Source organism: Panicum virgatum, chromosome 7K (assembly GCF_016808335.1).
Source record: "Panicum virgatum strain AP13 chromosome 7K, P.virgatum_v5, whole genome shotgun sequence".
Classification (NCBI taxonomy): domain Eukaryota; kingdom Viridiplantae; phylum Streptophyta; class Magnoliopsida; order Poales; family Poaceae; genus Panicum; species Panicum virgatum.
The window spans coordinates 6,621,096-6,763,870 of record NC_053142.1 but is presented as its reverse complement, the minus strand read 5'-3'; the positions used below and the strand labels follow the sequence as shown (position 1 = coordinate 6,763,870).

Genomic DNA, 142,775 nt, shown 5'->3' with positions numbered 1-142,775 from the left:
CAAAAAAATCGGCAAAAATTATGATAAAAAACTAGGGATTTTTATTAGCTTATAGCACTTGAAATCATTCAAATCTAAGTTGATTTGGTAGGTCAAAATGATGAATTTTCTATGAGGAGTGAAAATTTGGTAGGTCAAAATGATGAATTTGCTATGAGGAGTCAAAATCTAAGTTGATTTGGTAGGTCAAAATTTGCTTAAGTCTCACCATCTATGAGGAGTGAAGAACGCAGGTACTTAAGCAACCGAAAAGTTTTTATATCTATATTTCGTTTTTTCTAGTTATTCCATTCATTTCATACAAAATCTTCGTATGCAGAGACTATGCATTTGCTACATGGATTATGGATGGACAATACTTTCGATTACTGTGGAAGCAATGTGTTGTATTAATTGGACTACGGACTTAATTATAATAATTTTAATAGACTTTGTACTTTGGACTAAGTACGTGTGCACTTTAGACATGAATTATGTGGTTCGTTTTCGTATTTCTCATTGTGTGCTGGAGTTTCTTATATGTTGTGTATTATAATCTATAAATATAGATATAATTAGGGCAAACTCCCCAAAATTTTCAATTTCTTTTCACAAATACATAATTCCCCCATCATTTTCCAACTGTTTCCATCATTTTTCGGTGAAAAGCACCGAAAAAACCGGCGAGATGCACCGAAAAAACCGGCCGGTATACCGAAATTTCGGAATTTTGAATTTGAAAACTCTTTCCGATCGAAATTACCGGAAAACCACGAAATTTCGGCCGGTATACCGTTTCCGGTGGTCACCGAAATTTTTTTCAAAAACGAAAACGTAAACCCTGCCCCCAGACACAACGTAGCTCCGCCCAGCTTGGCCCAGCTTCGTCTCTGGCACTAGTGCCCTATAGCGCGGAGCCAGAGGAGTTAGGCAAGCACAGCTCTAGCTGCTCCTTTTGGTTCCCAGGCAAATGTAGCAAGAAGCCGGAGCCATTTTTTATAGTAGGGCACACTGGCGGTTATGGGGATCTGTCTAATAGGAGAAGGGATGTAGATGGAACAAACGTGGTAGCTACACAGGTTAATATGCTGGAACACTCATCCCAGACTGCTTGAGCTATAAGTCCAGTAAAGCAGTAGGATTAGAAGAGGTTAAAGAGGAACGGAGGAGATGAGGAAGAGATCTTACCAAAACAACAATGCAAAATTGGCACTCTCCTTCGAGAAGAGTGGTCAAGCAGTAGGATTAGAAGAGGTTAAAGAGGAACGGAGGAGATGAGGAAGAGATCTTACCAAAACAACAATGCAAAATTGGCACTCTCCTTCGAGAAGAGTGGTCGGGCATATCGAAAATTCTAGCTTGGAACTGCTAGGGCCTTGCTAGTGCCCGGGCAGTTCATGCGCTTCTGGATATCCAGAAGCGAGAGAATCCATACGTGTTTTTTTTCTGAAACACATATGGGAACAGCAAAGGCAGAAATTATGAAAAGAAGGTTGGTTTGTGATCATTTTATTATTAATGAGAGCGATGGCCGGAGTGGAGGTTTACTCATGCTGTGGAGGAAGGACATTGTCATTCAATGCCAAAGTGTGTCACAATACTATACAGATGTGGTGGTTAGGGGTACGGAGGAGTGGAGGTTAACTGGGATCTATGGTGAACCGAGGTGGGAAAATAAGCACTTGATGTGGGAGGCACTACGGTCTTTACATGGCGACTTGTCACTCCCATGGTTGGTGATTGGGGATTCCAATGAGATTTTATATCATTATGAGAAGGAAGGGGGGCGAGCAAGATCTCAATCATAGTTACAAGCATTCCAGGACTCTCTGCGGAGTGCGAGCTAGCGGATATCGGGTTTTCTAGTGATGCTTTTACATGGAATGGAGGAAGAATTAGAGAACGGCTAGACCGGGTGTTGGATGCCAAAATTGGCAATAACCGAGGCCGACAGGTCCGACCGGTTGGGCCAACTAGTCAGACCGGTCTGGGCCTGTAATCCGAGTAGGGTTAGAGTTTTGTGTTTAGAGTCCAATTGTAATCCAAATTGGAAGGGGTATGTCCTCCCGGCCTATAAATATAAAGGTTGCGGCCAATTGAGGGTTTCTAACCACAATCGAACCAAAAATTATTCTCTTTACTCAATCTCTCAAACCTTAGTTTTTCCAACCTCTTTGCTGTTCTTTGCTCGTCTCTACGGCGTTCAAGGGCGTCTTGAGTGGCCTGCCGATCTCAAGGCAACCCTAGTTCTTCAAGCTCCGACGGAATCCCTCCCGAGCTCGAGGTTCTAGGTTTCGCGGACTTAAGGGCGCCTTGAGTGGCCTGCCGATCTCAAGGCAACCCTAGATATTCAAGTTCCGACGGGGTCCCTCCCGAGCTCGAGGTTCTAGGTTTCACGGACTTTCTGCGTCCAACCGGTCTGACCGGCTGGCACGACCGGTCTGACCGGTCGCCGTCTGAAGTTCGCTGGTGACTGATCGTTGCGATCCACGCGTTCTAGTGCACTAGTGTGTTGACTAGATTAGCGTCAACATAATTTTTGGCGACTCCGCTGGGGAAAGAAGCAATCTACATCAGTTACAATGACTGGTGAAAAAGGAGATGCTTCCAAGGTACCAGAGAAAGATTTTTATCTTGAGAGGGATTTCATTTTTCACAAAATCTTATTTAAGCTAGGAGTATTCTGGTTAATTAGACCTAAGTAATGTGATTTTACAGAAAAAATACCTGACCGGTCTAACTTCCATCGGAACTCATCCTCCTCCTCTTGACTTAGTTCTACAGTTGCAAAATGTGAAATAAAGTTATTCCACATCATAAGTTTGTTGCCAATTAAGTCTCTATGCCAGGATATATTGGGTAAAGGTGTGTTGAGCACATCAGCAACCGTGTCTTGCTTTTTCCGAGCGATATTATAAAGCTGAGGATATTATTCACATAGAGATCTGTTTCCTAGCCATACATTTTCCTAGAATCTTGTTTGAGACTCATCTTTGATAATGAAAGATCCGAACTTTAGGAAGTCGTTTTTAAATTTCATCACGCTAGCCCAGAAATGAGAATCACCACTCTTTCATTGGGCTTGGACAATAGGTTTACTTTCTAGACATTTATTTTTAATGATCTGTTGTCAAGTACCTTCCATTGTCAACAGTCAATACAGCCATTTGCTTAGCAGCACTATATTCTTTAATTCAAGATTATGTATCCCTTGTCCTCCTTGTTCTTTCGGTTGACACAAGATATCCCACTTTGCTAAGCGATATTTTTTCTTGTGCTCATCGCTTTGCCAAAAGAATCTGGAACGGAAATAGTCCAACTTTTTACGAACACCCTTTGGTATCTCAAAGAAGGACATCGGGTTCATGGGTGGCTGCTAAGGACCGAATTGATTAATGATAAATGGCCTCCAGTTGAAAGATTTTTCCCTTTCCAACTACTAAGACATTTTTCAAATCTCTCTTGTACCCTCAGCCAATCGTTATTTGATAACTTTCGATAATGAACCGGGATTCCTAAATACCATATTGCATCCAAACAGCTCCATGTACTCATTTTCCATATTCTTAGCTTCCCCAAAGCAGTAAATTTCGCTCTTATGGAAGTTTATTTTCAACCCCGACAGCTGTTCAAAGGTACAAATAATTGTCCTCAGATTCTGAGCATACTCCAGGTTGTGTTCCAAAAAGAGGATTGTATCGTCAGTATGTAAGATAGAGAGACCCCCTCAATTAGATATGGTATAACTTCTCCCAGTTGATTGTCTGCTTTGGCCCTGTTGATAAAAATTGTGAGCATGTCGGCTACTATATTAAACAAAATAGGTGATAGTGGGTCGCCTTGACGAAGTCCTTTTCTTGTTTGGAAGAAAGGACCCACCTTATCGTTTACATTTACCGCTACGCTGCCTCTCGATACGAAGGACTTTGTCCACCCAATCCATTTAGGTGAAAATTATTTCATCCGGAGCGTTTGCAATAGAAAATCCCACCTCACCTTGTCATAAGCCTTTTCGAAATCTATCTTAAAGATAACTCCATTCTAGTTTTTGCGAATAACTTCGTTCTGGTTTTTGCGATGGAGTTCGTGTATGGTTTCATGGGTCGTTTTCTTCTTTAGGTTACCAGGAGGAGCTGTTTTGCCAAACATTTTAGAAAACGGCTTCAGCTCCACTACAGAAGTCGCTCCACCAAAAGAGTTGGAGCCGGAGCTATTTTAGAAGAAGCCGGAGTCCTGCCAAACAGGCCCGTAGTATCGCTGTGTTGCAATAAAGAGTTGTTTCTTGAAAGTGTTGGTCTCCCAGTTAATCAATATAGTTACTTAGTGTATAAGTTGTGATCCATGGAAGGTTGGCTCTTTCATCCGGGATCACAAAAGGTCTGGGCTTTATCATAGGTTGGCTCTGCCACCCGGAAGTCAGCTTCATCTATTGATAGGCTCTGCTACCCGGAAGTGAAAAAACGGCTCTAACGTCAAAAGGACCCAATACACTAAGTAACTAGAAATTGAAGAGGTTGACCGACTCTAGAGTGAGTTTGTGTGTCATAGGCGTAGGTCCTCATCAAAGTGGGTATTATGGCCACCTCGATTTTCCAACGTGAAATAAATGCATGAAAAACACATACAGTACAAGCTTATGTCTAATAGCCAAAATAATTTTACAAACATCATAGTACTGACACAATTATATAATTTCAAAGAAACCACTCTTGCACTTTCCAAAATTCTGCACTAATTAGAAAATAAATTTAAAGAAACATAGCATATTTGTCTCATATATGCGACAACAAACAACTAGGACCTTGCAATAATATTAGAGTATATATAAAAGTTTGTCCAAAAATATAGGAAATAATTTATAATAATAGATCCTCCAATATTTGTTTGTGATGTGCTTTATTTATTAAACCTTTGCCAAGTGATGCAAGTGCCATACACTTATAATTTGAAGCCGGCCTTTATCCTATAGGCTATGAGCACAATGGAAACATGGAACAAATAAACTATATTTCATTAAAAAAAAGGAATGATAAGTGAGTAAGGCAGAAATCTGAAGCCTCCAAAATAAGTGAGTAAGGCAGAAATCTGAAGCCTCCAAATCGTCACACAGATCAGTGGGCTGCTACTTTCTGATATGTAGACTGAAACCTGACAAATAGATTAGGAATTTGCCATTGAGCCAAAAAACTGATAATAAATTGGAAAATGGAAACTAACAAACGTACCTGAGGGGGATGGACCCGGTCTGATTGGAGCCGGTGCAGGTGCAATATTATGGAGCCGATCTGATTGGAGATAGTGCAGGTTTTGGTGATGCTGCGGACGAGCTCGGGCAGGGAGTTGGCGAATCCCGTGTCACCGTGGCGTGCTTCTCCTTGAGGACACGCGCGACGGCGTCCTGAGGAAGCGCGCGACGGCGGCCGGAGGAGGAGGAAGCGCGCGACGACGGTCGGAGGAGAACGTACAACGTGTGGTGACCGGCACGGTGGGCGAAGAAGCCAGCAGCGGCGGCATCCAGAGCAGAACGCACGCGACGGCGGCCGGAGAAGGAGGATGCGCGCGACGGCTGCCGGAGCACGACCTCGACGGCCACTGGAGGATGACGCACGACGTGCGGCGACCAGCACGGTGAGCGAAAGAAGCCAGTGGTGGCGACGGGGTGCTAAATGAAGAAAAGATGCCGGGTATGGGTTTTAGGATTTACTTCACTGCGTGCACGACGTGATTATAGCGTTTTTTGAAAACCAGTTGGCAGCATCAGGGGGACAAAACACGGTCGGCCGTAGATGGGGCGCTAATTCAAACTGGCTCATCACAGTCGTCCGACGACGGACGATATGAAGAGGGCGACGACGGGTCGCACCAGGGATCGACTGCAAATTTTGTCATCCTTAGTCTCTTTTTAGTAGAGATTTTGCTGGAAACACCACAGGTCAGAAATCATAACATTCCATCTTTTAAGATGGCAAAGACGACGACACCATTTTAATTCGTTTACCTCAGCATTCTTATTGCTCCACTATTTCCTTTGTTCTTCCTAATTTATGAGTGTATGAGTATATCACACAATTCAATGGCAATACCTTCTTAATTCATACATTGCAAGTGGAACTGTTTTCTGAATTCAGAGCCGGAAATCGTAAATAGCTGCTTTGCGACCCAAGCCAACCGCGTAGTAATGAGTAATGTAGTCTTTGGCGAGTGTTTCCCTGTACAACGGGGGGTTTCCATCGGACAGCAGCTCCTTGATGGGGCCATACATTCTTGTCGAATCTGAATGGCTGGTGAAGCACGCGATGGAGACCCTTGGTCCAGCCTTCTTGGCCACCACCCTGTGCTCGGCGCTTATGAACTTGTCGTTCGACATCATCTGCGCATACACACAACAAAATCTCAGTTCTGAGAATACGATGATTAAGATATGATGAAGAAATCGACTATGATGATCAAGGCTCCCTGATTTGTTAATTTACAGTCAGGACTCAGGAGCTCAATAATATACCTGCATGAGATCGCCGATGTTCACTATGAACGCTCCTGGCGTCGGCGGGACGTCGATCCACTGGTCGTCGTGGAGGACCTGCAGGCCGCCGGTGTCGTCCTGAAGGAGGACGGTGAGGAAACCGGAGTCTGAATGCCGGGTCGTTCCGATGGCGAGCTCTGGCTCGGGGCATGGAGGGTAGTAGTGGAACAGTATCATCTGCCCTTTGTTGCACTCCATGTCAGCTAGGTAGGTCGGGACAAGCCCGAGAGCCTCCGACAGCAACCCGTACAACGTGTCCAGCAAGCGCTTAGTGTGCCTGGCATAGTCAAAGAACGCATCCCTGAAAAATCAACACAAATTAACAGCAGATAGCGTTTACTGTCTGCCACTATCTTCTGTGCTTACCAATCATAGCTGTCGAGTATTTGAGTCCATGTTTAGTCAGGAGTAGCAAAGGAAATAGATATGCCTATCTGAATATTCTGCCGTCCACGATGTAGACAGATAAACAGTGTCCTCACAAAGTCTAAAGCAGACGTGTGATGTATTATTGATACTCAGTGCTTCTACAGAAGAAGGTCGAGCTACATACAGTGTAATTGTCCTTAGACACCTTATCTGTTGCCAATTAGTATCCACAGAAATTAACTGATAATTTGTTAGTTCGTACTTAAGTTGATACCAGTCAGAACTACACTCAGAAAACAGTTACTTCGATTGTGGTCTGAGATTTTTCTTTTCTTTTCTTTTCTTTTTTGTTGTGTGATAGAGATAGGAAGAAATAGAGAAATTAAGAAATGGAGGCAACTGTTCTCTGCCAACGATAGAGTGGCGGCATGTGGCCAGTCAAGTTTGGCACAGTATCGGCATGCACTTTAGTCAGAATTTGGACAAAAGTGAGTGAGGATAGGCATGTTATGACTTTGCTCTGCCATAAATTCAGAAGTCTGCATTATTTTTTCAGAGGGTGCGGTTGGGGGGGGGGGGGGGGGGGGGGGGCACGCAAGTCATCATGTATATACAAAGTAGAGTTCCTCAGGGCCAAAGTAGTGTTCATCAGGCAACTTATCACTTGCCAATACAGGTTGTATATTACTATGCTAGTGATGCACTCGGTGTTGTCTAGCCGTGAACGATAGAACAGATCTATCAGATCTTTCCGTGAAAATTCAAAAAAGAACTTTAAATTATTTATTTACGGCAAAAATGATACCACATGCTGCAATTATCCAACAAGATAGTGAGCGGACAAAGAGCGCTCACCGGCAGTTCTCCGGCATCTCGCCGTCGGCTGGCGGGTTGGGCGCGATGCGGAGGTATAGCGTGTCGCGCCAGTTGGCCACCGACGACTCGTACAGGTCGAAGTTGCAGTTGTACTTGACCGCCTTGGCCAGGTCCCGCGTGTAGAGCCGCGCCTTCTCGCTGCCCTCCCCGCCGTCGGCGTCGTGGAACGCACGCGCGGCGCCCAGGGCCGCCGCGGCCACCTCCCCCGGCACGCCGTGGCCCGTTACCAGGAAGAGCCCCCACTCCGCCGCGGCGCGGCGCACGGCCGCCACCACCGCCTCGTGGTCCGCCGCGGCGAGGTCGACCGTCGGGATGCAAGGCGGCCGCTGGCCGGGAGCGCTGGGCCGCCGTGTCGGCTGTTCGGGGTCCGCGACGCGGCGGAAGATGCGCGGGACGCGCGTGGCGCCGGACGCGACGAGGCCGCGCACGCCCGCGAAGGTCGCGTCCAGCGCGCGGAGCTCGGCAACGTGGTCGTATGCGGCGGCGCCGGCGGCGGGAGATGGGGCCGAGGTGGACGACATGGCGACAGCCGACGCGCGTCGCGGCGGCGTTGGTTGTGACTGGCGGCCGCGTGCGGGACAACGAGTGCGTTCTGCTCCCGTGCTTGTTTGATCGATGTGGCCCGGCTCTTCTTATCTGCTCGGGTGCCACAGGTGATGTGTGCGAGGATCTCACAAACCTGATTGATCCTTTCAACATGTGTGTTAACTACATCTATGATCTATCCAGTCCAGATACTCTCGAATCTTTGGGAAGAAAATTTGAAGATACCAGCTATTAAGGGCATTCTGACGAACCTTGCGTGCAGGCCAAATATTATTGTTCTGCATCGGACCAATTGAGCGGTCAAGTTTGGTGACTTCGTGTGAGGCAGTCTACTCTGCATCTTGTCCCACAAGAGCCACGCTCACTTTCCATTTAGCTACTACGCCAGCTCATGCATCCATGTAAAAGGATGCGACTGTACAGAACATGCAAATTCAAGATCAAACTTGACTTCATAAAGGACATAACTTCAGTGTCAGTCAATTGACTCTGTTTGGTTGCAACGAGTCAACGGTGTTTTTCTCTCACACCAAACCAGCACCAGCTACCAGCCACAGCCAGCCAGCAGTACTTTTTTTTTCACAATAAATCAGCAACAGCCACCAGCTACAACTAGCCGAATAGAGTGATATAAAGTTTCTTTTGAAAAAAAATTCCACGTAGTTGCATAGTATCACTTCCTTCGCAAATGGTATGACTTGGAGAAGTTCTCGTAAACTTTACGCATATTATTCTGAAGTGGCTTCCATATTTGGGCCGTATCATTTACCTCTCGCTAACTTCTCTCTTGTTTGAAAGAAAAATATTTTACCATCGTCTAACATTTGGATGTCACTATCCTACTGGACCCAAAAGTTGAATGTTCCAAATATCTTCTTAAATCAGCAATTCAACTTTCTGGATCTTGAGTTGTAAGAGAATAGTTGGATGTACAACACATCAAAAAATTTAATAAATCATAGAAAATGTCTCATAGACAATTTTGTCATAAATCATGGCATAAAAATTAATCATAAAAGTAAATGTGTTTGGACAAGCATAGGATTTTCAATAGCCAATCTTTCCCAAAATAAGTGCTATCAATCGTATTGTTTTTTCCATCCATGTAAGGGGTTGTTTGGTTTCCAGCAGGGCTAAACTTTAACCCTGTCACATTAGATCTTTGATACTAATTAGGAGTACTAAATCTACACTAATGACAAAATCAAATGTATAACCTCTCGGCTAATTGACGAGATGAATCTATTGAGTCTAATTAGTCCATATTTTGAAAGTGTGGTGCTACCATAAATATGTGCTAATGATGAATTAATTAGCGTTAATAGATTCATCTCACGAAGCATTATTGTCAGTGCCACGGAACGGGTCTCCCTAGCCCTGGACAATTTAAGGCCCAGAGGGCCAAAAGATTCTTTCAGACCATCATCGTCAATAGGTTGGGCTAAGACATCTTCTAGAGGGCCCAAGGCCAAGAGAGGCCATGCAGCACCCAGCGCTGGGGCGATCCCTTTGTGGAGAAGGATTCACTGGGGCACATTTAATGCTCCTACTTTGCCACTGCTGGGCAGGACCCAAGGGTGGCGTGCCTTCCCGGTAAAATAACATGATTACAGGGAAGGCGTGCTGCCGTGCTGATAGACGACGCCATGGCTGGGGCAGGGAGAGCCCCCTCCCGAGCTATGTCGCGTCATGATCTGGCCAAGGACGGTGGAGTGGTCCCCACCACTGCCATCTCTCGTCGCATGGAGCAAACATGGAGAAGCGCCCTTGCCACCCTTGGCGGGTCACTGGAGCAACCACGGGTAATCGAGAGATCCCAGAGCACCCCAGGGTTCCTTGAGGGGTGACCTCGGGCGACGACGGTCTTGACCCTCGACAACCTTGTCTAACGGGCAGGCACCACATTCACATCAAAGGCGGTAAGCGTCTCCGTGGGGAAAGGCTATAAATTGAATAGATGAGCAATAAGAATATATTCAACTAATGTAAGAACCAGCATCCCACAGGATGTAAGGTGTTACACTCACAGCGGGCCGAACCTGTCTAAACCACCTTGTCTCCTAACCGTCACATGGTTGGAATCCTACTACGTGTTAGGTGTTACACCTTTGGCCGAATCTCTAAACGAGAGTTTCATAAATCTCTGCTTGCGGTACTCACCCACCGTCAACTATGCTTATGCAATTAGTTTTATCTTTAATTTATATTTAGTCTTCCTAATTAATCTCTGAACATCTGATGTGATAGGACTAAACTTTAGCGCTTACGATCCAAACACCCTTAAAGTTGATGAAGCATGTATATTTGTTCTAGATTGACGATGGTTGGATATTCTTTTTCCTCCCGTCAACTTTGTTTCTGCTAACCAATTTATTTGCACGTTCCTTCTCCTAGCCTTAGGATCAAGTCAGATGATAGATGAAACCCCTAGAACCCAAGTGTTTAGATTGTTGATTTTAGTCGGCTGATGAGGAAAAGAGTCGTACCAAATTTGATTTCAACGCAACGCAAGTGTTCATTTTCTGGACCATACTTTGCCTTGTCCATGGTGAGGATGCCGCTCAACACGCGTTGGAATTCCCCGCCACGGCCCACGGGCGCCCACCAGGCCACCACCCACCGAGCCACCGAGGCGTCTTGCGCGTGGCACGCCGCTGCTGGTCGCTCCCCGACCCGAACGCTTCGGGTCTGACTGAGCACATGGAAGACTGACTCGACCATCCGGACAAAATACCAGCCCATCCTCCCCGGCCTGCGGTCTCCCGTCTCCCCACCTCCTCCTCCTCGCCTTCCCCGCTCGGCCCTCCCCTCCTCGGGTGCCTCCACCGTCGAGAGGGCGAGCGAGGTGGGCGGAGAAGAAGGCGAAGCGCGACCATGGGCTTCATCTCGTTCGTCGGCCGGGTGCTCTTCGCCTCCCTCTTCCTCCTCTCCGCCTACCAAGAGTACGTCCGTCCGTCCCCCTTCCTCACTCGCCCCTCAGATCCCGCCTCCTCCTCTTTCAATACCGCCGCTTCTTTGCAAATCGACCCCGCCCGTTGCGCCGCCGGCTTCTCCGTTGGTTGCCGTCTTACCGATCCCGTCCTGCGGACTCGGCTTCCGTGCGGGGAGGTGACAGGTGAGATCCGGTTGGTACGGCGCATTTCTGGATCCTGCCGCCTTAGATCCGAGGCCAGGGTGCTGGGACTTGGACCCGGCGGTGAGTTGTGTGTGCAGAGGAAGAGAGAGAAGATTGGAGATGGATTGAATTGGATCAAACTAGATGAGTCGTCCATTTGAAGTGCGCAGCGCGACTCGCAGATGATGCAGACTTCGCCGGCGTATCCGCAGTTTTCGCTGCATCCGCATGCCGTAGACCGCCCTGATCCGGAGTACAGTTTAGTGTGGCTTATGTTTTAACCATACCCTGTTTGTACTTGTGACATATCAACATTGAGAGCTGAATCATTTGGCAATTGGCTAGGATCTGCGCAGCGCTACGTGCGAGCAGTGTTCAATTGGCTAACCGAGCCTGAGCCATCATCCCATTATCGCTGCATTCTACTAGTATTGTGAGTTTGCACTACTATCAGTGCTTGCGCCCTGAACCAATTTCCATTTCCTATATCTCGTATAGTGTGGGGCTGTGGGCCACCCATGCACCTTATGAAGGTCTAGAGAGCTATAGGAGTTATCGTCAGTTGTAGAGGTTGGCTATGTCTGTGCAAGTGAAAATTGGTTCAGTTGGAGATGATTCTAGGGCTCAAAATATAATAACGTTTTAGGTAAGTTGGTTGTGGCCATATCCTTACAGCTTGAGATGTCCATGACCAATAAAAAAAATCCCATCATTTCATAGTTACATGGTTCTGGCCTTCTAGTTAAGGCATTATGCACGCAAAAGGCTGATTTAATCAAGTGATGTTTCCCAATCGGATATTTGTGTTACTGAAGTTATAAGCTTACCAACTACAAACTAGTATATTGCTCATTTTTACATATGTTTGCCTAACAAAACATTATCATCAATGATAGTACGATGGCACTAAGATCTTTATCCAGCTTCCCCTCAGCTAGTAGCCTCAAAATATTTTGGTTGGTGAGGAGTGTTAGAGTATATTAGGCAACTCCAGATATGGTTAGTTTAGGATTGATTGTAATCCCGGGATAACCTTCCTTATCTCTAGGAGAGGCTACTTGCCCTCCAAACCATGTACTCCTATATATACCGCCCAAGGGTCTCAATGCAATACATCGACCACATTATACGCATCCTACTTTCCTACAAGGAGGGTGTTCAATTTTTATTTACTTATCACAACCCTGTGTGCAGCTTATATTCGCTAGTCGCTAAGATACTTTCGAAAATTCTCGTTTGTTTGTTAGTTGTTACACAATTTTTTTCTTTCTCTTGATGCATAATTTGTTCTTTTCTGTTGTAAACTGTAAATCAATCTTTCATTCTTTTGCCATCATACATGCAGGTTTATAGAATTTGGAAATGATGGTGGACCAGCGGCAAAGGTCTTGAAGCCAAAATTCAATCTCTTTATCAAGCAAGTGTCCAAGAACACTGGATTGGGGGTGCCGCATATTGATGTAGGGATCCTGTTCTGATTTAATTCCATTCTATCTATTTTCAGAACCCGTTCAACCTAGTTTGGCATTTACTTTGTTTATTTGCAGGTAAAAACTGTCATTGCTGCTACCATGTTTCTTAAAGGCTTTGGTGGGCTTTTGTTCATCTTTAGCAGCTCATTTGGAGCTTTCCTACTGGTGAGTAATTAAGTATTGTTCTTCTGCTGGCAGCATGCCTATTGTATTATGATAAAATGCTAACGATAGTAACATGAATAGTTCAGTACCATGTACATGTTATAGAGGTCATCATTATCATGTAGCTTACTAGCTTGTGCAATTTATCAGCACTAGTATAATGCCTTTGCTAACGCTATGGTAATATGTTAGTGTGAGTAATGTATAACTTTCTAGGTATTGGGCTCTTTCATCATATTTGGATAATAGATTCATGAAAAATATGGAATCGCACACATGAGAAACTTAATGAACCATTCTCAAGTAAAACGACAAAGTGACCTACACTTGGCTATTTGCCTATTTCCCATGATTAGGTAACATTTATTTGGTTTATAAGTTAGAAGACTGAACAGCAGTTGGCCACTTGGCCTTGGTGCATCAGTGATCAATCTTCTCTGCACCACCTTTTCCATTTATTCATGGCCTTGATCGACTTTTCAGCTTAAAGATTATATCTCCTGTTCCTTGAACAAAAGGAGCAGTGCAGCTCTTGAACGCGGCACACAGTTCCTTAGACAAATGACTCAAATAATTTCTGCACTGACACAATGAATGTTTTATATGTGAACAAAAGAAACTTGCACTCAAATAAAGAATCTTTGTTAATGAATATCAAATTTATTTAACTTCAAAAGTTCAGAAATGAAACCAAAAGGTGCAGCTCGGTAGTGTTTAACTGCAAGATACTTGAATCATATCTGCTTATTCCTACAATTAGAGATGAATTCAAGATTACAAAACTTAAGATACATTTGTAATTGGAGATCCATCTTCTATTGACAAATGTGCTTTCATTCTTCATAAAGTACAAATGTGCTATTCCATTTGGCCCGGTGATCAATTGGGCATTCACTAATCTGTCTTCTTGTGATGGTCTTCTCTACCACCTGCATTCATACCATTATTTCGATAATCGCAGAAGAAACAATAATACATATTCCATAGGCATCGATTTCAAAATAGATTGACATAGGCAACAAAAAAAGTCCAAAAGCGTAAGAATTCCTATAGCTTGTATATTTATATGTTTTGCTAGCTAGTGACATTGTTTAATTGGGCATTACCTGTCTGCTACTGGTTGAGACCTTCACTCAAATCATCATATGTGTGACTTTTGCAATTTGTCCCCCTCAGTAGCAATCAATGTTCAAAAAGGCGTTTCTAGGCACCCGCCTAAGCGCGACTAAGCGCTAGCGAGGGGGTTCCGCCTGGCCTAGAGGGGTAGGCGGTCCCCTAGGCGGCCTGTGGTGGAGGAGGCAGGGGACGGCCGTGGCGGCGGCGGAGGAGGCAGTGGACGGGCGCCGACGAAGGAGGCAGGGGACGGGCGCCGACGGAGAAGGAAGCAGGGGCGACGGGCGTCGAGGAAGTAGGGGTGGCGGCAACAGATGAGGAGGCAGGGGTGGGGGAGGAGGAGGAGCAAGCAGGGGCAGCGGCGGAGGAGGAGGTAGGGGCGGGTGCGGCGCGGAGGAGGAACGGCGGCGGCCTGGGAGCAGAGGAGGGAGACGGATTGAGGCGGCAGGGTGGGGGAGGATAAGGTTGAGGCTAGGGCATAAGTTGGGGTTGATACTTGAGTTGGGCTGCTTGATGGGCTTTTAATCTAACTTTAGGCCCACTATTCTCTGGTTCCTTTTCTTTTAGAGATAGTTGATGTGTATGGCAAGAAATATCTACATATATAGCACCGCCTAGCAAATCGCCTTGAAACGCCTAGGCTCGTCTAAGCTCGCCTAGGCTCTAGGCGGAAGGGTCACCGCATAGCGAACATTGGTAGCAATCATGATGAAAACTTTTCCTCTTGGCTTTGTTATGAAAAAAAAGGATAATGAGATTCAGTACAAGGGAGTGCTGGATATCAGTGGCGGAGCTACACTTTGCCACCGGGGTCTGCCGACCCCGATGATTTTTGAAAAAATCAATGGAAAGTTACTGTATCTATCATTATGACCCCAATCCTCTTATGCACAAGACCCCGGTGATCCTGTGGTCTGGCTTCGCCCCTGCTGGATATCAATGTACCAATAGGAGATCTTACAGTTACAGAAACAGATACAGGAAGCCATGAAGCTGAAAGGACCCTAATTAAAATATGATGGCATTATTGACACAACGTAAGGTCCAATCATAATTATATACCTAATACTCACAAGAAAATCCTAATAATTTCAGTTATACACACAAGGAACCATGTTATGAACTTTAGAAGATATATGAAGGAATTTAGTTTCAGACATCAGGTCCATGCTGCACATATTATTTTATTCTAAAAAATACATTTCTTAAATGCATCTTATCTAGTCAATATCAGGTTGGTCTTTTAACCTGCTAATTACCAGTGTCATAACAAACCTTGGCCAATCAAATGGGATCAGAATACATGCAAGTTCTTTATTTATTTATTTTTTGGTGCAGAATTTTAAGTGTCACAATAGTCATGCCCATATATTTATGTATGCCAACTGAAATTCAGAAATTGCATCGCCTTCCATACTTCTGCGTGGCTGCTTCTGCTGCTGCTTTTGCTGCTTGGGCCGCTGCTTTTTGAGCAGCCATGATATCATTACTTCGATTTGTTCCTGGGGTAACTGGGATGTTCCAGGTCACAACTGTTTCTCCGGCAGCTATTGCTGCTTCCATAGCAACCTCTAGGCGCCTCTTTTTGTAACCCTCAAGGGCCTGGTGTATTGCATCGGCTGTTTCATCTGCTACAAGTGGTGGAGGGCATCGCTGATCAAGAGAAAGGAGTGGCTGTATCTTGTTTAGTGCTACAACAGCTACAGTAAGGGATGCTTCTTTGCGGAAGCTGTCCATGGAATAATCCTTTTCTAAATGGGCTTCCCCATTTCGCCGGAAATCAAGGAGTCCTTCAATGGTTTGCTTGTAACGCTAATGTTGATTGAGAAATGCTTTAGTTTCATGAATATGAGGGTTCAATTGGCCTGGCTGCAGTCGTCTGAAACGCAGAAGTGAAAGCAAATGAATCCTACCCAGCCGGAAATGTCGTCTGCGTTTTAGACGACTGCAGCCAGGCCAATTGAACCCTCATATTCATGAAACTAAAGCGTTTCTCAATCAACATTAGCGTTACAAGCAAACCATTGAATGACTCCTTGATTTCCGGCGAAATGGGGAAGCCCATTTAGAAAAGGATTATTCCATGGACAGCTTCCGCAAAGAAGCATCCCTTACTGCAGCTGTTGCAGCACTAAACAAGATACAACCACTCCTTTCTCTTGATCAGTGATGCCCTCCACCACTTGTAGCAGATGAAACAGCCGATGCAATACACCAGGCCCTTGAGGGTTACAAAAAGAGGCGCCTAGAGGTTGCTATGGAAGCAGCAATAGCTTCCGGAGAAACAGTTGTGACCTGGAACATCCCAGTTACCCCAGGAACAAATCAAAGTAATGTTATCATGGCTGCTCAAAAAGCGGCGGCCCAAGCAGCAAAAGCAGCCACGCAGAAGTATGGTGCGGGTGTCGGAATCCGACTCGGGTGCGGGTGTCCGATTCGGCAAATCCTAAAAAACAGGATTCGTCTAGTATCTTTTTTATTTTTAAATTTTACAAATAAATATGCAGGGGACTGGACTGAAAGTTAGACAAAAGGCGCATCCCACCTTTATCTACACCGTCCGTCCGTCCCTCACCTTATCCACTGCTTCATCGCTTCCATCGCCACCGCCCGCCTCCTCCCTCTGTCTCCGCCGCCCGCCTCCTCCCTTCCATCTCTGCAGCTGCTAGCTTCCTCTTGGCTGCCGTCTCCGCCGCCGCGGACGGCCGGCGAGGCGGCGACGGCAGCTCGGTTCGGGGGGCGGCCCGGCGGCAAGCGGGCGTACGGCGGGCGGCCGTATTGGCCTGCGCGGGCGCAGCCACGGGCAGGGGCCGGGCAGGCGGCTGCGGCTCGGTGGGCACCGGGCGAACGGCAAGCGCAGCTGCAGAGCGCCCGGCGGGCGACGTGTGGACGGCAGACGGGCGGACGACGAGCGCAGCTGCCCAGACACGGCTGCGGCGTGTCTGATACGAATCGCATCGTATCCGACGCGAATCGACACGCCGATACGCGTCGACGCGGCAAAAAAATTTCGGACACGCGTGTCCCGGTAACACAGGCCTTACTATTTAGTAAGAGGGCCTCTTTTGAAATGTTTTTCCAGCTGCCACATTAACTAGTAACCAAATCAGCAGAATGTGAGTACCAGGTATGGCCTGACAAAGATTCAAATAAGTACCAGGTAGATGTTAAGAAGAGAGTACAGTGTTGGATTGGGCTGGCCTTAGATGCAACACTTTCTAGCGTTGTGCTTGAGCAAGCATGTCCCAGGCTCCCAGCCCATCAGTTAACAGCTTGTCATCTTGTATGGTAACCATAAAGAATCACAATGCCCATCAAGAGATGTTTCAGTAAATCAAGCTAGAACTTAAAATAATCAACTACACAATGACTAACCATGTTGGCCTGTTGTGACATAAGTATGCAAAAGACCTGTTGTAAAATGAAGGCAAATAGTTCATTTGTCAATCCAGTAATCATCACTCAAGGAGCATGAAGGGGAAAACGAAAATGCCACCAACATGAAAGGCAGAAGGCCAATGACAGGTCGGACCTGACTCCTGAGATGAAAAATGTACCTAGGAATAAGCAAGCTGGATGTTGATCCACCATGAAGGAGCCAATACAGACCATTGTGCAGTAGATTGAGGCACCCGGCGATGCGGACGAAGAACCATACAGCCACCCGGTGGACTGTCGCCATGGCCAAGCCCGGTGGACCTGGCGACGCTGGATGTTGGGAAGGAGAAGGCCATTCCGATTTGGGAGATGTGTAGCTGCGGCGTCGCTTCGTCTGAGGAGTCTAGGCGGGATGGCCGAGCATGCATGCGGGGATCCACCGGGGGTCTGTGTGGATGGGCGGGTCAAGGGATGATCCAAATAATATAATGAGATGAGTGGGAAGACGGGTCTATTTTAATGGAGTTGGATTTTTAGGTGTATAGATCTGGGTGCATTGAGGAATGGACATGCCAGTGGGGTACATAGATAGGTGTGGATTTATAGTAACGAAAACAACTGGTGGATTTTAAAGGGGTATAGATGTTTGACATTCGGTAATTTAAAATCGTTTATGTTTAGCATTTACCGTTTAGGTTTGTAGCATCATACATCAGCTTTTTCAAGATCCTTCAAGATCCTGGTCTATAGCATCCGGAAATGGAAGAGTCCACAGAATGTTTGTGATATACTTCATAGATTTGTCACATTCTCACTATAACCAATCCACTCGACAGATCCATTTATGATGCATTTTTGGAGGGATGTGACAAGTGATCCACTCTAAGTGCAATCTGTATTGTAGAGTTCTTAAGTCAACTAGAAACCTTTGGATATATTTCAATATCAGATTTATGTGTAGCATAATAACATGTGTTTTATTCTGATGCTAAGGTGATTATGTATATGTATCCTTTGACACGTATACTTCTTGTTTTGAAATTCATCACTCATTTGTTGTGATGCAAATTTTCTATGTTGCTTATCTGTGCAGCTTATTTACTTGGCATTTATAACCCCTGTTGTGTACGACTTCTACAACTATGAAATGGAGTCAGCACAATTTGTCCAGCTGTTTTTCAAGTTCTCACAGGTTTGTTAGCCTGCTACTGTGCTTCCTTACAAAATAATTAATTTCAAGCTATTCCTGCAGTTGTTTTTAACTGTAACAAGTTATGTGCTTCATCTGCTCTCAGAACTTGGCGTTTATCGGTGCCCTGCTTTTCTTCCTGGGAATGAAGAACTCTATTCCAAGAAGGCGCTCCAAAGGAAGGACAACAAAGACCAAGACAAATTGAAGTCAGCAGTTGTAGGATGGGAGGCTATTAAGCTCCTTATGTTTGCATACTATACAGCGGTAGATGTCCCACTTTTGTTCTTGGCACGCCAATTGAATTGTGAATTGGGGGGACTTACAGAACTTAGCATGTAGGGTATTTAAGTTGTCTTGGACGATTCTATTTTGTATGTCTCATTTGTGTTTATGTAATGATACATTTTGCTACAAGAACTGCTTTGTCAGTTTAAAATCGAAAGTTGCAGTCTCTGTGGGCCAATGTGCGGTTTTGAAACTTAAGAATTTGTTTGGACGACCCTTTTATATCCGTGAATCAAATATGACCCCGCACACATTCAAACAGCCAAATTGAAGGAATGGATGTGGTAGAGAACCACTTCAAGGAGTCCCACTACAAAGGTTAAAATCTATTTTTGTTTGTCCAACTATCACTGGAGTTTGATTTTGGTTATCCAATTTTAAATCCGGGTATTCTTGATCATTGGACTAGCAAAACCGTTTATATTTGGTCATCGGACGATTTTGCAAAGTGGTTTGGGTGGCATGGATGTCATGTGATGATGGCCCACCTCTCTCGTTCCTCTCTCGCACTCCCGCTGCACTGTCGGCGGGTGAGCTCAAGCTCTGTCGCGGGCGCTCTTCTCATGTGGGATCTTCATCACTAGCGGGAGTAGATAAACGTCGAGCCGTTGTCCTCCTACTCGTCCTCATTGTCGGTGTTGCAAAGCTTCATGCAGGCGTCATCGTCTGCCTCGCTGTCGGTGAGTGGAGCGGGCGGCGGGGACGTGCTGCTGAGCGGGGGAGGTCATGGTGGTCCCGCGGTCGGTTGAGAGGGAGATGGAGGCGGCAGCGAGGCTGACTCCGATGGGGTTTGTGGCTGGGGTGGTAGCCGTAGTGTGGGAGCTAACGAGCTCGAGCTCCGCCGCTGGGCCAGCGCGCCCGGGGGGGGGGGGGGAGAGAGGAGGGCTGAAAGGTGAGATCCACCGCCATGCGATGTGTCAAACCTGGGGGCAGCAGGACTGCTCATCAGGACGGAATATTCTAGAATAGGGTATAGCACATGGATACGCCAACCTCTTTCGTATCTACCCGAATAGGAGTAGAACTAGTCGATACACTCGGGAACCAGCCGAACTCCTCGGACTGGGATCCTAATAGGACTCAACTAGGACTTCCATGTAACCCGGCTCCCCCAGATCATATAAGGGCGAGCAGGGACCCCTCCAAAAACATCAAACAATACCTGAGGGAATACAAACCACCACACAGGACGTAGGGTATTACGCTCCGGCGGCCCGAACCTGTCTAAATTCTTGTGTTCCTTGGACCATCGCGTTCTGATCACGGCGAGTCCCTACTCATAACCACTCTCCTCGGGATACCCCTCGGAGAACCCGACGGTAAAACACCGACAGCTGGTGCCCACCGTGGGGCCTCTCGCCAACAATCGTCAGAAGAATTCGATGGCTCCTCTCGACGATAATCTGGTGCTAGAAAATGACACCTCCTTCCGCATCGGTCCCTGGATCTTCATCGCCGACGGATCAGGCAGTTTCGAAAGCCACTCAATCGACCAAGATCTTCCAGAAGTTTCTGAAGTCGCAAAACGCCGTGAACTCGCGACTTCGTCGACCAACCGGAAGAAATCGGATTCTCGGATGAAACCCGAATTCAATCCGAATTCGACATAATCAAGACCAAAACACTCTCTGAATTAGAAGAGGATTTGGAAAGACTACTAGAAGACACAAAGCAAGAAACTTTCATGAGTGGAAAGATTCTACTTTCCAATTGCACCGCTTCACAGAACCAAGCCTTTAGAAGGGAAAATCAAAGACCAGCTTCAAAAAAACTACTCGCAAAAAGAAGCCGTCAAAGGACACTTTTTCAAACATCGATAATATCGATGAGAAGGTCAAGCACTGCCTTCAGTTAGCTGAAGGCACGTTCAACATCAACACTTCTCGCGAAGAATTCTCTAACCAGTGGGCCCTCAACTCTGCAAAGCTGGAACAAGATCAAACTTTCATCAAATATCTCGAAGAATTGGATCATCCAATATCTGAAGATGAACTAGCCGAGTGGTCACACGACATTGACTTATTCATGGAAGGATTAAACAATCCCCACAAGCTCGAAGCCCTCTGGGAGCAATTCAAAGCGAAGAAGCTGTGGGACAATTCACAAAACGAGTCAGCAACTCAAGTGGATCAATATCTATCAAAATCCCACTCTGCAGACGATTCTGTTTCAATAAAAGACTACATGAGTCGCTGGTGCAAGACCATCCAAACTCCAAATTCCCCTACTCCGCAAGAAGATCTCCGCATGTCGCGGCTATTTTCACCGAAGGAACGTGACAATTTGGAAAAATACGATAAATTCATAAATAAACTTTCAGTCCGAATCGAAGGCGGATTGTTCCCAGCAGGCACCCTCCCTTACGATGAAGAGCTTCTTCGATATACTCTCGGACTCTCTCCAGATTCGGACCAAGTCCTCAAAAGAAACCGGCTCGCGCTACAACTCGATTCGGACGAGAAGACTGAATTTGACAAGGAGTCGACTTCTACAGCCACTATAAAAATGGAACTGCACTCCTCAGAGGAGTAGCAATTCTCATAAGACAAAGAACTACCGTTCCAGCAGGGCTTTCCGCTCAAAGAAGACATTGTCAATTCAAAAATTCGCAGCCACAATCGCGAAATTTTCATGGCCTTTCTTTCGGATGCTACAAACCGAAAAGCTAATTCTACAACGCTGGAAGACCTGGACTATGATGAATTCCTTTCTGAACCGGAGATGAGTGAAGCAGCAGCATCTAGCTACGAAATTCCTCCTCATCAACCAAGAATCACAGTCACTGTCCATCTGGAGAACAACCCGAAGATGATTCTCAAGACAGAGCACCATCAACAACTTGGCGACTCCTTTGACTACTCCAACAGCGACTTACACAATGTTATCAACATTGGTCGCAACGCGAAAACAGTCATCATCAACAAAGGGGAAGATCACGAAGAAGTCGAAGCTTACAGCCCGACATCTAATTATCGGATACCCGATATCTACGGGTACAACCCCCGAAAGCGGTGCCGCGACAAAGCAGCACCTCCTTCGCAACCAAAACAGTCGACGATTGACACTACTCACCAGAAAGTTCATTCAAAATGCTTCCTACACCCCAAAGGAAAGCACTCGAATTTCCAATGCATCATCCTTCGCAAAGCACTCGGAGCACCCCCACTTTCTGCCAACAAAGACAACAAAAAAGAGAGCCAACACGAGCAAAATCCTTCCTGACAATCAATGGAGAAGGAGTCAAGTATGCCAGCTATTTAATAAAGTCATCTATTGGGCTTACCCCCGGTCTTAAACCCAATAAAGGCTAGGATGGGTTCGCCCGAGCTCTGACTCAGCTTCAAAACTATCTGTACTGGCAATCGAGTCATCTATAGGGCTTACCCCCGGTCTTATACCCAATAAAGGCTAGGATAGGTTCGCCCGAGCTCTGACTCAAGTTACTACTTGTGTTGGCAGAAGGCAAATACTCAAACAAGTCATCTATAGGGCTTACCCCCGGTCTTATACCCAATAAAGGCTAGGATGGTGTCGGTGTTTTACCGTCGGGTTCTCCGAGGGGTATCCCGAGGAGAGTGGTTATGAGTAGGGACTCGCCGAGATCAGAATGTGATGGTGCAAGGAACACAAGGATTTAGACAGCTTTAGGACACTGGAGCGTAATACCCTACGTCCTGTGTGGTTGTTTGTATTCTCTCAGATATTGTTCGATGTTTTGGAGGGGTCCCTGCTCGCCCTTTTATGATCTGGGGGAGCAGGGTTACATGGAAAGTTCTAGCCGAGTACGTTCAGAGTCCTACTCCGAGTGGGTCGGGTAGTTTCCTTGTACTCCGACTAGTCCTACTGCTATACGAGTAGTCACAATAGAGGTAGGGCGTACCCATGAAGTACTCCCTACTCTAGAATATTCCACACCCGTGAGCAGTCCTGCTGCCCTGGGTCTGACAAGCCCCCGAGCTCTTCGTAGTCGAGTCCTGCAGGCGTCGAGTGCTTTCTGAAGACGGTCATCAAGTGCTTTTGGATGCTTTTGGATTCCGTTGCTCAGGCTTGGAGTTTTTTGAGGGCTTCGAGTAGTCTTCCGAGTACTTTCCTGGCTGCATCGAGGCTATAAGGTGATTTTGGCCCCGAATCTCTTCTTCCTATATGGTGCGCGATGTACTCGCGCTCTATATAGAGTAGCCCCCGAGCCTTAGGTTGAACTGAAGGATCAGGCTGAGGGTCATTTTTGTCTTCGGGTTTGTTTTTGAAAAAAATTCACTATTTATGATGCTTATCTTGCAGTCCCCGAGCCTTGACTTGAAATCCCTCGATTTAGGGTTAAGGTTCCCAAACCGAGGCATTCTTTGTGACCTTTGGTTTTCCTGGTATTCCCGGAAATGCCATTGTCCTGTTTATTTAACAGCGGAGATCCGATCTGTATTTTCATCTTCTCTTGCCTCCAGACATTTCTTTAGCCTTCTGTGTTAGGTTTCGTCTTCTATCTTCCTTTGATTTCTCAGCCCCCGAGCATATGCGTGTGAAGAGGCTCGTGACCTTCCGGATGGCGCCGAAGAAATCCAAGCGCCAAATGTTTGAGAAGGAGGCAACGATGGCTGATAGGTGGAAGAAAAGTAAGTTGTCGGAAGCTGCGATCTCCTCTCTTGTTAGCCGCCATCTCTTGCAATCCAGAACTTTGATTCAGTGGCAGTCGGCCGAGGGTCATGGGAGGCCATTTGAAAAAACTTCTGAAATTGTTCTTTTCAAAGCCTTTGTTGAGCGTGGCCTTGCCATTTCCTCTTGTGACTTTTTGCGAGGTCTTCTTTTCTTCTGGGGTGTTCAGCTTCATCACTTAACCCCTAACTCAATCCTGCATATAGCTATTTTTGTCCAGCTATGTGAGGCATTTCTTGGGATTCATCCCCATTTTGATCTTTTCAAAAGTCTCTTTTCCTTGAATCCGTATCCCAATCTTAGGAATATTGCGAGGGTGGGGATGCTGATCTTCAGTTTCGCCCTGGCATGGTGGAGAAGTATATCCCGTATTCTCTGCGCCGTCAGATTGGGGATTGGAAAGCGGAGTGGTTTTATATCGATAACCATGCTCCTGCCCTTCCGGAGAGGACTCCTGGACCTCCGAAACAGCGTCACGAGTGGTGTGTGCCTGCTGGTAATGCTGATCAGGTGAGAGAGCTTCTCAAGCGGATCGCTAAGCGGCGAAGGGAAGGGGTGACTGGGGCTACAGTTCTCTCGTCCTGGCTTAGGAAGAAGGTTCAGCCCTTGTAGTGCCGCAGTCATCTTGGATTCGAGTATACAAGACTGTATGATCCCTCTCGATTTTCGTCGGAGAAGACCAGTCGAGATGAAGCTATGGTGCTTCTTTATAACCTTTTTGAAGGTGTTAGCTCCATTTCTGTGCTTCCAGATATGTTCCATGTGAATAATCCGCCAAAACAGGTAAAGTTCTGTAACATCGGGTTCTTTTGAACTGTCCTTTTGCGTTTTGGCTGACTCTGGGTCTTTTTGTAGGATGATTTGTTGGTCTATTGGAGTGATCCTCCGTTGCCAGAGGTTCATCGGCCGAGCCATATGACGCCTAGTGCTCATTTGCAGCCTCATGATTATCGGCCAGATTTGGATCCAACTGTTTCGGAGACTCTGTCGAGTTCTGACTCCGATGATCGTGCTACCCTTGCAGACCTGATGAAGGGTAAGACGGGAGGAGTTGAACCTTTGGCTCGTGAGGGGAGTCCGGAACCCGAAGCCGGCACTAGTTGTCCCAAGAAGCTGAGGACAACTGTGCGGAAGAGAAGGGCTAGCGACGATGTCAGGTAACCAGTCGGGTGGTTTTTGTTCCACTCTGAGTTTTTGCTGTCTGACATCTTTGCCTTTGATTTGTAGCCCTGGTGTTGCGCCTACGCAGAGGCGAGTGGTTGAGGATGGGGTTCCTGCAGCCGCTGCTCCTTCTGATATGGCGGAATCGTCGAGGAGGGTTGGTGGGACGAGGGTGCAATCTCCGGAGGAGATTCCAGTTGGTGAGCCCTTTGTTCCTCCTTACAATGGTTCGAAGGTTCTTCCACTTGCTCGACTGCTTCACGCAGATAAGACAACAGGTGTCTCACCAGATGCTGAGGAGGTGGTGGAATCAAGTGATAGCCTGCTGGAGGAGATTAGGGCGTCGCCTCCTCCCTTTGAATGCTATTATGGTGAGCAGCTTGAGGATGATCCGCAGTTGACGGCTGAGAACATGAAGAAGTTCCAGGCCGTTGTGCGGGAATTCACCAAGTTCTCTATGGTAAGTACTATTGTCGAGTACTTTCTCCTTTTGTGGGATTTATCTATAGACTGACTGTGTTGTTGCAGCAAATGGCCAATCAGTCATATTTGAAGTCACAAAAGTTGAAGGCGACTGAAGCAGATCACCAGAAGATCATTCTGCTAGAGGCGGAAAATGCTGCCTTGAAGAAAGATAACGCCGCCCTAGAGCAGAAGATCAAAGTGTTGAAGGAAGTGATTCAGAAGAATCGAGGTAGCTTCTTGTGTTTCCTTTGTTGAGGAGTTCTCTTTTTGGTTGCATAAGTGCTGATGCTCCTCTTGTTGTATTGACAGATGGTACTGAGAACTATCAGAAGGAGCTGCAGGAACTTCGGGTGGCGGCTCAGACTGTGGTCGAGTCCGTAGGTTCCGCCAAGGAGTCTGATGGCAGTTTGGCTGATCGGCTGCAGAAGGTTCCTCAGAAGTTTGCCGAGTACTTGCTGATGCTTCTAGGAATTGTGTAGCGCAGGCTCTTGGTCTTGTCAAATCATACTAGCCTTGGGATAAGATAGGTGTCCTTGGCGATGGCATGTGTTCGACTTGTGACCATGGTCAATTTGTCATGTTTGTAGAGGAGGCGGAACCTGTGGCCGACCAAATTGTAAAGTTGATAGATCAGTAGGATGTACTGTATCTTCTCTTTGCCATGTAAATATGACTTTTTGGTCAGTGGATTGGTAAGTTCTTTTTGTAAGGACTTTTCTTGGTTGACCATCTTGTGTGGATGTAGAGATCGTGTCTCTTCCTTAACTTCCATCTTGTCGATGAGTAGCTCTTCTTGAGATGTTGTCTCTTTTCAGGTCGAGTACCGTAGTAGTCGATTAATTTACGTCTCATGGATGTGTAGATCTTGTAGAGGGGGGGGGGGGGGTTATCCTCCAGAGGTCGAGTGCCATAGTAGTCGACGAGATGTATCATGAGCGAAAATTTCATTTTGAGATATAGGGAGCTTGTCCCATCCGAGGATCGAGTACTGGCGTAGTCGATTGTCATCTCATGGATGGTGGAATCCTCTTGGGAGATAAGGGATTTGTCCCTTCTTAAAGTCGAGTACCGGAGTAGTCGACAAGTTGGTGGAGATGCGATTTCTTGAAGAAGGTAGAGATCTTGTCCCTAGGGCTGCAAGGCACATGTCCCTTAGCCCCGGCTACTCGATTCGCCATGCCTTTGACTTTGAGTGAACAAAGAAAGGTTGGTATTCGAGGTAGCCGATGGAGTTACGACTCCTGAAGAGGGTAGAGAACTTGTCTCTAGGGCTCCAAGGCTCATGGCCCTTAGCCCCGACTACTCGATTCGCCGTGCCTTTGACTTTGAGTGAACAAAGAAAGGTTAGTATTCGAGGTAGCCGATGGAGTTACGACTCCTGAAGAGGGTAGAGAACTTGTCTCTAGGGCGGCAAGGCTCATGGCCCTTAGCCCCGACTACTCAATTCGCCGTGCCTTTGACTTTGAGTGAACAAAGAAAGGTTGGTATTCGAGGTAGCCGATGGAGTTACGACTCCTGAAGAGGGTAGAGAAGTTGTCTCTAGGGCCGCAAGGCTCATGGCCCTTAGCCCCGACTACTCGATTCGCCGTGCCTTTGACTTTGAGTGAACAAAGAAAGGTTGATATTCGAGGTAGTCGATGGAGTGACGACTCCTGAAGAGGGTAGAGAACTTGTCTCTAGGGCCGCAAGGCTCATGGCCCTTAGACCCGACTACACGATTCGCCGTGCCTTTGACTTTGAGTGAACAAAGAAAGGTTGGTATTCGAGGTAGCCGATGGAGTGACGACTCCTGAAGAGGGTAGAGAACTTGTCTCTGGGGCCGTAAGGCTCATGGCCCTTAGCCCCGACTATTCGATTCACCGTGGCTTTGACTTTGAGTGAACAAAGAATGGTATTTGAGGTAGCCGATGGAGTTACGACTCCTGAAGCTGTCTTGGTTGCTTGAATTGAACTCCGAAGGACCATGTTTCTTTATTGAAATTTGAAATTTGGGGGGTGTCGTCTGACAGCTTATGGGTAGAACTTCCGAAGATGCTCGATGTTCCAGGAATTTGGGACTTCCAGTCCGTCCACGTAGATCAGTCGATAGGATCCCGGCCCTGTGACTTTGGTGACGATGAAAGGTCCTTCCCATCTTGAGTTGAGTTTGTGGAGACCTATTTCATCTTGGATTCTGCAGAGGGCCATGTCTCCGACATTGAAAGATCTTGTCTGGATATTGCGATCGTGATATCTTCGCATGTTTTGGAGATATCGGGTTGATTGTAGCAGTGCATTGCATCTCATCTCATCGAGTGAGTCCAGTTCTAGTTGTCGGTTTTCGTCGGCTTCTGCTGAGTCGTACATCTCTAATCGAGGTGACTTCCACATGATGTCTGCCGACAGTATTGCTTCGGAACCGTATACCAGGAAGAAAGGTGTTTGACCTGTGGCTTTGCTAGGTTGGGTGCGTAGCCCCCAAATTACCATTGCAGTTCTGCTAGCCATTTACCTCCCCTTTTGCTTGTAGAATTGAAGATTCTTTTCTTTAAGCCATCAATTATCAGACCGTTGATGTGTTCCACCTGACCGTTGGCTCTTGGATGCGCAACTGATACGTACTTGATGTCAATGTTTGAGTTCTCGCAATAATCCCAGAATTCTTGCGAAGTGAAGTTTGATCCAAGGTCGGTTATGATCGTGTTGGGGAAACCGAATATGTGGAGTATTTCACTGATGAACTCGACTGCATGATCTGATGAGATTTTTGTGATTGGTTTGACTTTGATCCATTTAGTAAACTTGTCGACTGCCACCAATATGTGTGTGAAACCTCCGGGTGCTGTTGGGAGTGGTCCTATCATGTCAAGGCTCCAGCAGGCGAACGGCCAGGACGGAGGTATTGTGATTAAGTTGTGAGCAGGTAAGTGACTTTGTTTGGCAAAGTACTGGCATCCAGGCATCATTTGACGAGTAGTTCTGCGTCTGATAGTGCTGTTGGCCAATAGAATCCTGATCTGGAGACTTTGCCAACTAGGGTGCGTGAAGCTGCATGGTTTCCGCATGTGCCCTCATGAGCTTCTTGTACGATATCTTTTCCTTCTTCTGCTGTGACGCATTTCGTGAGGATTCTGGATCCTGCGCCTCGTTTGTAAATTTTGTTGTCGACGAGGACATAATTCTTGCTGCGGCGCATGATGCATACGGCTTCTGCGTCATCTTTTTTAATTCCCGGTGGGAGTAGTTTATCCTTGATGTAGTCGATAAATGTAGAGCGCCAGTCGGCTTCAATCATCATCACCTCGCGACTGGTTTCTTGAGGGACTGAGTCAACTTCCATTGGAGTGGAAGTATTGATTGAGGGATGATGAAGCTCATGGATGAAGATTCCTAGAGGGACTTCCGCTCGGTCGGAGACGAGTTTTGAGAGGACGTCTGCTGCCACATTGTTGTCGTGGACGACGTGGTGGATTTCCAATCCTGAAAACTTGTTTTTAAGTTTCCTTATTTCTGCAACGTAGGCGTCCATGGTTTCTTTGTTGATGTCCCACTCCTTGTTTACTTGTTGGACCACAAAGAGGGAGTCTCCGTAGACGAGTAGCCGCTTGATGCCGAGTGAGATGGCCAGTCGGAGGTCGTGTAGGAGGGCTTCATATTCTGCTTCGTTGTTGGATACTTCGAAGAGAATTTGGAAAAAATATTTGAGTTGCTCGCCTTTTGGCGAGATGAAAAGTACGCCTGCTCCTCCTCCACCCAATTTCAGTGAGCCGTCGAAGTGCATGGTCTAGTGATCTGATATGGATGGTGGGGTAGGTACTTGGTTTTCTCTCCATTCAGCCAGGAAGTCGACTAGAGCCTGGGACTTGATTGCTGTTCTTGGTGTGAATTTCAACTCGAGTGCCCCTAGTTCAACTGCCCACTTTGAGATTCGACCAGTTGCGTCTCGGTTGTGTAAGATATCTCCCAGTGGGAAGTCTGTGACGACTGATATCTTGTACTCATCGAAGTAATGTCGTAGCTTCCTTGATGTGATCAGTATTGCGTAGAGTAGTTTCTGAATTGGTGGGTATCTCACTTTAGATTCAGAAAATACTTCACTTATGAAGTAAACTGGTCTTTAGACGCTGTAGGCATGGCCTTCTTCTTTTCGTTCTACCACAATTGTTGTACTGACAATGTGTGTGGTAGCTGCGATGTAAAGGAGCATCTCTTCTCCCGGCATTGGAGCCGTTAGGATAGGAGGTGACTAGAGGTGCTCTTTTAGGTCTTCGAGTGCATCGGCTGCTTCTTGGGACTATTTGAATTTGTCTTGTTTCTTCAGCAGTTTGAAGATAGGGAGTCCTCTTTCGCCGAGTCTCGATAGAAATCTATTCAAGGCAGCCATGCATCCAGTGAGTTTCTGGACGTCTTTGATGGAGGCCGGAGCTTCCATGTTTAAGATTGCGTTAATCTTTACTGGATTTGCTTCAATTCCTCTGTGGCTGACGATGAAGCCGAGTAGTTTTCCGGATGGTACACCGAAGACGCACTTAGTCGGGTTCAATTTCCACATGAAACTTCGCAAACTGTTGAAGGTTTCTTCTAGGTCAGGGATAAAGGAATCGGATACCTTTGTTTTCACGACCACGTCGTCGACATAAGCTTCGATGTTGCGATGGAGCTGGTTGGTGAAGCATAATTGTATGGCGCGCTGATAAGTTGCTCCAGCATTCTTCAGTCCGAAGGACATGGTTTTGTAGGCGTATGCACCAAACGGAGTGATGAATGTTGACACCTACCAACGTCGCCCCTGGGAATCAGCGATGGCGTCCGCAGACGTCAATGGGGTGGCAGGTAATTCATGGGCCACGAATAAGTCCGCAAGCGCACGAAGTACCGCCGTAGCATTTTACCCGAGTGTAACCCGGGGTGTCATTTATATTTCTGCAGGGAAGGCGGCGGTGTATAGAATTTAGTTATGTTAGGAGGAACCACTATGAGTTAATATCAATGATCTGAACAGGGGAATAATATTCATGGAAAAAGGGGGTAGTGAACACACAAGCACAACTAGATAATATGCCTAGGACATCGGAGAGGAAAGAGCAAGATCAAGGGTAACTAGAGCCATACTCTATTGTGCTCTCATGAGCAAACCGAACTGAGTCGTTCATAAGCAAAGGAAAAGACTGATCAATGGGCTAGGGAGACCGCATCCAGATGAACAGGAGGAGCCTGAACATCTGACGGCTTTGTGAACCTCCTACCCCTCTACCCGAACGTGGAGGATTACTAGGGCTCGAACAGGGCTGTCACCACGTACCGGCTACCTCTACAAACTGTGGGATATAGTTGCATTCAAACGTGGTCATCAACCTAGGCACCACGCCTACACTAACGAGCACCACTCTGGCCTTGCGCAAGGACACCCTTGTCTATCCGGGGCCTTAGTTCTAGAGCACCCAATTAAGGAAGATGAAACAAAGCCATGATACACGAACTAGTCTATGCATATGAATCACTCAAGACAATTATAACTCACAAGAAGGATCACATACACAACAAGAGCATATGAACCAAAGTACTGAATAGAATAAATAAGCATCTAGTACAAACTCAGAGAATTACATAAAGAGGTGGTAAAAGACATACCGGACTCTCCATGAAGACTCTAAGACCTCGAACTATGACTCAAACCCGAACTCCTCTAGTCCTAAGACCTCTACAAGAGAAGATGAACTACATCTTGAGAGAGTAACTTGATTGCTTGGATGCTTGGTGATGATTGAAATGGAGCCCCTCCCCTCATATATATATATAGAGGGGAGCCACCCTCTCCTCGGCCGTGAATTCAGCATGGAGCCTCTAGAACCGACGTTGTAAGCCAATCAGGGAGTGCCACATCGAAGCCTGAAGGCGGTGGGGCCCATGGGCAGGTCGGCCGACCTGTAGGTCGGCCGGCCTCCCAGTGGGCCCACCGACCTTCTCCTTTTTCCTGTGGGCTGTTCTCAGGGCCCACTTGTCAATGGTGTATGGCTGGGCTTCGTTCCTGCTGGATTTCTTCTCTGGTGGCCTTTTGATCCATGTGTGGTGACGTCTGATTGATCAGTGTTTGCTCCTCGGTACAAAGGGTGTGATTGCCCTCCATTTTCTGCTAAATCCTGCACTCATAGAAATCTAGAGGGACATGTGGAATTCGGTGATTTATTAGTGGCATGAGTGTTAGAAATGCAAGTCCATCCATTTATTATGGCAATATTGATGCTCAAAAATAGTCGTTAGTGAGCGTCATCAATGAACGTAGTCTTTATCTGATCTTCTTCCTTGAGAGCAATTTGATGGTGGCCCGAATAGCAGTCCAGGAAGGATAATAGAATGCAGCCTGCCATCGAGTCAATGACTTGATCGATTCGAGGGAGTCCGAAGGGATCTTTTGGACAGTGCTTGTTGAGGTCAGTGTAGTCGACGCACATCCTCTACTCGTTGCTGTTCTTTTTAAGAATGAGGACAGGATTCGCCAGCCACTCGGGATGGTAAACTTCCTTTATAAACCCGGCCGCGAGTAGTTTGGCGATTTCTTTCTTGATGGCTTCTCTCTTCTCTGCTGAGAATCTTCATAGCCGCTGTTTCTTTGGAGTGGCAGTGGGGTTGACATTTAGGGAGTGCTCGATCAACTCCTTTGGGACACCGGGCATATCGGCTGGGTTCCATGCAAATACGTCGCGGTTGGCCCTAAGGAAGTTGGCGAGCGCGCTTTCCTATTTGTCAGTAAGTCCTGTTCCAATCAAGGCTGTCTTTGACGGGTCGTCTTCTTGTAGCTGAATTGCCTTGACTCCGATATTGTCGGGTGGCTTTGGAGCAGAGCGATTTATCTTCTTTGTAGGGATCTCTAATCCCAATGCTAAGTGATGTTGAGCTGTTGCTATTACTTCTCCTGCGGTATTCGGGAGTCGATTGGTGGAAGCATAGGTTATTGCTTCCTTTTCGCATTCAAAGGACTTTTGAAGTTCTCCGCGGAAGGTGAGGACTCCTATTTTTCCTGGCATCTTCAGCAGGAGGGAGACATAATGGGGGACTGCCATGAATTTGGCCAAGGCCAGCCGTCCAAGTATGGCATGATATGAGGACTCGACGTGTGCTACTTCGAACTTGATGATTTCCGTTCGGTAGTTATCTGGTGTACCAAAGGTAACTGGGAGCACCACGGTTCCGACTGGGAAAGAAGCGTTCCCCGGAACTATGCCGTAGAAGGGTGCTTTGCTTGGTTTCCATTTGTCGGATATATCGAGTCCCATCTTGGTGATTTGTCCTCATGAAGATGAGATTTAGGCCACTGCCTCTGTCGATTAGTACCCGAGTGAGAATGGAGCCAGCTACCATTGGGTCCAAGACGAGTGGAAATTTTCTAGGTTCTGAAAAGCTGGTCCATTGATCTTCCCTTGAGAAGGTTATGGGTGTTTCACTGTGCCTTAGTGGTTTTTGGACGGCTGGTTCCATCTTCAATATTTCATGCCAGACTAGTTTCTGGGTTCTCTTATTGAAAGAAGAATCTCCCCCGTATATCATGTTGACCCTGTTGGCGGGTTGCAGGAATCCCATGGTTCCGTCTTTGTCGCCATCTTCGTCGTCTTGTTTATCTTTCTTCTTTTTGTCTTCTTCCAATTTACGTTGTTGGAGAGACTTGCGAAGGTTAATGCACTCGAGGATCGTGTGCTTTCGTTTAGGATGCAGGGGACAAGGTCTTTCGAGTAGCTTTTGGAAGTTGTCTTGCTGGTTTCCCTTCTTGCCTTTTTGTCCCTGTTCCATTGTAGCCACTGTATCCTCAGGCTTTCGCTTCTTGTCGAAGTTGCATTGGCCTTTATCTTATCGCGAGTCCCCGTTGCGTTTCTGGTTGTTATCCTCGCGGCGGGGGAAGCGATCGCGTTCTTGTTCTTCTTGGTCGGCCCATGCGAGCATCATGTCTCGCAGTGCTACGACCGAGCGGGGTCTGTTTCTCCCAAAGTCTTGGTATAGTTGTTGCACAGCGAGGCGATTGTGGAAGCAGTCGATCACATCATCGTCTGCTATGTTGGCGATGGTGGCTCGGGTATCAAAAAATCTCTTTATGTATGATCTCAGGGCTTCACCTCGCTCCTGTTTGCATAGTCGTAGGTCATGGCGAGTGGCTAGGCGATGAATTGAGCCTTGAAAGTTGTCGATAAAGATCTTTTTCAAATCCTCCCACGAGTGGATCGAGTCATGTCTTAAGCTCTCAAGCCATGTCAGGGGGCGGATTCCAGAGCCATAGGGAAATATATGACTTTACTAGAGTTTGTGCCTCCTGCTACTTCGATAGCGGTCGAGTAGATCCGTAGCCATTGTCTGGAATCCTGCTTGCTGTCGTATTTCTTCAGATTCTGCATGTTTACTAGGTTGAAACCAGTAGGGTACTCGTCATAATTTATGTTCTGGCTGAAGGCTGGGAATCGATCAGTTTCACCCGCAGGTCGTCCATGACGTTTGGCGTTGATGATGTCCCGTGCGTCTTTAGGATATCGGTCGTGGCTTCTCGAAGGACCAGCACGACAGCTCCCATCGTGGTACCTAGGCCGGGGCTGGTCACGCGGGTGGTTGCCTTGATTTGCTTCCTGATGGCCCTTCTGTTTAGCAGGGGTCCGGCTGTTGTGGGAAACAGATGGAGCCGGGTTTTGTCTCCCAATCTGACGCAAGGCATCTCTGGTCAAGCGCTGAATTTCACGAATTTGAGGAGTGTCTAGCAAGGCTTGCCTCAATATAGCTGCTTCAGCCAGGTTGATCAGAGGGCTGTCGAAAGCATTGTCAGCTGCTTCATCTAGGTCCTGTTGTAGGTTTCGCGGTCCTTGTGGAGCTTGAGCGCGCTGAGCTCGAGCAGTCACATTTTTTCTGCGAGTAGCGCGGCGGCGGTTGCGTTGTCGCCAGCTTTCTCTATCTTGCTGGGATTCATCTTGCGGCGCGTTGACTAATAGCTCATCGTCTGATATTTGGTCTAGGTTTTCGTTGGCATACTAGTTAGCCCGAGAACCAAGTGCACTCCCTTCTCCGTGAAGCGAAACGTACACCTGTCTGTCTGGGTCGAATGAGTCGTGCTGTAATCGACCAAAGCAGTATCGTCAATTTCTTCTCCTCTGACCGGAGAAAGAGGTCTACCGGACTGGAAGGGTAAATCCTGTAGGCAGGCTACAATCCGTGTGTTATTAGGCGTGCTGGTAAGTTCTGAATCCTTCCAGAAGACAACCCGGCTTTGCGGTGTGGCCAGGATGGTCAAGTTCCGGCAGTCGAGTAAATCCGAGTCGAAGCCGAAGTCGTCGTCTGAGTCCGGGTAGGAGTCGAACAGGGGAGAAGTCCGAGTCCTAGTCTGGTCCCTTTGGTGAAGGAGTATGGAGTACGACGTGGCCGAATTCTTCAGTTCGAAAGGAAAGCGAGTTGGTGTCGGGTCCGATAAGGACAAGTTTTCGATTTCCTTGGCGATTTCAGGGAGAAGGATTTCGGCGGAAGTGATTTCGCCGAGTTGTTCTCGCCGGGGTGTCTCCGTGCTCGCGGGGTTGATCAGATGGCTCGAGAAACCTCCTGATTCGTTGTCGATGCAGACCCACGAGCCGAACACGAAGGTGGTTCTGGCGTCGATCGCCGGGAAGCTGAATTCAAAGGATGCCATCGAATTCTTCTGTTGATCTTTGGCGAGAGGCCCTATGGTGGGCGCCAGCTATCGGTGTTTTACCGTCGGGTTCTCCGAGGGGTATCCCGAGGAGAGTGGTTATGAGTAGGGACTCGGCGAGATCAGAACGCGATGGTGCAAGGAACACAAGGATTTAGACAGGTTTAGGCCGCCGGAGCGTAATACCCTACATCCTGTGTGGTGGTTTGTATTCCCTCAGGTATTGTTCGATGTTCTAGAGGGGTCCCTGCTCGCCCTTTTATGATCTGGGGAGCAAGGTTACATGGAAAGTTCTAGCCGAGTACGTTTAGAGTCCTACTCCGAGTGGGTCAGGTAGTTTCCTTGTACTCCGACTAGTCCTACTGCTATACGAGTAGTCACAATAGAGGCAGGGCGTACCCATGCAGTACTCCATACTCTAGAATATTCCATGCCCGTGAGCAGTCCTGCTGCCCCGGGTCTGACAGATGGGTTCGTCCGAGCTCTGACTCAATTCCCAAACTACTCGCGTTGGTAGAAGACAGTTAACAAAGCCGAATCCCTCAGGGTCAACCCCCGGTCTTACACCCAATAAAGGTTATGATGGGTCTGCCCGAGCAAGATTCCAATAAAAGAAGAACTCGAGTGCTTCAGAATCGGATGAAAGAGAAATATTCGTCGACAAAGACCACAGAGACAAGTTCTCTACTTTCTTCAGGAGTCGCAACTCCATCGGCTACCTCGAATACCAACCTTTCATTGTTTACTCAAAGTTAAAGGCATGGCGAATCGAGTAGTCGGGGCTAAGGGACATGAGCCTTGCGGCCCTAGAGACAAGTTCTCTAACATTTTCAAGAGTAAAACACAGAGATATGAGCTCCCCCTTCTTTAGGGGTCGTTACTCCATCAGCTATGTAACACTCTGGGTGTCTGCACAGTAGTTGTGTATATTTTATATGCATCATGTGCTTGAATTGCTTGAAAAAGGACCTTTTTGTAATTATAAAAGGTTATATGTGTAATTATGATTTTATGCAAGGTCCTTTCTGCAGTTATGTTTGATTTGGGTGTGCAATTTTAGCTTTTGTGGAGGGTGTTTTTGCAAAATTCAGTGCATTTATTGCATGGCAGCAAATTTTGCTTGTAAGTCTATATTTGAAGTGAAATTGCTTTGAAAAAGACAAAATTCCTAGAATTCAAATTTCCCTTCTATGTTTTCAAAATTATCTCTCTATCCTTTGGTAAAATAAATTTTTGCACAACATCAAAGTTGTAGATCTTGAAAAGTTGAACAACTTTCATGTTGGGCACTTTTTCATTTGAGCCCTATTTTAAAAGTTATCGCTGGATTACAGACTAGTCCCTGGAATTTTCAGAAATTGCAAAATGATCCTTTCTTCCACCTCCAGTCTGCTTCTCTGTTTCACCCCCCCCCCGCCGGCAGTCAGCGCCGCCCGCCGCCGCTCTGGGCCGGCCGCAGGCCAACTCTAGTTTTGCTGCCGCCGCACGCGTCACCCCTCTGGACCCCTGGACCCACTGCCCCCGCGCGCTGGAGCTCCCTTCCCTCGCCACGCCGCCCAGAACCCCCCAGCGGTCGCCACCTCGCCGCCGCCGTGGCTGGCCCTCTGTAGAACCCCGGAGCTCTATCTCGCGCGCGCTCCAGAACCAGTGGCACCCCTGCACTCTATTACGCGCGCTCTCTCTCCGTTTTCTCGACCCCAAACCCCAAAACACCACCGCCTCCGCCATGGCCGCCGTCTTCCTCTGAGCACCGTTGAACTCACTCCTCCGCCCTTCCCTGCCCCAAATTAACCCCGCCAGTAGCTTCGACTTGGTCCCGCGCAGCTCACCCACCCTTTCTCCCCGCCAATCCTTCACCGGAGCGCCGCCTCCGCCATCTCCGACCACCACCATCCGCCGGAGCACGCAGACCCACCGCCATAGGCCACCCCGAGCCATCCCGAAGCCACCTAGAGGTGCGCCATGGTCCCCTCTAGCTCCCTGACCTCTCCCTTCTCGCCGCCGACGCCTCCCTTCGCCGGTAAAGGCCGGTCAAACCGTCGCCCCCTCTCTCTGACCCGGCCAAGGACTTCGGTGTTTGAATTTGAAAAACCCCAGGGGGCTATCTGCGTTGTCAGTGACTCAATGGAATAGTGCTATAGGGACTTTTTTGCTATGTTTTTCTGTGAACTTTGAAATTCAATATCAATTCGTAGAAAATTCGTAAAATACAAAATCTTGATGTTTTGGAATCCTCTTGAAAAGATCTATGCAGTAGAATCATAATATGTTAGGCTTTAGTTGCAAGTTTTTGCTGTAGAATTTGATTTGTGTTACTAGTGCATAAATATTAGTTGATTTTATCTTTTTCTTAACTACTGTTTGAAGCCATGTATTGCAATGAAACTTTTATGGTAATTTGTTCTTATAACACTAGTATTGCGATAAAAATTTCGTTGTCAGTTCTCGTGTGTAGCTATTTATTTGATTTAATCTTTGTTTAGTAGACTTTATTTATGATAAATAGTTTGTGCTGATGATAAATCATGAAAATATTTCTGAGTGATCTTTTTGGATAGTATAGCTTGTACATGAAGTTTGAGCATCAGTTCATGAATAGAACAGGATCTAAAAATGAATCTTGCTAATCTGTTGTTCTGTTTTGTTTATTTTCTCATAATTATTTCTTTGTAGATAAAATCATGAACAATTCACAGTAGCTAAATCATCCCTGTATAGACCTCCTGTTAAATTTTGAGCTTCTGCTTTGCTCTAGTTTGACCTGTATAATTCAAACTTGTTCTAGGTGTTGTCTGAATGAATGATTTGTTGTGAATAAATGGCTACATGTTTTGGCATGATTTTTTCAGGGTAGCTTAATCTGTTCATTTTCTGTTTAGGCTAATTTTTTCTAAATTTATTACTATTTGTGCTCTGAGTAGTTAATTTATTAGCAAACCTTGGTTTGATTGCTATAGGAATCAACCACCACTTACTTTTTGAAGTTAGTATAGATTTTTTTTTGCTGTTGATTATGATGCCTTGTGTAGTTAGATTTGTTGAGTTACTACTCTATAAACGATTGCTCATGTGTGTTTATAATGTTGTTCTTGCATTATATATAGATACGACTGCCTTATCGGACGGGACGTACGAGCTGATCCCGGAGTCCGAAGAAGGTGATTTCGAAGCTCAAGTGAACACTGCTGAACTAACTGAAGCCCCGGACCAAAGTTCGGAAGAGCCTAGGGCTGAAATAGTTAGCGACTACCGAGAAGGCAAGCCCCGGACATAACCTATATTTCAAATTATTATCATTTACTGTTATTACTTACTTGTGCATTTACAGTTCTTAGGATTTGAATTCAAACCCTAGATGCATGATCCTAGGAACCCATGTACTGAACACTAGACCTGAGTTCGACTACTTGCTAAGCTTATAGGACCGGTAAAAGTCGAGTGATTGCCTGTCACTCACGAGCTTTATAGGAATTGCTTGTTTACTTCCTGTTATCAATATAAGGACAACGGACGGGGTCGTGTTCGATTTCATGACCTTTGGTGAGACCCCGTCTGTGTTGATGAACTTGCTAAGGTCGCGGTGTGTGGTAGTGCTGGTTAGGTTTTTGAAAGTACTAGCCACATGCCGTAAATATGGTACGCGGCAAGCCTAGTAACTTCTCGGCCCGGCAAGTGGACATACCTCCCACTCTCTTTTAGGGATAAGATGAATAACATGATAAAGGATATGGAAACTCATAGTGTTACTTTACGACTATGAGGGACGAGGTATAGAGTGCCCTATGGGACGAGAGAAAGTGCCATGTGGGACGAGGGGGAGCCCTATAGTCGGGGAGAGTGGCACTGATCCATGAATCGGAAAGAAAAGCCAAAGGTTGCTTTGAAGTGACTCGACGGTGCTTCAAGCGTGTGTGCTAGGTTTATCCTTGCAAGGTTGAATTTCGATTCAGAATCGTCCGCCTCTCACGATGAAATGAGACTGCTTGATCTCTTTGCCACACAGAGTAATAAGAGCAACATTATGATATTCAATTTTGATGTTTGCTTAAAGATCTACCATGGTTGGATAGTAGTTGCTCACCTAGAATGGTTAATCAACTAGAATCTGGAAAGCTAAAATTTGAAAGTAAGGACCTACTCTTTATTGCTTTTCAGCAAAAGAAAACCAGAGCCTCACAAACCCTGCATAGTCTAGCTAAAGTGGGTTAAGTATACCCGTTGACGGTTAAGTCTTGCTGAGTATTAGAATACTCAGCCTTGCTGTTGAAACTTTTTCAGGTTTGAGTTTTGAGGATCAGATCGCTAGCTTGACCTATCCTTGCTCGTTGCCTCCTGGCTGGTCCGTAGAGTGGGATACGTCTTCGACCGGCAATGACTTTGACGAGCGATACCATGCTTGGGCAAGCCTGGTATCCTTTGGCGACATGTTATAGCCGTTGTGTTTTATCTTCCTCTGTCTAAACTCTGAACTTATAGTTATGGCTTGTATAACTGTTTTCTAAGTTTGGTTTTTTTTGTAATAATGATTTGAACTGGTTTGTAATCTTTACTATGCCTGTGTTGTAAAATTGTGGTTGTAATATCTCTGGACTCGCCTTCGTGCGAGGTATGCTTGTTCGATCCGAGAACCGGTGGTTGTATCGGGATGTTACCCGACAGACCAAGAATTGTTCTGTTTGAAGTGCGTTTGAGCTGGTGTTGCCTTTATGGTGATGGCCTGCGCACTTGAGCTGGGATAATTCAGGTGGTTCTGCCACAAGCTACATTGAATACCAACCTTTCCTTGTCAAGTTAAGGTAAAAGGCACGGCGAATCGAGTAGCTAGGGCTAGGGGACATGAGCTTCATGGCCCGAGAGACAAGTTCTCTACCTTCTTCAAGAGTTGGTACTCCATCCGTTACTCCGAATACCAACCTTTCCTTGTTAAGTTAAGGTCAAATGCACGGCGAATCGATCAACTGGGGCTATGGGACATGAGCCTTGCGGCCTAGAGGGACAAGTTCCCTATTTCCCAAGAGGAACTCTTCGTCCACGAGGCGACAAATTATCGACTACTACGGTACTCGATGGGGCAAGCTCCCTATTTCCCAAGAGGAACTCTTCGTCCACGAGGCGACAAATTATCAACTACTACGGTACTCGATCTTCAGATGGGACAAGTTCTCTATTTCCAAAGAGGAATTTCTTCATCCATGAGGCGACAAATTATCGACTACTACGGTACTCGATGGGGCAAGCTCCCTATTTCCCAAGAGGAACTCTTCGTCCATGAGGCGACAAATTATCGACAACTCTGGTACTCGATCTTTGGACGGGACAAGGTCCCCACCTCCCAAGAGGAATTTCTCCGTCCATGAGATGACTAATTTTCGACTACCTCAGTATTCAATCTTCGGATGGGACAAGTCCCCTATTTCCCAAGAGGAATTCTTTGTCCATGAGACTACAACTATTGACTACTCCGGTATTCAATCTTTGGATGGGACAAGCTCCCTATCTCCCAAGAGGACTCTCTCATATAAAAGACAACAACCATTCGACTACTACAGTACTCGACCCAAAAAGACCCCCAATCAAGGGAGTCATCACACAAGAAGATGAAGACCTATCGACTACTATAGTACTCGACAAAGAGGGCTCATCCGTCCACGAGACGATCAAAAACCTCAGCTACCACGGTACTCGAACAACCATGACACATGAAAATCGACTACCACAGTACTCAAAAAAACAAATCAAGATAGCCAATGACAAAGGCAACCAGCCGATCGGCTGTCAACTCAAAAGAAACTACTATACATCAGAATATCGAAAGTACTGCAGCGGACATCCGTCCACACAAAAGCCAAAGGAATTTCACAACAATTGTTCAAGCCTCTGGTGCCGGCTCCAAGCCACTAATAACCCTATCAGCGATGGGTTTCATCTCTGCAACGTACTTAGAGAATTGCTCCTCTGAACAGCCAACGGCAACCCCATCACCAATAGGGGACAAGTTCGCGGAAGGGAGAAAGGACTTGACTAATCCTAAGGCATGAGCTAAGTACTCCCTAGAGGTGTCGGAGAAGAAGCTACTGAGCCGCTGAGGAGCTTCACGAAGACACTCCAGCATGCTCTTCTCGCCAGCTCCCTCATCCTCCACCATGTCAATGACTACTTTAGCCGCCACTTCAAGATCAGCCAACTGCTGGGATAGCTCCCTGATCTGCTTCATATCACTGACCGTCTACTTGTCAGCATCAGCTTTGATCTTGGTCAGCTTCTCCACAGCATCTGCGTGACGATACATAATATTGGTCAGATCAGTCACCTCGTTATCCTTTCGCGACAACAAGCTTTTAAGCTCTGTCAAAGCAAGAAAAACATGAGAAGAGAAGAAAACTACTCGAAGGACACAAAAGAAGGAAAAGAATACCTTTCTTCTCCTTGGCAGCAGCCTTGGCCTTCTCTTGCAGCTTGGAGGCCTTATCCTTCAGAGCAGAATTGTCCTGCTCCAAAGTTTCAACCCGGGCCTCCAGAAGCTTGACTTTCTCAGACTGCTCCCGAGAAAACTTCTCAAGAGCAGCCATCTTCTCAAGCTGCAATGCCTGGTCAATTGTCAACTGGAGATCCTCCCCAGTCCGCCGAAGGAACTCGGCCTGATCAGCAACTTGCTTAGCCAGATTCTGCCAACAAAACAAAGTCAAGAAAGAGTACTCGACAAACTCAACTACTCGAGTACAAAAAGATACTTACAACAAGAGAAGAATGACAGTCCAAAATCCCATGGGTGACAGCAGTCGATCCCTCGACCGACTTCTCCACCTCTTGCCGTGGCACTTCCTGCAAGGATGGATCAACATTGGCGACAACCAAAGAACTCTTCGGTTGATCCTCGGCCTACTTATCTGAAAAATTCAAAGACATTAGCAAAAAGCTCGACGAAAAAACCAGTCGATCACATCAAGCCACTCACCAGTGCCAACAATAGAAGACTCCTTGCCCACCTCCCCGGCTGCAGGACTCTCCGCAGTACCAGCAGCGGAATCTGCCAACCGATCACCCTCCTTCGGTGAACTAGGAGGCAACTAGGCAATATTCCTAAGGGAATCAAAAATCCCCTTCTCCGACTCATCAATCCCCAAAGCATCTGGATTGCTACAAAAAAAGAAGTACTCGACACTTCAACACAAGAACAAACAAAGCAGAAACAAGCAGTCGATCAACATTTGCACTTACTGAGAAGAATGTTTGAGCATGAACTTCTTCAGCTTAGTAAACTTCGGGACCACGCTCAATCCCGAAGCGCTCTGCCCCTTAGCAGAGCCACTCCCGCTAGATTCAGTCGGCGTAGCGGGAGTCGTGATGGCAGGGCTCTCAACAGAGCCCACCGCCTGCCTCTTCGAAGGGGAAAGAGGCCTAAGAAGAAGAAAAGCCATCAAAATCAAACACAACACTCCAAAAAAGTAACAACCCATACTCACCTGTCACTACTCCCAGCAGAAGCGACGCTACGCTTCCGAGTCCTTGTAGACACGACTGCCGGCTCATCCGCTGTCCGGTCCTAGATATCCGACGCCGTCTGACTAGCCGAAGGACCTGCAAACAAAATACAACTGCGATCAATCAAGGATCCAATGGTCAACTTGAACCAAAATACAAGACAAAAGAAATCAGATGCACACTTGAGTCAGTATGTGCCAAAGGCATATCTTCAGGCAGCGGAGGCCTACTCTGATAGTTTTCGGGATTAATCTGCATGAAAGATACCGGATCAACTCGACTACTCGACTTAAAACTACAATCCACTACTCGAAGCAGTACCTCCCGAGGACATCTGCCAGCACTGAAAGTCCCAGCAATATTGGCCTTCCCAGCCACGTTATTCAACAATCGCATCACCCGATCCTTCATATCATCTTCAGTAATCTTGGATTGGCTATAACGGGAAGGATCCGTCTCTCCCGTATACTGAAAACCCAAATGGACCCGCCACTGCAGTGGCTGGATCCTCCATATTTACCAATGCGCAATCATAGAAGCACCGCAAATATGGTGATCCGCCTTCAGCTTCTTGATTTCTCCAAGGAGAAAGTTGACTTGATCTACACTGCCTCCCTTGGAATTCCAACTAGGTCTCTTCACAAGGGGACCAGGAGTACGAACAAGAAGGGAAGAAGAAAGATTCCTAACGTAAAATCACATCCCCTTCCAGTCGATGATCTTGTCACTCAAGTCATAAGAGACATACTCGGGTTTCTTCCCCTGACGGAACTGTAACCCGACACCCCAACTACATCTATCTTCAATTCGTTAGGGTGGGGTTTCAGATGAAAGAAATACTGGAAAAGATCAAAGTGGGGCTCAATCCCCAGGAAAGCTTCACACAGATGAACAAAGATCGAGATGTGAAGAATTGAGTTAGGGGTCAAGTGATGCACCTGACCCCCCCCCAATGGTGAAGAAGGTCTCGAAAGAAATCAGAAACGGGAAAACTGAGGCCCCAAAGAACATGAGGAAGAAAAATGACAGATTCGTTTCCCCCCTCATGAGGAAAACACTTCCCGCCCGAACGCCTCCAATGGATCATGTTCTAGGGCTGAAGAAGATGACTCTCTACTAGATTCAATAGATGGGAGTCGGTACACTTACTCGACTTCCACCCATGGACCTCCACCTCGGCACCGGCAGCACTGCCCGCCTTCCCCTTCGCAGCGAATTTCTTCAGTGCCATGATAACAGAGAAAAACATATTCTCTCCTGCTTCACGCTTGGGGGCTAGCAGTGGCTAGTTTCTTGTAGCACTTGGAGGCGAGAGCAGATGAGTTTTTTTGGCGGCGGCGGAGAAGGTTAAGGAAATGTGCTAAACCTAGATCTACTCAAACAGTTAAATAAGCACACCCCGTGGCAGTACGGTAAATAACAAGAAGCTCAAAGGTCACGCGCCAGTTCCAGAGTTATTTCAGCAAGCAAATTCTGGACCTCCCCACAGAAGAAGCGGAATCAGCGTAAAACGGAAATTTCCTTTCAAGGATTACATTCTAATACAAGAAAATACACAAGTCTCAATGGTTTCACCACTCGAAATCACTCGGTCTCAACTACAAAGGGGACAGCCCAAGAGCTGATACAAAGATACAAAGCTTCACTACTACAGAATTCCTTTTCCAAGGTGGTCAAAATGGCTTTTCCGAGGTGGGCAGCCCAACCGCCTCGGACACTCCGTCACGGTTAATGGAGGCATTTACCGAGGTGGTTTCCCAACCGCCTTGGTAAAGCATTAACCGAGGCAGTCATGTTACATCAACCGCCTCGGTTAATGTATCTTAACTGAGGCGGTCAGTTTTAACTTGACCGCCTCCGTTATTGTATCTTAACGGAGGCGGTCAGTTTTAATTTGACCGCCTCCGTTAAGATTTTCTAGATTAAAAAAGAATATTTGATTTTGAATTTAAAATCAAATTTGAAAACCAATTCGAATTTGAAAACCCAATCAGAAAACACATATTACATCCATTTAGGTGCCAATCCGATTTTGCATAGTACATGTTCAACAAGTATATTACATCCATTCACAAATATATATTACATCAATTCGACATTAGCGTTAAAATGATTACAAAAGCTAAAGGCATCTAATCGAGTTCCGGCAACTTGTAGTCCTTCATGTTAAGTTGGGTTCTCCAGTTGCGTAGCCTCACGAACTTGTCGTCCGTTGCTAGATCGCTCTCGTCATAGAAGGCGAGACCCCCAACATGACAACATTCATCAGTGACAAACTTACAAATGACAAATATTATTTGGTTGATGACATACTTGTCCACCCTTGACCTGCGCCACCATGCTACAGATTTCTTGAGCTGTCGCCAGCTTCTGTTGTAACATCCGGCAGTCATGAGGTATGCACAAGCATAGTATCCACACAATACTGAGTTTGCAGGTTGCTTCGCACACTGCATTAATGTAAGACATAGTCGTTAGGACACATAGATTGCATGCAAATGTAGTAGAACATAATCTTCTTCATACATACCGGAAAATCTCGCCTGAGGCGCAATTTTGTGCCATTCTTGTGCTTCTTTTTCTCGGACCTCCGATCATAGCAATCGGGGTCTTCCGCGTATTTCCTGTAAGCACTGTATACGAAACACTAGTGTCAACAACAAATTCAATAAATACTTTGAGTGCATAAGGAATTGTGTCGTCACTTACTATCGCAGACAGTATTCGAAATCCTTATACGCATCCTGAGGATAGATGACAAATACAACCCAGTGGCCCATGATTCCCCCGCTGCACAATTGAAACAATATTGGTACACAAACGGCGAAAACATGAAAAATCACAATTGAAACATAGCAAGTATCGTTTTAACTTACCCGAATTGGTACGCGGCAAGGATACACCCATTGCCCCGAACCTTCTTCATGGCTTCTAAGATGTATTGTCCTTTTCTATACAACATCTCGCCTGGCATTTTAACTCGGACCTCCACTCGCTGCAGACCGGTCAAATTCACTAACTTTGGGTGTGTGTCCGGTATATCGTACCCACTAATGGCCCTTTGGGTAATATGCATAGGAGATAGGTAGATAATATCTTCCCCTAGTTGCTGGGTAGCATATGCTTGCATCCTGTAAGCACAATGCAAATCGTTGTCATGGCATTGTTTGTTTGATCATAATGAGCATACCTTTATCGATGGGCAGGTATAATCACTTACATGGCATAAAGGGTGACTTGCGCGATGTCAAGGTCCTTGCAGCGCAACAGCCTATGCATGTCATGGAAGTCAATGGTGAAATAACAATCGTCCTCCAAGTGGAAGTACACCTTCGAGGCCCTGACAATGAATTCCCTCATGCCTAACTTCGCAGCATGCATGTACCATAGATGGAACCTACGAACCTCCCATGACTCCTCCTGGACAAGCTAGCCCAAGGGCAACATAAACTTGCCATGCTCGTAGTTATCAGGGCAATCAGGAGAAAGGGGCCAAACTTCCGGCGGTGTTGGTTCCCTGTAATTTTAACAACGATTATAAGAAGATATTTTTGAATAAATTCAAAGACAACGATTATAAACAACCATATATAGTCAAATTTATCGTTGTGTACCTATCAAACACTGTTGTGTAGGTGAAGTCTTCTGCTATTTGGTACGCGGCCCATTGCTCTGTAGTGAGGTGGGGCGGTTTGTCCTCATCTTCTACTGTATGCTTCTTCAGCGCAGCAGGACATTGCTTGGTGCCCTTTGGACCACTTGGAGGCGGTGTATCATTGCCCGGTGCACCCCCTATATCTCCTTGTGGGTCGCTCTTGTCGGGGGGCGGGCTACGTCGAGGACTGCTACCTGTCCCACCAGCATTGTCGTCGTGACTTGGGCTGCCCGGGGGAGATGGTGACGGTTGCGTTGGTTTCGACGTCGTCTTCTCCATTAAGACAATATCTGCCTTGTTCCATAGCACGACAAGGCCTAAAGCATGGCCAATGATTGTGTTTCCGCTTTCAAGAGGATAGTCAAGTTCAACCTTTTCGTGTTCTTCGGCCACCCATGCAATGTGCACCACGGCGTATTCGGGTGGGATAGGCTGCCCGTTGTACCTGGCTTCAGAGTCAGGTGGCTGTACTAATCCCTGCGCCACATCATTCTTCCTTCCCGCCCTACCAAAGGGCATTTGGAGGACGGCCAATGTTTGCTCTGTGATCTCATCGGCTAGGTACCTTTGGGGTTGTGAGGTACCGGCCGGCTGTTGTGGCAACACGCCAGCCTGGAGGAACATCTTCTTCCTCAACTCCACCATCTTGGGGTCATTGCTCGTGAACGCCTCTTGTATCTTCCCCATGGCAATGTCTTTCATTGCCTCATCTCTGCCTTTCTGGATGAGCCCTTCCTTGTATCTCTGCCTCGTGTGGTGCGAGGCAGCGTCGGATTGCCATGAGTCCACATTCTTCCAGCTATGCCTCGAGGATATGCCTCGCACGCGGCCATGGTGCTCGGGGTTTCCTAGCGCCTCGGTCAGCAAGTCTTCCTGACCGATTGGTTTGAACTTCCCCTGTTGCTTGGCAGCACTGATCGCAATCAATGCCTTCTCCGCTTCCTCGGCCTTTGCCTCATTATACTTGGCCATGCCCTTCTTGAGTTTCTTAGGCCGACAGGCATAGAAGTAGTCACGTCCCCTCTCGTCGACCTCTTTGAATGGATTCTCCAGCCCAGCCGCATCTGCCTCCATTTCCTCCTGTCGCCACTTCTTCCTCTTTGCGGCGTACCCTGTCATGCCCAGGTGGTGGGGTAGCACGTCCTTCTTTGCGAGCTCAGAGTACTCCTGGCCGTTGGCCTTTCCTTCATCGGTACTCATCTTTTCAACAAACTCTTCCCAGACCTCACGAGTGATGAAGTTGTAGTCTTTGTAGGGTGTCTTCCCTTCCTGCACGTACTGCCTATTGAGGTGTGACCTCAAGTTGCGAAGCGCTTTGCCGGCAATAAACAAATATAGCGCTTGCACAGATCTTCATCAAATTGGTCCTCTAGGTATATAAACCGCCTCTTCATTTCTCCCCAGACGGCACCCTTCAAGTCTGCTGGGACTTTCCTCCAATCCGAATATGTGATCGGCACGTGCTGCCTAACTATACAGGAGCACTGGTTGCTGAAGACGCCGACGACTTCTTCTGGCTCCAAGGGCTCTCCATGTGGCCCAATCTTGCGTATGACATGCACCTTGCTGTGAATCTTGTGCCTCCCATGTTGGCCCCTCTTCTTCTCACTACTCTTGGCACTAGCAGCAGTTTTGGCTGATGTGCTCGGGGTGGGACCGGATCCACACTCCTCCGGGTGTTCTTCACTCTCTTCAGGGTACTCCAAACGCATAGGTACCACCGGCACCTGTTGAGGACAAGAATTCGCATTAGTTTCATACATAATCGAGAAGGCCTCCATCTTATGCTACTATTGTATATATTCATTATTTACTCACGCGATCCTCATGATCTGCTTCATCCCGTGCCGGGGTCCGAGATTTTCGTGTGGAAGGACGACGATCCGGCGTAGGACTATAGGTGGGATCTTCGTCTTCCTCCGTACGACGTTTCTTCTCGATAGGGGGTGTTAGCTCCTCTTCCTCGTACAAGGTGCTCTCGTCTGACGATGAGCTTCCATGATCACTTGGAGCTGGGCTCGGCTCGCGCCATTCTCCAATAGGCAAGTCCGCCATTGCTTTGTTCTAACATCAATGACAAGTATTAGCTGATCCTGTTCTAACACCCTTGCATGGCAACAATAAAAAAAAGGATAGATGCAGCAAGCATCAAACTGTGCTACTAATTTAAAAAAAGGCCACTACATGTTTCGAACCCATCCTAGAAATTTGAGAGCTTTGTCATTGACCTAGCAGCAAGCATCAAAAACCTAACATGAAGGCCACTACATGTTCCTGATTCAGGAAATAAACAACATCAAAACCGAGATGAGATTGCACATGCGGCCACTTAAAACTGTGCTACTAATCTAAAAAAACTGTGCTACTAGTAGTAGACAGGAGTAAGGCATTGATCCTAGAAGCAAAGTAAAATTTCTCATATGGATTTTTCCCAAGTGCAGTGCACATGATCCTACAACAAAGCCAGCCATTTTTGTTCAAATAACATATGAGAGATTGAATGTGTACATATAGTGAAATAACATATGAGAGATTGAATAATAATGTTGATAGATGCAGCAACAGAATGGATTTCACAATATAAATGGGTTAGGACTGCAGTCACCAAGTCATTCAAAATTTTATAATTTCAGAAAGGGCATAAGAGAAATGACCTAAAACTGAATTTATAGAACTGAATTAATGAGAAATGAATTTATAAAACTGAATATGTCAATTGACCTAAAACTGAATTAATGAGAACTGAATTAATGAGAAATGAATATGTCAATTGACCTAAAACTGATCCTGTTCTAACACCCTTGCATGGCAACAATAAAAAAAAAAGGATAGATGCAGCAAGCATCAAACTGTGCTACTAATCTAAAAACCAATAGGGAGGGGAAAACATTTGTCCAAAGCATAGTATTTTAATCTGACAATTTTTTAGTTTATAATGGCAACATTAGAAAGGCAAGTACTATAAAATGCTTTATAAGCTGAATCTAGTCAAACTAGAGACCAAAAACCAGAATGTTACACAGATGGCTTTAATTAGTCTAAGAAAATCAACAAGCAAATTATAAAACAAATATATGATTAGCCAAATGGGCATATCCAATTAAAAGATGCAGTCCTGCACCATGCACCACTATTAGTTCAAGTTCCCCCTTTTTCAGTGAAACACTGAAACCTGCCTGACTATCACAGCGGCCAAAGTGAGACATAAATGTCAAGTTATCAACTTATTGATTGATGAGAGGTGATAGATTTGTCACATAGTAAATAGAGTCCAGTACAAGCAAGCAATCTAATCATTTTAGGAAATCTAATCCATGCTACTATACTGGATCACATTTGAGGAAATCTAATCCATGCTACTATACTGGAGCTGCAATTTTGGGTACCAAGTGATATACTCATTTTGGTTCAAATAAAAAAACAAGGGCTCATAGCTGGGCCCCACCAGTCAGTGGGAGGCCCCGCCAGCCCCTCGGCTTGACATGGCCATTGGGTGGCCCGGCCAGCCCCATGGTCAGCATGGCCATGGCCGTTGCCGGCATGGCGGCACTGGGTCCGCATGCGTGCGGCCGGCCGGCGGCGTGGCGTGGCAAGCCCGCAGGCAGGGCCGGCGCGCACGGCCGCCCGCTCCAATCGAGTGGCGCTGCTAGAGGAGGAGGCGGCAGAGGAGGAGGAGGCGGAGGGAGGCGTACCGGGGCGGAGGGGCGGCGCAGGGGTTGCGGCGGGCTCCGAGCAATGGCGGCGGTTGTTGAGCGCGAGGACGGCGGCGGGCGTCGAGCGCGACGGCGGCGGCACAAGGGTTCGCGGCGGCAGCTCTTCGGGATCCGAGCGCAACGGCGTCGGGATCCGAGCGCGACGGCGGCAGCGCTAGGGTTCGCGGCGGCAGCCCTTCGGGGTGAGAGGAGGCGGCCGGCGAGATTTGAAACGGGCCGGCGCGGAGGCTGGACTTATATAGAAGTCGATTAACAGAGGCGGGCGTAGTACAGTAACCGCTTCGGTTATAGTATGTTGCCCGCCTCGGTTAAATTTCCCTGAAATTGATCCAAGGCTTTGTTGCCATGCATTTTTCTCTAAATTGTTGCACTGCACTTCAAAATCCCCAAAAATTAATGCTGTAGGTTTCAAAATTCTTGACAACTTTTGTTTCTGTAACTTTTGCTGATTTGTCCTCTAACATTTTTAAAACCTTATTTTGAAAAAATAATGTTCAGGATGTTTTGACGATTATGGCATCGCCTGTTTCAATAACCTCTAATATTCAACGTTTAAACGAATAAACATGTCATTCTTGAGTTCAATTATCTCCGGAATTGATTACTTAACTGTGAATTCATCCATTACAATAATAAGTTACAAAAATTGACGGCTGGGAACCTCTAGTTCAATAACTCAGTACATTTATTACATTAATTATTAAATCTAACTCATTTTGGCTTAGACGCTAGCACTGTCCTCTTCTCACCATCCGGGCGGCACCATGGCTTCATCTTGGTCTTGTTGACGCGGGACTCGACTTGCTTGATCTTGTGTGGATGATCGGTAAAGAGCGAGAACTCTGCGTAGTTGTTGTATTCCTCAGGGCTCTGCACTCCATCAGCTCCCACGATCCTCTGCTTTCCTGATACAACCACATGTTTCTTTGAATCTCTATGCTTCGGGTAGTAGGCTACCTGAGCGACGCGATTTGCTAGTACCCACTGATCATCTTTGTACCCGACACTTCCAAGCTCCATGGTGGTTAGCCCATACTCGTCCACGACAACTGCCTTTGGCTTGACCCACTGGCACTAGAAGATGGGTATCTGTAGTTCACCGCCGTAATCAAGTTCCCATATCTGCTCAATCTGCCCAAAGTATGCCTTGGTGTCTCCAGTGGCCTCGTCGATGCCCTCATATCGAACCCCGCAGTTCTGTGTTGCGCTCTTCTTATCCTTCTCTTTCGTATGAAACCTGTATCCATTGATGTCGTACCCTTGCCACGAGGTGATTTGGGAAGACGGGCCGTACGCAAGCCTCGACTCATCATATTCTCCATAGCGAGGTATGCCCTGATATTGATCCATGTCGTGAAATTGATCTTGTGCTGTCTCTGTACCCAAGCCTCTGTGCGTCCGTCACGACCACTCCGGAGCTCTTCCACATGCTTCTCAACCCACTTATCCATGACAACTAACTGATTAAGGGCATTGTGATGAGCTTCTTGCAGCATTTCTTCTTCTACATCGGTGCAATCTTTCCTCCCCGTGCACCCCATCCCTGAGGTTCTGCCTTCGTGCGGATGGACGGGCAACCCAATCGCATTTCCATCTTGGATATATTTGGTGCAGCAATTAATGGCCTCCTCCGTTGTGTATGCCTCGATCATAGAGCCCTCTGGGTAAGCACGGTTATGGACGTATCTATTTAATGTCAACATGAACCTCTCGTACGTCCACATCTGGTGTAGGTATACAGGCCCGAGGTCCTGAATCTGATCAACCATGTGCATCATCAAGTGCGGCATAATATCAAAGTAAGATGGCGGGAAGCACATCTCGAGCTGGCAAATCGTCTCTGCGATGAATTGTTACATGCCTGGCAGCTCAGCTTCATCGATGACCTTTTGTGTGATCCAGTTGAAGTAGTAACTGAGCCGTGTGATGACCATCTTCACGTACTCAGGACCAATTGCCCTGATCACGATTGGGAGGAACACCGTAAGCATGACGTGGCAGTCGTGTGCGTTGAAGCTGGTTAGTGTGAGGTCCTTCATCGAGACCAGACTCTTGATGTTCGAAGAGAAACCGGTCAGCACCTTGACAGCCCTAAGCCACTGGCACACAACCCTCTTGTAGGGTCGAGATGGTGGACTAGAGGGGGGGTGAATAGTCCTTTCTAAAACTAATTGCGCCGGCTAACCAAAACTTATGCGGAATTGAAACTATTCACTTAGCCAAGACTTCACCCCTCTAACTATGACTCTAAGGCACCTCCAAAAAGATCCTACACAAAGCAAATGGAGTGCCAAGCTAGCAAGAGCTCTCCAAACAATTCTAATGTCAAGCCACACAAGCCTAAGCACTAGTACTTCACAAACCGGGGGAGCTCCTATACAATTCTAATGAGCAAAAGCACAAAGCCAAACCTAAGCTCACTAGATGCTCAAGGACAAGGATACACAATCAAAATCTAAGAGCTCAACTTGCTTAGCTACACAATCTAAGCAAGAGCAACTAATTAAGCTACACAAGCTAACTAGTTACACTAGAGAGCAACTACACAAGCACAAGATATAGATGAATGTAAATACAAGGCTTGTGATTTGGAGAATGCAAACCACCGAGAAGAGTAGACAAAATTGACACGGTGATTTTTATCCCGAGGTTCACTTGGTTGCCACCAAGCTAATCCCCGTTGAGACAAGCTTCAAGGTTGCCGTCGATCCTCTTGCTAGTGGTGACTCTCAAGTCACACTCTCCCACGTGGAGTGCTCACACCGAGCTCTAGCACATGATCCAGCCGAACCACTTGTTGCTCTTCACGTCTCGCTCAACTAGAGTTGCTCTTCGTGGCTCCCGCGGGATGAGCACAATACCCCTCACAATCTCTTCTCCGGAGCACCGCACAATCTTCTTGTGGGCTTCAACGGAGCCTCTTGCCACCAAGCGGTCTAGGAGGTGGCAACCTCCAAGAGTAACAAGCACACCGGCTTGCAACACGATCACCTAGTGCCACTCGATGCAATCTCTCAAAGCAATCGCACTAGAATCGCTCTCTCACTCGATCGGATGATTACTATCAAGTTAGAGTGAGTAGAGGGCTCTCAAGCACTCTCACACATGGACACCAAGTCCCCAAAGTGCTCAGCAACCTCAAATGGCCGGCCACACCCTCTATTTATAGAGGGAGGCCACAAACTAGCCGTTACACTCAAATCCCGTGAAAATAGAGTTTTCGCGGACTGTCCGCCTCACAGAGACCGGACCGTCCGCCATTCAAAACCAACGGCTAGAACTGCAATGATTATGAGTCAGAGTCAACCATTAGAGCCCCGGGCGAACTGTCCGCACCCCTGTGGCGGACCGTCCGCGGTTCAAAACTTCGAACCAACCGATTTGCAAACGTCTCTGACTAAATCTGGAAGTGACCGGCGGACTATCCGCACCCCAGGGCCGAACCGTCCGCCGTTCAAAAAGTGAGCACACACAGAAACCGCAGTGTTTCTGTCCCAGAATTTTCAGTAGGAGGTGGATCGTCCGCCCCCAAGGGCCGGACCGTCCGCAGTACAATTTGGACACCCAAGACAGAACTACCAAGTTTCTGCGCCCGTTTCAGCTTTTAAAGGCGGACCGTCCACCCCCATGGACCGGACTGTCCGCAGTTCATTTTGGACCACCAACAGAGCCAAAAACGGTTTTGTTCGAGCTCATCCGAGATAACGGCGGACTGTCCGCCCCCCAGGAGCGGACCGTCAGCAGGTCAATTTCCAGCAGAAATGGACCTCGGTAAAATGGCCATAACTCTTAGCTCCAATGTCCAAATTTGGTGATCTTGGACTCTATGGAAAGCTTATTCAGAGGGCGACACAACCCAACTGAATATTTGAGCCAAAACACAATGGATCAAAGCAGTATTTCACTCCAAGAGCCAACCTAATCTCCGAAGAACACCGAAAAGCCTTTCTTCCTTCCCCAAGTTGATAAACATCAACTCCAACTCTTTATCCTTTGCAAATGTGCCAACACCACCACGTGAACAACACCATGTGCATGTGTGTTAGCATTTCACAATCATTTTCAAAGAACTTTCACTTGATCTCACCACGCCACTCGATCCTAGCAACATCGTAATGTTAGATCGCTCAAGTGGCACTAGATGACCGATATGCAAACAAGTTTGCCCCTCTTGATAGTACGGCCATCTATCCTAAATCTGGTCATGCACTTCTCTACACAACCTTTGACCCGTGAAATGAAATGCCCTACAAGTCATACCTTTGCCTTGCGTATTCCATTTCATCTTCCCAAATGTTGATGCCACACAAGCACCAAACTCCATCAAGCCTTTTGATCATCATCATGAGTCAACACTTGGCTTGATCTTCCTTGAATGATATGATCCACTCCATATAATCACATGACCTCTTTGGTCCATCGATCTTGACCTTGCTCGCTCTTCATCGTTGCCTCGGTCCATCGGCTCCAAATCTTGCCCAAGCTTCACCGCCTCGCGGTCCCTCGCTTCAAAGCCTTGACTTGTCCTTCTCCATTGCAACCGGTCCATCAAGCCAAGCCTTGTCTTGATCTTCTCCACTTTGGTCACATAACTCCATATCATGTCTCATATGCAATGAGTTCCTCCATCACACTATATGAGCATAGCATCAACCCTTAGCCATTTCTCCTCCATGGCACATGTCGCTCATACTAGTGTCTTTGTGTGGACTAATCTCCTGTGTATCTCGACATAAACACTTATTAGTCCACCTAAGTTGTCACTCAATTACCAAAATCAAACAAGGGCCTTTCACCTCTTCTCTTCTGTCGTGAGGTTGTAGCTTGCACCTGGAAGGTCCATTTTCCCGCTCTGCACCGCTGGGGTCAGATGAAGTTCAGGCCTAATGTCCAGGTTCACAAGATCCTGACGAGACTTCAGACCATCCTTCGTCTTAGTCTTCATGTCTAGCAGAATCCCGGCAGTGCTTTCAAAAACATTCTTCGAAAGGTGCATACAGTCGACAGCATGGGGTGTATCTAGATCCTTCCAATACGACAGATACTTGAAGAAACACGACTGCTTCTTGAAAGGAACTGGGGTGACAGGCAGTTGTTCCTCCTCCATCATATCCCACTTCCTCTTCTTCTTTTTCGTGGTCCCATCTTCCTTAGCTTTCTTCTTCTTCCCGAACTCTATGTTTATGCCCTTCACCATTTCAAACACCTTTTGCCCATAACTCGTCTTCTCTGGCTCATCTGTTTGAGGCTTGTCCTCTTTGTGAAAGAACTGATTCATCGAAGTATGCCGATACCTGTGCTTTTTGCTGAGGAAACGCCTGTGCCTCATGTACACCAATTTTTTCGATCCACTAAGATAAGTGTAGCAGGTACCGTCAATGCAAACTACACAACCTGACTTGCCTTTGATCTGCCCCGATAGTGCAAAAAGGCCAGGGTAATCGGTGATGGTGACAAAGATGATGGCTTTTAGAGTAAACTCCTTTACGAACGCATCCATTATTTTTACCCCCTCTTCCCATAGCATCTTCATGTCCTCCATGAGTGGCTCCAGAAACACATCTATATCATTGCCTGGCTGCTTTGGGCCAGAAATAAGCATGGTCAGTAAAAGATACCTACGCTTCAGGCATAGATAGGAAGGTAGGTTGTAGACGGTCAGGATGACTGACCAAGTGTTGTGGGAGCTGCTGAGGTCAACGAACGGATTCATCCCATCGGTACTTAGTGCGAACCTGACGTTCCTCGCCTCGTCACCAAACTCCTTTGCATACTTTGCATCGAATCTTTTCCACTGATTGGCATCGGAGGGGTGTCGTAGCTAGCCATGGCCCTTAATGCGTTCTGTCGATGCATGCCACAACATTAGCTTGGCATCCTCTAGGTTCCTGAATAGCGCACGCAGGCGATCGATCATAGGGAGGTACCACATTGACAGGGCAGGACTTTTTCTCTGCACGTATCCCTCTTCTTCCTCCTCCTCAGGAACCGCCGGGATCTGCTTGGTCGTCTTCTTCTTCTTCTGCCTACTCTTGGGTCCCTCTTCATCCACGTTGGCGCGACAACCGGCATTCCTCTTGTAGCAACTCGCGCCGCAATGCGGACAGCTCTGTAAGTTCTCATACTTGCCCCGATATAGGATACAATGATTACTGCACGCATGGAACTTTTTAAGCTTCATGGACACTGGCTGGATCATTTTCTTCGCTCGATACGTATTGGGCGGCACCTTGTTACCCTCTGGGTATGTGTCAGTAAGGATACGTAACAGGTCATTGAAGCTAGTGTCGGACCACCCATGGCGAGACTTCAGCATCAGCAATTAGAGATTAAAACGCAACGCCGTCCATTGCTTCGGATAGTCCTTATACAGCGGATCAATTGCCGCCTGCTTCATCTCCTTAAAATTCTCGAGCCACTTCGGATTCCTAAACAAAACATCGTATTGGTCCATGCGGTTAGCCAAGTTCTCGAAGATCTCTGCATCTTCGAGCCCCAAAAAATCACTCTGCTCGTCACATTCCCCATCACCATCATTGGCTGCCATGTCTTAGAGAAGTTCGTTGATATTGACATAATCATGATTCCCAGTATCGCTGTCCGCTCTCGCTGCCGGTGATGATGAGGGCTATTGTCCCGAAGAGGTCGTCGTCGTCGACGACTTTCGTTCTGATGCACCGGTGGCGCTTGAATCTACTTCGCCATAAAACTTCCAGATGGAGTAATTGTCGACAAAACCATAGCGGATCAGATGAGATTTCACCACGCTATCTTCGTAGACAAGATTGTTCTTGCATCTATTGCACGGACAAATGGTGCCCTCCTGACCCAGACTTGTACGATGCTTTTTCGCAACGGCAACAAATTTTGTCACATGATGCAAGAAAGTCAGATCGTTGCCAGCCCTCGGTATCTTGTACATCCACTCTGCCCTGTCCATGAGGAGACCCTGTACACAGCGAGAATCAAGAGTCAAATCGATCCAGATCTGAGTTTCTCTCTCTTGCATTTAGAACTAGATCTAGATCTAGATCCAAAACAAGTAGAAAGAGAGGATATGAGAGGGTGAGGAGTTAGAAATCAACCTTTTGTGGTGTCCTCCCCCACCAAATATAAGGGCAAAACCTCCCCCTCTAGAATGCTCAAGTTTGGGTGTTTTGACCTCAAAACACACAAAAATGGAGGTGGAGCCGCGGGGAGGAAGAAGAGGGGATGGCTGTTATATATAATAGACTTAACCGAGGCGAGCACTGTAAGACAAACGCCTTGGTTAATGACACTTAACTGAGGCGGTTAGGTTAGAAACAAACGCCTCGGTTAATAGTTTAACCGAGGCGGTTTTCTTAACACAACCGCCTCGGTTAATCTGTTAACCGAGGCAGTTGCGCGGCGGGCGGCCCGGCGCCTATTAACCGAGGCGGTCCGGGATGCCGCCCGCCTCCGAGGCCTATTTTAAGTGCCTCGTAAAATGGAATTCTGTAGTAGTGCTTGTTACTCCCAAAGGAGAGTAACCCAGATACATTCAGAGAGGAAAAGACTTGTTGTAAGAAGATATGGATGGTCCAGAACATCGCAAATCCTCTTCTTGCATCTGCTCTTCTCCCTGATATGTTTTGCAACAAAAATAATGTCATCTCTCCAGAAGTCATCGGGGGGGGGGGGGGACAACCATAGTTCCCACCCGAAAAAGCTTCTGACACGGCCTCCACCAGCTCCCCACCAAGACAACCAGGATGGCTGCGATGTGAGAAGCAAAGGCGGCAGCCTAAGAGATAACAAGTGTTTGTGCTGCTCGCAAACACTCTTCTAGCACATACAAGGATGAATCGAGTTCTCTCATCAGGAGGTTGAGTACTCTCCAACGAAGAACTCCACTTGGAACCCATGGCTATATCTACAAGAATGAAGATCCAAGCACAACAGACCCTGCTTAAATAAGAGGAAGCAGCAGAACCGCAGCTCAGCCCATGACATCCAAGGGCAGGGAGGCTCACGGGCAAAACAGAAAAGATTCTACAGCAGTACTCGCCACGTGAACCCATGGGCAAATAATACACCGCACTGTCATCTTTTCAGAAGATTCGCTGCAGCTCTGATGATTTCAGAAAGATCACAAGAGGACGAAACACGATTCTCCTGGACCCTTAACCTGAAATCAAGATTTGAATTCAAGGCTCGGGGGGCTGCGGAATACGTGTCATAAATGGCAACTTTTTTCAAAAAAAGTTCCAGACTACAAACGGAGGGTCGAAGAACCCAGAAGACTGAACTGATCCCCAGCCCGATTCATCGAATCAAACTAAGGCTCGGGGGCTACTCCATATAGAGCGCGAGTACATCGTGCACCATATACAAGACAGATTCGGGGCTTGAGCACCTCATAGCCTCGATGCAGCCGAAAAAACACTCGAAAGACTACTCGAAGCACTCGATGGACTCCGAGGATGGACGACTTGCTCCAGAAGCACTCGAAGCGCACGATTACGCGGATAAAAGTCCAGGAACCCTCGAAGTACCCGACGGACGTCTTCAGAAGCGCTCGATGCCTGCGTGACTCGACTACGAAGAGCTCAGGGGCTTGTCAGACCTGGGGCAGCAGGACTGCTCATCAGGACGGAATATTCAAGAGTAGGGTATAGCACATGGATACACTCCACCTCTTTCGTATCTACCCGAATAGGAGTAGAACTAGTCGATACACTCGGGAACCAGCCGAACTCCTCGGACTGGGATCCTAATAGGACTCGACTAGGACTTCCATGTAACTCGGCTCCCTCAGATCATATAAGGGCGAGCAGGGACCCCTTCAAAAACATCGAACAATACCTGAGGGAATACAAACCACCACAGGGTATTACGCTCCGGCGGCCTGAACCTATCTAAATCCTTGTGTTCCTTGCACCATTGCATTCTGATCATGACGAGTCCCTACTCATAACCACTCTCCTCGGGATACCCATCGGAGAACCCGACGGTAAAACACCGACATGATGTCCACGTCAGCAAATGCAAAACCATAAGCGTGTGTGTCACTCTAACCGCCCAGCAAAACCGTCCGGGGACCAAATATAAACAATTTTGATAGCTTGATGTTCAAGAATATCCAGTTTTTGTAGTTGGATGACCAAAATCGAACTCAGGTAATAGTTGGTAGAGCTACCCCTAGAATAACCCTTGTGCTGGTCAAAAATTAGAGTACAATTAGGGTACATTTTATTCTTTGGTTCATTTACCAATCTTCACGGATCTTTTCGGCCATGTTTCATGTGATGTCAATCAGATTATTGATGATTATAGATAAAGAGTATCAATATCAATTACATCTACGAAGTGAATTATGAAAATGTATTCATTGAAGACAAACGTACGTAATAGATCTTGTGATTCTTGATGATTATAGAGGATCCTTTAGAATAGTTTTGAGTTTTGACTTATAGAACAGACTTCATAGATCTCTCTCGTCAAAGTTTCATATGATATCAATGAGTACGGTTTGGTTTTCATTTTTCATGCTTTAGAACAAAACTAAAAAAATTATGCTCCTCAAGGCATATTCATTTATAACTTTCCTCAAAGAATCGTCTGAACATTTCCTTTGCTTCCAAATAGCTCGCATAGTTACATGGCGAAAGTTGAAGATATAAAGCGTATTTTGTTTACTGTCTTCCATGCCGAAGATCAGGGGCGAAGCCAGCCCAGCTTTTGGTTGTGGTCTTATTCACAAGAAAGCTAGGGTGTCTAAACTGCCGGCAACAATGATTTGCATTGAATTTGGTTGATTTTATCGGGTCCGCTCCGCCACGGCTGAAGATTAAGTTTGACTAGTTTGTACAATATAAGTTGTAGCAATAATCGTTGCTAAATTTGTTGTTAGTACATACATAATAATTAAAAAAGTTATACTAAGTATTACTTAAACATACAAAGGTGTAGTAAAGATTTTGAGTTTTTTTTGTTTGGAAAAAAATCAAATTACTCACCTCAAATGCTGTCAAAATCCTGATAACCTTATTAACTATTCCTTAGTCCAATTTAACCCCCTAAACTATAACATTTGAGTTCAATTAACCTCCTAATATAATTTGTATTTTTTTATTTTTCTACACACAAGTGAAATCTTAATTTAGTATTGTAAGGTTTTATTGTGCATCACAACGTATGTAAAAATATATTATTAATTTTCCGTATTTTATTCTTATAATTTTGCATCATAAAGATTAACTTAATATTAAATTTTCATCAAATTTTCTTAATATATTTTTCAAAAATATGTTATGATGTCCACTATCATCTAAAAAAGTTATACTTAAACCTTTCTTAAAATGTTGATTAAATGACATAGTTTAGGGGTATAAATTAACAAATAGTTTAGAGGTTATTAGAACTTTATCGATACTCGAATGTAAAGTAATTCTCCTCGCAAAAAAAGTAAAGTAATTCGAGTTTTTTTCATTGTTTTTTTTATAAGTGGTGGCAGTAATGAGACATGCGCATGCCGAAGACCAGCGGATGGGGAGCACACAAACTCACCTCACGGTTCCCCTCGTAGCTGGGGGAAACAAAACAAACCAAACCTAAAAAGCGGGCGAGCGAACCCGCTCCTAGTGGAAGAGGAGCAGAGCATTCGCCTCCAACCCCGGCGCCCCGCTCCGCCGCGGACGCCGGCGGCGGGATGGTAAGCTCTATTGGTCCCCCTCGCTTGCTTATCCTCCTCCGCGCTGAATCTGGCTTGTCCCTCCTGCCCCCATAAACCCCCGAGAAACCCTAGCCATGGTTCAGCTAGGCGCTAGTCGGATTCTAGGCGGTGACCCACTGCCTAGCGCCTAGGCGGGATTAATCGCGCCTAGGCGGTCCTAGGCGTTTTTCTAGGCGATGAATAATACATGCATAAATAGTTAAAATAAAAGAAAAAAATAAGAGATGAGTGGTCTAAAAATAGGGATAAAGAGGAGAAGGCCCATTAACGGCCCAACTCTCCACGTACAGAGCTCTCCTGCATCCCTCTCTCAGCCACATCTCCACATGTGCCAACAGCCGTGCCTCTCCTGCATGTCTCTCTCATCCCGTCATCCGCACAGCGCCCGCCGCCGCTAGTTCCTCTCCCTCCCCCGCATCTCTCTCTCACAGATCTCTCTCCCTCCCCTGCATGTCTCTCTCTCTGGCAGATCTCTCTCCCTCCCCCGCATCTCTCGCGCAAATCTCTCCACCGACGGCCTCCTCGCTGCCGCCTCCACCATAGACGACCTCCTCCAAGCCTCGCATGCCACCTCCACCGCCCAGATGCCCGCCTACCCCCCTAGGCGAGGCGATGGGCTTCGACTAGCGCGTAATCGCGTGTAATCGCCGCCTAATCAGCGCCTAGCCGAACCATGACCCTAGCTAGTGGCGACTGACGTTTGATTCTGTGCCGCCCCGTCGCGCAGGACTACCTCAAGACGGTGGTGCCGTCGCAGCTTATGGCCGAGCGCGGATCTAACCTCGTAGTCATCAACCCAGGTGCGCCCCAGCCAAAACCCTAGTGCTCGCACGTGTAAAATCATCACTACTTTTCTCAGACTATTTCCCCCCTGAAGCGGTTTGCTTCTTCGTCGCTCTATTCATGATTCACGCCTTATGGGGTCCAATGTGCTCGGAAATTCTGAACCTCTGGTTAATTTTGATAATTCAAAATGGGAATCTCAGCCATGTTTTGTCCTTTGCTTGGTTGAATCGATTGCTTAAGTGCAGTAATGAAGTTAATAGAAGTGCATTGCATGATTTATAACCTACCGTGCTGACAGTGAGAAGTGCATTACTTGTTTTTCCTACATGAATGTAATTCATGGTTGCTAGTCATTTAAGCAACTGCACATCTTTTGTAGGATCTGCAAACGTGCGCATGGGGTTTGCTAGTCAGGATGTGCCATTCAATATACCACACTGTATTGCGCGACGCATCAATCCACAGGAGGGCAAAGAGCCAAAGTTCTCTGTTCGGGATCAGGTAATAGCAAATAAGAGGGAGGCCTTTCTATAGTGTTTGTTGCATACTTGCATTGTAACTCTAACTTCAATATATCTTTATTGAACAAGAGTTATGCTTGTTTGCAGATGCTCAATTGCCGTGTTTCTTCATCACAGAATGCCGAGCGCGAGAGTGCATATGATATTGTAAAAGAAAAGATTCCAGTCATTTTCCTTTTGGATTGGACTATGTTTGGCTCCGTAGCTAATGAGTTGTTACTCTTGCAGATTGCAGCACTGATGAAAATACCATTTTTGGATGAAGAAATGCCTTCACTGAACCAACCCCTTCCTCCGAAGGTATTGTGTATTGTGACCACATGCCTTTACCTTATGCCATGTTACTCATGCTTCAGCTTTTACACCACCACCACCACAACAACACACACACCACGATCGGATAAAAAAAGGATACCCATTTGCACCAAAGACTGTAAGGATAGGGAGTAAGACACCTTGGACCTAATATCCTGTTAAGACCTCATTTGGATGTATGATACTCCCCGGCAATCCATATGCATTGAGAGGGATTGAGGTGGAAATTAGTTCATTTTCTACTCCAATCCACATGGATTGGGAGGGAAAGAGTTTATCCAAACAAGTCTTAAACTGGGTTTGTAGGCTCATCAGCTCATGTCATAATGATATGGCCAGTCCCTTACAGTGCAACTGAGCCCAGCGGGAGTTGCTTGTTTGTGCATTTTGGCTTATAAGGTTCTAAGTTGCTAATAAGCTGAACAATAGCTAGATAGGAATCAGGACTTGTACACTAAGCTAATTTATTTATATAGAGACACCCTGCACAGTCTTCCACTAAACAATTGCTCAATTCCTTTTATGCCATTGTTTTTAGGTTGTCATTCCATCCCATTATTATTTCCTCCTGTTTGTGGCTTGCTGTTTACCATCCTATCCTTCGTGGGCCCGAAGTGCCATACCCTCAGAAATTGGCCACCACTTATTTTGTGTCCAATTGTGCAATCTGGTGTTATCTGTGCCATATAATGAATCTCCTTGTTTATGAAATATAATGTCTACAAGCAAGCACATAAATTAACTGAACTTTTTCACTAATGTCCTTATAGCTATCATTGAATGATATTGAATGACATTGTTAGATGTTAAAATATGTTCTTACGATGGAAGTGTTGAACAAAGCATTATAAGGCAGTATATTAGCATCATATCATGCAGTTGGACATGAAGGTTCTAAAATGTCCTTGAATGTCTCAGCAGCTTTTCAGCTCTCCGGAAGGTGTAGAGTTAGTTCTAAATTATATCCAATTGTGGAACTTGCTGTTATTTTCCAATCATGGTTTTGTAAGTGACTCAGCAGCTTTTCAGCTCTCCTGAATGCAGCTTCAAATATTTAAGACTAATTGATGTTTGCAATGCAGATATATTAGATAGTTTGGCACCACAAGATTCAGTTTTGTTTTGATTGATGTGGTTATGTTGACCTCTTTAGATGGGACGTGTTGATGGCTTTTCCTCACAGCAAAGTAGGGATGATAGTAAATTCACCTGGACAAATGTGACAGAGACAAGTATCAAGCCATCCACATCAATTGGTACTTTCTGATCATTACTTTTCATGCATTGAAGTAATTCCTTATTCATTCCAGAGTTGCTGTTGTTAACAGAAGTTGAACCGCATATTTTGTGTTTAGGGTACCGCCCTTATATATTTGTTTACATTTTGGAAGTTGGACATCAGTTTTACTTGATATGGTTATATTTTTTGACATTTTGATCGCTTGTTATGACTTCTGTTTAAATACCTGCCTGGTTAGTAGTGATCTTACCCATATGAAACAGCTGGAGATAATTTAGTACCTGCTGATATTTGTCGTAACAGTTGTTGGAGTATATTGAGCCCATGTGTATAGAGGCCCATCTAGAGGCCCATGTATAGGTATTATATATACCCACCCTTCTAGGGTTGGAGGAATCCAAGCAATTATTCTCTCCATCATGGTATCATTAGCCTAGAGTTAGCCTCTCTCTCCTCTCTCCTCCCTCCCCTGCCAGCCACCGCCGCCGGACGCCCAGGCCGCTATGGCCGGCCGCCGACCGCCGGCGCCTCCCCCCTCTTTCCCTCCCCTCCCCTCCTCCTCTGCTGCAGCTGCCGCCGCCGGCCCTGCGCCGGGCGCGTGGGTCGTGCCGGCCGCCTGGCCCCAGATCCGGGCGCCTCGACCCGCCGCCGCCCTAGCCCTGCTTGACCCCGTGCTCGACTGCGCCGCCGTGGCCGCTGCAGGGGCAGGCGCTGGGGCTGCGGGCACCGGAGGCGCGGGGACCGCGGCCGCGGGCCCCCTGCAGCCGCTCCAGGCGCCGCCCCCTCCCGATCCGGCCTCTGCTGCCGCTGCAGGCAGGGTTGCGGGCGCCGGGGGCACGGAAACCGCGGCCGTGGGCCCTCTGCAGCCACTCCAGGTGCCGCCCCACCCCCTGCTGCAGCCCGATCCGGCCTCTACTGCCGTTGCAGGCAGGGCCGTGGGCGCCGGGGGTGCAGGGGCAGCGGTGGGCCCCCTGCAGCCGTAGGTCGTCGACCCGACTGCCGCGGCCGCCTCTGCGGCCCACCGCGCCGCAGTAGCTGCGGGCAAGCGGGCCGTCGACACCGCCGTTGCCGATCCCGCATGGTCTGGCCTCGGGATGTCTCCCGCGGATGCGCCGCTCGCCGCCGCCGCCCTCCGCGGGCAGCAGGCCGACGCTACTCTCGCCGCGGCCCACCTCGCCGCCAAGTCGGAGGCTTCGGCGGCCCAGGAGCGGGTCCGCGTGGCAGCCCTCGCCTGGAAGCGTGAGCGCGTCACGGCCGACGCCCTTGCTCTCCGGGTCGCCGAGGGCCGCTCAGCGTACCGCTGCGGCGCCGAGGTGCTCAGCATTTCGACCTAACTGGCACGCATGACAGAGGTGCTCAGCAGGAGCCCTAGTACATGAAACATCGGTACTACGGCTGAGCTGAGCCAAAACGTCGCGGCCGGGGTGACCAAGCCGGCGATGCCAGGTGGTGGAAGAAGACGTCACAGCAAAAGCAGTAGATGAAGAAGCCGAAGGCGGGACAGCGGAAGCAGAAAGCCGAAGAGTGTAAAGGGGCCCCGGGCTGTCACATCGGAGGAGCGGACCCCGGGAAGCCGAATCCTTCACAGTAAGACCAGAGGAGTCAAATTCGATAGAACAGGAGTTGTCAGCAGTAAACTGGCGAATAGAAAGAAGGTTGTGAACCATTTGAAGAGCAATAAGAACATTAGGAAGACGAGGAGCAGAACCCACGGCGGTGACAAGAAGGCAAGACCCATCACCAACCATGATAGAAGAAGGACAAGAGGGGTGTGAGGGTCGGACAGAAGAGAGGATACCAGCATTAGGAGTAGTGTGGAACGAGGCACCCGAGTCGGCGATCCACTCGGTGCTGGCCGGCGGCGTCAGTCCCATGGCGCTGAAGGACTGCGCCAGAGCGGCCTGGTCCCACCCCCCAGGCCAGGTCGGCTGCTGGCTGGGCTGAGCGGGCGGGGTCTAAGACGGCGCGAAGAGTGGAGCAGCACCAGTGAACATGGCCGCTGGTTGGAGCTGAGGACGAGGCACCCCTCCCGGACTCGTTGTGTTCCTCGGGTACTCTCCTGACCATAAGGGGTACCGATGCTTTGACTTCACCTCTCGCCGCGTTCTGATCTCCCGACACGTCGTCTTTGACGAGTCGGATTTCCCCTACTCCACCTCCTCCACACCTTCTCCTGACCCCGAGCTGGAGTCTTTGTTTTCGACTGACCCGGTGATTCAGCCACCATTATCTGTCTGTCCTTTTCCTGCAGGTTTTCCAGGCACACCGGCACAGCTTCCGGTGATCCCTGCTGCGCCGAGCGCGGCCCCGGTGCCCGCGGTCGCACCACGCGCGGACCTGGTGTCTCCCGTTGCGCCACGCGCGGCCCCGGTGCCTTCCCCTGCACCTGCGCGGTACGCTCAGCCGGTGCAGGTGTACCGGCATCGCTCGGCGCCGCAGCGGTACGCTGAGCCGGTGCAGGTGTACCGGCGTCGTTCGGCATCGACACCGGCGCCGCCTCCTGCTCCGGAGGCTCCTGCGACGCCGACAACGGATCCGTCGCCGCCGCCGCCTCCTCCGGCTCCCTCTCGAGCCGAGCCGGAGGTGTACCACCCGCCAGTCATCCATCAGGATCCTCGGCATATCCATCCCATGGTGACTCGGCGGATGGCGTCTCAGGCCGCGACTCTCTCCGCCACCGAGGGAGAGCCGCGGGTCTCTCCGGTACCCTGCTCTGTCCGCGACGTCTTGGCGGATCCTCACTGGCGTCGCGCGATGGAAGAGTACGCGGCTCTTCTCGCCAACCAAACGTGGGACCTCGTGCCGCGTCCGTCTGGTTGCAATGTGGTGACTGGCAAGTAGATCTGGACGCACAAGCGTCGGACTGATGGCACACTGGAGCGCTACAAGGCTCGCTGGGTTCTCTGGGGGTTCACTCAGCGGCCTGGTGTGAACTATGATGAGACCTTCAGCCCAGTCGTGAAGCCCGCTACGGTGCGCAGTCTTCTCACTTGCGCTCTTGCGTTCCTGGCCTGTGCACCAGCTGGACGTGAAGAATGCGTTTCTTCACGGCACTCTCTCAGAGACTGTCTACTGCTCTCAGCCAGCGGGATTTGTGGACTCGAGTCGTCCGGATATGGTCTGCCGGCTCAACAAGTCTCTCTATGGACTGAAGCAGGCTCCTCAAGCTTGGTACTCTCGGTTCACCACGTTCTTGCTGACATTGGGGTTCACCGAGGCCAAGTCCGACACGTCTCTCTTCGTCTACCGCCGTGGGGATGAGGCTGCATATCTGCTGCTCTATGTCGATGACATTGTGCTCACAGCGTCCAGTCAGCAGTTGCTTCAGAGTGTCATCTCCTCTTTGCAGCAGTTCGCTATGAAGGATCTCGGTCATCTCCACCACTTGGGCGTCACTGTTGAGCCTCGCCTGTCTGGTCTTCTCCTTCACCAGCGGCAGTACGCCCTTGATATTCTGGAGCGGACTGGGATGACTGATTGCAAGCCCTGCTCCACTCCTGTCGACACTCAGGCGAAGCTGTCTGCTGATCTGGGTGATCCGGTGGCTCATCCTACTGTCTACCGGAGTCTGGCCGGCGCTTTGCAGTACCTCACCTTCGCCAGGCCGAATCTCACCTACGCTATTCAGCAGGTCTGTCTCCATATGCATGATCCCTGGGAGTCACATCTGGCTGCGCTGAAGCGTCTCCTCCGTTACGTCCGTGGCATTGTGGACCTCGGCTTGGTGCTTCACCGCTCGTCCTCTGCTGAGCTGGTGGTCTACACCGACGCTGACTGGGCTGGCTGCCCGGACACTCGTCGCTCCACTTCCGGCTACGCCGTCTTCCTGGGCGGCAACCTGGTCTCCTGGTCGTCCAAGCGGCAGCCGGTTGTCTCCCGCTCCAATGCCGAGGCGGAGTACCGGGCTGTCGCTAACGGCGTGGCGGAGGCGTCCTGGCTACGACAGCTCTTGGCGGAGCTCCACAGCCCGCTCGCCAAGAGCACGCTCGTCTACTGCGACAACGTCAGCGCCGTGTATCTCTCCACCAACCCCGTCCAGCATCAGCGGACGAAGCACGTGGAGATCGACCTACACTTCGTGCGCGACAGAGTCGCAATCGGCGATGTTCGGGTACTCCATGTCCCGACTACCTCCCAGTTTGCTGACATCTTCACCAAGGGGCTGCCCTCCTCGACCTTCTCGGAGTTTCGATCCAGCCTCAACGTAGTCGGTGGCTAGTTGTGGCTGCGGGGGGTATTTGCCCTTTGTACTCTATTTGTACTCTCTTCTTGTTCAGTCTTGAACACCGCTGCGTCGGTAGTTCAGACTGCGGGGGGGTGTTAGCTTTCTTGTTGTCCAGTCTTGAACACCGCTGCGCCGGTAGTTCAGACTGCGGGGGGGTGTTGGAGTATATTGAGCCCATGTGTATAGAGGCTCATCTAGAGGCCCATGTATAGGTATTATATATACCCACCCTTCTAGGGTTGGAGGAATCCAAGCAATTATTCTCTCCATCAACAGTTACCCAGTTATGTTCAATTCTTCTGTAGTTAACAGGAAACTCTAAATAACAATGTTTCCTTATAATAGTTTTGCCGAACCCTCCAAATTTGCCAGATAGGTCAGTACACAAGGATGCTGAGGAAGATACTCCGCCAAGCACATCCGGTGATGGTAATGGGCATGACTTTGAAGAGAACAAGTACAAGGAAGTGATATTTGGAGAAGATGCTTTGAAAATCCCTCCATCCGAGTCGTACTGTTTGAGTCGTCCTATCAGGAGAGGCCATTTCAATGTGTCCCATAATTATTCACTGCATCAGGTAGGAAACCAGATTAATTCACGTTTCTTTTCTTAAAGATAGTTCAACTGTAGTATGCTTCACTTAGTGTACTTGACAACACAGCCTAGATCATGGAGTTTCATTTCATTTTATTTGCTGAGATTTCTCTTGTAAGTTCTATAATGCTTGAGTAGGAGTGTTTTGGCTTTATAAGTAATTCATTTTGATAAAATGAGTAGAACTCTGGGCTGCAAAATAGTGACTTTGCATTTTTAAAAGACCTGAACTGGATGCTAGCAACAGGCGGTATCTGGCTCCCAAAAGGGGTGGCGAAAAGATAAGCTAAGAATGGTATCCTTTTGCATTGGTTGTCATACTTATGTGGCTATCTCCTGTTATTCTTGTGTATGTGTCATCCTACTGATTTTAATTTTGTCAAACATTATGTTGCAGGTTTTAGAAGACTTACGCACTATTTGGAACTGGATATTGACAGAAAAGTTGCATATCAACCCAAGAGACAGAGGTCTATATTCTGCGATTCTTGTTCTTGGGGAGACATTTGACAACCGAGGTATTTCTCCTTTCATACAATAGAACATTAGGATGATATGCTTTATACAAAGGTTTATCAAATTTCTTCTCATAATAGATCTTTTTCTTGGGTTTGGGTGAGACCTGATGTCACTTTCCATGCCATATAATACTGCCTCGTGTGATGCCAGTACTTAGTGAATTACTTTAGTAGACATCTAGATTACATGGTAATTTTAGAGTGTCAACACCATTATTGTTATATGTGAGGAGGATGGGCTCATTGCTTTTCCAACATCTGATTTGGTGTCATTGTGTTACATGGGGCATTCTGTTTGTATTTGACTGATTTTGAAGCTAAGGTGATATTTATTTTCTTTCAGTTTAACATCCTAGCATTTTTTTTTCAGTCGACATTGTAATTGTCAATTCACCGAATTCAGTTTCTTAGCAAGATGGTTTGGATAAGCGCATGGTTCTGTAATAGATTATTTCCAACAGCGCATGTTCACATACTATGTGGTTGCCTGGTTCGCTTAATTGGGATTTGTCTCTTTGGACATGATCTTTGCCCAGTGGCACATTTTATTTGTATCGTGATCGTGTATCCGATCTTATGCCTTGTTTGGTTTTCGAATCTCGATCCTTTGGTTGTTGGCCATCAGTCATCAATTCAGCTTATGTCCTTGTCCAATGCTTTAAATTTGTATATATCTGTTATCCATATTATTATTAGATTTTTTGTGTGTTTTGAGTAACAGTCAGCTGTTCACTTTTCCCTTTTGTTTTATATTTCGCGCTATCCTGTACTGCAAAGTATAAATTATTTTTGATATGGCATATTCTGTTAATTCTTTTTCTGGTGAAGAATACTAATTTACTCACTATGCCAGAAATAAAAGAGATGATGTCTATTGTTCTCCACGATTTGGGGTTTAGCACAGCAGTGGTACATCAGGTTTGTCTTTGTCTCCAATCTCCTAGCATTTATCACATAAAGAGTCCTTTTTCTTTCCCTGCGATTGTATCCCAGTTAATTCAGTTAATTGGATCTGTCAGTCAAGATGGGGATAGCTTTTGTTACTGTATGTAATTACACTCCAATGTTGCTGTAATAATTTCCTCATTTCTGATATTATTGTTTTCCTGGAACTACGGAATAATTACATTCACTAATTCACCTAATGGATTATGTTCTAAATCAGCAGTTCAGTCAACATGTGGTACTTCACTAGTATGTTTATGATCCTTCTATTAGTTATTAAGTAACTATGCTGGATAGGGTATGTTGATTTGCCAAGCTGAGGCTTTGGTAGCAGTGCAGTATAACTGTTGGTATTTGTGCTAGAGTGGAAGTTCACTCCATTGCCAAAATAATGTAAGTACATGGTGTTGGTGTATATGTGAGCCCATGTATAAAGGCCCATCTTGAGGCCCATGTATAGCTACTATATTACCCACCTTTCTAGGGTTTGGAGGAATAAACACAATTATTCTCTCCTACATGGTATCATTAGCTTAGGTTTCTCCTTCTCTACCCACCTCCCCTGCCTCCCCTGCCGCCGCCGCCGCTGGCCCATGGCTAGCCGGCCGCCGGCCCCTACCCTCTCCTCTTTCCCTCCTCTACCTTCCTATGCCGCTGCTGCTGCCGCCATGGGGGCGGGTGCCGCACGCGCGGGTGCCACGGGCACCGCCGCCGCGGGCGCCGCGGCCCACCCGGTAGCTGCCGCCGCCTGGCCCAGGCCCGCCGCCGCCGCCCTTGTCACCTCCCTGCCCGCTCCCGCCGCCGCTGCCGCCGCAGCTGTTGGCGCGGGCGCGGGGGCTACGGGTGCAGGGGGTCGCGGGCACCCTGCAGCGCGCCGCCGCCGCCACTGTGGGCGCGGGGGCCGCGGGCGCAGGGGCGCGGCTGCCGATCCCGCCGCCCTGCAGCTGCTGCAGGTGCCGATCCAGCCGCCCTGCGGCCCCTGCTGCAGGCGCCGGCCGCTGATCCCGCTGCCACGGCTGCCGCCGCCGCTGCGGCCCACCGCGCCGTTGTCGCTATGGGCAAGCAGCCCACTGCCGATGCCGCCCTTCCTGAAGCTCATCCCGCGTCGTCCGCGCTCACGCCCGCGTGGCCTGGCCTCGGGATGCCCCCCGCGGATGCGCCGCTCGCCGCCGCCGCACTCCGTGGGCAGCAGGCCGACGCCGCTCTCGCCGCGGCCGCCCTCGCCGCAAGTTCGAGGCTTCGGCGGCCCAGGGGCGGGTCCGCGTGGCTGCCTCGCCTGGGAGTGCGAGCACGCTACGGCCGATGTTCTCGCTCTCTGGGTCGCCGAGGCAGAGCACTACCTCCGTGTCTCCTCCGGTCAGCAGCCCGTCGTTCCCGTGCACGTTGTCTCTTCCTCCCACCAGGCCCCGCCCTCTAGATCTGGACCCCGGCACGACCCGACTGACCCCATGGTCGCCCAGCTCCACCTCCAGGCCGCCGGCGTCCAGAACATCAGGGCATTGGTCACCGTCCTCCTCGACCCCACGTCCTCCTACAGACGCTGGCGGGACCAGGTCCTCCTCGCCCTCCGCTGCTACGTGCTCGACGACCACGTCCTCCTCGACACGCCGATCGAGGCATGGGACGTGGTGTGGCTGCGCCTCGACAGCGTCGCCATGTCCTGGATCTTTGGGACCATCTCCCTAGATCTTCAGGACATCGTCAGGACCCACGGCGGCACTGCCCGACAGGCTTGGATGGCGCTCGAGGGGCAACGCCGAGTTTCGCGCTCTCCAGCTCGACGCCACCTTCCGCCCCTTCGAGTTGGGGGGCCTCTCCGTTGGTGAGTTCGGCAGGAGGATGAAGGGCATGGCTAATGCTCTTCACGACCTCGGGTGTCCGGTGTCTGATCGGGTCTTGGTGCTCAATGTCCTGCGGGGTCTGAGCAGCATCTATGACCACCTGAAGACATGGATCACCCGCCAGAGGCCCTTCCCCTCCTTCCTGCAGGTCCGGACGACCTCGTTCTCGAGATCACCAGGGGTCTCGCGCCCGGATCGTCCTCGTCCACCCCCACCGCGCTCGTTGCTGCTCCGCCGGCGTCCTCCGCCGCTACTGCCACCTCCCTCCTTGATGCTGCTCCCACCGGGCAGACCGGAGGTGGTGGTGGGGGGGTGGACGTCTGGGGGTTATGGTGCCGGTAGGGGCCGTCGGGGCGCTCCGGCTCCTGCCCCTGCCCCTGGAGGGACGCCCTGGCCATCCTTCAGCAACTCATGGTCAGGGCGTATCTCGATGTGGCCATTCCAGGGTCTGGGGGGGCTCGTCCTCAGCTCCAGTCGGTGGCCATGTTCACCAGTGCTGCTCCCCTGTTCGCGCCGTCCTGGATCCCGCCCGCTCAGCCAAGCCAGCAGCCGACCTGGCCTGGGGGTGGGACCAGGCCGCTCTGGCGCAGTCCTTTAGCACCATGGGGCTGACGCTGCCGGTCAGCACCGAGTGGATCGCCGACTCGGGTGCCTCCTTCCACACCACCCCAGATGCCGGTATCATCTATTCTGTCCGACCCCCACACCCCTCTTGTCCTTCTTTCATCATGGTTGGTGACGGGTCTTGTCTTCCTGTCACCGTCGTGGGTTCTGCTCCTGGTTCTTTTCGTCTTCCTAATGTCCTTGTTGCTCCTCAGATGGTTCAAAACCTTCTTTCCATTCGCCAGTTTACTGCTGATAATTCTTGTTCTATCGAATTTGACTCTTCTGGTCTTACTATGCAGGATTTGGCTTCCCGGCGTCCGCTCCTCCAATGTGACAGCTCGGGGCCCCCTTACACCCTTCGTATTCCTGCTTCCGCTGCTCCGCCTTCGACTTCTTCGTCTGCTGCTTTTGCCGCGACGCCGTCTTCCACCACCTAGCACCGCCGGCTTGGACACATCGGCCGCGACGTTTTGGCTCAGCTCAGTCGTAGTACCGATGTTCCATGTACTACGGCTCCTGCGGAGCACCTCTGTCATGCGTGCCAGTTAGATCGTCATGTTAGACTTCCTTTTTCTTCTTCTTCGCATGCTGTGCATGCCTTTGATCTTGTTCACTGTGATCGATGGACCTCTCCTATACTCAGCATTTCTAGCTATAAATACTATCAGGTGGTGGCTGATGATTTTTCTCATTACTCTTGGATTTTTCCTTTGCGCGTCAAGTCTGAGACCTTCCCCACCTTCCTCAACTTCTTTGTCTGGGTGTCCACTCAGTTCGACCTCACCATTAAAGCCGTCTAGTGTGACAACGGGCGTGAGTTCGATAACTCCACCTCCCGATCCTTCTTCCTGTCTCGGGGTGTTCAGCTGTGTATGTCTTGTCCGTATACCTCTCCACAGAACGGCAAGGCTGAGCGGATGATTCGCACGACGAACGACGTCATGCGCACCCTTCTGATCCAGGCCTCTCTGCCCCCGCGCTTCTGGGCTGAGAGCCTCCAGACCGCCACCTACTTGGTTAGCCGTCTTCCGTCCACTGCTTCTCCAGCTCCTACTCCATACCACGCTCTTTCGGTACCCCTCCTCGCTACGACCACCTTCGGGTCTTCGGGTATGCATGTTACCCAAACATCTCCGCCACTGCTCCTCACAAGCTGGCGCCCAGCTCGACTCGTTGTGTGTTTCTTGGTTACTCCTCTGACCACAAGGGGTACCGATGCTTTGATCTCACCTCTCGCCGGGTCCTCATTTCCCGACGCGTGTTTGACGAGTCGGATTTCCCCTACTCCACCTCCTCCACACCTTCTCCTGACCCCGAGTTGGAGTCCTTGTTTTCGACTGACCTGGTGGTTCAGCCACCTTTACCTGTCTGGCCTTTCCCTGCAGGTTTTCCCGGTAGACCGGCACCGCTTCCGGTGATCCATGCTGCGCCAAGCGCGGCCCCGGCGCCCGCTGTCGCGCATCGCGTGGACCCGGTGTCTCCTGCTGCGCCACGTGCGGCCCCGGTGCCTTCCCATGCACCTGCGCGGTACGTTCAGCCGGTGCAGGTGTATCGGCGTCGTTCGGCGCCGACACCGGCGCCACCTCCGCCTCCGGAGGCTCCTGCGGTGCCTACTCCGGAGCCATCGCCGCCGCCGCCTCCGCCGACTCGCTCTCGAGTCGAGTCGGCGGTGTACCACCCGCCAGTCATCTATCGGGATCCTCGGCATATCCATCCCATGGTGACTCGGCGGATGGCGTCTCAAGCCACGACTCTCTCCGCCACCGAGGGAGAGCCGCGGGTCTCTCCAGTACCCTCCTCTGTCCACGACGCCTTGGCGGATTCTCACTGGCGTCGCGCGATGGAAGAGGAGTACGCGACTCTTCTTGCCAACCAGACGTGGGACCTCGTGCCGCGTCCGTCTGGTTGCAATGTGGTCACTGGCAAGTGGATTTGGACGCATAAGCGTCGAACTGATGGCACATTGGAGCGCTACAAGGCTCGCTGGGTCCTCTGGGGTTTCACCCAACGGCCTGGTGTGGACTATGATGAGACTTTCAGTCCAGTGGTGAAGCCCGCTACGGTGCGCACGGTCCTCTCGCTTTCACTCTCTCGCTCTTGGCCTGTGCACCAGTTGGATGTCAAGAATGCGTTTCTCCATGGCACTCTGTCAGATACAGTCTACTGCTCTTAGCCAGCGGGATTTGTGGACTTTAGTCGTCCGGACATAGTCTGTCGGCTCAACAAGTCTCTCTATGGTCTGAAGCAGTCTCCTCAGACTTGGTATTCTCGGTTCGCCACGTTCTTGTTGACATTGGGATTCACCGAGGTCAAGTCTGACACTTCTCTGTTCATCTATCGCCATGGGGATGAGACTGCCTACCTGCTGTTTTATGTTGATGACATTGTGCTCACAACTTCCAGTCAGCAGTTGCTTCAGCGCGTCATCTCCTCTCTGCAGCCGGAGTTTGCTATAAAGGATCTTGGTCAGCTCCACCACTTCTTGGGTGTTACTGTTGAGCATCGCCCGTCTGGCCTGTTTCTTCACCAGCGGCAGTATGCACTCGACATTCTAGAGCAGGCTGGGATGACTGATTGCAAGCCCTGCTCCACTCCTGTCGACACTCAGGCGAAGTTGTCTGCTGATCTGGGTAATCCCGTGGCTGATCCTACTGCCTACTGAAGCCTTGCCGGTGCCTTGCAGTACCTCACTTTCACCCGGCCGGATCTCACATATGCCCTTCAGCACGTATGTCTTCACATGCATGATCCTCGGGAGTCACACCTTGCTTGCGCTGAAGCGTCTCCTCCGCTACGTCCGTGGCACTGTTGGCTTCGGCTTGGTTCTGTACCGCTCTCCCACAGCTGAGGCTGCTGAGCTGGTTGTCTACACCGACGCTGACTGGGCTGGCTGTCCGGACACTCGTCGCTCCATTTCCGACTACGCCGTCTTCCTGGGCGGCAACCTTGTCTCTTGGTCATCCAAGCGGCAGCCCGTTGTCTCCCGCTCCAGCGCTGAGTACCGAGCTGTCGCTAATGGCGTGGCAGAGGCGTCCTGGCTCCGACAGCTCTTGGCGGAGCTCTACAGCCCGCTCGCCAAGAGCACGCTCGTCTACTGCGACAATGTCAGCGCTGTGTATCTCTCCACCAACCCCGTCCAGCATCAGCGGACGAAGCATGTGGAGATCGACTTGCACTTCGTGCGCGACAGGGTCGCTATCGGCGATGTTCGGGTTCTCCATGTCCTGACCACCTCCCAGTTTGCTGACATCTTCACCAAGGGTCTTCCCTTCTCGACTTTCGCGGAGTTTCGCTCCAGCCTCAACGTAGCCGGTGGCTAGCTGTGGCTGCGGGGAGTATTTGCCCTGTGTGTACTTTCTCGTTGTCCAGTCTTAAACACTGTTGCGCCAGTAGTTCCGACTGCGGGGGGGGGGGGTGTGTTGGTGTATATGTGAGCCCATGTATAGCTAGATTAAGCCTAGCCACTTGCTCTATGTTTTGTAGCTACAAATCAGATCCTTGTGAACGCACGAGTTTTACTAGTCGACAATTAGACTGAGCAACTTGTACCCAAAGGCTGGGCATTAGATTTGAGTTAAAATGTGGTTCATATGGTGTTGAATTTTCCTGTTTGGGTAAACTACAAATTGATTGCTTAGTGCCTTTTTTGGGCTCAGAATATATGTGCTAGCAGAATTCAAGAGACTTGGCCATGCTTTTGTATTTGATGATTCACAAAATGGCATCCAACATATTTTATGTTTACGTTTTATTAGGAAGCTCTAGCTGCAGCGTTTGGAAATGGTTTGTCTACAGCTTGTGTTGTCAACATTGGCGCTCAAGTTACACAAGTAGTTTGTGTAGAGGTAATGGCCCATGTGTTTCTTTTTTATTATTGCATTAACTGCTAGGGAATGGAGCTCTTATTTTTAGTGTCATGGCATTTTTCGGGAAAACACAAATTAGATATCAACACATCATCTTCCCCAATTTTTGCAGGATGGAGTAGCTTTGCCCCACACAGCATTGGCGCTTCCATATGGTGGAGATGTATGTTTGCCTGCACAACAGATTTTCATTACTTTGCTCATTTTGTCCATATGTTGTCATGATCTAATGTACTGCTGTGCATTCAGTCCTATTCTACTTGTGTGTCAGCAATGGGGATCTTCCTTTTATTTGGTACAGTGTGATTGTAGTATTGATGTATCTTGTAATTTCATCATCCTGTTCACAACATATTACTTAGGAATGCAGAAATTTCTGCTTTGTCGATAGCTCCCTCAGCAGCAGTTCTGTTTCTGCAGTTACTCAAGTGCTAAAAATATGTATAATAAGAAAAGAGTAGCTGTGGTTCCGTAAAGAGTCCTAACAAAATGAATTTGTCACGGCTCTGATTGGGGAGCCGTGCAGAACTAGGGGAAGTTGGGGATTGTGATGGTAAACAAACGCTGAACCAGACACTTGAGATCGGGTATGCTGATGGTGGCTGCGCCCAATCTCAAGGCCCTATTTAGATGAGGATCTTTCCTAATAATTCTTACTTGATTCCTCTAATTGATACATCTCCTCTCTTTATATAGAGAGGCTTGCTTGGCCCTTAAGCAATATATCTAACTCTATCTCTAAACCTAACACTAATGGGGGCCCAATAGGCCTAGCGACGGCTCAGCCAACTGCCCATGATAGAATTACTGTTAATGCAGTGTAGATTTTAGGGTTTTCAACATATTTTGCAAAAGCCGATCAGAGATATGAGTAACAATTCTATAGCTGACAATTTTTGAACTGCAATTTATTTGATTTGTATCTCCCTCTTTAGTTTTGTAATGGGGAGGATGAACTTGATTAATGTAGCATTGGAACACTAGAAACAAGTTATATGTAGAATTGTTTCAGTTTGATCAATGTTTTACTATATCAGACAAACCCTTAATATTAGCACTATGAGGTAATGAGAAACACTTCTCTACTCCTCATTTTTGGTTTTAGATGAATGCAGCTAAATGTGTGCCCTTTTATGTTCTGTAATTCTGTTTTATATGTTGTTTGGTCCATGTCCTGTATATCTAGGCATTTCCTTAGTGTTTTTGTATACCTTGTTATTTCATGCTCTCTGTAATATTCTTCATTTCAGTTAGTGATAAATTTAGGAAATATAATAGTATAAAGGGGTGCACTCAATGCTTAAAGTTCCCACCCAAGGTGGGATTTGGGGAAGTTATATTATTATAGCCCTCTAGACTAATATATATGAACTCTGACTAATGCTTATTGTATTTTAACATATTATTACATAGTTTTGTGATTTCATAATCTGATCCAGCTAGTGATAAATTGATTCCTTGATGGCATTACTGTTAGTCTTCAAAATGATGTGGTCATCTCCTTGGGTAAATAGTACTAACATTTTAGTAGCCCTTTAACTGCATGAATTACTTTTCTGGATGCTGAAAGCACTATCTCTTTGTGTTGTATATATGTATATCATTCTCTCATTATGCACTATTTCTTTCTCAATGATGTGTCCTTTGTTAATTTCATTGTATTGTAGGATATCTCTAGGTGCCTGCTTTGGGTTCAACGTCGCCATCGCACATGGCCAAACTTTCAAACTGATCCAGTGAGCAAGCCTATAGATATGCTAATGCTCAACAAAATAAAAGAGTCATATAGTCAAATAAGGGTAAGTTGCTTATTCTAGGCTTGCTAATTCTTAAAAAGGTAATGGCTTAGAAGTTTTTCCAAGTTGGACCACATGTTACAGTTGGCTACTTTTTGTTAGTTATGATCATTTTGTTGTGAGAATAAACATGTAAATCTTCTGAAAAATTCTATCATGAGATTATTGAATTAATTAACGCTTCTGAAATGCAGAAACCATATGCACATGCAAATTTAAAAAAACTGCGTGCGTCTTCTGTTAACAATTGTATTATCATGCAGTTTTTCAAGTGTATGTTGACTAGTAAATCCAGCATGTTGAAAACCAACAAAATCTACTTTCTTTTCTTTTTCCAAGTTAAAATCTCCATCCCTCCCTGCCTTTTTTGTGCTATTTGAGCTTTAGCAGACTGACGGGTCCTGATATATGCAATGAAATCCTAGTAATTGGCACTTAGGGCAACTCCAACCGATGCCTCATCCCGTCTCTCATGTTGATTTTTTTTTCTCGAACGGCGCAGGAGGACTGCGCGTCATTTCATTTAAGAAGGAAAAAAGGGGGGAACACAGGGGTTAGACAACCCCTGTACTCCATACAACTCACACATTAAGTCAACTTTTACAAAAGAAGCAACCCATGACCACTCCCCTAGGACCTAAGGTACCGGGGGCATCGACCTATCGAGGAGCTCCTTGAGCTTGGAAGCTCCTGCCATGCACCAAAGAACACACTCACTAGACACTGTCTGGAGGAGCAGCTAATGGGCAATACTCTGCGAAGACAGCTTATGAGGGTTTCTTCCTGGGGGCAACTGTTTTTAGACCTTGGGAAAAAATCTGGAAGACTTGGGCTCCCGCCAAATGCTCTTTCTTTATGTGGCTTGTTGCCCATAACAAATGTTGGACTGCGGATCGCCTAGCAAAAAGAGGCCTCCCTCATCCTGATCGATGTCCTATGTGTGACCAAGAATCAGAGACAATTAATCATCTCCTTATCGGCTGCTCTTTTGCAAGGGAATTCTGGCATCGCTTCCTCTCACAGGTCGGCCTGCAAGCTCTCTCTCCGCAGCTTTCAGATTCATCCTTTTATGACTGGTGGGAGAGGATCACCATTGACTGTAGTGTTCTAGTGCTTCAAGGAATCAACTCTCTTATCATTCTTGGGGCTTGGACTATATGGACTCAACGAAACAATTGTGTCTTTGACGGAGCCGCTCCTGATGTGGCTCGGGCTCTTATTCTGTCCAGCAAAGAAAGAAAGTTATGGTCGATGGCGGGGGCTCGAGGAATTTCCTTCCTTACTGCCTCTACATTAGTGGAATGAAAGGAGGGGCGCTGGTGGTCGTTTTTTCTTTCTATTCTTGTCAACAGGCGCGATTGTTTTAGGATTCCTGTGGGCGGGTGTGTGAGTGCTAAGATGTGTGTTCCGGTGTGGGTTTGGTGTTGAGCTGTGTCTTTGTGTTGCTTTGTATTTTCAGGGATCTTTCCCTTTCTCTTCTTAATATAATGAAGCGCAGTTCTCCTGCGTCTTTCGAGAAAAAAAAACTGTCTGGAGGAGCAACTGAACACTTGTTCGAGAACCCTGGAACACACAAGCGTTGCGGTGCTTCCAGATCTCCCACGTGACCAGGATGATGACGGAGTTAAGACCCTTGCGATGATCTTTAGGCACATGTTTTATAGTTGTGCTCCACCAAGCCGAAAAACTGGTCGTCGAGGTGGTAGGTCCGGCAATGGCCAAATTCAGGTGCTGAAATATTAGCGACCAGCATTGCCGGGTGAACACACAAGTGAGAAGGAGATGCTGGGCTGTTTCCTGTTCCTGGTCGCAAAGAGAGCAAGCAGCATGGTGAGGCAGTCCCCGCTTGGCGAGGCGATCAGCAGTCCAAATCTGTTGCTTGATGGCTAACCAGAGGAAGAACTTGCAGCGCAAAGGAGCCCAGCTCTTCCAGATCCGTCTCCAGGGTGGAAATCTGATGGAGCCGACAAAGCAAGCAGCATAAGCTGTTTTGCTGCTATTGACTTAATTTCCACCGGAACTGATCAGGTACGCCCTGCTGTAGAATTACCCCTTCCAAAGGATCCCAAACCTGTAGATACTCCATCAAGACCTGAACTGTTAAAGCACCTCTGATGTCTCGAACCCACCCTCTATTATGTAGTGCTTGAGCTACTATCCTTGATTTTCTCACTCCTTTTGGTACAGCACTGAATGGATTGGGGGCTAATTCAGCTAGTGTTCCCCCCATTAAGCCACCAGTCTGTCCAAAATAGGATGGATTCACCGCTGACGACCACTGCATCGACTGCCATATCAAAAAGAGCTTTAGCTTTTGCCGGCACTTGAATCGGGAGACCAGCCCAAGGTCTGTTGGGATCAGTTTTTTGTGCCCAGAGCCACCGTATTCGTAGTGCCCATCCGAAAACTTCCAGATTATTAATTCCCAGACCTCCATATTCAAGAGGCCGCTGAACCTTGTCCCAAGAGACCAGGCAGTTACCACCATTAGCTTTTTCCTGACCCTTCCAGAGAAATCCCCTACGTTTTTTGTCAATTGCTTTGATTACCCATCGAGCAAGATCCAAAGCAATCATGGTGTAAGTGGAAGTGGCTGTCAGGACTAATCGAGTTAACACCAGCTGCCCAGCCCTATTCATAAGAGAGGCCTTCCACCCCGGCAGGTGATCTGCCACTTTGTCAATGAGAGGGAGAAAAACTTCTTTGCTGGGTTTCCTGATGGTGAGAGGCAGCCCAAGGTATTGGCAAGGAAAATTTAATAATGAACACGCTAAAATTGTCGTGTGCTGCAGGTCCTCGGAGCAGTGAATTGGAGAAGCAGAGCTTTTAGACAGATTGGTGTGGAGCCCTGAGGCTTGCCCAAATAAATCGAGTAGAAACTTCATGACTCGGAGATCATTGCTGGTGGGGCGAAGGAAGATCACTGCATCATCAGCATAGAAGGAGGCACGGTGTGCAACCTGCTGAACTGCTAAGGGTTGCAGAAGTTGTTGTTGGATGGCAAATCTGATTAATGAGTTCATTACATCCATTACTAGGATGAAAAGCATTGGGGAGAGGGGATCCCCTTGCCGAAGACCACGATGGTGATAAATGACATCACCCGGCACCCCATTGACCAAAATCTGTGTGGACGAGGTAGAGAGGATCAAACAGAGCAGGTTGCACCACTTCTGGCCGAACCCCAAGTGCTTCAGGACCTCAATCAGGAAAGACCAAGAGACTGAATCAAAGGCTTTGGATATATCCAGCTTGAGTAGGATGTGAGCCTCTTTCTTGCTGTGTAAGGCCTTAACCATCTGCTGAACAAAAAGAAAATTATCATGGATGCTTCGACCTCTGACAAAAGCACTTTGGTTTGGAGAGACCAGATTGGACAGCAAGGGAGCAAGTCGATTGGCCATGATCTTGGTCACCAGCTTAGCAAGGCTGTGAATCAAACTTATTGGCCGGAAGTCCTTGACCAAGATAGCATCAGGTTTCTTAGGGAGCAAGGTGATAAAAGCTGTGTTGAGCAGTCTGAAGCGAGCCACATGACCTTGCTGTATTACTGAAAGTGCTAGCATAATATCATCCTTGATTATATTCCAGTAGGTTTTGTAGAAACGCCTGGTGAAGCCATCCGGTCCCGGTGCTTGATCTAGCGGCATATTTTTAACTGTAGTCCAAACCTCCTCCTCTGAGAAAGGTTCTTCTAGCACTGAGAGATCATGCCGCTGCAACCCGAGGGCCTCCAGATCGATTGTGTGATCTCTAACCTCTGCTGTACCCAGCAGATTTTCATAGAACTGCAGCACAGCCTCTTGTTTTCCTTCTTGGTCGATAATGATCTGCTCACCCACTTGCAGCTTAGCAATGAAATTCTTTTTCTTTCTGAACCGTGCCTGCTGATGGAAAAAAGAAGTGTTTGCATCCCCTTCACGGAGGTATAAAATCCTGTAACGGAGACGGGCAATGGTGCGCTCGAAAGAGGCCAACCCAAGGCAATGCAGCTTAAGTTTTTTCCTGAAGTTTTCTTCTCTCTCGCTCAGATCCCAGTCTCTGGCTATCTCAAGACGGTGTAGGATCTCTTTTGTAATTTCCAGTTGGAGTTTGACATTACCCACCTTGCGTTGCCCCCACCTCTGAAGACCTTTACTTAGACGCTGCAGTTTCAGAAACAGGTGCTCAACCGCGCAAGAGTTCACAGGTGCATTCCAGTTCTGCTCAACCGCCTCAAGAAAACCCGGAAGCTTTGTCCAGAACTTTCAAAATGAAAACGCCACTTACCCGCGGATGCGACCTTCATCCCAAGGACCAACGGGCAGTGATCAGAGACCACTGATGCTGTGCTCTGTAAAACAGCATCAGGGAAAATCTCGTCCCAGTTCACACAACAAAAAGCACGATCCAACCTGACCAATGTTGGAGAAGACCGTTCGTTCGACCAAGTGTATTTTCTTCCCAAAAGGGGGATTTCTTTAACTTCTACCTCGTTGAGAAACCGTCTGAACCTTCCCATCATTGCCCTATCGAGGTTGGTGTTGTTCTTGTCCTCAGCTTGGTAAATAAGGTTAAAATCCCCAGCCATAATCCACGGTCCTGAGCAGAGGGCGCAAACGTCCCTGAGTTCCTGCAAGAACGCCACCTTCTCAGCATCTGCCTGCGGCCCATAAACACCTGTAAACGTCCCTGAGTTCCTGCAAACTGAACCAAAACTGAGAACGTATCCACTCTGGAGGATAAAGCATGGCAGACGTCACTTTTCCAAGCAATCAGAATTCCCCCTGGTTCCAATGGCTGGCAGATCAACAAATTTATCATAAGCAGTACCGAACACTGACAAGAATAGGCGCTGAGACAAATCAGCGACCTTAGTTTCTTGAAGGCACACAATTGGTGCATTTGTAGAACGGATGACATCTCTTACAGAATTGCGCCGATCAGCTTGGTTAAGACCGCGCGCATTCCAAACCAAAATAGAAGGATTCATCAAAAAAAGGGGAGAGAGCGACCAGGACCAGAGGGTCAGAACCCAAAGCACGTGCCAGTGCCCCACACCTGCAAATCCTCCTCAGGCGTCCAGCTGAGAATAGCAGTCATGGCAGCCATGTGGCTGTCAGAGAGCGTTTGCCCAAACGTCTTGAAGTAGGCATCTTGAGTTTCAGGATCAATCTTCTCTGTAGCTTCAGAACCGAGGTTCCTCATCACTTTCCTCTGCGCAACCGTAGTCACCGGGCCCGCGAACAAGGATTAGCGCCGGTCACCCGCCTGCTCCGGCGCGGGAGAGAACCAGGGGGAGGCGCCTTGTTCCTGCGCCTCTGCACCATGGGCGGAGGGAGGAGACAGTCAATTGGCTTGCGAAGTTCTTGGAGTTGACGAGGCGGTGATAAAGCTGGAGTGGGAGCCACCGCAGCAGGTGGTGAAGAAGGCCCCACTTGGTCAGGCGGTGCTGAAGGCCCAACTTGGTCTAGGCCGCGTCGCCGACGAGAGTAGACCTTGAGGGGGGTGGCCGCAGGTCGGGCGGTGACCGCCTCCCCAACCCGCCCAGCAAAATCCGAGGTGTCGGGGAATTGAACCAGCCCCGCGCCGGAGCCAGCTCCACAGGTGTCCTCAACCAACCCTCCTCACGGCTGCCGAACAAGTTTGGTCGCCCGTGGCAGCAGCTTCCGTTGCCAACAAAGAAACAAATGCCGCGACCACCTCCTCCGAGTCCCCGTTTGCCATCGGCGGGGGGATCAGCACAGCCGGAGCAGCAGCCGGTGCCGTCACAGAGGATGGGGGCGCACTTGGGCCACTCACGGTCTGGGATTCCAGCTCACCTTGGGCCGAGGAGGAAACATGCAGAGAAACATCACCCGGCCCAGCAGCACCAATGACCTGAGGTCCCACCACCACGGGAAGGGGGGCACGCCAGGGCATGTCGCCTGGGCTCCAGTGACGGCATTAACGCCATCAACCAAGGAGATCCCCACAACTAACTCCACCGCATCGTAACTTGGACTCGCGTCCCCCGCCGCTCGCAAGAACTCCGAAGGTCCGGCTTCCTCGGGAGAAGAGAGAGCCGCCGGGACTTGAAGGCTCCCGCCCGTAACCGAGGCGGCTCCCGTGGACTATGCAGGGGAGGGGGCGTCCACCACGTGGCCCCGAACCATGGGGAGAGGCCCTAGCCGCGCTGGAGGGGCACGCGGCGACCTATCCTGCCGCCACCGCCGACGCCCGCGCCTGTCACCATCGGCCTCAGGCGGAACAGGGGGATCCCCGGCTCCCATCAGCTGCTCCACGAGGGCCACCGAGACGCTGATTGGGTAGACTAGCGTGCGCCTCACCGGACGAGAGCCACCAGCCGCCAACAGAGGCTCCAAAATCTCGCGCTCCCAACACCTGCGGGATCAAGCCCGGGTGCGAACACCAGGTGATCACCGTGAACACATCCCGTTGATCCAGAGTAGTTGGGTGAATTTCACTGATCCAACAATGATCATTGAGGAGTTGCGCAACAGTAGCTAGCAACCCAGGCGGTGTCAGCAGATTCGTTGCCGGAGGAAACCTCAGGAGCCGGAGAGTCTGCCCCCAAGCTAGAGGCAGGAGCACCAGCGGTCGCCGACAATCTTCCGGGACCGCAATTGCCCCTCCTCCGCGGCTGGCGCGGTCGCTTCCGCCCATGTGAGGCCGCAGGAGCGCCAATAGAGGGGGCTAGCGAAACCAGGGGAACCGGCGCCGGCCCAGGAGCGGCCACCGGTCGCCAAACCAGACGAGGAGGATGCAGAGCAGAGGAGAGGGAGCCGGGAGGTTGACACCGGTAGTCGTAGGACCCATGTCCAAACGCCCGGCAGCGAAAACAGCGCGTCCCCGACCGGCAGCACGCTGCCCGGTGTCCGGGAGAAGCAATTGAAGCATCTCCCCCACAGGTCCGCCGGGACCGGCCTGCGGGGACGCCGCGCCAGACGCCTCTGCTCCCTGCGCACATGGCGGCCCACCACCGTCGTCCAGCCATCCGCGTCCGGGGCCGCTGCCGCCATGGATGAGCGCCCCGAACTCCGCAGCATGATACGGGGGGAGGACCGTGAAACAATGTCCACGGCAGCAGCCGAGGCTGCCTGGTGCGCAACACCAGAAGCCTGCGAGGCCGGCGCCAGAGAACCGCCAGAAAGGAGGACGTCCATGAAGGACGGAGAGGCACCGCCGCCGGACTTCCCAGAAGGAGGGGAAGCATCGCTCCACCTCTGAGCTTTAGAACGACCAGCGGCGGCGCCCGTAGGAACGAGAGGAACAGGGGACAATGAAGGTTCTCTCGACACCAGGGGAGAGGGGGAGGCCGGGCGGCAGATGGCCGCGGCCGTGGAGGTGGCCGCCGGGCCCAGAGTGGGCGCCGGCTTGGGGCTGGTGGAGAGGTGGGCGCCGGGAGGGGGAGGGGGAGGAGAGGAGACGCGAGCCATCGAAGTGCTTCTAATAAAAATCTTAAATTAAGATACCACTTGTATGTGGAGAAAAATCCCTCATGTTGATTTTGAGAGTTTAACAGTGAAAAACCTTCTCCAACCGAGCTCTCATCCAACACACGACAAATGAGAGCCCTCTTTTCTCCCCTCTCGACTCTCACTTACTGGAGAGTTCGGCAGCTCCCGCCCGCTTGCGCCGGTGGATCTCACACACGTGCGGCCGTGGGGGCTTCGACGGCGGCTCACTCGCACGGCTCCGTGTCTCACGCGTTGAGGGAGCTCGCCTGCGCGCGGCCGGTTGAGCTCCGCCGGTGGCCCGCTCTTGCGGCTACCTCCTACCCGCGGCGAGATGCTCGGTGGCTCCCGCACGCACGTGTCGGGGGAGCTTGTCTTGATGCGGCCAGGGGAGCGCCTCGCGGCCTGCTTGTGCAGCCCCTGTCCGCCCACGGCGAGGAGCTCGCGTGCGCACGGCTAGGGGAGCGCTGCCGGCGGCTGAATCGCGTGGCTCTCGCACACGCTGGGCGAGCTGTTTGCGCTGCTGGCGGAGCTCGCGTGTGTTTGTGGAGGGCAATATTTATTTATTTATTTTGCAATTTTCATTATCAAATTGTATACCTTTTTAAAAGGCAAAATAGCCAAAATCATACTTGAACTATTGGGCTCGGCTCAATTTGGTCCCTGAACTATGAAAATGTCCAATTTAGTCGCTGAACTATCCTAGCCGACCCAACTTCGTCCTTGAACCCAACGTGGCACGCCACGTAGGCTCCTTCTTGTAGAGAATTGGCAAACACCACACACCCTAGGAAGGGGGGGTGACCTTTCATTATATAGGCCGTATAGGCTTGGGTTACAAGAAACACAATACAAGCACAAATACAACTCTATATATCTAACACCCGCCCGCAGTCGCAGGGGAAGCCTGTCGAACTCCAAGACTGGATCTAAAATCAGTAAACAACTGTACAGGAAGACCCTTAGTCATAATGTCAGCAAACTGATGTGAAGATGGCACATGAAGAACACGAACTTGTCCCAAAGCCACCTTCTCGCGGACGAAGTGAATGTCAATCTCGATGTGTTTCGTTCGTCGATGATGGACAGGATTGGCTGTCATATAAACAGCACTGACGTTGTCGCAGTAGACGAGCGTAGCCTTCGAGAGGGAAATGTGAAGCTCCTGAAGCAGCTGACGCAACCAGCAACACTCAGCCACAGCATGGGCCACAGCCCTGTACTCAGCCTCAGCACTAGAACGGGACACTGTAGTTTGTCGCTTGGATGACCACGAAACCAAAGTGTCGCCAAGAAAAACACAGTATCCTGAAGTAGATCGCCTGGAGTCAGGACAGCCAGCCCAGTCTGCATCTGTGTAGGCTGTAAGTGTATCAATCGGTCCAGCGCCGATATGAAGACCAGAAGTCAGCGTGCCCTTCACGTATCGTAGGATACGTTTCACGAGCGCCATATGAGGCTCGCGAGGATCATGCATAAAGAGACAGACTTGCTGAACAGCATATGCAAGATCAGGACGAGTGAGAGTAAGGTACTGTAAAGCCCCCGCCAAACTCCTGTACTCAGAGGGATCAGCAACTGGTGTTCCATCTGTAGCTGAAAGTTTCGCCTTGGTGTCAACTGGCGTCGTCGTAGAGTGACACTCACTCATACCAGCACGCTGAAGGAGATCCAAGGCATACTGACGCTGTGATAGAAACAAACCATCTGAAGAACGAGTAACTGATATACCCAGGAAGTGATGAAGAGCCCCAAGATCAGTCATAGCAAACTCAGTGTGAAGACGACCAATAATGTCATGAAGCAGACCAGTAGAAGAGGCAGTCAGCACAATATCATCCACATATAGTAACAAATAAGCAATGTGGGTGCCATCCTTGTAGATGAATAAGGATGTGTCAGAGACCGAGGCGACAAATCCAAGCTGTTTAATGTATGTAGCAAACCGTTGGTACCAAGCACGAGGGGCCTGCTTCAGGCCATAAAGCGACTTTTGTAGAAGGCAAACATGATCAGGAAGGGCTGGATCAACAAAACCTGGAGGCTGCTGGCAATAAACTGTCTCATTAAGATGACCATGGAGAAAAGCATTCTTGACATCCAGTTGATGAATAGGCCAGTGGCGAGAGGCTGCAATACTCAAAACTGTCCGGATGGTACCTGGTTTAACAACCGGACTGAATGTCTCATCATAATCAATGCCATGCTGCTGAGAGAATCCCCGAACAACCCAACGAGCTTTGTGACGAGCAAGGGAACCATCAGAATGATACTTATGCTTGAAAATCCACTTTCCTGTCACAACATTAGCACCAGGGGGCCGAGGAACAAGACGCCAAGTACCATTGTCAATTAGGGCCTGAAACTCATCTGCCATAGCTGCTCGCCAACTGGGATCAGCAAGCGCACTGCGATAATTGCTCGGAATAGGAGAAGCAACGACATGATCAACAGACAAGTTCCGATAATTGACAGGCTGTATGGTACCAGACTGAAGACGAGTCAGCCGTCGGAGAGTAGGCGGTGGTGAAGAGCCGCGCATCGGCTGAGGAGGAGGCGCAGGCGGCTGAAGTCCAGCAGCTGTAGCACCATACCGTCGAACGGGGAGGGGACTGTTGACGGGACGACGACTGTAGACAGTGCCGAAACGACCAGCCCGAGCAGCAGGACCCTGCAGCAGGCGCAGGTGCAGCAGCAGGCCCTGCAACAGGCGCAGGTGCAGCAGGTGCTGCAGCAGGCCCTGTAGGCACTGGTGGAGCTGCAGGGTCGCCAACAGGAAGACGCCCGCCCGTAGTCGAAGCAGATCCTGACGGGGGCACGAGACCACGCCCGCCGGGACTAGTAGCAGGGAGCGGCTGCTCAACATCCATGGAGGACGGAGCTGCCGCTGGAGCTGAGGGCGGCTGCTCAACATCCATGGAGGATGGAGCTACCGCTGGAGGTGTAGAACTCAAACGCGTCGAACCTGTCGCATGGTTAGTAGGACAATGCACAATATCCGAAACGTCATCGAGGAGGAAATCCAGGAGAGGACTCAGGCAAAGGAGGATCCCGAGCAAAGGGAAAGGAGAATTCATCAAATACGACATGGCGTGAGATGATGAAGCGCCTAGTAGAGAGATCAAGGCAGCGATACCCTTTGTGAGAAGATGGATACCCCACAAAAACGCATGCAGTCGAGCGAGGAGCTAGCTTGTGTGGGGAAGTAGCCTGCAGGTTTGGGTAGCAAAGACACCCGAAGACGCGTAAATGATCGTAGGAGGGAGGCGTACGATGAAGGCGCGTATACGGGACTTCACCACCAACGGATGATGAAGGACGGCGATTTAGCAAATATGTGGCTACTGCAAGGGCCTCAACCCAGTAGGGGGGCGGCATGGATGCATGAATGAGCAGTGTGCGCACGGAATTATTAAGAGTACGAAGGACACGCTCGGCCTTGCCGTTCTGGGGTGAGGTGTAAGGGCAAGAGAGTCGAAACAAGATCCCATGAGCTGCTAGGTGAGTTATGGTGGTCTTATTGACAAACTCAGTTCCATTATCAGCCTGAAAGCATTTAACAGGAAGGCCAAACTGTGTACGAGCGTAGGCAATGAAATCTACTAAGTGACCGTGCACATCAGACTTTCGATGGAGAGGGAAAGTCCAGCAAAAGTGGGAGAAATCATCCAGCAAAACCAAATAATACGAGTAGCCTGATATGCTAGGAATGGGAGACGTCCAAACATCACAATGAACTATCTCAAAAGGAGAAACAGTGTGTGAAGTAGAAGTAGCAAAAGGGAGACGAGCATGCTTGCCAAGCTGACAGGCATGACAAAGCGTGCTGTCTGATTTATTACAGGCTATAGAATGACTGTTTCTAAGTCTAACAATGGCTGAAGACCCCGGGTGACCAAGACGCTGATGCCATAGCGACGACGATGCAGCAAGGAGGGCTTGGGCGGTGCTAGGAGTAGCTGCGGATATGGTGTATAGGTCGCCATCGCTATTGCAGCGAAGAATCACGCGCCGCGTGCTGAGGTCCTTCACAGAAAAACCAAAGGCATCAAATTCTATCGAGCAGCTATTGTCACGGGTGAATTGACGAACAGACAGGAGGTTGCGAACGATAGAAGGAACAATGAGAACATTATTAAGGGCAAAATTTGATGCAGCGGTGGCTAGGACAGAATGACCTCTAGACGTTACGGGAATATGTGAACCATTGCCTACTGAAATAGAAACATGCGAAGCAGGTGAACGAGAGAGAATATACCATCCGAGGAGTGCATGTGGGTGGAGGCGCCTGAGTCCATCACCCATGGAGAGGAGCCCTGCAGCTGCATCTGTAGCGCCGCAATGAGACCCGCCTGGTCCCATGTCTGTGTGGGCTGCTGGTACTGCTGCTGCTGGGGTGGGGTGGAGAACTGCAGGGGGCGAACGCGGTGTAGGCTTGCTGAGGAGCAGGTCCCAGCACGCCCTGACCGCGCCAGGAGCCGCCACCACCAACGGAGGACCAGCCCTGACCGCCGGGAGTGCCCCACGGAGAGAAGCAGACCCACGGGCTGGTGGGAGTAGGCCCGCGGGGCTGCTGCTGCTGGTACTGCTGCTGCTGGGCGCCACCACTTCCATTGCCGCCCTTCTTCCTGCGCCGACGCTGCTGCTGCTGCGGCAGCTGAAGATGCTGCTGCTGCGGTTGCTGCTGCTGCGGCGGTGCAGTAGACGAGGATGGACGGCAGGAAGACCCGCAGCCTTTGGTGGCGGCGACCAGCGCTGTGGAGGACAGCACCTTCGCCTCATTGGCCATGCGCAGCTCCTTGAGGGCGAACTGATTAAGGGCTTCATCAAAGGTGATGTCCTTGGTGCCGGCGACGATGTCCTTGGTGTTGCTGAATTTGGGGTGAATACCCCGCAGCAAATTCAGCACCAAGGTGGGCTCGGCGACGGGATGACCAACTTCACGCAGGGCGTCGGCAGCTAGCTTCATCTTCTTGCCAAAATCCATGATGGAAAGATCACCCTGAGTCATGGAGTGGAAGTCCTCGCTCAGGAAGATGGCGCGGGGAGCCTTGTTGGCCTGAAACTTGTTGGAGATGGCAACCCAGAGCTCCCGCGCCGTCTGATTTTCAGCCATGGTGAAGTCAAGAACATCTTGAGAGACGGAGCCGTAAAGCCACGTGCGAATGCAGCAGTCAATCTGCTCCCAAGCGGGATCAGTGCGGCGAGGGGGAACGGAGCCGTCGATGTGATGAAGAAGCCCGAACTTGCCGCACATCGCCTTGAAGAAGGCCGACCACTTCCCGTAGTTGGCGCTGTGCAGTTCCAGTTCAAGGGGAACATGGGACTTGACGTTGATCGTAGCGTAGGGGTGGAGGAAGAGGGCGCCTGCTGATGCATCCACAGCAGAGGGCATGGAGGGGGCGCCAGAGGAGGGAGAAGACGCCGCTGATGTCGCAGAGGAGGTCGACATGATTGCAGATGCAATCTGGACCACGCAGCAAGGGTCTGCGGCTGGTGTGGTGGGCGCAGGGAAGGAGGAGGGGGCGCCCTAGGGTTAGGGCGCAGGGGAGAGGTGCTGGGCGCCCAGGGAGGGCGCAGGGAAGGGAAGGAAGGGTGGCGCCGATGGGGAGGAGGCCCCTGGACGGCGGCTAGGGCAGCGGAAGGGAGGGGGGCGCACGGCTGGGCAAGGGGAGGGTCCGGACTCGTGATACCATGTAGAGAATTGGCAAACACCACACACCCTAGGAAGGGGGGGTGACCTTTCATTATATAGGCCGTATAGGCTTGGGTTACAAGAAACACAATACAAGCACAAATACAACTCTATATATCTAACACTTCTGTCACCGCCCAGTCAGCTTAGGGTGTGAAATACACTTTTTTCCCTCCATCCATATAGCAGATTTAAAATGGGCAGCTTCCAGCCCACATCAAGCTCTGACCGCTCCCCCCAGTAGTGTTTTAATGGCGCCTAGGCGTCCAGGCGGACCCTGCTCGCTTTGGGTTACAGTGGCGCCTAGGCGCTGCCTACTCGTCCAGGCGGACCCAGCTCGCCTCGCCTCGCCTTAACCCCTTTAGAACATTGCTCCCCAGCCAGGTCGTCACCCCTCCTAGGTAGTATAGGTCATCAATGGCAAGGGAGGGAGCGGCTCGATGTGGGCTGCCTCTGCTCTATTGATGGAGGGTAAAAAGGGTATTTCACACTCCAAACTGACTGAGCGGTGACTGGAGTTGCCTACATGGAGTTGCCACGTTACATTCAAGGATGAAGTTGGGTTGGTTAGGATAGTTGAGGGACTAAAATGGACGTTTTCATAGTTTAGGGACCAAATTGAGCCAAGCCCCATAGTTCAGGGATGATTTTGGCTATTTTGCCTTTTCAAAATAACTATTAAATATGGTTATTAAAAATTAATGGTTATAAATAATTCCTGTTAAAATATTATTAGTAGGAAATATAGTCATTCATAAAATTCTTGTTGGTAATAAACACCGTTTGCATATATAATGCTTAGATTGTTAGTTACATGATGATATTAATAAAGAAAGAGGTGCATAAGATGTAAGGAGGTATATGAGAGTTTGGTTGGAGTGCTAAGGAAAGCAGGGTGCTGGAATCTGGATGGGAGATTCTCATTGAGGGGAATAAGGGCTCAAATTTGAGAGTTCCTGATATGGTCGGACGCGTGTATGAGAGGCGCTGTCGTGGCTGATGAGAAGACGGGCAGCGCGCCCACGGTGCCGTAGCAGTTTACTTTGTGTTTGAATTTCGTATTCTTAAGTTGGTTGTAATCAAACATATATCTATGTACTAGATGGCTTAATGGAAGTTATGCTAGGAGATCAATTAGATCTCTTGGCGTCCCACATGTCCTTGCCTCTGTCCAACGTGCGCTCCTCTGTTCTTGCTCGACGCCGGCCGCCAGAACGAAGTCGCGCCCTCGCCGCCGCCGGGAGCCGAGTCCCCGGCCTCCCGTCCACCACGGATACGCGCTATGCCGCTCGCTCTCTGACGGATATATCTATGGAGTTGCCCTTAGGACCTTGTACTTTGTAGGTTGGGATCCAAATGCCTAGGATTTAGTATGAATGCAACATCATTCCTAAAATTCCTAGACCAATCCCCATCCTCCAAACATGCCTTTTAAATGGTCATTTTTTATTGCATCATGCTTATTAGTACAGAAAAAGAATTCCAGTAGCGTAAGGTAATATTTTGCTGAAGATACCATTTTAAATTTGCAGGTTATGTCCTACCTTGCTTTATGTAAAAATGGTCAAAAAATGACAAAAACTTGTATCTTTGCTTAAAACTTTCTTTTACGGTTTTACCTAAAACTTTCCTTGGCCAATTCTGTTGTTTTCATTACAGTTGAGGTGGTATAAGTACATATTTTTTCATTTTTTCAGAGTGGGACGTTTGATGCAGTTACCCTTGTTCATTCATACGATAATGAAAGATCTGCTGGTCATCAGAAGACAAGACTATCAGCTCTTAATGTAATTCCTTGAACATGTACACAATCTTTTGGTCTTCCCCTTTATTTCCTTGCTGCTGCTGTCTTTTAAAACAACACATAAGATTATGTTTTTTTCAGAATGCATTGTCTTACAGAAGTGAACATTGTGCTCATGCCTGGCATGAGTAGAACTGTGGATATGTTCTCTCTCATGCACACAGAAGTGTGCACAAACAAACTGGATCTGTCCATTTAAAGTGCTTATTTAATTGTTGCAATTCATATTCCAGCATTTTCCATCTCCTTGAAAAGGGTGTTGAACAATTGTAGGCGAAATTCTGCAGGTGTTTCTCTTATATGAATTGTATATATGTAACATATATGAAATTTAAATTACGGTAAATTGTGATAAAATAGGTTCCTCCTATGGGGCTTCTTTACCCAAGGGTTCTTGTTCCAGAAGAGTACCCTCCACCTCCTCGATCTTGGTGAGATTTTGTTTTTCTTAGTTTGGTGATTATGCTTTTGCATATTATATGATTGCTTCATACGAGTTGTGTATGCTCCCAGGTTCCAAGACTATGATGACATGCTGGAAGATACTTGGCAAACAAGTGACAGTCTTTACCCTAGTGGGAATGGTGGGTATGGCATGTGGGACAATTACCCGATGTTTCCCACTAGATTAAAGAAATTTGATAACATTGGCCTCGTAGAGGCCATTGTTAGTAGCGTTCTTTCGACAGGTAATCTTTCATTCTTTCTTGATTTATCGCTTACCTGAAAGAAAACTTTTTAACAGTAACAACTACTGATTACAGGACGTGTTGACCTTCAAAGGAAGCTTTTCTGTAGCATTCAGCTGGTAAAATATCAGGCTTATTTTCTCCAATAAAACCAATATTGTCTCTGACTTGTTAGAGGGATTACTGTAATATGTGCCTTTCAGGTTGGTGGTGCAGCTTCTACAGCTGGCCTTGCACCAGTTCTGGAGCAAAGGTTTGTTATATGTCGCTTGTCCTATCATTGTTTAATGGAAGAATGTTGGACTAACTTTGCAAAAGCTTTGGAATAAGTTTGCAAATAATGTGATACTATGTATACAGTGCACAAGAATAATGGACATCAGTTTTTTTACATAAATATATTTTGTAGTCCCTTTGTAGAAGTATAGTGGACAACTATTGTGAAACAGAGGAGTATTAAGTCCCCCTCTCTAGGTCACAAATAACTGACATTTTGGACATGGGCACAGTCCTTAAAATGTATGCTTGATCACTAGTCTCTCTTCAATGTTTCTACATGTTGTAGCAGAATTTATGTGCTTTGGCTGCATTTCCTCCCAAAATGTTATTTATTTGTGTCTGGAGGTAGTGCCTTCTGTTGGAGTATATTGAGCCCATGTGTATAGAGGCCCATCTAGAGGCCCATCTAGTGTTGGAGGAATATACTAATTATTCCCGTCATTATGGTATCAATAGCTTAGTTTTTTCCACCTTCCTCTGTTCCAGCCGCCAGGGAGCTTCAGCGGCCCAGGAGCGGGTCCGCGTGGCTGCCCTCGCCTGGTAGCGCGAGCGCGCCACGGCCGACGCCCTCGCCCTCCGGGTCGCCGAGGTGGAGCGCTTCCTCCGCGTCTCCTCCGGCCAGCCCGTCGACCCCGAGCACGGCACCTCCTCCTCCCACCAGGCCCCGCACGCTGGATCTGGAGCTCGGTACGACCCGACTGACCCCATGGTCGCCCAGCTCCACCTCCAGGCGGTCGGCGTCCAGAACATCAGGGCTCTGGTCTCCGTACTCCTCGACCCCGCGTCCTCCTCCTACGGCCGCTGGCGGGACCAGGTCCTCACCCTCCGCCGCTACGCCCTCGACGACCACGTCCTCGTCGACTTGCCGATCGAGGCGCGTGACGTGATGTGGCTGCGCCTCGACAGCGTCGCCCTGTCCTGGATCTTCGGGACCATCTCCCTGGATCTTCAGGACCTCGTCAGGACACACGGCGGCACCGCGCGACAGGCTTGGGTGGCGCTCGAGGGGCAGTTCCTCGGCAACGCTGAGTACCGCGCTCTCCAGCTCGACGCCACCTTCCGCACCTTCGTGCAGGGGGACCTCTCCGTCGGTGAGTACTGCCGGCGGATGAAGAGCATGGCCGATGCTCTTCACGACCTCGGGGATCCAGTGTCCGATCGGGTCTTGGTGCTCAATGTCCTACGGGGACTGAGCAGCACCTACGACCACCTGAAGGGCTGGATCGCCCGCCAGAGGCCCTTCCCCACCTTCCTGCAGGTCCGGGACGACCTCGCCCTCGAGGAGATCACCAGGGGTCTCGCGCCCGGATCGTCCTCGCCCACCCCCACCGCGCTCGTTGCTACTCCACCGGCCTCCTCCGCTGCACCTGCTACCTCCCTCCTTGGTGCTGCTCCCGCCGGGCAGACCGGAGGAGGGGGGGCCGTGGACGTCGCCGGCGACGGGGTGGTGGTGGTGGTGGCACTGGTGGCCCTACTTCTGGGGGCACCGGTACCGGTGGGGGCCGTCGGGGCGCGCCGCCACCGACTCCGGCTCCGGCTCCCGCTCCTGCCACTGTCGCTGGAGGTACGCCCTGGCCATCCTTCAGCAACCCATGGTCAGGGCGCATCTCGATGTGGCCGTTCCAGGGTCCGGGAGGGGGCACCGTCCTCAGCTCCAGCCGGCGGCCATGTTCACTGGCGCTGCTCCACTCTTCGCGCCGTCCTGGACCCCGCCCGCTCAGCCCAGCCAGCAGCCGACCTGGCCTGGGGGGTGGGACCAGGCCGCTCTGGCGCAGTCCTTCAGCACCATGGGACTGACGCCGCCGACCAGCACCGAGTGGATCGCCGACTCGGGCGCCTCGTTCCACACCACCCCCGATGCTGGTATCCTCTCTTCTGTCCGACCCCCACACCCCTCTTGTCCTTATTCTATCATGGTTGGTGATGGGTCTTGCCTTCCTGTCACCGCCGTGGGTTCTGCTCCTCGTCTTCCCATTGTTCTTGTTGCTCCTCAAATGGTTCACAACCTTCTTTCTATTCGCCAGTTTACTGCTGACAACTCCTGTTCTATCGAATTTGACTCCTCTGGTCTTACTGTGAAGGATTCGGCTTCCCGGCGTCCGCTCCTCCGATGTGATAGCCCGGGGCCCCTTTACACTCTTCGGCTTCCTGCTCCCGCTGCCTTGCCTTCGGCTTCTTCGTTTTCTGCTTTTGCCGTGACGCCTTCTTCCACCACCTGGCACCGCCGGCTTGGTCACCCCGGCCGCGATGTTTTGGCTCAGCTCCGCCGTAGTACCGATGTTCCATGTACTAGGGCTCCTGCTGAGCACCTCTGTCATGCGTGCCAGTTAGGTCGTCATGTTAGACTTCCGTTTTCTTTTTCTTCTTCGCATGCTGCGCATGCTTTTGATCTCATTCACTGTGACCTGTGGACATCTCCTGTACTCAGCATGTCTGGCTATAGATATTATCTGGTCATTGTTGATGATTTTTCTCATTACTCTTGGACTTTCCCTTTGCGCGCCAAGTCTGAGACCTTCCCCACCCTCCTCCACTTCTTTGCCTGGGTGTCCACTCAGTTCGGCCTCACCGTTAAGGCCGTCCAGTGTGACAACGGGCGGGAGTTCGATAACTCCACCTCCCGGTCTTTCTTCCTGTCTCGGGGTGTTCAGCTGCGTATGTCTTGTCCGTATACCTCTCCTCAGAACGGCAAGGCTGAGCGGATGATTCGCACGACGAACGACGTCGTGCGCACCCTTCTGATCCAGGCTTCTCTCCCCCGCGCTTCTGGACTGAGAGCCTCCACACCGCCACCTACTTGCTCAACCGCCTTCCGTCCACTGCTTCTCATGCTCCCACTCCACCACGCTCTTTTCGGTACCCCTCCTCGCTACGACCACCTTCGGGTCTTCGGGTGTGCGTGTTACCCTAACACCTCCGCCACCGCTTCTCACAAGCTGGCGCCCCGCTCGACTCGTTGTGTGTTCCTCGGGTACTCCCCTGACCACAAGGGGTACCGATGTTTTGACCTCACCTCTCGCCGCGTTCTGATCTCCCGACACGTCGTCTTCGACGAGTCGGATTTCCCCTACTCCACCTCCTCCATACCTTCTTCTGATCCCGAGCTGGCGTCTCTGTTTCCGACTGACCCGGTGGTTCAGCCACCGTTACCTGTCTGTCCTTTTCCTGCAGGTTTTCCCGGCGCACTGGCACCACTTCCGGTGATCCCTGCTGCGCCGAGCCACGCGCGGCCCCCGGACCTCCGGTCGTGCCGCACACGGACCCGGTGTCTTCTGCTGCGCCACGCGCGGCCCCGGTGCCTTCCCCTGCACCTGAGCGGTACGCTCAGCCGGTGCAGGTGTACCGGCGTCGTCCGGCGCCGAACCCGGCGCCGCAGCGGTACGCTGAGCCGGTGCAGGTGTACCGGCGTCGTTCCGCGTCGACACCGGCGCCGCCTCCTGCTCCGGAGGCTCCTGCGACGCCGACACCGGAGCCAGTCGCCGCCGCCGCCTCCTCCGGCTCCCTCTCGAGCAGAGCCGGAGGTGTACCACCCGCCGGTCATCCATCGGGATCCTCGACATATCCATCCCATGGTGACTCGGTGGATGGCGTCCCAGGCCGTGACTCTCTCCGCCACCGAGGGAGAGCCGCGGGTCTCTCCGGTACCCTCCTCTGTCCGCGACGCCTTGGCGGATCCTCACTGGCGTCACGCGATGGAAGAGGAGTACGCGGCTCTTCTTGCCAACCAGACGTGGGATCTCGTGCCGCGTCCATCTGGTGGCAATGTGGTGACTGGCAAGTGGAACTGGACGCATAAGCGTCGGACTGACGGCACACTGGAGCGCTATAAGGCTTGCTGGGTTCTCCGGGGGTTCACTCAGCGGCCTGGTGTGGACTATGATGAGACCTTCAGCCCGGTCGTGAAGCCCGCTACGGTGCGCACGGTCCTCTCACTTGCGCTCTCGCGCACTTGGCCTGTGCACCAGCTGGACGTGAAGAATGCATTTCTTCACGGCACCTTGTCAGAGACCGTTTACTGCTTTCAGCCTGCGGGATTTGTGGACTCGAGTCGTCCGGATATGGTCTGTCGGCTCAACAAGTCTCTCTATGGACTCAAGCAGGCTCCACGGGCATGGTACTCTCGGTTCGCCACGTTCTTGCTGACACTGGGGTTCACCGAAGCAAGTCTGACACGTCTCTCTTCATCTACCGCCGTGGGGATGAGACGGCATATCTGCTGCTATATGTCGATGACATTGTGCTCACAGCTTCCAGTCAGCAGTTGCTTCAGAGTGTCATCTCCTCTTTGCAACAGGAGTTCTCTATGAAGGATCTTGGTCAGCTCCACCACTTCTTGTGCGTCACTGTTGAGCCTCGCCCGTCTGGTCTCCTTCTGCACCAGCGGCAGTACGCCCTCGATATTCTGGAGCGGGTTGGGATGACTGATTGCAAGTCCTGCTCCACTTCAGTCGACACTCAGGCGAAGCTGTCTGCTGATCTGGGTGATCCGGTGGCTGACCCTACAGCCTACCGGAATCTGGCTGGCGCTTTGCAGTACCGCACCTTCACCAGGCCGGACCTCACCTACGCTGTTCAGCAGGTCTGTCTCCACATGCATGATCCCCGGGAGTCACACCTTGCTGCGCTGAAGCGTCTCCTCCGGTACGTCCGTGGCACTGTGGACCTCGGCCTGGTACTTCACCGCTCGTCCTCTGCTGAGCTGGTAGTCTACACCGACGCTGACTGGGCTGGCTGCCCGGACACTCGTCGCTCCACCTCCGGCTACGCCGTCTTCCTGGGCGGCAACCTGGTCTCCTGGTCGTCCAAGCGGCAGCCGGTTGTCTCCCGCTCCAGTGCCGAGGCGGAGTACCGGGCTGTCGCTAATGGCGTGGCGGAGGCGTCCTGGCTGCGACAGCTCTTGGCGGAGCTCCACAGCCCGCTCGCCAAGAGCACGCTCGTCTACTGCGACAACGTCAGCGCCGTGTATCTCTCCACCAACCCCGTCCAGCATCAGCGGACGAAGCACGTGGAGATCGACCTACACTTCGTGCGCGATAGAGTCGCCATCGGCGATGTTCGGGTACTCCATGTCCCGACTACCTCCCAGTTTGCAGACATCTTCACGAAGGGGCTGCCCTCGTCGACCTTCTCGGAGTTTCGATCCAGCCTCAACGTAGCCGGTGGCTAGTTGTGGCTGCGGGGGGGTTTTAGCCCTTTTGTGCTCTACTTGTACTCTCATCTTGTCCAGTCTTGAACACCGCTGCGTCGGTTGTTCAGACTGCGGGGGGTGTTAGCTTTCTTGTTGTCCAGTCTTGAACACCGCTGCGCCGATAGTTCAGACTGCGGGGGTGTGTTGGAGTATATTGAGCCCATGTGTATAGAGGCCCATCTAGAGGCCCATGTATAGGATCTATATATACCCACCCATCTAGGGTTGGAGGAATATACTAATTATTCCCGTCATTACCTTCTTTAAAATTAAGGCTACGCTGAAATGAACATTCTGATGCCATTAGCCCAATTTTGGACAAAAAAGTAAAATGCAAATTCTCATCAATGTATGCTATTTCCTGACCTTCAAAGGTTTGTTTATCTACTAAACTTTTATTTGCAGGATTCTCAATAAAATTCCAGCAAACCAATCTGTTGAGAGAGTTGAGGTGTGTCCTGTAAACTTAAAGTGATGGATTGATTCTTTTCTCTTTAATTAGTAATGCTTGCTCTATCTCTTGAGATTATTGCCTGAAGTTATATGATAGGTTTGTTCCTGGATTTACATTCAATCTACTCCCTACATTCCAACCTATAGGTCGTTTTGGCATTTCTAGGTTCAATAGTTTTGAGTATTAGAGATTGATGTTGTTGCGAGTCCATAATCTACAACATTTATCTTTAGTTTCTTGTTTCTTAACCTCTCATTTGAAATTGTAGGTGCTGCAGTCTAGGACTTATCCGTTATTTGTTCCATGGAAAGGTGGAGTGGTAAGTTACATCTTTTCTCCACTGAAAAGTATACTGTCAATTATCCTTTATAGCTTGTGCGAAATTTGGGTGTAGCAAACTCAATATGACATAAGATCTTATAGGTCATGACGTGAGTTTGAGGTTTTGAGCCGTGCCAACAAAATTTAATTAAATATTTGTGATCCTTCTAGTCCGCACTAGGCTTGAGGGTGCCCAGAGGGGCAAAGGGGAGCATTATTTTCCAAATCTTAGCAGTAACTGGCTACCTCCATGAACTGAAAAACCCTGGCAGATACTGAGAGAAAGTGAACCCATTGAGAGCATGCCATACTAGAAGTTGAAAAATATTGGGAGTTTCAGATAAAAAAAATGAGAAAAATGAAATGCATAACCAACTCTTTTGGTTAATGTATGGAAAATTTCAAAATGATTTTTTGAAAGCTTACGGTGTGCTGAAGTGCATCAAAGTTTGATATATTCTGGTCCAGTACCTAGTGTCCTAGTGTGCAGGGGCGGAACCAGTAGGGGGGCTGAGGGGGCTCCTGCCCCCCCTACTGACTGCAACCTCCATTAGAAGAGGAGGGAAGAAAGCATCAGCCCTCCCTACATCTCAAATCCACCACTGCTAGTGTGATGCATTATCTAGTAATATGTTTTCTTGTCTACTGTTTGCTTCAGACTAGACTTTTGATTTTGAAGAAGTCAGTTTCCCTGTGGCTGGTTTAGTTTCTTCTTTTCCCCTGTAAATAGTTCTATAAAATACTTTATTTTTATGCTTAATATAAGCTTAGGCTATGCTCTATTGTCATCCTCGGGAAATAGTAGTAACATGCTCTCCATACCCTGTGCTAATAAGATAACCTGATGCAAGTTTTTTAGAATAGAATTTTCCTTTTTAGGAAAATCACATTTTTTTCTCTTTGATCCCTAACACAAGAATTTAAGGCTAATTTATTTTGGCTCTATATTCAAAACTAGACTTCAACTAGTGTTTCTGCACAATATATCACTTGTAGCCATAAAATTAATATAGCATAAAAGCACTTTGAATTATAAATCTAGCTGTATAGTTTTTACACCCTTAACACACGAAGTTCCAAAAAACAAGCGCATCTTGTATTTTTTAACGGAGGGAGTACTCCTTATAAAGGTAAGCAAGAGCATAGTGTAATTTCAGATGTAACTAGGACTCTTGAGGAATGAACATACATATTTGGACTCTACCTTAAGCATAAACATGGAGGACAACGGCAGCTAGACTAGTGAAACCCAAGCCCAGGAACTTACCCGGCCACTCGGTCAGGCACCTTCATAGATAGCACAAGCAACCAGATGATCTTGACCTGGAAACAACTGACCATCCTGTTCAAGGAGACAACCAAATCCACAGAAGAAGCTTGGCAATTTGACTTTAGGAGTTTTGGTACCATATCATGTGCCAAAGCAAGGGATTTCTCAACCATGAACAAAAGGATTGTGGTGGTTGCATCCAAAATTTCACTCTTTACGTAGCCTAACAGTTTTTTGGATAAACTTTGCTGTGGGCACCCAAGCAGCTAAAAAGAAGAGGATCTGTCTGATTTGAGAAACTGGGTAATGGACTGTTAGCAGTAAGATTGAAATTAGTGATGCATCTTGTGCTTTGTTTCCCCCTTTTTGTTGGCCTGTGTTCCATATTCCTGGATCTTTACTTTACTTTGGTGCAGATTTTGGGCGTCCTGGATACTGGTAGGGATGCTTGGATTCATAGAGAAGATTGGATTAAAAATGGTGTTCACATAGGGAGTGGCAGAAAATATAAGGATTCCTACTTTCTTCAGGCGCAAGTAATGTGCTACTACAACATATAGCAGGTGCTCTCTCTGTGTTCTATGCATTTTAAATGCATGTTATTTAAATGATGAGTGCTAACTTATATGTTAACATTTATGCCATACATTATAAAGAATTGTGGTGTCTTTTCATGGCATGGCCCTTGATGCTTGATTCTTGCAAACCATATTCAAGGACACTGTTCGAAACCACATATTATCAGTCCCGCTTTATTGTGGAGCACATGTTTCCTGTTTGACACGAGATACTTGATTATGCATTAGCATAAGGAAACAACCCAAGTATGATGAGCCCGACAAATTAGGCATTTGGTTTAAACTGTGATGTGCATGGGAGGTCAACGGTTCTTATTAACTTTTCATTATGTTATTGCAGATCGGCTATCATATCACCGAGTTCCTAACACATCCAGGCCCTTCATTTTTGCAGGTTGTTTGACAGCGAACCATCTTAGGATATGATCTGTGGACAGCAATTAACTTGGATACATGATGCATCATCTGTTTCATGCATTGTGTGCTGTCTTGTTGGGTTCTAGGGTCATCAACAACCAAGGGGCCTGGATGAAATCTTGTAAGTTAGAAGTAGAACGGTCTGGTTGTAAAGACGTACTCATGTTTGATTGTTGCAACTTATAACATTTATGAGATCTCTGCTAACTCCGGTATGAGCTTCGGGTTCATAATGGAAACGAACAGTGTGGCAGTTTTGGCCTTGCTTCATATGCTGCATCAGTGTGGAACATGGGAACAATTGGTCAGAATGAGAAGACTTCGCTGAGCCCATGGGCACGAGGAAGGAATCCAGTCCTACCATCCCTACTTCCCTAGACCCCGACCCTGGAGTATCTCTGGCAGACTGACTTCTAGCAAACTGACCTGCTTGCCGTCGCCATTTTAAGCTGCAACCGAGAAAACCATGCTTCTGCAGTGTAAAAACAGGTTAGTAGGATGTGAAAAAGTGTGATACGGCTAGTTTGGTAAACCTTGTGGAGTAGGTAGGCAAATAAAAGGTATATAGAGTGATATTTGGCTAGTTTGCTGGACGTTTTCTAATAAGTTGGCAAATGTTTGAGAGGGGTGTAGAAGTTCAAGCAAAGAAGTTTATAATAGAAATTCAAGAATGTAATGGATCTAGTATATGCTATCTCCTTTTCCTTTTTCCTTAACTTTGCCGCAGCCGATTTGTCAATAGAAGGCAAAGAATATACTACCACTACAATACCATCAAAGCTGCAACCAGTTCCTTCCAGTTACAACGATAGATGTAACGTAGCACACAGCTTTGAATTGTTTTTGTATTTTCAAAACAAAACTTCGATTTTTGCAAGACTAGAATAGATTTTAGCATATATTCGTCGGTTCACTAGAGTCTAGAGACCAACTTAATCAGCTGCCGACCTGAACGGCTGCATTCTGTCATGTCGTCGCAAGGGGCCGCACGGCCAGCGGCAGCCTCGCCAGGTGACCCAAGCTCCCAGTAAGAACGATCTCACCGAAGCTGAACGCCCCAGACGCCCTGGTCACACTGAGCTCGACCGCCAGCTCCCGCGTTTCCCCGGGTGCCACCTCGAACCACCCTGGCCGCACGGCGACTTCCACGCCGGCCGGCGGCAGCGTGGAGCAGAGGTACGTCTCGGCGTCGCTCGCCACGTTCGTGACCCTGCGCCGGATGGATAGGGATCCCCGCAGCGCGGACACGGTGACGGACGGCACGTTGAGGTCCGCTGGAGAAGCCAGCGGCGGCACCTGGCACGCCACGCCGGTGGCGGCCCGGACGTCGTCGGGGCTAAGCTGCGGTAAGGAGCAAAGGAAGGCGACGTAGTCGTGGGGCTCTGGCGCGATGACCAGCCCGGGGTCCAACGCGCCGGCGGGGTTCACGAACCCGGCGCCGCAGTCGAATGGCGTCGCGGGGACCAACGAGCCGATCTCGAAGTCCTCCGACATGATCGGGACCTTGCGCTCGTCGTGCCTCCGCGCGGTGGTGGACAGCGCTGAGGCGATGGCTGCCGGCCCCCACGACGGGTGCCTCCGGTTGATGAGTGCCGCGACGCCGCCGACGTGCGGCGCTGCCATGCTGGTGCCCGAGACCATCGCGAAATGGTTGCCGGCGAGGATTGGCTGGTTGACGCTGGGGGCGCTCCAGGCCGCCCATATCTGGTCGCCTGGCGCGAGGATGTCCGGCTTGAGTACGTCTGCCGGCGTCGACTCCCCGTCGGTGACGTCGGGCCCTCGCGACGAGTACCGCGCCACCACCGGAGCCACGTCCGTGAACGTGGCCACTCTTCCCTCCGCAATCGCTGCGGCGGCGCCGAACATGGTCGCATTGCCCGCGTAGACCGTGTGCGCCGCGTAGTACGACCACATCACCTGCCACGAACGTCGCAATCAGCGCCGCACCAAAGACGAACTGCAGCTGATCGATAAGTCGATCACCTGAGCATCGGCGACTCGGGGGACCATGACGCCGGGAACACGGAAAGGCAGCGGCTGCGCTAGGAAGTCGCCGTACTGCTCGCTGGCCACGAGGACGAAACCGGCGAACCCGAGAGCCTCCGCCACGTCGAGGATGGCGGTCACCGTCGACGTGCCGTTGTAGAAGCCCCGCGAGAAGGAGCAGACGACGATGCTTCCCCGCAGAACGCCGGCGCGCCAGCGCAGCGCCTCCGTGTCCTGGCATTCCTCCGCGCGTTCCATGCTGGCGGCGTCCGGCGCCGCGGCGTCCTTGGCCGCGACGAGCCTGTACTCGAGCGTGGGCGCTGCGAGAAATGATCCTCGTCGTGACTGCGCATAGCTTGATGGAAACAAGAGCTAGGAGAGTCGCTAGTACTAGTACCTGACAAGCCGAGTCCCGGTACGTGGCGACCGTCGCCGAGGAGCAGCCTCGACGTGTATCTCCGGCCGGTGGTGCTGGCGGCGACGGTCGTCACCCACGGGCTGTAGGAGACGACGGAGGACTCGGCCGGCCCTCGGTTGCCGGCAGCCTGCGCGATAAACACGCCGGCTCTCCTTGCCGACAGCAGCACAATGTCCAGCATGCTGAGGAACGTGACTTTGCTGGTCGGACGCTCATCTGGTCCAACGGACAGTACCAGCACGTCCACCTTGTCCTGGGTTGCCTGATCAACACAATGGGAATTACAAAGGTTTTCACGATTTGCTTCCCTAAAATTTCGAGAATTTTAGACATTCAATTGTTTCCGGCAATTTTTATGTAAAACTCCAGCATTACAAATAATGTCTTACTTGATCTATGGCGGCGATGAGATCAGCCATGGTTCCTCCTGCTGGGTATACCGCCTTGTACACAGCTAACCTGCAATTTACAGAACCCAACACGCACATTGGAAAACAGAGCACTTCTGCCCGTAACAAAACAGAGTGACATTTTGAGCGTTGACGTCGGAGTCTCTAAACATAGTTTTGACCACTAGTTTCCTACTATAATACATTGATAAGCCATAACCAAATTCTATGATTACAAAACTATATTTAATTTTTTGGAAAAAATTTAACCATACAATTTGTGAATATTCAGGGCTAATTTGCCAGAGCTTCGGCTTCTCCGGTGGAGCTAAAACCATTTTAAAAAGTGTTTGGCAAAACAGTTTCTTCTGTATTTTGTAAAATTGATGTGAGAGTGAAATGTCCGATATGCCCATAGCTTTGTGATTTGTTTGCTTGTGTAAGTGAAAAATAACAGTTCTATTTTCTCTCTTTCTTTTTCCTTTATTTTCTTCTTAATAAATTTATTTATGGCTTGTACCTCCAACTCTCTTTAATCCCCATCTAACCGAACAAGCACGACATCCTATAGTGAGTTGTTCCAGTGTAGAGGTAAATTATGTTTTTTTTTTCATGTAATCTAAAGCCAGATCATATAGCAAACATAACTAATGCTTGGTGTCATGCATTGCCTTGCCTTGCACTTGGCGCCATGCCGCTTGCGAAGCCGTACATTGCGCCGCCGACAACCACCGGCACTCCCTGGTTCCCCGCCGCTATTGAAGCAACATGGCTGCAAAACAAACTAAACTGCTTCCATACCGTTCTTCAGAACTTCCTGTAAATTGTAATACAAAGCACACCTGCCGTGCCCCTCGGCGTCGAACGGCGACAGGTCGCGCGAGGGGTCGAGCGGAAGCACCGCCGCCGCGCCACCAGCGAAGTACCTCGCCGTGACGATCTTGCCGTTGCACGCGCCAGGCGGGAACATGGGCCCGACGCTGCAAGCACCCCCGGCGGTGAACGGCGGCCGGGCCCCCACGCCATCATCGTCGTCATCAGCCCGTGCACGTGGCACGTACGCGAAGCTGGGGTGTGCGGGGTCGATGCCGGAGTCGACGACCCCGACCAGAACCCCCTCCCCGTCGTCCGCTCCGCCGCCGCCGTCCCAGTGCCGCCGCCACACGCCGTTGGGCGGGCCGAGAAACTGCGGCGTGTACGTGGTCATGAGCCGCGTTCCCACGTCCTCCTCAACAGCGGCCACCTCCGGCGCAGCCCGCAGCCTCTCCGCCAGGGAGGCGGTCGCGTGGATGGCAAATCCGTTGACGGCGTGTTGGAAGCTGTAGATCTTCCGGCAGTGGTACGAGCCGCCGCCGCCGCCGCCGCCTTCATCCACAGCGGCGCGCCGGAGGAGGCGGTCGTGGAACCGTGCCTCCCTCCTCTTCTGTGCTCGGTGCCACGTCGCGTTCCGATCAACACCTCGCTGGATCGCCGCGGCCAAGGGCTCGCCGTGCAACAACACGAGGTAGATGGATGGCTTCTCCTCCTGGTCTCTCGCCGCCCTTGCCGACACTGCTGATGCCGCCACCGCTGCAAAGAGCAAGCGGAGCAAGAAGCCGCGATGACGAGACGACATTGCATCTCGTCACATGTTCAGCATTCGCATGGAAGCTACCTTGAGTTTATCACTCCAACTTTATGTAACTGTAACCGGCTTATTTCGCTGAAAACTGTAGTTTGGTCGGTCAGCAAATCCGGAAGAAATGCTGTTATGTCGAGATTTTTTCTATGCATGTTAATTTGTTGGAAGTTGAGTGCTAAACTTTAGCATCATTAGTATTTATATACATGCTAAATTTTTTTAGTTTTGGCTAAAGTTTAGCCCAGACTATTAGCACTCTCGTTTGGATGAAGATCTGTTTGGGAGCACTCAACTCAAAAAAAAATAGATCGACTCCACCTTGATACTAAAAAAAATCATGGAGCTGGTACACCTGTTTGATTGATTACGTGGCTCCAACTCCCGAAATAGAATTTGGTGGGAATGCCCTATTTTACCCATGGTGAATGAATGATTGTTGCTTTTAAAGCATACAGTAATGTTTTAGTTTTTTTGATGTAGCTACAGTACCATGGTTCGAAATGTTCCAATCACTACAAGATCCCACCAAATAAAAATATTGTAACGAACAAAAGGTTCAAACGTTATAAGTATTTAAATTGCATAACTTAAACTCTGAATGTTTTGAGTTGAGCTCGTGATTTTCTATCAACTTTGGCTGCTTCGATCTACGATATCCGTGGATCAAAACATGTATCCACTTTTACAAAAGTTGTAGACCATAATCCCAAGAGCAATCTTAGTCTAACGTTTTGTTATGTTTCCTTTTAAAATTGTGAGTAAAATTGAATCAAAGTCGTTGACTTCAAGCGACAGTAGATCTGAACTGGTCCTTCACTAATGTGAACCAACATAACCACCGAGCTGCACCGCCGCCGGTCCTCCATCCCCCTCCAATTCCTTGCACCCATGCCACCTCCACCCCCTGACCTCCCTCCTCCATTGCACATCGTTGAGCTCTAGCCACCCCCATGCTGAGAATTTCAGATCACGAGCCGTCATTGCCTTCCCCATCCTGAGCTCCACCAATCGTCAAAATCCACCTTCTAGCCATCATTAGCTCCATCCAACCTGAAAAGTCGGTCGCTGGTGAGCCCTTCATGCTCTCGCTATCTGCTCGTGTTCATCGGCATAGCGGCTAGAACGCCTACTAAACTAGCCCTTGAGCCTAGCTGCCGGACGTGCCTAGGCCAGCACCTTAGCTGTCTGGTCGCTGGAGCCGGCTGGTCGTGGAAGCTGGTGCTTGGAAGGGGCGGCGACACACCCTCGGCGCTTGTTCTCCAGGGTGGCGGCGGCGGCGGCGGTGGGAGATAGAGCCGCTCGAGAAGAAGGGGGGCGCCTGTCTGTCTTCTTTTCTCACGAACTGATACGTTGTCGTGTAACCAGTGGGCAGTGATGCGTAATTTTATTTCAACTCCATGAAAATGTCTGTAACTGTGTTTTCGAAGCACCCCTTGAGGGCTCCATGAAAAACATGGAGGGTTTATTTGTTTCTAGGGGCAAAATTTTATTATAAAACCAATTGCAGAATCTTAGAGCTAAATAGCGAGACGAATCTAATGAGGTATACTAATTCATAATTAGCGAATGGTACTGTAGCATTACTGTTGCAAATTATGGATTAATTAGACTTATTAGATTCGTGTCGTGAATTAGCACTCATCTGTCAAAAAAATATAAATAAAATTTATTTAATACTTTTAAATAGTAAGATTCTATTTGATGTGACAAGAACTAAATTTAAGTACGAGGAAACAAAGAGCACCAGAGTCGGCCTCCAAATTCAGTTTTTTTTCTGGAGTTTCTGGATCTTGAGTTTTTGGAGCTAGACGTGTTTGACAGAGAGTTTGTGGAGCGGAGCTAAAAAAGTTGGAGTGAAGCTTTTCCAAACATGTCCACTGCTAGTACTTTCACCCATTAGCATTTGGATCCAAACGGAACTTTATTAATCTACAATATCATATGAAGAAAAGCTCGGTCGGAAATATGAATCTTAAAGTCGGTTAACACTCTGCGATGCAGATACAACAAAGCTAATTATAAAATCGCATTTGTAGTAACATGGAACATAAATATTTTTTAGATTCTAGATGGGTATTTCGACTTGAGATGAATGAAACATGCTGATTCTCCGGCTCTCCGCTCATGGGTTTATACGTTAACCTAAAAGGATTTGCATGGAAACAACAAAGCCTCAATGTGTTTTGGCCGTGAGCCTTGAGGTGCCACACAGTCTGACAGACTAACCAGTGTGGATTCGACAGGCGTCATTCGATCTGGACATCAAGATGTCCTGATGACTTGAATTTCAGTTTGCGCTAGTTATGACTTGTTACGTGGACTATCCGACGCCCGGACGACAATTAACAATTTTTCACCACGCAGGGTAAGATGGATGAATTCGAACCATAATTGCTTTTAGCTGATGGTGAGGTGCTTGACCTGCTTTTGTCCTTGATCGATCTCCGGATTTTCTATCTACCTTCCGGAAGAAAAAAACGTTCCACATTGCACAATGTATAAGACTCGTGCTAGGTGCTCCAACGGCTGAAGACTCGTGCCAGGTGCTCCAACGGCTGCGAATTGTGCAGGCGAACTCCCCGCAGCAAGTTCTCCCATCGCAAAAATAGTTCCACCTGGACACGTGGTGGTTTGATATTGGAGACTGGTGGGGTGGTGGCTCTAGTGCTGGCTATCTCAAGTTTAGATGGTTGAATAAAAAATATTCTAGCAGACTCTTCACTAAGCTCATGTTCTTGAGTTTCTAGAAATCTCTCTATTATAAATTAGAATTGAGGGTTATTGTTAGACTTGAAGCAATTTTGAAAGCCCATGAAAAATAGAGACAGCCCCTATTCAACATTTGGAGGGACGGATTTAGAGACTATTGCTGATTTTTTTTAGATTACACAGTACAACTCAAACATCCACAGCGTACATACACTCACCTCTATGCACACATGCGCGCAAACCCTACCCTTATGAGCATTTTCGAAGACTGAGCCGATAAATTCTCAAGATTGATTAAGTAACCACAGATGTCTCGCTATCAACGGGATTAAAGAATGGACTAAAGAGCCCAACTCCTTATACGTAAATACCTTGGAATGAGGGATACCATGTCTTAGGAAGTACATGGGATCGTCTTTACACATAATGATCCATGTCAATTACCTATCTATGGAACTAAATGGCCGGCCATACTGTAGACCATCCGTACGACCTCCTCTTTTTAATACGTCAACTTTCCGTTGCATGCTGCATGCACATAAGAGGGCTAAGGAGAGAAGTAAAATCGCATGCTACATGCATGTGGGGGGCCAATGAGAAAAGTAAAATGAAGGAATGATGTAACCCCATGCATGTATATCAGTATATGTGAGGGGAGAAAAGATTGGGTAGTCACGCATGCATATTATTTCAAAATAAAAAATAGCGTAGTTTCAAAATTGAGCATCGAAATAAAAATCTGATTACACAGTTGTATTTGTTTCAGTAAGAGCTTCAAAACAAGATCTCACACCACTATATTCAATAATATGTTTTTTATGAGAGAAATACTTTTTAGTGTATTCTAATTTGCTTACAACTTTTATAAAAGTTGCTTATGGCTTTACAAAATGTTGCTTCATATGGCTGAGTTCAGTTAACTAGATATTGGTGTTGATATTGCGAAGATAGATTGCTTGGTGTGATTAGTGGATGAGAGTAAACAACTTTATTGGAGTATGTGAATTAACATTTATTGCATGACCAATATTAGTCAACTTTAGCTGATCAGCCGAGCATTTTAACTAATTTATTTTGATATTTTTCTATTATATCTAAAGCAATTAATGTGTCTTTGAAAAATATTATCAAAATACATGCAAGTGGGTTTTTGTTTTGAAGGTCTCTTTCAGAAGGGATGCAATTGGAATTTGAATTTGCTGCATGGTTTAAAAACTATAGCTTTTTAAGTTTTAAAATTGCTTACATGCAGCTGTCATCATTGTAAGATTTCATATGATCTGGTGGTGCGTACGTATGGACAAAATTACAACATGCCATAAGAAAGTGATTACCTAAAAAATAACCAAGGCAGATAGTTTTTGAAGCATCTGACCTAGATGGTCGGTGAAAAATAATAGATATCCAAAGATACAAATTCAAATTCAGATATATAAAACTAATGAAAATTGAAATTGAATACATCCACTTACCGTATTAAAAATGGATAGGATGGATACCCTATCTATATTTTAGTGGACACAAAATTGGAATTTTGGATGTCGGATAATTCGGAATTTTTTTCATCAGATGACAGGACCTTTTCCTTCTTTCCCCTTCTCAACAATTCTTGAGAAAGGCGAAGAGGGGCGGAGCCGGTTCCGGCATTGATCCGCCCGATTCCCTTCGCCGGCAGCCTCTTTGTCGGCAATACGACAAGGGGATTGGATGGATCGGTGGCCGGAGTAGTTTTAGCTTCTAGTTTTAGGTGGTTAGGGCTAGGTAACTAGGGTTGCTGGTGGAGTGGGCGTCGCTGCCTTCGTTCGTCTATGGGTGGAGGTGGAGAGGCTCGATCCATGATGGCGTGTTTTGCTTCAAACAGTCTTTGGGCTGTTGGTGTGTGGTGTCTACCTGTGTTGCGTGTCTGGCGGCGGCGTTGAAGATGGCGGCTTCTGGTTCGTCTGATTCTTCTCCTTCCGTGCTGGTGGATTAGGGCAACATGAGGTGTGGGTTTCCCGGTGACGAGGATAAAAGTGTTTGGTGTCCCTAACCTCTGGATTAAGACCAAATCCCCCGCGCTTAGTCAAGACGAGGCCTAGCCAGCGAGCGCCAAGTCATGGCTAGATGGACCATCCTTCGGGAAACAGCCCACAGCCCGTCAAGGATCCGCCTCGCCCGACCCCCCGCGGGAGAGTTTCGCCTCGCCCGACCCCCGCAGGACCAATCCCGCTCCGCTTGACCTCTACAAGGGGAAGCCCGCACTACCACGTGGCAGCCAGCCGACCCCGGGAAGAGAAAGGCGCCTCCGGTCAAAGAGGGGCCCCCACGAACTATCGCGTTAGGACAGTGATGGGCATGGCCGCCCCACGCTGGCTCCCACGCCTCGGTATGGATCGTGACGGTGGTTGAGTTGATGGGGCGTAGCCCAACCACTCCCTCGGAAGCCCACGCCGGAGGACGCGCTGACCGCCAAGACGGAGGACATGACCGAACGGCCACTCCCTGCAAGTAGCTACATCATCAGCAGTTCACCCGCCCATCCCTGGCCACCACGACTCGCACAGTGCCAGGGATGGGGACGAACACCCCGCGTCGCCATAGCAGGACCCACCAGGACAGACGGCGGTAGGAAGGGGTGTTGGAAGCCATCCGCCCCCCTCAACTTTTCCCTTTTTACCTATTTTCCTCTTTGTAACTGACCCTATCCCTTGAACTATAAAAGGGAAAGGGTGAGCCCCTGATAAGGGGATCAAACTTTTTTCAAATGCACACACTCACACAGAGACTAGGGAGCTCATTCCCTCTCTCGCCCGTTTGTAACCCCCTACTGCAGAATGAGTGCAAGAACAAGAGCGACTCGAACTGAACGTAGGGACATTCAACTCGAACAGGTATAATCTTTGTGTCTCCCCTTGCATTACTATTCGAGTCCATGACGTGCGCACAAATTTACTTGCTGGTAATACGGAACGTCGACACCCAGTGGCGCTCGGATGAGGGACTCGGTGTTGCGTTCATGGAATAAGGTACTTCAGGTTTCTCTCTTCTTCGCCGTTGTGCGCTCCGGTGGTGTTGGGTTCGTAAGTTTGGGGCTTTTTCTGGATCTGAAGTTTCTGTGGAAGCTTTGGGTTCCTCGAGCCTTTGTACACAAGTCCTTCCCTCTTTGACGGAGGTGCCGCCGCTTATTCTAGGGTTGTTGGTGCTACGCTATGGTTCTTCTAAAATTGGATGCTTCACATCCATAGCAGAAGAAGGTGGTATAGGGGCCAAATCGAAGTGGCCGACAGTTGATGCTCTTTCAACAGAAATCTCTTGCAATTTACCAATATTTGGAGTCCGTCCTTCGATTTGGACAGGTGTGTTTGGTGGCTTGAAACTCCTGCGTGCAGTCTCGCAGCCTCTGTTGTGGTGTTGTCGCTTTGTCCGAAGGGGAAAGATAAACAGTAGAGTTCTTATTGTGATTTCTGCTTTGCTCAGGGACTTTGCTGTGAGATTGAGATGTACTCTGTTTTAATACAAGTTGCATTTCTTTCTCAAAAAGGACGATTCGGATTTTTTCCATCCATCTTTGACCCTTGACCGCGCCACTGTCCAACCCTGGCCAAGGCGACAGTCGCGGCGCCACAACACCGGGAGACCTGCCCGTGCGCGCGCACGCATGCAGCCCGTTCTTTTTTTTAACTCAATCTCCCCAAGAGCGCGACGCGGTAAGTTTCAAAAAAAAAAAGAGCGCGGCGCGGTAGTTCCTTCCTGGTCAAAATTTCACCGTGCCCGCTTCTGCTTGCTTCTTCGTTTCCCCGCCCCCGCCAAATTTCCCACCGCCCATTTCCCTCCCTCCATTCCCCGCCAAAAAGATCCCCCAAATCCCTTAAAATCCTGATCCAGAACCCCTCCAACCCGCCATTTCCATCCGTCCCCAAGCCTCCCCTACTTCTCCCACCTCTCCCACTCCCGCCCTCTTCCCGCCGCCGCCCACCACTACTCCCCGACGGCCTCGCCCTGGCCACACCGGTAGCCGCCATGCTGGTTTCGGTCAACGATGACTCCTCCGGCTGGCAGGAGTCCCCATCGCAGTCCGTCCTCTTCGCCGACGAGATCGCTGTTGTGCACGCCGTCCTGGGCGAGGGCCTCCCCGAGGCCCGCGTCGTCGCCGAGCTCTCCCGGTGCGGCGTCAATGCCGAGCGCGCCATCAACGCGCTCCTCGACGAGTCCTCCGGCGCCGCCGAGGCGGGGCACACCGACACTGGCCGCGGCGGTGGTGCCGCCCCGAAGCCGGTCAAGGCGGAGCGCGACATCGACGGAGCCCCGCCGCCCGCCAAGGTGAAGACCGAGGCCCTCGATGACGAGGTCGTGGGGAGCCAGGACTCCGCCTCCGCCTCCGCAAAGGCCGACGCCAGGGTGAAGGGCAAGCCGGTAGATTGGTGCGCCAAGGAGCCATCGGTGGTGCCGCATCGGATCAAGGAGGAGGAGAGGACCGCCGCCGGTGGTCGCGACGCGCCAAGAAAAGGCGCTGCTGCTGCCGCGGTGGCGGCGAGCGGCGGCGGAGGCATAAGCCTCGTGCCGCGGCCGAAGAAGAGGCCAAGGGAGGAGATGGAGACCATCGTGTTGGAAATTTGTGATCTCAGGATAACAATCTAGATCTGCATGGCAAACAAATTTCACAAATTAGAGATAACATACCAAATATATTCATGTACCGTGATTGGCAGGTACACCTAATGTTTCCATCTATAAGTCGGCCCCGGTCCCACAGTGCTGTATGTAAATATGAGACAGAGGGGTACCCTCTGTAACCTCCTAATCAGTTAATCTCACGATTAGCAAAACACCAATCAATTAGGGCACTGGAGGGGCTGGAAGCGCGACTTCCTCATCTACTTCATGGCAGGTACCGACGGGAGTTGCTGGTCACCATCAACATCAAGATCTTCATCAACAAGAGATCTAAATCTCTCTAATTGGTGAAGATTAAACTCTACTTCATCTACATCAGCCCTACTACTACAACTACAGAGGCGTTCATGGATTCAAAGGTTCTGGTCAGTATTAATCTAATTAATTCCACATTAAGTAATTAGTGATCATGATTAGATTAAGCTAAGATCCTGTTCATGGTTAATTAATTCTAACAATCGGTATCAAGAGCCTTCTTAGATCTGTCATGATCCTAATATCCAGAGTCATTATTTTCTAAGCCTCTGTTGATCTATGATTGGATCTGGTTCGTGCACAGTCATCTTTAAGCCATGGTTATGCCTCTGTTGTTTTGTCAGTTTAAGATGCATCAGTTTAAGATGTATGTGCTGTGCAGATTAGATCCTATTACATAGTTAGGTTTGAATCATGTTTTAGATGCAATCAAGTTCATGCAGTAATGTTTTGCATGCAACTAGATTTATTTGATGTTTAATTAAGGTATTGAATGCATGATTAGATCTAAATCATGGTTAATTATGTTTCTGATCACGAGATTAGATCTAATCTAATTTGGTTTAGGTCAAGTTTAAGATTAATCTTTATCTGTTTATGCTAAAAGTCTCGGATTAGATGCAAATGATTAACTTAATGGAACTATGCAATTAATATTCAAAGGGTTTTCGGCTGCTAAGTTTTTTCCCAAATAATTTCCTAAGTTTCACGAATCCTTGCCTAACGCCAAGCAATTAAGATTTGATTTGCCAAATTAAGCACTCATTTGACTGGCTGCCGAAGAGACCTGCTGCATGGCCGCCATTAGATGCCGGCGAGCCATGAGCTCTGCACGCCAGCACCGATGCACAGTGAACCACCCAGGCCATGATTTGCGCCCCAGCGGAGCCCCTCGACGGAGCCGCGCGCGACTTGGTCGCATGCGACGCCGGCGAGAGGGCCCGCAATGGTGCTCGGCCTGCAGCAGCTTGCGTGCAGTGCTTTGGTGCAAGGATCTCTCGACACACGCGACCATCACGCACGGCCGCAAAGAGTCGAAGCTCGGCCATCACGCAGGCTTGCGGACGCTCGGCGACTGGCCATCATGGGCGGCCATCCCGCGTGGCGCATCAGCAGGGCGGATCCTCAGGACCCGCGAGCGTGGCAACCAGCGGCAGCAGCACGCGCGCCAGCGGCACACATGGCAGCCCGCGTCCCTCCACCGCACACGACACATCAAAGGAGCAGCGGCGCGCGGTGCCCAGGCAGGCGCGCGGCGCACGCATCAGGCGGCGGCGGCCTCAGGGCCGAGCCGCATCAGGCAGGGGGGTCCCGGGGCACGAGCCGCTCGGCCGGCTGCTGGGCGCGCGTGGCCCTGGCTGCTGGGCGCGTATGGCCCTGGCGGCAGCGCGTGGCCCGGCGCGGGGGCTCCGGTCGGCCAGCTGCCTTAAGGACGAGGCGGCGCGCGCATGCAGTAGAGCCTGGTGGTGCACCGAGCTGGCGGGCCGGGAGTGGCGGCCGGACCCTGGGCCAAAGCCATATGAGCTGGCGGCGGCGCGTGAGATGAGCTGAGATGGGTGCTGTCGGTAGAGAAAGGAGAAAGGAAAGAATGAAGATTTAGGGTTTCCTCTCATATTTTATATGTGTGCAATTTTTGCTCCCGGCCATTGGATCGATACGGACGGCCACGATCAAGCGTCACGATTAGGGTTCGCAGCAAGTGGGCTGAGCTGGGCCAGTGGCGCGCTATTGGGCTGAGCTGCGCACCATGATGGTTGGGCCAATTCAGCGTTTTAGGTCCGTTAAATATTCTTTTAGCCCAATTTTTTTAATGTTTAAAGGCTTTAATTATTCACTGTTGCACTTATTATTACGAGCTTTATGTTTATTTAATGCCCATGAGTATTTATTTTTCCATATTTGAGATATCTATTGTTTATAATTTCGCAAATAAATTTATTGTTTAATTTATTTATGATAGATATTTCTCAATTATGAATAGTGATAGTTTCTATAATTTTGATGTTATAAGGCTAATTTAAGAATAATTATGAAAAATTATCACTGATAATGAGCTTAATTTTAAGCTACTGATTAGTCTTATTTTTCAGCACAATTAATTCATAATGTTAGATGTGCTTGCTAAATGAAAAAGAATCTAAAGATTAATGAGCTTTATCTTTTGTAAGTGCAATAAAATTTCAATTTTCAGTGCAATTAAGTTTAATAATGTTTTATGCACTGATTATATGGTAAAGTTTAAGATTTTATTATGTTTATATTTACAGTGAAATTTAATCTCTTTATGTTTTATGTGTTATTTCACTGCTTAAGTTTGAGTTTAAAATTCCAGAATAAGTGTATTTGCCTTAATGTTTTCATTATGCTTTATTGATGAACATTGCATTAGTTCGCATTGTTTAAGCTGAAAAATTATATTTTTCCACCATGTGCAATTAAGATGCTCTCTAATCAAATGGAACCATCGAGAAGTTTGATTAGAATACACTTGTAATTAATTCTGACCATCGTTGTTTTAATTATGAGTTAATAATAAGTTTCGTTTGTTTTCCCCATCGGTGATGCAAATTGAAACTTATGGCATGATTTTAATCAGACCATCGTAGGGTTAATCTTGTGCCTTTATGTGCATCTTGTTGTATAAGATTATTGAGACTTCAATTTTATGATTTTTCAGTGGATTATAAGGACTTACTAAGTACCATTGAGCCCTTTAATGGCACCAACTTTCCTAAGTGGAATAATGAGGTGTGTGCAGTTCTCAGAGTTCTGGACTTTGATTACACACTTTATGAGTATAAACCTGTTAATCCTTCTATAAGTACTGAGAATCATAATGAGCAATTAAGTTGGAGAAATGGCAAAAAAAATGCAACGAATTTGCAAAATTAGTTATAAAACATTCGATCTCAGATGCCATAAGGGGAGCATTTCCTTATAGGAAGGATGATAGGGAATTAAGTGTTAAGGAGTTTATGAACTCCATTGAGGAATGTTATAGAATTAATTATTCCAACTTCCTCATAAATAAGCTGTCTACCTCACGTTATGATGGGCGCAATGGACTAAGTATACACATTAAGAGCATGTACAATATGGCTGCTGAGTTGAAAGCACTTGGCAGGTTCATCTCTGATGATCTGCTGGTGCCATATCTTATGACTTCTCTACTAGAGAATTATAATAAGCATGCTCAAAATGTGGATACTCCAGTAAGATATAAGTTATGTGAGTCACTTCATCAAGTGCAAAGGAAGGATAATAAAGTTGTCTCATAAGCTCTTTTAAGTTAAAGTTTTCCCTAAATTTTGGTGGATTGATTGAGATGCATTCCCAGTAGGTCATTAAGTCTGACCCATAAGGTCAAGGGCATGGTACTCTCGGTTCGCCACGTTCTTGCTGACACTGGGGTTCACCGAAGCAAGTCTGACACGTCTCTCTTCATCTACCGCCGTGGGGATGAGACGGCATATCTGCTGCTATATGTCGATGACATTGTGCTCACAGCTTCCAGTCAGCAGTTGCTTCAGAGTGTCATCTCCTCTTTGCAACAGGAGTTCTCTATGAAGGATCTTGGTCAGCTCCACCACTTCTTGTGCGTCACTGTTGAGCCTCGCCCGTCTGGTCTCCTTCTGCACCAGCGGCAGTACGCCCTCGATATTCTGGAGCGGGTTGGGATGACTGATTGCAAGTCCTGCTCCACTTCAGTCGACACTCAGGCGAAGCTGTCTGCTGATCTGGGTGATCCGGTGGCTGACCCTACAGCCTACCGGAATCTGGCTGGCGCTTTGCAGTACCGCACCTTCACCAGGCCGGACCTCACCTACGCTGTTCAGCAGGTCTGTCTCCACATGCATGATCCCCGGGAGTCACACCTTGCTGCGCTGAAGCGTCTCCTCCGGTACGTCCGTGGCACTGTGGACCTCGGCCTGGTACTTCACCGCTCGTCCTCTGCTGAGCTGGTAGTCTACACCGACGCTGACTGGGCTGGCTGCCCGGACACTCGTCGCTCCACCTCCGGCTACGCCGTCTTCCTGGGCGGCAACCTGGTCTCCTGGTCGTCCAAGCGGCAGCCGGTTGTCTCCCGCTCCAGTGCCGAGGCGGAGTACCGGGCTGTCGCTAACGGCGTGGCGGAGGCGTCCTGGCTGCGACAGCTCTTGGCGGAGCTCCACAGCCCGCTCGCCAAGAGCACGCTCGTCTACTGCGACAACGTCAGCGCCGTGTATCTCTCCACCAACCCCGTCCAGCATCAGCGGACGAAGCACGTGGAGATCGACCTACACTTCGTGCGCGATAGAGTCGCCATCGGCGATGTTCGGGTACTCCATGTCCCGACTACCTCCCAGTTTGCAGACATCTTCACGAAGGGGCTGCCCTCGTCGACCTTCTCGGAGTTTCGATCCAGCCTCAACGTAGCCGGTGGCTAGTTGTGGCTGCGGGGGGGTTTTAGCCCTTTTGTGCTCTACTTGTACTCTCATCTTGTCCAGTCTTGAACACCGCTGCGTCGGTTGTTCAGACTGCGGGGGGTGTTAGCTTTCTTGTTGTCCAGTCTTGAACACCGCTGCGCCGATAGTTCAGACTGCGGGGGTGTGTTGGAGTATATTGAGCCCATGTGTATAGAGGCCCATCTAGAGGCCCATGTATAGGATCTATATATACCCACCCATCTAGGGTTGGAGGAATATACTAATTATTCCCGTCATTACCTTCTTTAAAATTAAGGCTACGCTGAAATGAACATTCTGATGCCATTAGCCCAATTTTGGACAAAAAAGTAAAATGCAAATTCTCATCAATGTATGCTATTTCCTGACCTTCAAAGGTTTGTTTATCTACTAAACTTTTATTTGCAGGATTCTCAATAAAATTCCAGCAAACCAATCTGTTGAGAGAGTTGAGGTGTGTCCTGTAAACTTAAAGTGATGGATTGATTCTTTTCTCTTTAATTAGTAATGCTTGCTCTATCTCTTGAGATTATTGCCTGAAGTTATATGATAGGTTTGTTCCTGGATTTACATTCAATCTACTCCCTACATTCCAACCTATAGGTCGTTTTGGCATTTCTAGGTTCAATAGTTTTGAGTATTAGAGATTGATGTTGTTGCGAGTCCATAATCTACAACATTTATCTTTAGTTTCTTGTTTCTTAACCTCTCATTTGAAATTGTAGGTGCTGCAGTCTAGGACTTATCCGTTATTTGTTCCATGGAAAGGTGGAGTGGTAAGTTACATCTTTTCTCCACTGAAAAGTATACTGTCAATTATCCTTTATAGCTTGTGCGAAATTTGGGTGTAGCAAACTCAATATGACATAAGATCTTATAGGTCATGACGTGAGTTTGAGGTTTTGAGCCGTGCCAACAAAATTTAATTAAATATTTGTGATCCTTCTAGTCCGCACTAGGCTTGAGGGTGCCCAGAGGGGCAAAGGGGAGCATTATTTTCCAAATCTTAGCAGTAACTGGCTACCTCCATGAACTGAAAAACCCTGGCAGATACTGAGAGAAAGTGAACCCATTGAGAGCATGCCATACTAGAAGTTGAAAAATATTGGGAGTTTCAGATAAAAAAAATGAGAAAAATGAAATGCATAACCAACTCTTTTGGTTAATGTATGGAAAATTTCAAAATGATTTTTTGAAAGCTTACGGTGTGCTGAAGTGCATCAAAGTTTGATATATTCTGGTCCAGTACCTAGTGTCCTAGTGTGCAGGGGCGGAACCAGTAGGGGGGCTGAGGGGGCTCCTGCCCCCCCTACTGACTGCAACCTCCATTAGAAGAGGAGGGAAGAAAGCATCAGCCCTCCCTACATCTCAAATCCACCACTGCTAGTGTGATGCATTATCTAGTAATATGTTTTCTTGTCTACTGTTTGCTTCAGACTAGACTTTTGATTTTGAAGAAGTCAGTTTCCCTGTGGCTGGTTTAGTTTCTTCTTTTCCCCTGTAAATAGTTCTATAAAATACTTTATTTTTATGCTTAATATAAGCTTAGGCTATGCTCTATTGTCATCCTCGGGAAATAGTAGTAACATGCTCTCCATACCCTGTGCTAATAAGATAACCTGATGCAAGTTTTTTAGAATAGAATTTTCCTTTTTAGGAAAATCACATTTTTTTCTCTTTGATCCCTAACACAAGAATTTAAGGCTAATTTATTTTGGCTCTATATTCAAAACTAGACTTCAACTAGTGTTTCTGCACAATATATCACTTGTAGCCATAAAATTAATATAGCATAAAAGCACTTTGAATTATAAATCTAGCTGTATAGTTTTTACACCCTTAACACACGAAGTTCCAAAAAACAAGCGCATCTTGTATTTTTTAACGGAGGGAGTACTCCTTATAAAGGTAAGCAAGAGCATAGTGTAATTTCAGATGTAACTAGGACTCTTGAGGAATGAACATACATATTTGGACTCTACCTTAAGCATAAACATGGAGGACAACGGCAGCTAGACTAGTGAAACCCAAGCCCAGGAACTTACCCGGCCACTCGGTCAGGCACCTTCATAGATAGCACAAGCAACCAGATGATCTTGACCTGGAAACAACTGACCATCCTGTTCAAGGAGACAACCAAATCCACAGAAGAAGCTTGGCAATTTGACTTTAGGAGTTTTGGTACCATATCATGTGCCAAAGCAAGGGATTTCTCAACCATGAACAAAAGGATTGTGGTGGTTGCATCCAAAATTTCACTCTTTACGTAGCCTAACAGTTTTTTGGATAAACTTTGCTGTGGGCACCCAAGCAGCTAAAAAGAAGAGGATCTGTCTGATTTGAGAAACTGGGTAATGGACTGTTAGCAGTAAGATTGAAATTAGTGATGCATCTTGTGCTTTGTTTCCCCCTTTTTGTTGGCCTGTGTTCCATATTCCTGGATCTTTACTTTACTTTGGTGCAGATTTTGGGCGTCCTGGATACTGGTAGGGATGCTTGGATTCATAGAGAAGATTGGATTAAAAATGGTGTTCACATAGGGAGTGGCAGAAAATATAAGGATTCCTACTTTCTTCAGGCGCAAGTAATGTGCTACTACAACATATAGCAGGTGCTCTCTCTGTGTTCTATGCATTTTAAATGCATGTTATTTAAATGATGAGTGCTAACTTATATGTTAACATTTATGCCATACATTATAAAGAATTGTGGTGTCTTTTCATGGCATGGCCCTTGATGCTTGATTCTTGCAAACCATATTCAAGGACACTGTTCGAAACCACATATTATCAGTCCCGCTTTATTGTGGAGCACATGTTTCCTGTTTGACACGAGATACTTGATTATGCATTAGCATAAGGAAACAACCCAAGTATGATGAGCCCGACAAATTAGGCATTTGGTTTAAACTGTGATGTGCATGGGAGGTCAACGGTTCTTATTAACTTTTCATTATGTTATTGCAGATCGGCTATCATATCACCGAGTTCCTAACACATCCAGGCCCTTCATTTTTGCAGGTTGTTTGACAGCGAACCATCTTAGGATATGATCTGTGGACAGCAATTAACTTGGATACATGATGCATCATCTGTTTCATGCATTGTGTGCTGTCTTGTTGGGTTCTAGGGTCATCAACAACCAAGGGGCCTGGATGAAATCTTGTAAGTTAGAAGTAGAACGGTCTGGTTGTAAAGACGTACTCATGTTTGATTGTTGCAACTTATAACATTTATGAGATCTCTGCTAACTCCGGTATGAGCTTCGGGTTCATAATGGAAACGAACAGTGTGGCAGTTTTGGCCTTGCTTCATATGCTGCATCAGTGTGGAACATGGGAACAATTGGTCAGAATGAGAAGACTTCGCTGAGCCCATGGGCACGAGGAAGGAATCCAGTCCTACCATCCCTACTTCCCTAGACCCCGACCCTGGAGTATCTCTGGCAGACTGACTTCTAGCAAACTGACCTGCTTGCCGTCGCCATTTTAAGCTGCAACCGAGAAAACCATGCTTCTGCAGTGTAAAAACAGGTTAGTAGGATGTGAAAAAGTGTGATACGGCTAGTTTGGTAAACCTTGTGGAGTAGGTAGGCAAATAAAAGGTATATAGAGTGATATTTGGCTAGTTTGCTGGACGTTTTCTAATAAGTTGGCAAATGTTTGAGAGGGGTGTAGAAGTTCAAGCAAAGAAGTTTATAATAGAAATTCAAGAATGTAATGGATCTAGTATATGCTATCTCCTTTTCCTTTTTCCTTAACTTTGCCGCAGCCGATTTGTCAATAGAAGGCAAAGAATATACTACCACTACAATACCATCAAAGCTGCAACCAGTTCCTTCCAGTTACAACGATAGATGTAACGTAGCACACAGCTTTGAATTGTTTTTGTATTTTCAAAACAAAACTTCGATTTTTGCAAGACTAGAATAGATTTTAGCATATATTCGTCGGTTCACTAGAGTCTAGAGACCAACTTAATCAGCTGCCGACCTGAACGGCTGCATTCTGTCATGTCGTCGCAAGGGGCCGCACGGCCAGCGGCAGCCTCGCCAGGTGACCCAAGCTCCCAGTAAGAACGATCTCACCGAAGCTGAACGCCCCAGACGCCCTGGTCACACTGAGCTCGACCGCCAGCTCCCGCGTTTCCCCGGGTGCCACCTCGAACCACCCTGGCCGCACGGCGACTTCCACGCCGGCCGGCGGCAGCGTGGAGCAGAGGTACGTCTCGGCGTCGCTCGCCACGTTCGTGACCCTGCGCCGGATGGATAGGGATCCCCGCAGCGCGGACACGGTGACGGACGGCACGTTGAGGTCCGCTGGAGAAGCCAGCGGCGGCACCTGGCACGCCACGCCGGTGGCGGCCCGGACGTCGTCGGGGGCTAAGCTGCGGTAAGGAGCAAAGGAAGGCGACGTAGTCGTGGGGCTCTGGCGCGATGACCAGCCCGGGGTCCAACGCGCCGGCGGGGTTCACGAACCCGGCGCCGCAGTCGAATGGCGTCGCGGGGACCAACGAGCCGATCTCGAAGTCCTCCGACATGATCGGGACCTTGCGCTCGTCGTGCCTCCGCGCGGTGGTGGACAGCGCTGAGGCGATGGCTGCCGGCCCCCACGACGGGTGCCTCCGGTTGATGAGTGCCGCGACGCCGCCGACGTGCGGCGCTGCCATGCTGGTGCCCGAGACCATCGCGAAATGGTTGCCGGCGAGGATTGGCTGGTTGACGCTGGGGGCGCTCCAGGCCGCCCATATCTGGTCGCCTGGCGCGAGGATGTCCGGCTTGAGTACGTCTGCCGGCGTCGACTCCCCGTCGGTGACGTCGGGCCCTCGCGACGAGTACCGCGCCACCACCGGAGCCACGTCCGTGAACGTGGCCACTCTTCCCTCCGCAATCGCTGCGGCGGCGCCGAACATGGTCGCATTGCCCGCGTAGACCGTGTGCGCCGCGTAGTACGACCACATCACCTGCCACGAACGTCGCAATCAGCGCCGCACCAAAGACGAACTGCAGCTGATCGATAAGTCGATCACCTGAGCATCGGCGACTCGGGGGACCATGACGCCGGGAACACGGAAAGGCAGCGGCTGCGCTAGGAAGTCGCCGTACTGCTCGCTGGCCACGAGGACGAAACCGGCGAACCCGAGAGCCTCCGCCACGTCGAGGATGGCGGTCACCGTCGACGTGCCGTTGTAGAAGCCCCGCGAGAAGGAGCAGACGACGATGCTTCCCCGCAGAACGCCGGCGCGCCAGCGCAGCGCCTCCGTGTCCTGGCATTCCTCCGCGCGTTCCATGCTGGCGGCGTCCGGCGCCGCGGCGTCCTTGGCCGCGACGAGCCTGTACTCGAGCGTGGGCGCTGCGAGAAATGATCCTCGTCGTGACTGCGCATAGCTTGATGGAAACAAGAGCTAGGAGAGTCGCTAGTACTAGTACCTGACAAGCCGAGTCCCGGTACGTGGCGACCGTCGCCGAGGAGCAGCCTCGACGTGTATCTCCGGCCGGTGGTGCTGGCGGCGACGGTCGTCACCCACGGGCTGTAGGAGACGACGGAGGACTCGGCCGGCCCTCGGTTGCCGGCAGCCTGCGCGATAAACACGCCGGCTCTCCTTGCCGACAGCAGCACAATGTCCAGCATGCTGAGGAACGTGACTTTGCTGGTCGGACGCTCATCTGGTCCAACGGACAGTACCAGCACGTCCACCTTGTCCTGGGTTGCCTGATCAACACAATGGGAATTACAAAGGTTTTCACGATTTGCTTCCCTAAAATTTCGAGAATTTTAGACATTCAATTGTTTCCGGCAATTTTTATGTAAAACTCCAGCATTACAAATAATGTCTTACTTGATCTATGGCGGCGATGAGATCAGCCATGGTTCCTCCTGCTGGGTATACCGCCTTGTACACAGCTAACCTGCAATTTACAGAACCCAACACGCACATTGGAAAACAGAGCACTTCTGCCCGTAACAAAACAGAGTGACATTTTGAGCGTTGACGTCGGAGTCTCTAAACATAGTTTTGACCACTAGTTTCCTACTATAATACATTGATAAGCCATAACCAAATTCTATGATTACAAAACTATATTTAATTTTTTGGAAAAAATTTAACCATACAATTTGTGAATATTCAGGGCTAATTTGCCAGAGCTTCGGCTTCTCCGGTGGAGCTAAAACCATTTTAAAAAGTGTTTGGCAAAACAGTTTCTTCTGTATTTTGTAAAATTGATGTGAGAGTGAAATGTCCGATATGCCCATAGCTTTGTGATTTGTTTGCTTGTGTAAGTGAAAAATAACAGTTCTATTTTCTCTCTTTCTTTTTCCTTTATTTTCTTCTTAATAAATTTATTTATGGCTTGTACCTCCAACTCTCTTTAATCCCCATCTAACCGAACAAGCACGACATCCTATAGTGAGTTGTTCCAGTGTAGAGGTAAATTATGTTTTTTTTTTCATGTAATCTAAAGCCAGATCATATAGCAAACATAACTAATGCTTGGTGTCATGCATTGCCTTGCCTTGCACTTGGCGCCATGCCGCTTGCGAAGCCGTACATTGCGCCGCCGACAACCACCGGCACTCCCTGGTTCCCCGCCGCTATTGAAGCAACATGGCTGCAAAACAAACTAAACTGCTTCCATACCGTTCTTCAGAACTTCCTGTAAATTGTAATACAAAGCACACCTGCCGTGCCCCTCGGCGTCGAACGGCGACAGGTCGCGCGAGGGGTCGAGCGGAAGCACCGCCGCCGCGCCACCAGCGAAGTACCTCGCCGTGACGATCTTGCCGTTGCACGCGCCAGGCGGGAACATGGGCCCGACGCTGCAAGCACCCCCGGCGGTGAACGGCGGCCGGGCCCCCACGCCATCATCGTCGTCATCAGCCCGTGCACGTGGCACGTACGCGAAGCTGGGGTGTGCGGGGTCGATGCCGGAGTCGACGACCCCGACCAGAACCCCCTCCCCGTCGTCCGCTCCGCCGCCGCCGTCCCAGTGCCGCCGCCACACGCCGTTGGGCGGGCCGAGAAACTGCGGCGTGTACGTGGTCATGAGCCGCGTTCCCACGTCCTCCTCAACAGCGGCCACCTCCGGCGCAGCCCGCAGCCTCTCCGCCAGGGAGGCGGTCGCGTGGATGGCAAATCCGTTGACGGCGTGTTGGAAGCTGTAGATCTTCCGGCAGTGGTACGAGCCGCCGCCGCCGCCGCCGCCTTCATCCACAGCGGCGCGCCGGAGGAGGCGGTCGTGGAACCGTGCCTCCCTCCTCTTCTGTGCTCGGTGCCACGTCGCGTTCCGATCAACACCTCGCTGGATCGCCGCGGCCAAGGGCTCGCCGTGCAACAACACGAGGTAGATGGATGGCTTCTCCTCCTGGTCTCTCGCCGCCCTTGCCGACACTGCTGATGCCGCCACCGCTGCAAAGAGCAAGCGGAGCAAGAAGCCGCGATGACGAGACGACATTGCATCTCGTCACATGTTCAGCATTCGCATGGAAGCTACCTTGAGTTTATCACTCCAACTTTATGTAACTGTAACCGGCTTATTTCGCTGAAAACTGTAGTTTGGTCGGTCAGCAAATCCGGAAGAAATGCTGTTATGTCGAGATTTTTTCTATGCATGTTAATTTGTTGGAAGTTGAGTGCTAAACTTTAGCATCATTAGTATTTATATACATGCTAAATTTTTTTAGTTTTGGCTAAAGTTTAGCCCAGACTATTAGCACTCTCGTTTGGATGAAGATCTGTTTGGGAGCACTCAACTCAAAAAAAAAATAGATCGACTCCACCTTGATACTAAAAAAATCATGGAGCTGGTACACCTGTTTGATTGATTACGTGGCTCCAACTCCCGAAATAGAATTTGGTGGGAATGCCCTATTTTACCCATGGTGAATGAATGATTGTTGCTTTTAAAGCATACAGTAATGTTTTAGTTTTTTTGATGTAGCTACAGTACCATGGTTCGAAATGTTCCAATCACTACAAGATCCCACCAAATAAAAATATTGTAACGAACAAAAGGTTCAAACGTTATAAGTATTTAAATTGCATAACTTAAACTCTGAATGTTTTGAGTTGAGCTCGTGATTTTCTATCAACTTTGGCTGCTTCGATCTACGATATCCGTGGATCAAAACATGTATCCACTTTTACAAAAGTTGTAGACCATAATCCCAAGAGCAATCTTAGTCTAACGTTTTGTTATGTTTCCTTTTAAAATTGTGAGTAAAATTGAATCAAAGTCGTTGACTTCAAGCGACAGTAGATCTGAACTGGTCCTTCACTAATGTGAACCAACATAACCACCGAGCTGCACCGCCGCCGGTCCTCCATCCCCCTCCAATTCCTTGCACCCATGCCACCTCCACCCCCTGACCTCCCTCCTCCATTGCACATCGTTGAGCTCTAGCCACCCCCATGCTGAGAATTTCAGATCACGAGCCGTCATTGCCTTCCCCATCCTGAGCTCCACCAATCGTCAAAATCCACCTTCTAGCCATCATTAGCTCCATCCAACCTGAAAAGTCGGTCGCTGGTGAGCCCTTCATGCTCTCGCTATCTGCTCGTGTTCATCGGCATAGCGGCTAGAACGCCTACTAAACTAGCCCTTGAGCCTAGCTGCCGGACGTGCCTAGGCCAGCACCTTAGCTGTCTGGTCGCTGGAGCCGGCTGGTCGTGGAAGCTGGTGCTTGGAAGGGGCGGCGACACACCCTCGGCGCTTGTTCTCCAGGGTGGCGGCGGCGGCGGCGGTGGGAGATAGAGCCGCTCGAGAAGAAGGGGGGCGCCTGTCTGTCTTCTTTTCTCACGAACTGATACGTTGTCGTGTAACCAGTGGGCAGTGATGCGTAATTTTATTTCAACTCCATGAAAATGTCTGTAACTGTGTTTTCGAAGCACCCCTTGAGGGCTCCATGAAAAACATGGAGGGTTTATTTGTTTCTAGGGGCAAAATTTTATTATAAAACCAATTGCAGAATCTTAGAGCTAAATAGCGAGACGAATCTAATGAGGTATACTAATTCATAATTAGCGAATGGTACTGTAGCATTACTGTTGCAAATTATGGATTAATTAGACTTATTAGATTCGTGTCGTGAATTAGCACTCATCTGTCAAAAAAATATAAATAAAATTTATTTAATACTTTTAAATAGTAAGATTCTATTTGATGTGACAAGAACTAAATTTAAGTACGAGGAAACAAAGAGCACCAGAGTCGGCCTCCAAATTCAGTTTTTTTTCTGGAGTTTCTGGATCTTGAGTTTTTGGAGCTAGACGTGTTTGACAGAGAGTTTGTGGAGCGGAGCTAAAAAAGTTGGAGTGAAGCTTTTCCAAACATGTCCACTGCTAGTACTTTCACCCATTAGCATTTGGATCCAAACGGAACTTTATTAATCTACAATATCATATGAAGAAAAGCTCGGTCGGAAATATGAATCTTAAAGTCGGTTAACACTCTGCGATGCAGATACAACAAAGCTAATTATAAAATCGCATTTGTAGTAACATGGAACATAAATATTTTTTAGATTCTAGATGGGTATTTCGACTTGAGATGAATGAAACATGCTGATTCTCCGGCTCTCCGCTCATGGGTTTATACGTTAACCTAAAAGGATTTGCATGGAAACAACAAAGCCTCAATGTGTTTTGGCCGTGAGCCTTGAGGTGCCACACAGTCTGACAGACTAACCAGTGTGGATTCGACAGGCGTCATTCGATCTGGACATCAAGATGTCCTGATGACTTGAATTTCAGTTTGCGCTAGTTATGACTTGTTACGTGGACTATCCGACGCCCGGACGACAATTAACAATTTTTCACCACGCAGGGTAAGATGGATGAATTCGAACCATAATTGCTTTTAGCTGATGGTGAGGTGCTTGACCTGCTTTTGTCCTTGATCGATCTCCGGATTTTCTATCTACCTTCCGGAAGAAAAAAACGTTCCACATTGCACAATGTATAAGACTCGTGCTAGGTGCTCCAACGGCTGAAGACTCGTGCCAGGTGCTCCAACGGCTGCGAATTGTGCAGGCGAACTCCCCGCAGCAAGTTCTCCCATCGCAAAAATAGTTCCACCTGGACACGTGGTGGTTTGATATTGGAGACTGGTGGGGTGGTGGCTCTAGTGCTGGCTATCTCAAGTTTAGATGGTTGAATAAAAAATATTCTAGCAGACTCTTCACTAAGCTCATGTTCTTGAGTTTCTAGAAATCTCTCTATTATAAATTAGAATTGAGGGTTATTGTTAGACTTGAAGCAATTTTGAAAGCCCATGAAAAATAGAGACAGCCCCTATTCAACATTTGGAGGGACGGATTTAGAGACTATTGCTGATTTTTTTTAGATTACACAGTACAACTCAAACATCCACAGCGTACATACACTCACCTCTATGCACACATGCGCGCAAACCCTACCCTTATGAGCATTTTCGAAGACTGAGCCGATAAATTCTCAAGATTGATTAAGTAACCACAGATGTCTCGCTATCAACGGGATTAAAGAATGGACTAAAGAGCCCAACTCCTTATACGTAAATACCTTGGAATGAGGGATACCATGTCTTAGGAAGTACATGGGATCGTCTTTACACATAATGATCCATGTCAATTACCTATCTATGGAACTAAATGGCCGGCCATACTGTAGACCATCCGTACGACCTCCTCTTTTTAATACGTCAACTTTCCGTTGCATGCTGCATGCACATAAGAGGGCTAAGGAGAGAAGTAAAATCGCATGCTACATGCATGTGGGGGGCCAATGAGAAAAGTAAAATGAAGGAATGATGTAACCCCATGCATGTATATCAGTATATGTGAGGGGAGAAAAGATTGGGTAGTCACGCATGCATATTATTTCAAAATAAAAAATAGCGTAGTTTCAAAATTGAGCATCGAAATAAAAATCTGATTACACAGTTGTATTTGTTTCAGTAAGAGCTTCAAAACAAGATCTCACACCACTATATTCAATAATATGTTTTTTATGAGAGAAATACTTTTTAGTGTATTCTAATTTGCTTACAACTTTTATAAAAGTTGCTTATGGCTTTACAAAATGTTGCTTCATATGGCTGAGTTCAGTTAACTAGATATTGGTGTTGATATTGCGAAGATAGATTGCTTGGTGTGATTAGTGGATGAGAGTAAACAACTTTATTGGAGTATGTGAATTAACATTTATTGCATGACCAATATTAGTCAACTTTAGCTGATCAGCCGAGCATTTTAACTAATTTATTTTGATATTTTTCTATTATATCTAAAGCAATTAATGTGTCTTTGAAAAATATTATCAAAATACATGCAAGTGGGTTTTTGTTTTGAAGGTCTCTTTCAGAAGGGATGCAATTGGAATTTGAATTTGCTGCATGGTTTAAAAACTATAGCTTTTTAAGTTTTAAAATTGCTTACATGCAGCTGTCATCATTGTAAGATTTCATATGATCTGGTGGTGCGTACGTATGGACAAAATTACAACATGCCATAAGAAAGTGATTACCTAAAAAATAACCAAGGCAGATAGTTTTTGAAGCATCTGACCTAGATGGTCGGTGAAAAATAATAGATATCCAAAGATACAAATTCAAATTCAGATATATAAAACTAATGAAAATTGAAATTGAATACATCCACTTACCGTATTAAAAATGGATAGGATGGATACCCTATCTATATTTTAGTGGACACAAAATTGGAATTTTGGATGTCGGATAATTCGGAATTTTTTTCATCAGATGACAGGACCTTTTCCTTCTTTCCCCTTCTCAACAATTCTTGAGAAAGGCGAAGAGGGGCGGAGCCGGTTCCGGCATTGATCCGCCCGATTCCCTTCGCCGGCAGCCTCTTTGTCGGCAATACGACAAGGGGATTGGATGGATCGGTGGCCGGAGTAGTTTTAGCTTCTAGTTTTAGGTGGTTAGGGCTAGGTAACTAGGGTTGCTGGTGGAGTGGGCGTCGCTGCCTTCGTTCGTCTATGGGTGGAGGTGGAGAGGCTCGATCCATGATGGCGTGTTTTGCTTCAAACAGTCTTTGGGCTGTTGGTGTGTGGTGTCTACCTGTGTTGCGTGTCTGGCGGCGGCGTTGAAGATGGCGGCTTCTGGTTCGTCTGATTCTTCTCCTTCCGTGCTGGTGGATTAGGGCAACATGAGGTGTGGGTTTCCCGGTGACGAGGATAAAAGTGTTTGGTGTCCCTAACCTCTGGATTAAGACCAAATCCCCCGCGCTTAGTCAAGACGAGGCCTAGCCAGCGAGCGCCAAGTCATGGCTAGATGGACCATCCTTCGGGAAACAGCCCACAGCCCGTCAAGGATCCGCCTCGCCCGACCCCCCGCGGGAGAGTTTCGCCTCGCCCGACCCCCGCAGGACCAATCCCGCTCCGCTTGACCTCTACAAGGGGAAGCCCGCACTACCACGTGGCAGCCAGCCGACCCCGGGAAGAGAAAGGCGCCTCCGGTCAAAGAGGGGCCCCCACGAACTATCGCGTTAGGACAGTGATGGGCATGGCCGCCCCACGCTGGCTCCCACGCCTCGGTATGGATCGTGACGGTGGTTGAGTTGATGGGGCGTAGCCCAACCACTCCCTCGGAAGCCCACGCCGGAGGACGCGCTGACCGCCAAGACGGAGGACATGACCGAACGGCCACTCCCTGCAAGTAGCTACATCATCAGCAGTTCACCCGCCCATCCCTGGCCACCACGACTCGCACAGTGCCAGGGATGGGGACGAACACCCCGCGTCGCCATAGCAGGACCCACCAGGACAGACGGCGGTAGGAAGGGGTGTTGGAAGCCATCCGCCCCCCTCAACTTTTCCCTTTTTACCTATTTTCCTCTTTGTAACTGACCCTATCCCTTGAACTATAAAAGGGAAAGGGTGAGCCCCTGATAAGGGGATCAAACTTTTTTCAAATGCACACACTCACACAGAGACTAGGGAGCTCATTCCCTCTCTCGCCCGTTTGTAACCCCCTACTGCAGAATGAGTGCAAGAACAAGAGCGACTCGAACTGAACGTAGGGACATTCAACTCGAACAGGTATAATCTTTGTGTCTCCCCTTGCATTACTATTCGAGTCCATGACGTGCGCACAAATTTACTTGCTGGTAATACGGAACGTCGACACCCAGTGGCGCTCGGATGAGGGACTCGGTGTTGCGTTCATGGAATAAGGTACTTCAGGTTTCTCTCTTCTTCGCCGTTGTGCGCTCCGGTGGTGTTGGGTTCGTAAGTTTGGGGCTTTTTCTGGATCTGAAGTTTCTGTGGAAGCTTTGGGTTCCTCGAGCCTTTGTACACAAGTCCTTCCCTCTTTGACGGAGGTGCCGCCGCTTATTCTAGGGTTGTTGGTGCTACGCTATGGTTCTTCTAAAATTGGATGCTTCACATCCATAGCAGAAGAAGGTGGTATAGGGGCCAAATCGAAGTGGCCGACAGTTGATGCTCTTTCAACAGAAATCTCTTGCAATTTACCAATATTTGGAGTCCGTCCTTCGATTTGGACAGGTGTGTTTGGTGGCTTGAAACTCCTGCGTGCAGTCTCGCAGCCTCTGTTGTGGTGTTGTCGCTTTGTCCGAAGGGGAAAGATAAACAGTAGAGTTCTTATTGTGATTTCTGCTTTGCTCAGGGACTTTGCTGTGAGATTGAGATGTACTCTGTTTTAATACAAGTTGCATTTCTTTCTCAAAAAGGACGATTCGGATTTTTTCCATCCATCTTTGACCCTTGACCGCGCCACTGTCCAACCCTGGCCAAGGCGACAGTCGCGGCGCCACAACACCGGGAGACCTGCTCGTGCGCGCGCACGCATGCAGCCCGTTCTTTTTTTTAACTCAATCTCCCCAAGAGCGCGACGCGGTAAGTTTCAAAAAAAAAAAGAGCGCGGCGCGGTAGTTCCTTCCTGGTCAAAATTTCACCGTGCCCGCTTCTGCTTGCTTCTTCGTTTCCCCGCCCCCGCCAAATTTCCCACCGCCCATTTCCCTCCCTCCATTCCCCGCCAAAAAGATCCCCCAAATCCCTTAAAATCCTGATCCAGAACCCCTCCAACCCGCCATTTCCATCCGTCCCCAAGCCTCCCCTACTTCTCCCACCTCTCCCACTCCCGCCCTCTTCCCGCCGCCGCCCACCACTACTCCCCGACGGCCTCGCCCTGGCCACACCGGTAGCCGCCATGCTGGTTTCGGTCAACGATGACTCCTCCGGCTGGCAGGAGTCCCCATCGCAGTCCGTCCTCTTCGCCGACGAGATCGCTGTTGTGCACGCCGTCCTGGGCGAGGGCCTCCCCGAGGCCCGCGTCGTCGCCGAGCTCTCCCGGTGCGGCGTCAATGCCGAGCGCGCCATCAACGCGCTCCTCGACGAGTCCTCCGGCGCCGCCGAGGCGGGGCACACCGACACTGGCCGCGGCGGTGGTGCCGCCCCGAAGCCGGTCAAGGCGGAGCGCGACATCGACGGAGCCCCGCCGCCCGCCAAGGTGAAGACCGAGGCCCTCGATGACGAGGTCGTGGGGAGCCAGGACTCCGCCTCCGCCTCCGCAAAGGCCGACGCCAGGGTGAAGGGCAAGCCGGTAGATTGGTGCGCCAAGGAGCCATCGGTGGTGCCGCATCGGATCAAGGAGGAGGAGAGGACCGCCGCCGGCGGTCGCGACGCGCCAAGAAAAGGCGCTGCTGCTGCCGCGGCGGCGGCGAGCGGCGGCGGAGGCATAAGCCTCGTGCCGCGGCCGAAGAAGAGGCCAAGGGAGGAGATGGAGACCATCGTGTTGGAAATTTGTGATCTCAGGATAACAATCTAGATCTGCATGGCAAACAAATTTCACAAATTAGAGATAACATACCAAATATATTCATGTACCGTGATTGGCAGGTACACCTAATGTTTCCATCTATAAGTCGGCCCCGGTCCCACAGTGCTGTATGTAAATATGAGACAGAGGGGTACCCTCTGTAACCTCCTAATCAGTTAATCTCACGATTAGCAAAACACCAATCAATTAGGGCACTGGAGGGGCTGGAAGCGCGACTTCCTCATCTACTTCATGGCAGGTACCGACGGGAGTTGCTGGTCACCATCAACATCAAGATCTTCATCAACAAGAGATCTAAATCTCTCTAATTGGTGAAGATTAAACTCTACTTCATCTACATCAGCCCTACTACTACAACTACAGAGGCGTTCATGGATTCAAAGGTTCTGGTCAGTATTAATCTAATTAATTCCACATTAAGTAATTAGTGATCATGATTAGATTAAGCTAAGATCCTGTTCATGGTTAATTAATTCTAACAATCGGTATCAAGAGCCTTCTTAGATCTGTCATGATCCTAATATCCAGAGTCATTATTTTCTAAGCCTCTGTTGATCTATGATTGGATCTGGTTCGTGCACAGTCATCTTTAAGCCATGGTTATGCCTCTGTTGTTTTGTCAGTTTAAGATGCATCAGTTTAAGATGTATGTGCTGTGCAGATTAGATCCTATTACATAGTTAGGTTTGAATCATGTTTTAGATGCAATCAAGTTCATGCAGTAATGTTTTGCATGCAACTAGATTTATTTGATGTTTAATTAAGGTATTGAATGCATGATTAGATCTAAATCATGGTTAATTATGTTTCTGATCACGAGATTAGATCTAATCTAATTTGGTTTAGGTCAAGTTTAAGATTAATCTTTATCTGTTTATGCTAAAAGTCTCGGATTAGATGCAAATGATTAACTTAATGGAACTATGCAATTAATATTCAAAGGGTTTTCGGCTGCTAAGTTTTTTCCCAAATAATTTCCTAAGTTTCACGAATCCTTGCCTAACGCCAAGCAATTAAGATTTGATTTGCCAAATTAAGCACTCATTTGACTGGCTGCCGAAGAGACCTGCTGCATGGCCGCCATTAGATGCCGGCGAGCCATGAGCTCTGCACGCCAGCACCGATGCACAGTGAACCACCCAGGCCATGATTTGCGCCCCAGCGGAGCCCCTCGACGGAGCCGCGCGCGACTTGGTCGCATGCGACGCCGGCGAGAGGGCCCGCAATGGTGCTCGGCCTGCAGCAGCTTGCGTGCAGTGCTTTGGTGCAAGGATCTCTCGACACACGCGACCATCACGCACGGCCGCAAAGAGTCGAAGCTCGGCCATCACGCAGGCTTGCGGACGCTCGGCGACTGGCCATCATGGGCGGCCATCCCGCGTGGCGCATCAGCAGGGCGGATCCTCAGGACCCGCGAGCGTGGCAACCAGCGGCAGCAGCACGCGCGCCAGCGGCACACATGGCAGCCCGCGTCCCTCCACCGCACACGACACATCAAAGGAGCAGCGGCGCGCGGTGCCCAGGCAGGCGCGCGGCGCACGCATCAGGCGGCGGCGGCCTCAGGGCCGAGCCGCATCAGGCAGGGGGGGTCCCGGGGCACGAGCCGCTCGGCCGGCTGCTGGGCGCGCGTGGCCCTGGCTGCTGGGCGCGTATGGCCCTGGCGGCAGCGCGTGGCCCGGCGCGGGGGCTCCGGTCGGCCAGCTGCCTTAAGGACGAGGCGGCGCGCGCATGCAGTAGAGCCTGGTGGTGCACCGAGCTGGCGGGCCGGGAGTGGCGGCCGGACCCTGGGCCAAAGCCATATGAGCTGGCGGCGGCGCGTGAGATGAGCTGAGATGGGTGCTGTCGGTAGAGAAAGGAGAAAGGAAAGAATGAAGATTTAGGGTTTCCTCTCATATTTTATATGTGTGCAATTTTTGCTCCCGGCCATTGGATCGATACGGACGGCCACGATCAAGCGTCACGATTAGGGTTCGCAGCAAGTGGGCTGAGCTGGGCCAGTGGCGCGCTATTGGGCTGAGCTGCGCACCATGATGGTTGGGCCAATTCAGCGTTTTAGGTCCGTTAAATATTCTTTTAGCCCAATTTTTTTAATGTTTAAAGGCTTTAATTATTCACTGTTGCACTTATTATTACGAGCTTTATGTTTATTTAATGCCCATGAGTATTTATTTTTCCATATTTGAGATATCTATTGTTTATAATTTCGCAAATAAATTTATTGTTTAATTTATTTATGATAGATATTTCTCAATTATGAATAGTGATAGTTTCTATAATTTTGATGTTATAAGGCTAATTTAAGAATAATTATGAAAAATTATCACTGATAATGAGCTTAATTTTAAGCTACTGATTAGTCTTATTTTTCAGCACAATTAATTCATAATGTTAGATGTGCTTGCTAAATGAAAAAGAATCTAAAGATTAATGAGCTTTATCTTTTGTAAGTGCAATAAAATTTCAATTTTCAGTGCAATTAAGTTTAATAATGTTTTATGCACTGATTATATGGTAAAGTTTAAGATTTTATTATGTTTATATTTACAGTGAAATTTAATCTCTTTATGTTTTATGTGTTATTTCACTGCTTAAGTTTGAGTTTAAAATTCCAGAATAAGTGTATTTGCCTTAATGTTTTCATTATGCTTTATTGATGAACATTGCATTAGTTCGCATTGTTTAAGCTGAAAAATTATATTTTTCCACCATGTGCAATTAAGATGCTCTCTAATCAAATGGAACCATCGAGAAGTTTGATTAGAATACACTTGTAATTAATTCTGACCATCGTTGTTTTAATTATGAGTTAATAATAAGTTTCGTTTGTTTTCCCCATCGGTGATGCAAATTGAAACTTATGGCATGATTTTAATCAGACCATCGTAGGGTTAATCTTGTGCCTTTATGTGCATCTTGTTGTATAAGATTATTGAGACTTCAATTTTATGATTTTTCAGTGGATTATAAGGACTTACTAAGTACCATTGAGCCCTTTAATGGCACCAACTTTCCTAAGTGGAATAATGAGGTGTGTGCAGTTCTCAGAGTTCTGGACTTTGATTACACACTTTATGAGTATAAACCTGTTAATCCTTCTATAAGTACTGAGAATCATAATGAGCAATTAAGTTGGAGAAATGGCAAAAAAAATGCAACGAATTTGCAAAATTAGTTATAAAACATTCGATCTCAGATGCCATAAGGGGAGCATTTCCTTATAGGAAGGATGATAGGGAATTAAGTGTTAAGGAGTTTATGAACTCCATTGAGGAATGTTATAGAATTAATTATTCCAACTTCCTCATAAATAAGCTGTCTACCTCACGTTATGATGGGCGCAATGGACTAAGTATACACATTAAGAGCATGTACAATATGGCTGCTGAGTTGAAAGCACTTGGCAGGTTCATCTCTGATGATCTGCTGGTGCCATATCTTATGACTTCTCTACTAGAGAATTATAATAAGCATGCTCAAAATGTGGATACTCCAGTAAGATATAAGTTATGTGAGTCACTTCATCAAGTGCAAAGGAAGGATAATAAAGTTGTCTCATAAGCTCTTTTAAGTTAAAGTTTTCCCTAAATTTTGGTGGATTGATTGAGATGCATTCCCAGTAGGTCATTAAGTCTGACCCATAAGATCAGGGGAGGTCAAGGGGAGAAAAGTTTAATGATGATGAAGATGTTAAATGCTTCGCATTAGTTTTATATATTTAGCCATATTTGTTTTTAGTAATAAGTGATTCTGAACATTTGCTAAGTTTTGAGATAATAAGTATATCATCATTGTTGATTTTGCTATCTTGTCAAGGAATTATTTTATTTATTTCTTACATATTGTGTAATGCTTTAATAAGTTGTTGATGAGACCTTGTCGAAATTATGATATTATTAGTTAAATCACATTTCGAAGGGGGAGAATTGGAATGTCTCATCAAGTATAAGAGATACTCCTGTTGTAATGTCTCATAAGAATGAGAGATACTCCAGTCACTACCAGTTGTAATGTCTCATAAGAATGAGAGATACTCAAGTCACTAGATGTAAGACAATAAAGAGTTATCACCATATTTTATTTGCCCATAAAGATTGATATTCAAAAGGCTGAATTAGAAAATCGGCTCATATAAAGGGTGAATATGATGGAGAACGCTCTAAAAAAAACCATTGTGACAGGAGAATTACTCCATAAAGCCAATTGTCTCAAATAAAGTTAAGTGAGACTTGATTCATTATTCTGGCCATCGCTGATTAATGAATTAATGTTCACAAAGTTTTGTTGCTCTAGTTCATTTCTAGCCATCGCTGTTTGACTAGTTCAATGAAGCTTGAGACTTTTGAAGTATGGCTTATATTTATCATTTCTGGCCATCGCTGTTTGGTAAATATTTGACCATAAGCTTTGCTGCTCTTGTTCATTGCTAGCCATCGTTGGTGTGAGCTTGATTAGTAAAGGAAATTGATCAATGGTATACTAAAGATAAAGAACTTATGTCATGATGAGCTACCATTTATGGATATCCTAATAAGTCTGAGGGGTACCATTTCTACCACTATAATTGTCTCAACTATTGTGTTTCTAAAGGAATGCAAAGATCAGTTGTTCAACTGTTGTGTTCTTAAAAGAATACAGAGATTAGTGGGAGTCAGTGGGAGCTCACAAAGGAGGAAGAGATGATTTGGAGAGATGTGGGCTTAGTTACCCCGCATCGATGATTCAAGTAGCAGATTCTCATAATATTTAATTCATGCCATTAGTTAAGTAAACTTCCATCTTAAGCTACCATATATTTTGTTGAGGATTCTCATAAGTTGATTAATCCCAACATGAATATGTGATATATAATAACGGTTGATGTTGGCATAAAAGAATGACCTCATTCGTTTTGAAGGTCACTATAAAGGAGGCCATAAATTGAGTCTATGAGCTTTAGTATAAATTTGTGATGGAGTCAAATTAGTATCTTGCCATGATCATGATTCCGAAAGAGAATTAAAATACTGAGCTTATAGGTTATCATGATTAAATGTTCATGGATAAAGGTATGTACTGAGATTAAGGTGGAAAAGTTACTATCCTAATACTTAAGTGGATGATGCTCTACTAAGTAAAGTGGTGATTAGAATATGCTACTAATGTTAAGAGATTTCCTATCATCATTAAATTAAATTTAAAGTAATCTTGGTGAAAGCCTCTTATGTTTTGGGCATCAATGTACACTAAGATTGGACCAAGAAAGTGTTAGAATCATCACTTGAGATGTAAGTTGTCTAAAGTGATACAATAAGAATAAATATTAAGATATGTTGTTCTATTAGCAAATTATGTCTAATACCCTAAGAATAAAGTTGAGATAAAGTTAAGGAAGACGTTCCTTATGCTTCAATCTTTTGAAGTTTATGCATGAGTCTCTAAGTGATTGACTTTGCATTTGTAAGCGGGAAATCTTTATGTGTTTAATATTATCCAAAAGAGGTCCATTGGATAATGTACAAGACACCATAGCATGCTTGTTTATTATAAATTATTTAGCTAAGAGTTCTGTAAGAGTGTGAGGATGTAAAAGTGCACATTAGATTATGTCCTTCACTTTCGCAGAAAAGAGCAATTTTATTGAGAGCTCTAAGCAAACTTGGCATAATGAAAACTGAGATTGCATAAGGCATGTTTTAACTTATCAAGCTTTAGAATTATATTCTGGTGTTAAGTTTATGGACAACAAATTGATACTGCTATGATTGCGGTATTCATTCGAGTAACAACATAATTATTGATGATGTCTAGACTACTGATGATTAAGTATTATGTTGTGAAAGAAAGGTCCCAGGATCAAGTTATTAAAGTTAAAGAAATAAGTTTGAGTTTATGCTAGCAAGTATTATTCAAGACTTGTCACTCATCTCATTTAAATTTTCGCGAAATTAAGTATGAGATTTGTGAACGGTCTTGGACCTGATTCTGGATACATGATCATTCCCAAATAAGTAATAAGCATTCTATCGAGGTATTGCAGTGAACTGTGGGTAATGGAGTCCCGGTAGTGAATTAAATACTACTGACGACGCATTGGTCCGGTCTTACTGTTGTACTGAGTGTGAACATAAGTTTAAAGCGAACATAAGTTGTTAACCGTTCGATCAAGTGGGAGAATGTTGGAAATTTGTGATCTCAGGATAACAACCTAGATCTGCACGGCAAACAAATTCCACAAATTAGAGATGACATACCAAATATATTCATGTACCGTGATTGGCAGGTACACCTAATGTTTCCATCTATAAGTCGGCCCCGGTCCCACAGTGCTGTCTGTAAATATGAGACAGAGTGGTACCCTCTGTAACCCTAATCAGTTAATCTCACGATTAGCAAAACACCAATCAATTAGGGCACTGAAGGGGCTGGAAGCGCGACTTCCTCATCTACTTCGTGGCAGGCACTGACGGGACTTGCTGGTCATCATCAACATCAAGATCTTCATCAACAAGAGATCTAAATCTCTCTAATTGGTGAAGATTAAACTCTACTTCATCTACATCAGCCCTACTACTACAACTACAGAGGCGTTCATGGATTCAAAGGTTCTAGTCAGTATTAATCTAATTAATTCCACGTTAAGTAATTAGTGATCATGATTAGATTAAGCTAAGATCATGTTCATGGTTAATTAATTCTAACACATCGACCTCACCACCACCCACCCGGTGCCGTACCTCAACCCGAGGCCCATCCGGGCGCTTCCGCCGCCCGCGGTTTTTTTATTTTTATATTTTTTATTTCCGTTTTTTACAAAAATATATTTTCGATTTGGAAATTTACAGAAATATACCCCTGCCGCCCCGCTGCCGGGCGGCCGGGACCTGGCCGCCCGGCTGCCGGCGGCAGGGACTTAAACGCAAAAAAAGAAGAAAAAAATTGCAGACAGGTCCCTCGGGCCAGTCGCCCGGCGGCGGGGCGGCCGGCCCCCCCGGCCGCCCGGCAGCTGGGCGGCCAGCTCTACCACCCTTATATAAGGGTTGGCTGGTCCCCCCACCCCTCATTTGTATCACTACAATTCCAGAAACAAAGAAAAAAAGAGAGAGGGAGGGAGAGAGGCGAAGCCCTGCCGGATTTTCGAGCCGGCGACTGCAGGTAACCAAAATTCTTCTACGCTTTACAAATAGCATGATTGTGTGTTCAGATATGTCGAGCAATTATTTTTGTTGTAATTATTTTGTTTGAAACAGTAGATTAGCAATCAATTTAATATCATGATTCTGTGTCCAGATATGTCGAGCAAGCTTCGTTTTCAAGTTCATTATGGTGACAGATATATTTCTCATGATGCGTATGGAGTAGATCTATCAGCTTTTGAACGAAGAGAGTGCGGAATAGATAAACCCTTAGAGATGAGTTTTGGTTCCATACGCAAATGGCTTCACGAGATATTCAATGTGAATCCAAAGACTCATTTCCTAACCATTCAGACTGTGACAAATTGGGGTACTGACGGAGATTTCTGGGAGTTGATGCTTATAGCAAACACCGAAGAATGGCGGACTTACATGCAAGCAGCTCTTGACCGCGGGTGGCCTCTTGCAATGCTAATTCAGATTCACCAGAAGGCAGGCCATTTCGGTGAAGGATCAACAAGTACATCATCTCATATGAACCAAGCAGTGGAACAAGAAAATGAAGATCAGAACATGCATGTCACAGAACCTGAGCCGCAAGGTATAGCTGATCAGGTAGGAGAAAAAAGAAGATCAGAACGTGCATGTCATTCAACCTGAGCTGCAAGGTTTAGCTGATGAGGGTGAGCGGATACCTGGAATTGTGGAAGCTGTACCAAATGAAGACCAAGAGCCTCGAATGATGGAAGAATGTGGGGACTCATCAGACGATGAGGACTACCCGTTGCTAGGTGAATGGAGAGGCAAGGGTTTTGGAAATCCAGTGATACAGGATATTAGGAGTAATGAGTACGAATACAGAGAGAATGAGGTCGTGCAGGGGGCAAAGTATCCTAGCATTGAAGATGTGAAAGATGTTGTGAAGCTTTGGGCTATATCATTGAGGAAGGAATTCAGAGTTGTCAAGTCTAGCAGCAAAGAATATGAGGTGAAGTGTGTCAATGGCGATTGTACATGGCGAGTACATGCCTACAAGGGCAAGTACAAGACACACTGGGAGTGTTCAATTATTACACCACATACATGTAGATTAACAGTTGTTGCTCAAACTCACCGTAACATCACATCCACTTTTGTTGCCAAGAAGATGTATGGGGTGATTCTGGACAAAATTGATTATGAGCCAAAATTGATAATTAGGGACATCGACGACCGTTTTCAATACAAAATCAGCTATGCAAAGGCTTGGCGGGCAAAACAAAAGGTGTTTGAGATGAGATTTGGCACATATGAGGCATCATATGATAACTTGCCTCACATGCTGTCAGCAATTGTGCAGAGAAATCCTGGAAGCGCGGCTGATAACTACATTGTACCGAGTTTAGATGGGGGACCTGGGTTTCTACTTCGTGCTTTCTTCTGCCTTGGTGCATGTGTGAGGGCATTCATGTATTGTCTTCCTGTTCTATGTATTGACGGCACATTCTTGACAGGAAGATATAAGGGGACAATACTGACAGCAATTGGAGTTGATTGCAACAAGCAGATGGTTCCCATCGCCTTTGCTTTTGTTGAGAATGAGAACACAAAGAGCTGGTACTGGTTCCTTGAACGTGTGAAGATTCACGTTGTTGCTGGAAGGCCTGATGTTTGCCTCATCAGTGACAGACATGCTGGTCTTCTAGCAGCAATAAGGCAACTACATGAAGGAAGTCGAGGACAGCCTCCTCTATGGCCAGATGTTGTGAGTAGGTGGTGCATAAGGCATATGGGTGCAAATTTTTGGGTCAGTTGGATCCATGCCACTACAATTTCACGATTTTTGATTTCATGTTGAAATCGATGCCATTGAGTGGCATGATTTTCAACGTGAAACCCAATTTCACGGAGTTGTGGTGGCATGAATCGAATTTTCCCCAAATTTTTTTGAGCGCTTCAAGAATAAGGAACTTATGAATTTGTTCAAGAGATTGTGCACTCAGAATCAGCAGCGGAAGTTTGATGCATTGTGGCAGGTACTAGATAACATGTGCGCCGAGCTGCTAAAGGAACAGACCTCAACCTCCAGCCGGAGACGTTCCGGCGGCGGACCTTTCACACAGTGGATTAAGGATGCACCTAAGGAGAAGTGGTCAATTCTATACGACACTGGTGGTCGTCGATATGGGATCGAGACAACCAACCACGCAGAGAGTTACAATATGGTAATGCGTCATGTTCGTGGATTTCCTCTTGTTGGCATAGTTGAATTCATCATATACGGATGCACAAGGTACTTCAGAGAGCGATACCAGGCAGCTGCTGTCTTACTTAATGATCCAGGTGTGACTTTTTGTAATAGGGTCACTAACTACATGAAAGAAAAGATTGAAAAGGCTCAATATCACAGAGTGGTCTCTATGGGCACAAAGGATCAAAGGTTTGAGGTTTCATGCAAGGACAGGACAGGGCAGGGTGTCCGCAGACAAAGGGTCGTTCAGGATTGCTTGATAACGCTAGAAGGCAAGGTTTTTTGCAGATGCAAGAAGCCACAGCTTCTT

At 48.3% G+C, this 142,775-nt stretch overlaps 5 protein-coding genes and 1 long non-coding RNA gene across 13 annotated transcripts; 3 read left to right on the top strand and 3 right to left on the bottom strand.

The window, feature by feature from the left end:
• Window positions 1-5,962: 5,962 nt before the first annotated feature.
• On the bottom strand, window positions 5,963-8,531 carry LOC120639685 (1-aminocyclopropane-1-carboxylate oxidase homolog 1-like). Of its 2 annotated transcripts, none has more exons than XM_039915563.1 (3): window positions 7,727-8,531; window positions 6,482-6,779; window positions 5,963-6,349 (listed from the first exon to the last, which is right to left on the bottom strand). In XM_039915563.1, exons 1-3 carry the CDS (start codon window positions 8,266-8,268, stop codon window positions 6,104-6,106), a joined length of 1,086 nt encoding a protein of 361 aa, XP_039771497.1. In that variant the 5' UTR covers window positions 8,269-8,531; the 3' UTR covers window positions 5,963-6,103. The 2 variants fall into 2 exon arrangements, with proteins under 2 accessions (XP_039771497.1, XP_039771496.1); XM_039915562.1 differs by having other exon boundaries at window positions 6,482-6,803; window positions 7,727-8,527.
• Window positions 8,532-10,995: 2,464 nt separating this feature from the next.
• LOC120639684 lies at window positions 10,996-19,182 on the top strand. Its single transcript, XM_039915561.1, has 5 exons — window positions 10,996-11,235; window positions 12,754-12,868; window positions 12,956-13,045; window positions 18,630-18,728; window positions 18,832-19,182. Exons 1-5 carry the CDS (start codon window positions 11,168-11,170, stop codon window positions 18,931-18,933), a joined length of 474 nt encoding a protein of 157 aa, XP_039771495.1. The 5' UTR covers window positions 10,996-11,167; the 3' UTR covers window positions 18,934-19,182.
• Window positions 19,183-60,272: 41,090 nt separating this feature from the next.
• Window positions 60,273-102,538, top strand: LOC120639682 (actin-related protein 9-like). Of its 7 annotated transcripts, none has more exons than XM_039915554.1 (22): window positions 60,273-60,445; window positions 61,194-61,266; window positions 61,632-61,753; window positions 61,861-61,920; window positions 62,002-62,073; window positions 63,242-63,344; window positions 67,926-68,131; window positions 68,396-68,443; window positions 68,546-68,666; window positions 69,520-69,584; window positions 75,814-75,903; window positions 76,037-76,087; window positions 77,592-77,723; window positions 92,549-92,638; window positions 93,016-93,086; window positions 93,169-93,344; window positions 93,420-93,463; window positions 93,548-93,597; window positions 99,217-99,262; window positions 99,534-99,584; window positions 101,273-101,419; window positions 101,829-102,538. In XM_039915554.1, the coding sequence occupies exons 1-21, from the start codon at window positions 60,443-60,445 to the stop codon at window positions 101,414-101,416; spliced, it is 1,818 nt and encodes a 605-aa protein (XP_039771488.1). In that variant the 5' UTR covers window positions 60,273-60,442; the 3' UTR covers window positions 101,417-101,419; window positions 101,829-102,538. The 7 variants fall into 7 exon arrangements, with proteins under 7 accessions (XP_039771488.1, XP_039771486.1, XP_039771487.1 ...); XM_039915552.1 differs by having other exon boundaries at window positions 67,899-68,131; XM_039915553.1 differs by having other exon boundaries at window positions 67,899-68,131; window positions 101,775-102,538.
• A 66-nt stretch (window positions 102,539-102,604) lies between these two features.
• Window positions 102,605-106,259, bottom strand: LOC120639883 (subtilisin-like protease SBT2.4). Its single transcript, XM_039915807.1, has 6 exons — window positions 105,487-106,259; window positions 105,321-105,416; window positions 104,645-104,714; window positions 104,235-104,517; window positions 103,835-104,157; window positions 102,605-103,768 (listed from the first exon to the last, which is right to left on the bottom strand). Exons 1-6 carry the CDS (start codon window positions 106,257-106,259, stop codon window positions 102,818-102,820), a joined length of 2,496 nt encoding a protein of 831 aa, XP_039771741.1. The 3' UTR covers window positions 102,605-102,817.
• Window positions 106,260-118,626: 12,367 nt separating this feature from the next.
• LOC120639681 lies at window positions 118,627-122,057 on the top strand. Its single transcript, XR_005661612.1, has 4 exons — window positions 118,627-118,781; window positions 119,053-119,103; window positions 120,792-120,938; window positions 121,348-122,057. It is a non-coding gene; the product is annotated as an uncharacterized LOC120639681 (long non-coding RNA).
• A 66-nt stretch (window positions 122,058-122,123) lies between these two features.
• Window positions 122,124-125,779, bottom strand: LOC120639882 (subtilisin-like protease SBT2.4). The gene is given in 7 exon segments (XM_039915806.1): window positions 122,124-122,705; window positions 122,707-123,288; window positions 123,355-123,677; window positions 123,755-124,037; window positions 124,165-124,234; window positions 124,841-124,936; window positions 125,007-125,779. Coding segments are annotated over 7 exon segments (2,496 nt in total). The 3' UTR covers window positions 122,124-122,336.
• Window positions 125,780-142,775: the final 16,996 nt, after the last annotated feature.

Bases quoted from the DNA above. Each gene is read 5' to 3' on its own strand.
- LOC120639883 (XM_039915807.1), bottom strand. From the start codon at position 106,259: ATGTCGTCTCGTCATCGCGGCTTCTTGCTCCGCTTGCTCTTTGCAGCG. The intron at 104,715-105,320 runs GCAAGGCAATGC...TGTAAATTGCAG, and splicing joins GGCATGGCGCCAAGTGCAAG to GTTAGCTGTGTACAAGGCGG. The intron at 104,518-104,644 runs GTAAGACATTAT...TGTGTTGATCAG, and splicing joins TCATCGCCGCCATAGATCAA to GCAACCCAGGACAAGGTGGA.
- LOC120639682 (XM_039915552.1), top strand. The intron at 61,754-61,860 runs GTAATAGCAAAT...GCTTGTTTGCAG, and splicing joins AGTTCTCTGTTCGGGATCAG to ATGCTCAATTGCCGTGTTTC. The intron at 68,667-69,519 runs GTATTTCTCCTT...TCACTATGCCAG, and splicing joins GGAGACATTTGACAACCGAG to AAATAAAAGAGATGATGTCT.
- LOC120639684 (XM_039915561.1), top strand. From the start codon at position 11,168: ATGGGCTTCATCTCGTTCGTCGGCCGGGTGCTCTTCGCCTCCCTCTTC. The intron at 11,236-12,753 runs GTACGTCCGTCC...TCATACATGCAG, and splicing joins CTCCTCTCCGCCTACCAAGA to GTTTATAGAATTTGGAAATG. The intron at 12,869-12,955 runs GTAGGGATCCTG...GTTTATTTGCAG, and splicing joins TGGGGGTGCCGCATATTGAT to GTAAAAACTGTCATTGCTGC.
- LOC120639685 (XM_039915562.1), bottom strand. From the start codon at position 8,268: ATGTCGTCCACCTCGGCCCCATCTCCCGCCGCCGGCGCCGCCGCATAC. The intron at 6,804-7,726 runs GTGAGCGCTCTT...TTGATTTTTCAG, and splicing joins GAGATGCCGGAGAACTGCCG to GGATGCGTTCTTTGACTATG. The intron at 6,350-6,481 runs GTATATTATTGA...GTGTATGCGCAG, and splicing joins ACATCGGCGATCTCATGCAG to ATGATGTCGAACGACAAGTT.